This window comes from Balaenoptera musculus, chromosome 21 (genome assembly GCF_009873245.2).
Source record: "Balaenoptera musculus isolate JJ_BM4_2016_0621 chromosome 21, mBalMus1.pri.v3, whole genome shotgun sequence".
In the NCBI taxonomy this organism is placed as follows: domain Eukaryota; kingdom Metazoa; phylum Chordata; class Mammalia; order Artiodactyla; family Balaenopteridae; genus Balaenoptera; species Balaenoptera musculus.
In genome coordinates this window covers 13,660,320-13,804,498 of record NC_045805.1, presented here as the reverse complement: position 1 = coordinate 13,804,498, position 144,179 = coordinate 13,660,320, and the positions used below count along the sequence as shown (strand labels likewise).

Genomic DNA, 144,179 nt, shown 5'->3' with positions numbered 1-144,179 from the left:
TCTTCTATCTGCTGCAGATAAACCAAACAAAGATTGTAAAAAACAGGGCACTCATTTTACCATGATTGCACCAAATGGTGAATCTAAGTTTTAGATCTCATGGTACTGGTGTCTCCTGTTAAGGCTGCCATGAGTGAGGGGTGGGTCTTTCTGGGCCTTTGTTTCTTTATCTGTAAGATGAGCAATAGGTAATCCCTAGCGATTTCATGATTCTAAGGTGTCAGACATGAACTGGGTGCAAAAAGTATTATTCTCACACCAAGTTTGATAGCAGCATTATTCACACTAGCCAAACAAAATAAGATAAACAAAATGTGACATAGACATACAACAGAATAGTATTCGGCCCAAAAAAGGAATGGAGTACTGACACATGCTACAGCATGGATGAATCTTGACAACATCCTGAGTGAAATAAGCCAGACACAAAAGGAAAAATATTATATGACTCCAACTGAATGGGGTACCTAGAATAGGCAAACTCATAGACACAGAGAGTGGAATGGAGGTTATGAGGGGCTGAGAGAAGGGACAGGGGAGTTAGTGTTTATTGGGTACAGAGTTTCAGCATGAGAGGGTGAAACAGTTCTGCACATGGATAGCAGTGATGGTTGAGCAACACTGTGCATGGATTTATGCCACTGAATTATACACTTAAAAATGGTTAAGGGCTTCCCTGGTGGCGCAGTGGTTAAGAATCCGTCTGCCAACGCAGGGGCACGGGTTCGAGCCCTGGTCCAGGAAGATCCCACTTGCCACAGAGCAACTAAGCCCGTGTGCCACTACTACTGAGCCTGCGCTCTAGAGCCTGTGTGCCACAACTACTGAGCCCATGTGCCACAACTACTGAAGCCCATGCACCTAGAGCCCATGCTCTGCAACAAGAGAAGCCACTGCAATGAGAAGCCCACGCACCGCAGCAAACAGTAGCCTCCGCTTGCCGCAACTAGAGAAAGCCCGTGTGCAGCAACGAAGACCCAATGCAGCCAAAAATAAATAAATAAAATAAATACATTTTAAAAAATAATAAAATAAAAATGGTTAAAATGCTAACTTTTATGGCATCTATATTTTACCACAATAAAAACAATTTTTTTAAAAAGTTTTATTCCCATAAGCTTTGGCACTGGAGCTCTAGGCCTCTCATTGCTGTGAGGAATGAGGATGTGTACCCTTGCTCACCTACATCCAGTCACCTACGGGGGGCTGGGAATGTCCTCAGCCTTCTCAGTGGTCCCGAGAGACAACCCAGTCATTCATCAACAGAGATTTCCGGATGCTGAAAAGAGCCCCCAAAATTAGGTGGCTCAACACCCTCACTTTGCAAGTGAGGAAAGAGGAAATATAACTTAAGGAACCACCTTCTGTGGGGAAAAAAGTAATCCAGCTAGATACCTCCAAGTTATAAATAAACCACATCTGGCGTTCTTCTTTGTAGGGTAATAGTCTACTTTCCTCTAAAAGTCCTACTTTTAACTTGCTTGTCATTTTTGTGTTCATCTCTAGGCCAAGGAAGTTATAAAACCCAGAATAAGACTCTAGTGAGATTATTCTGTTGAAGCTCTAATTTGAAATCTCCTTCTCAACATATTCATCCAGGCAGCCACTACGAATTCATTAGAGTTGGCATGAAAGATGGAGTCTCTTTGCTGTTCCTGTTACAGTGTGCCTTATTGTGACATGGTGGCAGGGACACTGAACTTGAAGTCCAATGACCTGAATTTAAATCTAGACTCTGCCATGACCTGGGGAAATCATTAAACCTCTCTGTTCTTCAATTTGCTTCATCTGTAAATAAAGAAATTGGAGGAGATAAACGCTAAAATGCCCACTATCTTCTATGACTCTGTAATTCTCTGATTATATATTTATGTTTGTTTGTGCTTTGAAAGTAAGGAAGTGACCTAAATACTTGAAAGTTATGCATTGATCACTTCTACTGTGTTTTCCACACATAGATAGAATTTGCCTTGTTGTGTGGGTGGTCTCATCGTAGCGGATGCTTCATTGCGTTGCTCAGATCTTCACTCCAGAGTGAAGGACTTGCTCCTCCAGCTGCTGGGGTGTTGCCTGCAGACAGCCCTCCAGTGTCAGCCCCTCTCAGGGACTTGCTCTTGCCTGAAGAGCCCCGCTTTGCCTGAGGCATCCTGCCTTCCCTGGGGCAGCCTGTAACCTTTGACCGACCCGTGTGGGGTACAAAGGTCTAGGCCCTCTAGCCCAACTCCGGACAACTCTGAAAGGTTCTACGAGGTTCAGAGCTCCTTGTGGGGTTGGCTGAGGCCTTTGAAGAGACTACATCACAATCCAGCGTCTCCCTGTGTCCAGACTCGCTTCCTTGTCTTCCCTCACCTGAGCTGATAATGAGAGCAGCCCCCAATCAAAGGCCTGCACGCTAATCTCCATTCCGACTCTGTTTCCCATGTAGTCAACCCGCTCATTCACTTAACCCTCCCAAGGACATTATGAGGTAGATACAAATATTAGGGAACTTGTGGAGTAAGTTTCCACAATAACCTTTCTAGAAAAGGATAGAGCCAGGATTTAAACCCAGGCTTCCTGGCTCCATCATCCCTGTTCTAAGCTACTATAATATTTTGCCCCCTTGATTTCTCATTCATTTCTTAGATTTTATGCAAGTTTCCTCAAGTGTACATTTATGAATCACTGCTTAACTACACACATGTTTTCCAAATATTGCATATGTTTTCATGTTAGTTTACAAAAGTGAATGGAAGTTTTAAAATAGACCCCCAGGGCTTCCCTGGTGGCGCAGTGGTTAAGAATCCGCCTGCCAATGCAGGGGACACGGGTTCGAGCCCTGGTCCGGGAAGATCCCACATGCCACGGAGCAACTAAGCCCGTGCACCACAACTACTGAGCTCACGTGCCACAACTACTGAAGCCCGCGTGCCTAAAGCCCGTGCTGTACAACAAAGAGAAGCCACCTCAGTGACAAGCCTGTGCACTGCAACAAAGAGTAGCCCCCGCTCGCCACAACTAGAGAAAGCCCGCGTACAGCAACGAAGACCCAACGCAGCCAAAATTAAAATAAATTAAATAAATAAATTTTAAAAATAAATATAATAGACCCCCCAAAATGACTTTCAAAATAAGTTACCTTACATATACACACTACTATATATAAAACAGACAAACAACAAGGACCTACTGTATAGCAGAGGGAACTATAACTCAGTATTTTGTAATAACCTATATGAGAAAAGAATCTGAAAAAGAATATATATATGTATAACATATATATATATATCTGAATCACTTTGATCACTTTGCTGAAACTGACACAACATTGTAAATCAACTATATGTCAATTAAAAAATTAATTAATTAAAAAAAAAATAGAGTTCCTAGAGTTAGGAACCTAGGAAAAAATCCAGCAGGCCTACATCCAGCCCCTGCAACAGTTCTTCTGAAGACAGCAGTGAGGACAAGAAAGGAATCCTGTTGACATCCTGCAGATGGAGAGAACTGAAGAAAGAAAGTCCCCCAGGGCAGCCCCTGTGGGATGACGCAGACAAGAGAGGTACCTCTTCACACACCTGGATTATGATTCACAGTTCCTACCTGTGCTGGGGCACTGCCAAGCCTGGGACCATGAGCGTTCCCAGGTGAGTCCTGTGTTGCCTGGACCCTCTCTCCCACCATGTCTACCCACACCGATGGTCTACGCCACTTTCAGCGACCATCAGCTGCAGATAGGGATTTTCTGTTCGGAGAGGGGATAAACGTGATTATCCCCATACACCAGGGGAGCCCATCAGAGTGGCTGTGTAGCCCGACATCTGGGGTAGTGACAGTAGACAAGGTTCCGGCCTCAGCTCTGCTCCCACCACACTCATCGGTTTTAGGGCAGCTGCAGACCTTATCCTGCCTCCGTTTTCTCATCAGTCAAATGAGAATAATATTTGTTCTTACTTCATAGAAAGCAATTGTGAAAAACAAACGTGACAATCGCCTAGCATTGCTTGGAGGTTACAAGTAGAGTTTCCAAAACCCATTGTTATGTCCACTGGAAATAGAAGTGGAGAATCAAGATTACTGTTGGTTAATTCTGAATTTAAAAAATATTTCATATCCTTTTATTTCTTCCCACAGATGATTCAGAGCTTACCCATATTGCTAAATGGCTTCACATTTTTCTTTCTTGTGTGAGGTCTTGTTGTGGATCTATATTAGCTTAATAGTTATCTAACCCCTGGTCTAAAGGTCCCAGATTGGAGGTCAATGGAATACATTCAGCTTGCAAACAGAGTGGATTTTGACTCCCTTAATGTTGTGGTTGTTTTTTAAACTTGAATTAGCTGATAACAAAAATCCAGATTCCCAGCTTTGTTAAAAAATATCAGAAGATCTGACCTCTTTCCCACTTTGCAACGATAGGCTGGTGCAGAATAGCAGCTGCCCGCCCTTAGGCAGGGCATGTGAGCTCTGGTCTGCCACAGTCTCCACTGTTCCCTATTGCAGCCCTTTCACTGGGGCCTACTGTCAGCTGCAGTTCATCGTCGCACTTACAAATCCATTCCGCTCCTTAAATTTGCCTGGCCCCCAAAGTCTTTTGAACCTGTCATCTCTTATTCTCAAAAATGCCACATTTAAGTCCTGGCCAGTGGCCAGTGGCCCCAAAAGCACACTTTTTTTAGGTAGTGTGGATTTGTGGTAACCCTGGTGCTCTTAACTGTTCGGGTTGGTTTAGCAACTGGGATTTGTGAGCCTAGAGGATTGATAGACTATTTGCATCCTGTACAACTCAGCTTTGAGACATCCTCAGATATACTCAGATACACTGGTCATTTCTGTTGGTTGATCGTGCCCTAAAGCATTCTTTATAGCCTTCCCCTGAATGTCTTTGAGGCCAATTCCATCTTAGGATAGTCTCTAAAGTCTTGTTCTGTTTCCTCATTCCTATGGCTATGGGTTATAATGAACACCCTCATATTATATTATATCACTGTCTCACTTCTTCTGCAGTCTATCTGCTTTACTGGAGCACAGTTAATCTTCCAACAGAACATATATAGTCAGCTCTCTCCTCCACTTATAAACCCCTACTGGTTCCTGCTTCCTAAAGGATAAAGTCTGAGCTTCTTCTTATAAAAGGCCCTCCCCCATCTAACCTGAAACCGCTGCTCTGACCCCATCGTCCACCACACGCTGGACTCCTCCCGCTTCTCCACAAGCGCCCTGGTCTTTCCCAGAAGGCTGGCCTCTGCATTATCAATTCCCTCAGCCTGGACTACGGTTACCCACCCTTCTCAGGTCTTGGAATTTCAAAGGCCAGTACATTTTTTTTTTTAATGTGGGTAATGTGTGTTATTTTTATTGGGCCAAATAAGAGATGCTTGAAATCATAATGATATAATTTGTTACCGTCTTGATTTCATAAGAAAAAGAAAAACTGCAACACTCCAAAAGTAGGAAGAAACCTCATCTCAAACCAAAATTTCTTTAAATTGAATAAATCTAAATTTTGAAAAACTTACTACCTTGCCCTTCTTTTTCTCATTTTCCCCGGGCCAGTGAAAAAATTAATCACCAGGATCTGTCCTGGGCTTGCTTTTGAGACCCACTTCCCTACCCATCATTTTCTTTCTGGAAAATTCCCACCCACCCTACAAGTTGAAGTTTGAATGCTGCTTCTTGAGTCTTTCCTGACTCCCCAGGTCAGAGGTAGGCCCTGTCCCCTTGTTTATATCTTTGTTTCAGTGTAAAATACATGGATTTTTAATGGCAGTTTCTTGGGCCTGTGGAAGAGGGAGTAACACCACAGATCACTAAAGCCCCTTAAAAACCTTCTGAGAAACCTAGGCTTCTCAGAACAGAAAATCCCTATCTGCAGCTGATGGTCGCTGAAAGTGGTGTAGACCATCGGTGTGGGTAGACATGGTGGGAGAGAGGGTCCAGACAGCACAGGGCTCACCTGGGATCGCTCATGGTCCCAGGCTTGGCAGTGCCCCAGCACAGGTGGGAACTGTGAATCATAAAGGCCATATCCTCTTCTCCCAAATTTCCATTCCCTATGGCAGCTGTGCCCGCCTCAGTCTCTCTTCCTTTTTTAATAATTTGCTAAAAACAATTTTTAATTGAGGTATGATTGACATATAACATTACATTAATTTTAGTGCACAACATGATGATTCAATATTTATATATATTGTGAAATGACCACCACAATGTCTCGTTAATATCTATCACCATACATAGGTATAATTCTTTTTCCTGTGATGAGAACTTTTAAGATCTCTCCTAGCAACTTTCAAATGTGCACTACATATTATTAACTATAGTTGCCAAGCTGTACCATATATCCCTGTTTCTTATTTATTTTATAACTGGAAGTTTGTACTTCTGACAATTTTCATTCAATTCCCCCAACCCCGCCTCTGGCAACCATCAGTCTATTCTCTGCATCTATGAGCTGAGTTTTTCTTTTTTTCTTTTTTCTAAATATCCCATATAAGTGAGATCATACGGATTTGTCTTCACAACTTTCACTTCATATAGTGTCCTTGAGGTCCATCCACGTTGTTGCAAATGGCAGGATTTCATCCTTTTTTAGGGCTGACCTCACTCTCTCTTTTTAAAACGTCTCTTTCAGCCTTTCTAGGCCCACTCCTCCATCTCCATTACCTAAAACTGCACTGGAACAGAGTTCAGTAAAGCCTAAATCTGTCTTCAGCCCAAAGGTAAACCACTGTGCCTTAAGCATTCCTTTAATCCAGCTTGCCACTTATCCATCTACTTAAAGTCTTGTGGCCTCAAGTAAACTGGTAAACAGGGCAGAAAGAAGTCACCTTTGCACGCTGTGCCTCACGCACACACACACGCACACGCACGCAAACACGTGCATGCGCACACACACACATGCACACACATATACACAATTTAGAAAAATAAAATAATGAGTGAATGAGTGAATGAATGAATGAATACAAGTTCTATAGCCAGTACTGACACAGTAGATGCCACTGTTCAGTTCTTGGGGACACCCCTGCTACCTTCTCCCACTTGGTACATTTCTTGTTCCTATAACCATGGTCTCTTTCTTCTCTAGAATGAGGAATAAAACATTTTTAAGACATCAGGGTAACTCCACTAGGACACCAACATCTGGCAACCCAGGGGTTATGGGCGACATGATGCTGAAACCTGGGTGAAAGCAATGCTCTCTCCTGAGTGCCAGTCAAAGGCAGGGGTCTTTAATGGTGGAACGGAATGGATCCCGATGTGCTTGTAAATGGGCTCCACGTGCACCAGCTTATATCAACTGCATTAGGTGCTTGTTCCTATGACCCCTTTGGCCAACTTCTGGGCCCTGGCTGTCAGTCCAGTTTGAGAAGTCAGAGAGCAGAGGCCCCACGTGGGCATTGGTTTGGGGAGAAATTAACACGATAACTGTACCCTGGAGTTTCTAGAAACTGCCTGTGGCTCAGCCAGGCCTGCTGTAGGTAGGGTCTCATGCCAGCTACGCAGGTTGGCTAATGAGCAATGAAATTCTGGGATAAAATCACGCCCTCTGTGCTCTTTCCTCTCTTGCAAACTGTTGGCACTGTTGGTTTAACATGTCCCTTATCTGACTGGGGAGAGGGCTGCCCAAGCCATGGCTTGTAACACTGTGGTCAGACCAGTTGCGAGCAGAGTATGTGTGGCATGTTCGAAAGCTTCTGTTCACTTGATTCTTCCTTGTGTGTCCTGCTGCTTATTGGCAATTCTTACACAGAAGGCAGTCTGTTTTCAAGGTGCTTGAGAAAAGAAGTACACTTACCCCCCTTAAAGAATACATTATTTCTCCCCTTGGGCTGTTTGTTCAAATCCACATTGAAATAGGAACATCATGTAATCTTCCCAAAGAAATGACATGATAACCCGATGACGAAAACATGGAGGACAATTGGTGTCTTTTCTTGTGAAGGTAGCACTCAGGTGGCAGTGATCTGGGTGACAGAAATTGGTAGCCGTTGAAAGAGACCTTTCTCCTTGCAGAAAAATCTAGATCAGACCTTTCATACACCTTATTGCTATTATTGTGTTTTACTTTTGCTTTTGTTTATTTGGATGGATAAAGGGGCAGATGGGGCAGAGGGCAGAAGGATGTTTAGTTTTTATCAAGGTCACACCTGGTTCAAAATTTCACCTCTAAAGAAGCAATTTCCTTTGTCCAGCTTCTCTGAGGATAAGGGAAAGCGTGGTGATGAAAGACATGGGTCTTTCGCAAATAAGCAAGCTGATGCCCCTGCTGGGCTGACCATCTCACAGCCCTTGGTGCCCCCAGTGAGGCCAGCTTCCTCCTGACTCTTGAGCTGCTCACAGGGTCCAGCCACCCATGACTTCTGGTGGTCCTGGGGTGTCTGTTCTCCCCTCGCCTCCTCCACCTCCGCTAGCTTTCAGCTGTCTCCAGCCTGTGGGAAGACTGCTTCCACTGCTCCAGTATAGCCTTTTTTTTTTTTTTTTTTTTTTTTTAATTTATTTATTTATTTATTTTTGCTGTGTTGGGTCTTCGTTTCTGTGCGAGGGCTTTCTCTAGTTGTGGCAAGCGGGGGCCACTCTTCATCGCGGTGCGCGGGCCTTTCACTATCGCGGCCCTTCCCGTTGCGGAGCACAGGCTCCAGACGCGCAGGCTCAGCAATCGTGGCTCACGGGCCCAGTTGCTCCGCGGCATGTGGGATCTTCCCAGACCAGGGCTCGAACCCGTGTCCCCTGCATCGGCAGGCAGACTCTCAACCACTGCGCCACCAGGGAAGCCCCCAGTATAGCCTTTTTAGCAGGTTCCTTATCCCAGTGATTTAAGCCCCCGAGAAAAAATTTAGTTTAGTTAGTTCTTTAATTTAGTTAGTTAGTTCTTTAATTTAGTTTAGTTAGTTTTAGTCCTTTAATTTAGTTTAGTTAGTTCTTTACAAGTACTCTCCTTCCTGGGGTGCCTGCGCCCCACCTTAGGGATGAGGCAGGGCACATCACCCATAACCTTGAGAGAGTCAGAGCCCAGGGCCCATTCTGCCGCTGAGTCTGGCTCTTTCAACCCTCCTTCCTCACCTGTGGGGAGTTAGTCTCCTGGGGACCCGGTGCTCGGACCTCATGTCTGTCAGGGCCCACCGAGCCCGTCAGATTTTCTGCATGTGCACTAGGATCCCAGCTCTGGACAGGATACAAGTTCCTTCCCATGGAGCTTCAGGCAAATCAAGTGTGTGGCTAGATGGTTGCTCATGTGTCCTTTAACATCCCTTGATTTTTAAGGAGCTTGGCCTGTCCCCGGCACCTGGACTGTTTCTGCATCTCCCCATTTCAATGTTACAGGGGAAAAAGACCCTTTTGTGATTCCAGCAAGAGATTCCTTAGAAGAACATCAGAAACCAAACTCTCCTCCGTTTAAGGTTGGAGACCACTAGCCTTAAGAGCCGAACGAGTGCTTTGCTAATCGAGGAGCTCAGGATGGGTTCAACTCCACTGTCTCCAGGAAAAATAATCATTTGTCTCTAAGAGGTGTGTTTGCTTACTAGATCAGCTAGAAAAATCCCAACAGGCCTGCAGCCCTCTTGGTGCCCTGAGTGGGGAGAAGAACCCATGAATGAGGGTGCACCCTATGGGAAGGAGTGGAGTTTTTCAGAGGGTGGGGTGAACTTATGAACAGAGACACTGGCAGCAGTGGGGGGCTTGTGTTGGAATGAGAGGATCATGGATGCAAACTGAGGATGAGAAAATCAGGTTTGCAGGGGTAGGAAGGGCCCTGGGCATCCCTCCCGGGAGACTAGATCGCCAGGGCCACAAGGAGGACTGTCCATGTGTAGAACCTTAGCACTCACTCTCTTACATTGTAATTCTTCTTGTTTTCCAAAGCCTTTTTTTTTTTTTGGTAATAAAATATACATAACATAAAAATTACCATTTTAACCCTTTCTAAGTGTAGAATTCAGTGGCGTTAAGTATATTCACACTGTCGTGCAACTATCATCACTATCAATTTCTAGAACTATTTCATCATCCCAAACAGAAACTTTGTACCCATTAAACAACAACTCCCCAATCCTCCTTCCCCCAGCCCCTGGTAATCTCTGTTCTACTGTCTGTCACTATGAATTTGCCTATTCCAGGTATCTCATATAAATGGAATCATACAGTATTTGTCCATTTGTGTCTGGCTTTTTTCACTTAGCATACTTAGCATAATGTCTTCAAGGTTCATGTATGTTGTAGCCTGTATCAGAACTTAAGTCCTTTTAAGGATGAATACTATGCTGTTGTAAGTATATGCCACATTTTATCCATTCATCTGTTGATGGACATGTGGGTTGTTTGCGCCTTTTGGCTATTGTGAATAGTGCTGCTGCGAACATTGGTGGGCAAGTCACTGTAATTCCTTTTTACAATTGCCCTCACCTTGCAGTCTGGTGGGCTACTCTGGTGGAGATGAAAAGGGTCAGGTGGCATAGAGGAGGTCCTAGCCCTCCACCCTCACCTAGAACCTCTGCCCAGGTTCCAGCTGGAAGGACCACAGCTCAGAGTCCCACACAGCAACATGCGCAATGGTAGAAACCCATGCTGGCAGAGGGTCATCCAGCAGGGACATTTGCAGGAGAGAAAGTGTGGCCAATTTCCAATGACTTCTCTGTGTAGAGAATGCTGCCCACCCGCCCCTGAGGGGATGGGGGTGCCCATCCCACACCTGTTTGGTGGTTGCATTTATAGTGCATAATCTGCAAAGGTATGAACCAAAATGTTTGCAGTGCTTATTTTGGAGGATGGCGTTATTGGTGATATTTACTTTCGTATTAGACAAAAATAGAACTATTTCTGTTTTTAAAAAATGAATGCCAGGTTGATTACTCAGATTAAAAAAATAACAAAGTATTCTATTTTAGTGCTTGTTTCAAAATACATTGTTAACATTCCAGTTCAACTGTCCCTTCTTCTAGCTTTGTCTAGCAGGAAGTTTTTCTACATCAGAATTGTCACAAATTTTATTAAGGTTTTTTTTTTTAATGTCAATCTTAAAGACAGTGAATTTGTGGCATTAATTGAGCATCTATTGTGTGCATAATGCTGTGTTAGAAAACTACAAATAAGATGGGTAAATATTTATTCTCTTGAGTTGTTGTAATAAATCCATGTAATATACCTAAAAATATAAGATCTAAAATTGGATTTCCACCAACCTCAACAGAAATGCTTTTATCACATGCTGCATGTGTTTGGAAGGTAGAAAGCTTTATGCACACCCACAGGGCCAGTGTTCTTGGGGTGAAGTTTTAGGGAGATCCAGAAGGCCCTGCTGCTCCTTCACCGCCCCAGAGAGCACAGGAGCATGTTGTCACCTCAGATGCTTCCATGGCGGGAACTTAGGTGAGTGAAGCAGGCAGGGTATAGGTGGTGACCATATCATTGATCTTCCAGATGTAAACACGTTTAAGGGTGAAAAGGGGAGCTATTACTAATTGCGGAGGGATAGCCAGCATCAACTGGGACCATCCAGGTAAATCAGGATATATGCTCCCTGTTGGATATAAGGCATATGGAATGAGGGGACTCTAGCTCCAGCTAGAGAGCTGGTCCTTATCTAGAGGCAGTGAGATACAGCAGTCTTTAAAATAGGGCTCAAACCAAACACACAGCCACTGATTTACAATATTTGAAAGCAGATCCATCCTTAGCAGTCCCCCTGCAAGGGGGTTAAAGCAGGGCATCCGGGCACACGCCTCCTTTTAGATATGCCACAGAAGCTCAGCCAGTGACATACGTACACATGACTCTCCCTTCTGTTACACTTAAAACTGGACACAACAGAAATGTTCAATAATATGAAATGATGGGGGAAATCATCGTCCAGTCATATTAGCTTTTACTGATACTGTCCTTAAAGATTTTTCAGTGAGATGAACAAAAATCTCATGATATAATGTTGAATCCAAAAATGACTATGAGATGACATATATAATAGGAACCCAATTATGTGATATATATATATATATATATATAAATACATACATATACACATACATGTATATATATATGAAAGTAGGAAAGAGATATGTAAATGTGCAGTTTGCCCCTGGGAGATGGGTGAGGAATGATTTTTGTTTTCTAAATTTTCCATGAGGTTTTTTTTTAAACTGTAAGTATGTATTGCAAAATTGGGGGAAAAAGCACTTTATATGTGTGTGCCAAAGCTTAATATATATGTAGCTGTGTGTATACATATACTGTTTTCTCATGTGGTCTGTCCAGCACCAGTCCCTCTGGCCAGAGAACCCCGAGTCATCTTACACTCGGCCTTGGCTGGTAGCCTGTGTCAGGACCGTGCAGGGCCCACGGAGGGGCCAAAAGGAATCCTCAGAAAATACCTGCTCCCTGAATTCTCTGCCCAGCCTGGTGCCAGGAAGGCGAGTGGGTGTAATCTTGTTAAAGATTAGCAGGAGTGCTGTGTACCTATTTGCAGTGAAAATTTTTCCTATTATTACATGATCCTTAAAAATGGGCTTTCCTCTGCTGAGTCTATTTTCTCAGTTATCTCCTCTCTGCCCTCCCACACCCACAGAAAGGAAGGTTTTTGTTGTTGTCATTTGTTTGTGCTAAAAGCAGTTCTGTTGGTGAGGTTGGATCCCATTGCCTGGCCACAAAGGGGGCACCCGTTTAAGATCTCTGCCCCTCCCCGTGTTCCATGGGCAGGGAGCTGGGTCCGAGGGCTGTCACCACACAGTCTAGGAAGAGAACCTTACCTTCTCTGTTTTGCTACTGGTTCTTTGGATTAAAAAATATCACAGAAGCTGGCAAAGTTGCCATGTTTTCCTCTTTGGATTCAGTAGCAGGATATCATATCTTCATGTGCAGTTTGTACTTCATTAGAAAGGCTTTGAGATGGCATAGCAGTGTTTATATTCTTAGGTTTGATTTTACTTATTACATTTGTATTTTGGGGTTTACCAAAATTTATACCTCCATAAAATTTTTAAAAATAAGGAAAGAAATCAGAGCAAAGGGCAAATAAAAGTAGAGGAGGAGGAGACTAGATGGAAAATTCGTGCACAGGATGCCTGTGATGAGGTCATGCTGAGTTACAAAGGCTGAGTGGGACACTGAGCCGTGAGCTCCCTAAAGCTTAAAGAGAATCCCAAACAGAAGAGCCGCCTTATAACTGATTCAGTGAGGAGTCTTCTTTGTGGTTCTAATCATTTTAAAGCACTATCAACAGGCAGCTGATACCGCGTGGAAACTGGTGGTGAAGATGGCGGAGCTGAATGATGGGGAAAAGATGGAGAGCCTCAGTCCCTGCCTGCAGGAAAGCTGCCCACCTACCAAGAATTTATATTAAACATTTGGGAGTTTGTATGTTAAAGCAGTCAACCTGTCCTAACACACCCAAGAAGAGAAATCACTACTGCACACATTGGTGTCATTACCTTTTTATATGTTTGGGTTCCCTCTCTTAAGCTGCAAATTCCTTTGGAACCCATCTTTTATTGTTTTTTTTAACTAAAAAAACCTTTTTTTTATAACCCCAGAGAGTCTAGCATAGAGCCGTGCACACAGTGAGCCTTCAGTAAATGCTGAATGATAGATTCAACGAGCTCCTAATGGGCTGAAACTGAGCCTTTGCCTTTTGTTTCCAATAGTACTTGAGATAGGATTATGTGCTATTAGTCACTTTTAATTAAGGTTCTTACTCTTAAGGAACTTGAGACCCAATATTCTTACAAAGAGTGGAGATCTAGAGGAAAGAGATAAAATAGATATGCCCAAAAATCCATTTGGAATTTCTCTGAGAGATGTTTATCTCTTTAATCCCTGCAGTTATTGAATGTAATGGAAGCTTCAGTAGAACTTGAACAGGCCTGTGAGTCAGGAGGCTTGGGGTCTCTTGGCTGAGCTCCGCCACAAATTGTGACCTTCAGTTTCCTTGCCTGTAAGATGAACAGCGGTTCCTAAGTGAAATTCTATAGATTAATGGAACATTGGCTACCATTCAGTTACATATCTGTGTCTCTATGTCTATATAGTCTCCACGTGATTTTGATGCACAGCCAGATCTGGGAGCCACTGGACAAGGTGATCTTAACCTATGAGTCCATCTTTTATAACATGGAAACATAAATTTGCTTTCCTGACCTAAGGTTGTGGAACTTAGAACTGGAAAGAGACAGAGGACTGAATTAATCCATCTCTTTGGGGGGGATGGGGGGAAATGAACAGTATTAACCAAAAACCACCTTTAGCTAGTCCAAGGATGAAATGGAAAAATAAACATGTTTTAAGATGATTTGGTAGAAGAGATATTTTCTTTGACAGGATATTAGAGAATTCGTCAAGAGTTATTAAACAAGGAAGTCAGAGGTTCCATTGCAGGAACTTAAATATTTGTTGATTAATCCGTTGATGTGCTAGTTCAAGCAGAGAAGGAATTTTGTTGCTGTTGTAAAGTCAGGGTTTCTAATTGCCCATTCAGGGAAAAAAAAACAAAAAAACTTTGTGTTGCCCTAAGCAACCTAAATTATCTATTCCATTATTCCAATAAGCACCAAAGAGCATTTAATGTATCCTTTGGCAACCGAAGCTAGAACTCCCACTCAAGCTTCTTTCAGGCAGATATTCATGGTTACTTTTAGTTATTGAGAAATATCACATGATCCATACCCTGTACCTGAGAAAGTAGACTTAAATTCTGGGCCCCCCAGGAATCTGAGGCAGAACACCTTATCCTTTAGGGGTGGCTTCATTCCCTGCCCCTGGGTGTTTACCATGATTCTGAGTGAAGCCCAAATGATAATGGCAGAGCTTTTCAAAATAGAAAGGATCCAAGGTCTTTTCAAAAGTGCAGCAATCAGAAGAACTATTGATTCTGAAATTGAGCAATTTCCAGAGGGACCAAAGAATTGGCATATCATAGTAATTAGAGCATGTCTTCTATTCAACACATTCCAAATTATTTTCCATTCAAACATATTCAAAATATATTTTAATTCAACATATTCAGAATGTTCCTTCTTCAAAAAGTATCTCCCGATTAGCCAGCATCCCTCCTCCCCCCAGCCAGTTGTTCCCACCTTTATTCTATTTGGAGGGCTTAGCGGCCACTTGAATGCTCTTTGCTCTGAGTTGCTCTCATTGAAACAATGCACTCAAACTTCATGTGAATTTGAATTATGCAAATTTTAAATCATGCTGTGTAAAATAGTAATAAAATATCATGGAATGGGCAACATTTGAAATAGTGCAAATTCCTTCAAATTTGTATGATCGATCCAGAAGGGCATACAAATCCAGAACGGCATAACAAATCCAGAACACCAATTTAGGGAAAATCCCTTGTCTGGGGGCCATCCCACGTTAGCGGTAAACAGAAACCCCCATGGGCCTGGTCTCTGTGAATCAAGCACAGAGGGTTTTGTGAGTGATTTTGGTGACTATAGTGATGTTATTTTAACATTCATCGTTTTGATAGTTTGACATCTTTTCTATCCTATGATAGTACCATCTAAACTTTTATAAAGTACTGTTGGTGAAAATGTGCTGTAAATTACTATGAAATGAAGTTAGGTGCAAGAGATAAAGAAGGCCCTGGCCGTGATCCGCAGAGCTGTTAATTTGGGAGAAAGACTGCAAAATAAAAGGGATATTGCCAAGACATTTTTTTAAAGCATCATTAAAGCAAAAATATGTTACTATGATTATAGATTTGTGTACTCTGAGAACATATTCCCCCCCACCCATTTTGTGATTATAACTATAAGAAAATTATACTTGAATTAGGCAAGTTTTGAATGATGTAGTTCTTCAGGAATGCAGTTGTCTTTAAAGCATCTTGTGAATGTAGTTTATACTCCTCCTAGATTACAGTCTCTTTAAGATGAAGCAGAAACCATCTGCTATTTGCATAGTCCACACTCCAAATACCTACTAATAATCATGGTGACTTTGCTGTAGAAGTTCTCTGTTTACAAAGCTAATTGTCTCAGTTCGCCCTCATAATGACCCTATGAGGTGAATTTTCTTATTTTCCCCATTTTACCAGAACCCAGGGGTCTAGGTTCCTTGATTTGCTCAGTCACTTAGCAAGGCGTGGTAGGTAAGGAAATTGTCAGTTTGACCACTGAAATGGGAACCTACGGGCATCTGAATGGACTTTTAATATTTGCCTCATTTGAAGTCCTAAGTCTGATTCCTCCCTCCGTACATAGGCATGTTCTAGCAACATGGAGGATGAAAACCTCTCTCTGTTGGTTTACAAACTGGCCCCTGTACTCAACAGGGCAAGGAGAGACTGAAGAAAGAGGCAGACACTCCAGATCTGTGGGTGACAGGTTTAATAATTAAGGGGAGGGGCTTCCCTGGTGGCGCAGCGGTTAAGAGTCCACTTGCCGATGCAGGGGACACGGGTTCGAGCCCTGGTCCAGGAAGATCCCACATGCTATGGAGCAACTAAGCCTGTGCGCCACAACTACTGAGCCCGCGTGCCACAACTACTGAAGCCCGCATGCCTAGAGCCCGTGCTCCGCAACAAGAGAAGCTACCACAATGAGAAGCCTGCGAACTGCAACAAGAGTAGCCCTCGCTCGCCACAACTAGAGAAAGCCCGTGCAGCAACGAAGATCCAACGCAGCCAAAAATAAAAAAGAAATTAAAAAAAAAAAGAAAGAGAAAAGGAAATAAGCAAGGGGACTGACGTAGGACACTTGTCTTGGGCCCTGAAAGACAGTAGGTCTCCACGCCCATCACCAGATCTTAGAAGTTTATATAGAAGCCTTCACTGGGCTCAGTCACATATGTCATCCAGATGGTCTCAACCCACATCATTATCTCAAGGCTGTGTCCTTGGGGCAGCTCCTGGGAGCAGGGGTGGCAAGCTGAACGCACATTCGAAGGACGGGGACAGGGTGAGGAGCCTCCAGTCACCTGGGTCCAGGTCTTGGGTCCACGGGCAGTCACATCCCCTCCATGAACTCCTTGCACGGGCCCCTGCGTCCCTCCTGCATTAGCTGTGACTGTGGGCCTGTATCCATTTCCCCGGAGAATCTTTCAGTTCAGGCAACAGTTTCCTCTGGGGCTGGCTCCCTGTGTGCACTGATGTTCAGGGCCTGAAGTGTGTCTCTAGGGAAGGTGAGAAAGGAAGGGGCTCAAGCATGAGAGCAGAATTGTCGTAGCTTCAGGTCCCAGCGAGAGCAGCAGAGTCAGGGGACTGAGTTCTGTTTCCATTCGGAGCTAATCAGGAGATCTCCAGGAAAGCCCTCTCTGAGCCTTAATTTCCTCATTTGCAAAATAAGAGTAACACTTGTCCAAACTACCTTCCAAAACTGTTGTGAAAGAGGGGGATGTTTTCCTTCTTACACTTGCAGCCTAGGAGGGGACAGACGCAAGGGCCTGTGTCTCCACAGGCAGGAAGCCTTCCCAACCTGCCAACACATCCACCCATCCAGCCCTCCATGGGCTCCCTGGTGGGCACAGGCAGGGTTTTGTTGTTGTTGTTTATTTTGAAAAATAAGCTCGGCGTTTCAGATTCAGAGAACAAATAACAGATATGATAGCTGGACAAAGAAACTGAAATACATGTTTATAATCAAACTTACTTTGTTCATTTTTACAGATATGAAATTATGTCTTCTTCTGGTCTATAAACTGAAATCTATAAAATTATTCAGGTGTAAGAAGTAAAATCAGTTCAAAACATTTTATTTTGAAAATCCCCAGAATAGGTCACTTAGATACATTCTTGATGAATCCTTTCTCCTTGCCCTGAAATATGCCTAGGGCAGAGGTTTGCCACGCCAAAGACCTGGGAGGGGACTTGTCCTTGTCAAACAGAAAACAGTGTGTGACTGTGCAAGCAACACAGGGGAGCAGGAGGGGCCGTGTCAACCAGGCCTGAAAAGGCTCGAAGCTCCTACACACACAGCCCTGGGGAAGGGGTTGGACAAAAGGCAGCAGTCCCTTGTCCTCTCCCAGGCCCCCACCAGGTAGCATCTTGTCCTTGGGGGCCAGCCCCTCTTTCCCAGGCTGTCTCTAGTGTGCGTGGAATTTCACCTGAGTTCATAGATTTGTGGGAAATGGTTACACACAGTGGGGTTTGCTCCAGGGAAGGAGAGCAGTACGTTCTATCTTGCAACAAATTGATCCAGGCTGCCTGGAGGGCCACGTTAAAAATGAGTCTCAGGCCAGACCTGGGTGGGGCAGAGAGTAATGAGCACCCGTCGCATGTAGCTGCATCCTTTCTCCTGAGCCTCAAGCTCCCTTAGGATGGTCGTGGCTATAGCAACTGAACTTCTTTGTTTTATTTTAAACACACCAGAATTGGGCATAAAGCAAGGGTGTTATATTGAAGTTCTTTATAGAAAAAGAATATATGCAGATAGGTAAGTAGATAGGTAGGTAGGTAGGTAGGTAGATAGGTAGATAGATAGATATGAAATATGTTACAGGAATTGGCTTGTGTGGTTATGGAGGCTGAGAATTGGGGGTCAGTTGGTCCAAAGGCCCAAGAACTAGGAGCACCTGTGTGCAGGGGCAGGAGATGATGTCTCTGCTCAATCAGAGGCAGCAAATTTGCCCTTCCTGGTTTTCAGGGTGTTTTGCCAGCCATCTGGGTATCCCTAAGCCCAGTCAGGTCGACACATAAAGTTAACCATCACTGTGTGCGTTCGTGCGTTGAGAACAAGGGCCTTCCATCTTATTCATGGTATAAATGAATTGTGTAAATGTGGAATTCACAAAATCCCCAAATTGCAGATGATCCAGGGGACCCCTAGATACTCTCCCCACCTGCCCCCCATTTTAGCACCTGTAGTACTTGCCATTTTGAGGTTGAGGAGGGAGGCTCAGGGAGGTCACGTGACTTGCCTGGAGCTACTTAGCCAATTAGTAGAAAGCCAGGACTAGAGCCATTTCTCTGTACTCTCCTGTCTGGGGACACGGCTTGCGTGACCTGGTTACCCATCAGATGGGAAAGGGCATGAGGATCAGCACCTGGGACTAGGTGTCCCTACCCGAATGGGACAGGCACCTGGAAAACACACTGAGAGGCCTTGGCTAAGAGCAGGGACACTCTGGGAAACAGAGGGAGGTCTCTGAAGGCTGTGGCTACAGAAAGAGGTGGTATAATTGACAGCTGTTGGAACCCAAGGAGAAGCTGGGAGCAGGTGCCGTTGGGAGATCTTGCAGGCAGGTGGGGTTTGGTGCCCTGTGGGGCAGGCGGCAGGCCCCAGGCCCTGGGCGTATTTTCAAGAACAGGTTTCCTGCTCCTGGGAGGGTCTCTGGCACTAGAAACTCAGAACTCAGCCCTATAAGGACTGAAGTGGTTGGCAAGGCACACACATGGATATTCAAGTTTAAGAAATAGAGCAGGAACCCAGCGATCAAGTCCAAGATGGAGTCCATTTTGGGGAGTAAAGCAGGAGCGCACCAATCAAGGGCCAGAAAAAGGTGTTAGGGCCTTGGGCTAAATCCACTAAACTGTGGACAGGATTGACCCAGGGGCCAGACTGAGGTTGAGTCTGCAGATTTAGGACGTTTAAAGGGGGCTGGTGCAGGGACAAAGGTGAAGACTGACGATCAGGCAGAACTTTGCACTGACCTTTAGCCCAGTGCTCTTTTCTATTAATTATTTATCTGTTAGGAGTTCTGCCGAGCTGGAAACTTTCCATCCTTTACCTAAAAAACAAATGAAAGAAAGGGTAAAGAGATAAGAGGTTCTGATTCGCTCCTGCCAGTTTGGGGAAAGCAGTGGTATTTACCCAGATTTGGCAATTGCATGTTGGATAACTCAAGCAAAGGAAAGTCATAGCCCTCAGAGTCTCCCATGGCCAGGTTTCAAGTTCTTCATACGTGCTAGGAAAACGGGCACTTTAATAGTGTAACATAAGTCATCCTTTTAAAAAGTCACGCGGGGCGTAAAATGTAGGCTCAGTCAGTGAGCTGATTGTCGTGGATGCCTGCGCAGGAGGAGGGGGATTGAGACCCGTACCGGAGACAGGATAGAGGCGGGGGAAGAATACTGGTCTTGGAGTCGGAAAACGTGGGTTCTGGTCAGGGCTCTTCCATTGAAATTGCTCTGGGCAATGTCCTCATCTATGACCCGGGGACTGTACACCTCGGACAGGGATGAGGAGTTCATGGAATCACGTCTTTGCAAGTGCCCTGAAGGAAGTTGCAGAGAATCGTTCTCTTGTAATTTCATTTCATAATCCCTTCCTTCTTTCTCTGAGACTCACATATTCCTGGCTGGGTGAGGAGATAGGACTCCACTTGATTTGGCCTCTGTAGACTGAGCCTCAGGACCACTCCACTGTCCTGCAGGAGGTTAGTGGCTGGTCCTTCTAGCAACTACTCACCTTGTGTGTGATCACACTTCACTTTCTGAGAGCAAGAGAGAGAGGCTCGACTTCTCTCACTCTCCACGCACCTACGATGATTGGGATCAAGCCCTATCAAACTAGGAGTGAGGGAGGTTGTCGAGATCCAGGGAAAGAGGAGGCTGAGCTTCCCATGGAGCCCCCGAAGCTCCTTTGTGACTCCCCCGTACAAATGCTCTCTCCTTCCTGGTTCTCCCAGGGACACATCCATTGTCCACGCCTGTGGGGCAGGTAGCTCATGCTGGACTCACTTCTGAGAATCTTCCGGACCTGGCCTCCTGGAATTGGGCAAAGCCAGTAGGCAAGGGACTGACCATCCTAGAACTGGCGTGGCCCAGCACAGGAATCAGAGGAGGCCCTTGTGGGCCCTTTCAAGGCATATGGCGTTTATTTCCTGGGCACGTTCTATATGTTTGGCACTGTGCTATCTGCCATCTCTACATGTTGAAGAGTGTGTCATTGTAGAGGTGAGTAAGATGAGGAATGTAGAAGTTAAGTGGTTGCTTAATGTTGCCAGCTAGCAGGTAGCAGAGCCAGAATCCAAGCCCAGGTCAGCGACAGAGCAAAGCCATGCTGTTTATGTAACACCATGAAACCTCCTTCCCAGAGAGGTGCTCGTTACCTGGGCTCAGGGGGTAGGGCTGTGCACTGGAGCCGCAGAATCAAAGGCTCACAGCCCATTAGATCAAGGCCAAGAGTCCCACACTGACAACTGAGACCCTCACCCTCCCTTTCCTTCACTCCTTCCCCTCCTCCCTCCTGTTCCTTTACCGGTGGCGGAGACCCCTGGAGAGGCGGGGGGAGCTTGGGCTGGGTCTGGAGGTGCTACCAGAGACCGAGGCTCTGCAGACCAAACCAGTGAACCAGAGCTGTGAATTCAATCCCACAAGGACTCATCGAACGTGTACCACATGTGCTCAATGAGGACAGCTTGCATCTTCATTAGGGAGCAGGACATTCACCCCGAATGGTTCATGACAGTCAGGGCTGTGTCTGACTGGAGGCCAGAAGGAGGGCTCCAGGCCGCAAGGGCTCAGTTGGTGGTTGAGACCAGAGGAGAGCAGTGAGGATGAAGGGAAAGGCTCCCGAGAGGCACAGGGACCCAACGGCAGCCTATGCAGTGTCTGCCTCAGAGGAGTGTTTGTTGAATGAATAAATGAAAACTAAAGGGTGGTTAGAATTCAGACAGGAAGAAATGAGTTGAGATGACATTCCAAAAATGAGGAAAAACACCAAAGAAGTCTTAGGGGCAGGAATCAGCAGGAAGGGGGAGAAAGGAGTGGGAATAACATTGGGTAGTTGTGTGGGACTGAGAAAGGCAGGGCTTTGAAGCCCTCGGAAGACTCTGGCCGTGCCATAGGCACGTGCTACTTGCGAGCACGCTGGCATCTCCTCTGGGAGGCTAATGGCCTCTCAGACTTCACTTGTTTCAAGCTGAGCTCTTGTCTTTCGCTGCCAAGTCCCAGTTTTCACGTCTTAGTCCCATGCTTCCACTTGCTCAGGCCAAAAATCTTGGAGTCGTTCTTGACCCTTCCCTTCCTCTCACAAACTTTACATCTGGTCCACTAGGGAAGCAGGCAAGCTCTACCTTCACAGTCTCTAGATTCTAGAACACAGCCCCGTTTCACCGTCCACTCAGCATCTCCTGCCGAGGTCACCACAGTGGCCTCTGGGCCGACCTCCCTCTTTCCACCCTTGCTGTCCTAGTCTGTTGTCAGTGCAGCAGCCAAAGGCATTCTTTTAAACTGTGGCAAGTCAGATCCTGCCACTTCTTTACTCAAAACCTGTCATTGGCTGCCATCTCTCAGCGAAAGGCCAGCATCCTTACGATGTCCTGGAAGGCTGATGGTCCCGTATACTTCTCTCCACCCTCCACAGCCTCGCCTCCTCCTGCCCGTCCCCCCTCACTCCCTCTGCTCCAGCCGTGCTGGCTCCTTGCTGGTCCTCCATGCTGCAGACACGCTCCGACCTCAGGGTCTTTGTAATTGCTGTTCCTTCTGCCTCGAATGCTCTTCCCCCAGGTGTCAACATGGCCTCCTCACAACTCCTTTATGTCTTTGTCCAGTGTCACTTCCTCAGGAAGCTCTTCCCTCACTATCTAACCTAAAATCGTATTACTCCTCTCCCTTGGCACTCTTACCCTTCCTTGCTTTATTTTTCTTCATAAAATTTACTATAATCTGACATATTTATGTCTGTCTCCGGCAACTAGAACTAAGCTCCATGAGGGCCAGAGTTGTGTGTTTTGTTTATTGCTGTGTATCTAGCCCCTAGAACAGAGCCTAGCACATGGTAAGAATTCAATAAATCTATGATGAATTGATGACTGAATGACAGAAAACTTGGTAGGGAGAATGCTGAAAGCAGATAACAAGAACAACTAATAATAACAAAACTTTTCAATTTCGGCTTGCATCTGCTTCTTTGTTTAAGCTCCACCGGGGTGTTGTTTTGTTATCTGTCTTCTCCCTGTTCAGCCCTGTCAGATGGTAGTTTCACAGTTCCGTTGACAGAGAAAAGTGATTAGATTGTGTTGTGAGCTGAACTGTATTTCCCCCCAAAAGAGGTAGGATGTCCTAACCCCCAGTACCTCGGAATGTGGCCTTGTTTGGAAATAGGTTCTCTACAGAGGTAATCAAGTTAAAATAAGGGCATTAGGATGGGCCCTATTCCAATATGACTGATGTCTTTATAAAAGGGGAAATTTGGGCACGAGACAGACAGGCACAGAGGGAAGATGATGTGAAGACACACACAGCGGGGTCGGGGGGCGGGGGAAGGGGCCATGTGAAGATGGAAGCAGACAGCAGACACCGGAGTTACACTCCCAGAGCCAAGGAATTCCTGGGGCCGCCGGAAGCTGGGAGAGCAACGTGGAGCAGATTCTCATCGCAGCCCCCAGAAGGAACCAACCCTGCTGACACCTGATCTGTCTCGGACTTCTAGCCTCCAGAACCATGAGACAACAAATTTCTGTGGTTTGAAGCCACCTAGTTTGAAGTGCTATGTTGCAGCAGCCCTGGAAAATTAATACAGATGGGATGCTTCCTCTTCACCAGGCAGTCAGCCTGATTTGGGCAGAAAACAGAAAACCCCGGCCTCGTCTCTCCCTGCCGCTGACAGGCGGGCGTGGAGATGAACCGGGATAGACGTGGAGGGTGTGGGCCCAGGGTTTTGGCTCCCACCTCGGCCACGCCCATGCCTTGTGCTGCAGGCAAACCACTCCACCATCTGGGCCTCCCATCATCACCTGTCAAATGAACTTTTGGGAGTGAATCTTGTCCCCAGCTCCAGCCAGCTCTCCATGTTCCATTGCTCTACAGCATTCTCAGAGGTCTAAACGTCAGCAGAAGGCAAGAGGAGAGAACATTTGATTAAATGGTGACCTTGAGGACATTTTCCAAATAACTCTTCGTTTGCAGAGCCCAATTAAATAATTTTTAAAACTTTGTCTGTTCCCATTAGCTGGCTTTTCCTCAGCGTTTATTTCCAACCTGGGCTGATGTCATTGATAAAATGAATGGAGAGGAGAATCAATGCTTGAGTAGAGTGATAGGTCCTCATGGTAACTCCTACATTAAGCTAGGTGTAGCCTCTAAAGTTCAATTCAAAAGCAAAAGTGAGGGACTTCCCTGGTGGTGCAGTGGTTAAGAATCCACCTGCCAATGCAGGAGACACGGGTTCGAGCCCTGGTCTGGGAAGATCCCACATGCCGCGGAGCAGCTAAGCCCGTGCTCCACAGCTACTGAGCCCGCGCGCTGCAACTACTGAAGCCTGTGCACCTAGAGCCTGTGCTCTGCAACAAGAGAAGCCACCTCAATGAGAAGCGCACCGCAACGAAGAGAAGCCCCTGCTCGTTGCAACTAGAGAAAGCCCACGCACAGCAAGGAAGACCCAATGCAGCCAAAAAATAAATAAATAAAAATAAATAAATTTTAAAAAGTATAAACTCTACAAAAATCTCTATAATAAAAGACTATTAAAAAAAAAAGACTATTGGTAAAGGATTAAAAAAAAAAAAACAGCAAAAGTGAGAAAAAAATCATAGAAAGGGAGAGGCCCAAAGAAAGATCATTTTCTGTCTGTTAGAGAATAGATTTGCATCGAGGGGCCTGAAATACTACATAATTGGCAAGCTTCCTGTCAACTCTGCTACTTTCGTCCCAGCAGAATTATATGTCAGTTGTGTAAACTGCTATAAATAATTATTGGTTTTGCAAAAATTATATCCAGACAGAAAAGCGAGTGTCATGTGGAGCTATTTCTCTGAAATATCCAGATTTGGAAACAGGATTAACTGCCTCCAAAACCTGCCACCCCAGCCTGCAATCACTTAAGTGTTGCAGCAACACAAGTGCAAGCACTCCCCTCCCCCCAAAATGGGGGTGGGGGGCGGAGGAGCTGGTGCCAAGTTGGTCTGGACAAGGCACAGCTATTATCCACGCCAGAAACGGGGACCTTAGAGGTTATTGATGCCACCTCCGACTCAACTCAGGCAAGTAGGGTATGATGGAATGAAAGGACCTTTTCTCTGATTCATTCAACATATCCTTATGCGAACGCACTACTTCCCAGGTGCCAGACCCTAGAGACACAAGACAGACAATGTTCCTGCTTTACAAAGCCTACAATTTCAGATAAAATACCTGGAAATTATAAGGTCCGGGAAGGAAACAGAAACTAACAAGGACACAACTTTGATAAGTGATCTTTGAAAAGGTGAAATTGAGACCTAACAGATGGGGATGTGAAGATTGAGATCAAGGCCATTCCAAGCAGAGGGAACAGCATTTGCAAAGGTCCTGAGATGAGAAAGTTAAATGTCTGTTATTGAAGTAGAAGGAAATATCTAGATAAAAATCTGCACGTCGGACGGAGAATTATGGATCTGGAAGAACTACAGCTCAGAAAGGCCAATTACTTCTTTAATAGAGCAGTTTTTTGACATAATAACACATCAGTTTTAAATACTATCACATAAAGCATGGTGGAGAAAAGAAATTTTGCTTCGTAATTAGAAAACTCACAATAAAATTTGCCAAGAAAAACAAAACCAAAAAAGCCATTTTGAAAATAAATACAGTCCATGCCAAAGTAGTATAAAATGAAGCCAGAAGCAATTCGCCAAACACCATTATTTTATGTTTTCTAAAGTTTAGAGAGTCTTGTTACCTTCCCTAAAATCTCATAGAGGCCAGTGGAAGAGGGGGACTAAGATCCAGCACTCTGGACTATTCTGTTACCAACCCCTCTCATTAACCAAGCTGAGCAACTGAGTTTACTCCATTCCCATTCTTCCAGAATATTAGTAGCTCTGTGTGTCATACAACAAGTGAATTGCACATTTGGAAGAGATGTAAGAGGTCATTTTATGCGATTGCATTCATTCATCCATTCTTTTTTTTTTTTTTTTTAAGATGGAAAGTTTTTTTTTTAATATTTATATTTTTAAATGTATTTATTTATTTCTGGCATGTTGGGTCTTTGTCGCTGCACGCGGGCTTACTCTAGTTGCAGTGAGTGGGGGCTACTCTTTTTTTTTGTTTGTTTTGATTTTTTTTTAATTTTATTTATTTATTGATTGATTGATTGACTTATGGCTGTGTTGGGTCTTCGTTTCTGTGCGAGGGCTTTCTCTAGTTGCGGCAAGTGGGGGTCACTCTTCATCGCGGTGCGCGGGCCTCTCACTGTCACGGCCTCTCTTGTTGTGGAGCACAGGCTCCAGATGCGCAGGCTCAGCAATTGTGGCTCACGGGCTTAGTTGCTCCGCGGCATGTGGGATCTTCCCAGACCAGGGCTCGAACCCGTGTCCCCTGCATTGGCAGGCAGATTCTCAAGCACTGCGTCACCAGGGAACCCCGGGGGCTACTCTTCATTGCGGTGCGTGGGCTTCTCATCTCGGTGGCTTCTCTTGTTGCAGAGCACAGGCTATAGGCATGTGGGCTTCAGTAGTTGTGACACGCAGGCTTCAGTAGTTGTGGCACACGGGCTCAGTAGTTGTGGCTCGCAGGCTCTAGAGCGCAGGCTCAGTAGTTGTGGCGTATGGGCTTAGTTGCTCCGCAGCATGTGGGATCTTCCCGGACCGGGGATCAAACCCGTGTCCCCTGCATTGGCAGGCGGATTCTTAACCACTGCGCCACCAGGGAAGCCCCCATTCTTTCTTTCACTCACTTTCAACTGCTCAGTGCTCTCCTCAGGGAAGCTCTTGTACCCACCTCATTGCTACATTTCTGGCAACTGCACTTCACCATGCTGTTCTTATGTCCTGTGTACTTGTCCAGAGGTCCATGAGGAGGTCAGGATCTATCCCGAGCACCAGAGAATTCCCAGTGCCTACTTAGCCTGGCACATAAAAGGTGCTCAATTAATATACGCTGAAAGCTGAATGAGTGACTGAATGGATAGATGGAATCAATAAAGGTTGAATATCCTCAGCTCTCTACTGGAATGTTCACCTGTGAGAACGTAGCTCTGTATTCATTCATGCTCTGGTCTTGTCTTCAAACACTGCCAATAGGGAGTTGATAAATTATTAAATGCTTGTCTACCATTAAAGACCATTAAAATCCAGTAGCAAATTTTACAAAGACCATGATAATTTCTCGAATATTTTCTCAGTTTTATTTCTTGTTGTTTCCAATAGGTAATATACATGCATAATTCCAAAGTCAAAGCAATATAACAAGGTGACTTTGTGAAGTGTCACTCCCACCTGGCCCCAGTTACTCTGTCCCCCAGACCCCATTCCCACCCCTCTAGGTACAGACTGGTTTGTCTAGGACTGTACCAAGCTGTACCTATTGTCTTGGTACAAATATTAATAGTGACCCCTTTCACTCTCAAAAATATCCCATTTAGGCAAAAAAATAATTTGGTTACCCTAGCTATAGTTAACCATTTTCACTACTTCCTTCAAGCTTTTCTTTATTCAAAGTCAAACAAATAAGAATATCTTAATATATGGCTTATTTAACCATTCTGCTACTGATGGGCAGCTGGCTTATTTCCAATTGTTTGCTATTACAATCAGTGTGGCAATGCTGTATCATTTACACGTGTGGAGTTGTGTCTACAGGAAAATACTTAGAAGCAGGATTGCTGGGTCAAATGGCACATGAATCTGTAATTTTGATAGAAATTGCCAAATTTCCCTCAGTTGGGGTTGTGACATTCTGCAATCCTAAAACAAGTTATGAGAAATCCCGTTTTCCTATAACCTTGCTCTCAAATGTCACAGAGTACATGACTTGATCCAAAATTAGCAACTGTGACCTAGAGGGGAACACTGTTGGTTAATCCCTTCCCCAGAACCCGACCTGGCTCCCTAGACCTGCCAAAGAAATGCTAGTGTATTAATATTTTGTTTCAATCAAGTGATGTAAGTTTTTTTTAAAAAAAATCTTTAAATCAAGGGCTTTCATCAATACTAAGAACTTTCAGTATTTTCCTATTTTTCTTCTTAATAATTAATAGTTTTTCTATTAAATCTCCTAACAATATTATTCTAACCAGTGGTCCTTTAATCTGAGGCGTACACATTTCTAAGAACTATGGAAGATTGTTCCGTCAATAATATGTTGGGGTGCAGTAATTAGGTACGTAGCACTTGGGCAGCACTTACTCATCATCACAGTTTTCAAACCCTTTGGGCTAATGCAGTTAGTTGAGTTAATTGCCCATATCCTACTGTTAGAGTGGTCTTGCTAGAATAAAGAAAATGAGCCCATTTGGAAGCAAAAAATCAGGCTCATTAGTGAAGAGTTTCTCAAACTGTGGCCCTTGGGCCACCTACTTCTGAGTCATCTGAAGTGCTTGTTCAAAGGGTAGATTCCTGGACTGGCTTTATATCTACTGAGTTTCACAATTCCAGGCTTTTCACATCATTGTTGTGATCATTAACACTATTGTTCATAATTATTGTCAAAAGCCATGTACAGGACACCAGACCAGTGCTCTGTAGGAACCTCCTAGCTCCCCTCACCCTGATTTTTAGAGAGGATTTCCTTTTTGGTTTTTTTTTCACTGTCTCATGATTTTTAAAAAGTATTTTGTTATGAAAAATTTCAAACATAGGTGAAAATAGAGAGAATAGTACAATAACCTCCACGTATCCATGATCAACGTTAGCAGTTATCAACTCATAGCCATTTTGTTTCATCTCTGTCCCTACCAATGGCTCCCCATCACTAGAAACCTTAGACATCTTATTTCATCTGTAAATATATTTTAGTAAGTATCGAGAGTTTCTCCTGCCCCCATAGAGGAGCAGCCGATAGGAGAGGGGGCTGGAGAGGCCTGCGGTGGGTGGAGGGAAAGCATTGGAGGGACGATGGCGCAGCGGGGTGTCCAGTGGATCTCCTCTGGGCTGGCTGTCACCCTGCTCTGAGGAGTCTGTACGAGGCACATCCTGAGATCCCCGGGCTCTAAGATGCGATTCTGTCCTGTCTCCTGAGGGGGCTGTCCCTGCTGGGGAGAAGCCCTCCTGATGTGGACACCGCTGAACTTCAGCGGCTGAGTGCAGTTTTGCTACAAGTGAAGTGCCTTGTTGCGGCTTGAATATTATGCCAGACCTTTTCCACACTTCAGTAGGTTTGGTTTCTGTATTTCATTAGCATTTTGTCCTCACTCCCTTGCCTTGCACAAGCACGTAATTCCAAAAAGCATTCACTCCTCTGCGATCCTCAATATCCTACCTGAATTGGAAGTGGATTTTTCTCCCCTTTTAAAGAAAAAGATGGCCCTATGCAATATAATAATTTCTGTTCCTGTAGAGAAAACCCAAGCACTTCACTGACTGTGTGATAAAATGCCATTTCATGCTTTTGGAGCTGTGATTGGCTATCACTTGTACAGTAGTCCTCTAAGAGCCTAAAAGCCTTCATTCCATTGTGCTACTGACCCAGACAAGCATAGCAGACAATGGAGAAAGCAAAGCCCGCACCTCTCAGGTCAGTAACACAGGTGGCAAGAATGAACCACAAACCCAAACTGCAGGCACTCCAAAAGAAACCTCTTCCTCATCTCAGAGTTACAAAGTTTCCTACTAAATCCTGAGAGGGGATGTGTGAAGATTAGAATTAGGCTCTTGACTGACATTTGTCCCCCAAAGCAAAGAACTTCTTGCTATTGGAACTGCTTTTCACATTCTGATTTCTACAGGGTTTTTTTTTTTTTCTTCTCCAACATATTCCCAATAACAAAGGTCTTTCATCATTAGATAAACTGTTTAAAAAGAGATATATTTCTTCATCCTTAAGACACCGTTCTGCAATCTTGTGAAAGACCGTGGTTTCGATGCAAGACGCAAAGGGTTGGGACACGGGCTCAGATTTCTCAGCCTAGTCAGCACCTTGCTGTTTGACTACTCAGGCGCTCGGGACCTAAGGGCACTTGGCGGAAGCCTGTTGGGCAAAATCAGCCACTGTGCAAGGCACCCTGGAGCAAAGAAGAGGCACCAGGTTCCGTTTTTCTTCTTGCCTCTTTAACAGCTTGGTAAATTGCACCTTAATAAAAATGTGAAAAAAATGTAAGCAAAAAAAAGTAAATTATAACAACAATAAGCTACTTTTTCACCCATATAATTGACAAATATTTCAAAGAATCATAATGCCCTAAGTTAGCAATGGTGTGGGAAAGGAGGTCGCTGATAATGGGAATTTAAGTTGATACAACTCTTCGGAAGAGAAATTTGGCAGGACCTGTCAAAAACCCTTTCAAATGCATATCCTTTAATCTACTAATCTCTCTCCCAAGAAAATAATCAGACTGAGTTTGAAACTGTCTGCAACAGATGTTTGTGATAAGAGAAAATTAAATGTCCAAGTATGTAGATTGGGTTAAGTGAGTTGTTATAAATTTGTAAAATGGAAATCTCTGAAGTCCTAAAAAATTACGAGGTAGAGCTATATTTATTGGTATGGAAATATTCCACAGCACATTTTTTTTCTTTTGCATATATTTCTTGTCGCTTTATCCCCGCTCTTTGTAATGATGGATGCTACCATCAGCTATAATTAACATCAATAAACAGGTACTCCACTCTGTTGAAATCTAGACAGACATTAGAATTGTGAAACAATGTGAATATTGTTACAATTTCACTAAAATAATACAAGGAAACCTGCTGGTTCCTTTAATGAAATCAAATTCAGATGTCATCGGAGAGGTGAGACCTTCTTTTGGGAAAAAGTAGCTGAACTGTGTAGTCACAACTCTTATCCTCAGATAATCACCTTCCACCATCATCCTTGGAGGAGTCCATGGAGGGAATATTTCCTTATCTCAGATTTTTCTCAAAAAGGTCTTGATGGAAAAGTGAAATTAATGCAGCTGGAAAATTAGAAATAAATGACAAACTGCTAATTTAATACTGAGGTAGGTAAAAAGGAAGGAGGTCCTTTATTATTTAAAAGTCTTTGAATCTAAAAGGTATGTTTCTAGACATTACTTGCAAAGGGACCAAAACGGAGAGCAAACATTGAGATGGGTGGAGAAAATGCTTAACAACAATTAGAAATTTGGTCGAAATTCTCCCCAAACAATGCAAAGTTTGTTTTTAAATTTACAAATTTGTTCATTAAACATTTATCAAGCACCTATTGTGTGGCAGCTCAGATATATAAAGATGAGCAAATAGTCTCTTCTCAAAAAGCTCCCAGTCAAACTGTCCTGGATTTGGTCAGGGACTATACCATGTTTCAGTTCTGGTCTATGTGGGCAAGTCCCCTTCTGCATAACTACCAGTGACCCATTCCACTCATTTTTTCACATATTTAATCTAATTTAACTAACTGGTTGTTTCAGTGTCACACGGATATAACCTGTCTCCATATGTTGGGGTGTCCTGGCTCTCAGTCCTGGGCCCTCTTCTCTTCTTCGTACACATTATTTCACTAGGTGATCTCATCTAGTCTTATGGTTTTAATTACCATCCAAATATGATGACTCCAAATTTGTGTCTCCAGCCCCTACCTTTCCCGAGTTCCACAGTCAAATTTGCAGTGGCCTATTTGACATCCCACTTGGACATCTAACACACTTCTCAGATCTCTCTGGGGACAATGGCACAGATCCTGTGCTCTGGCTGGCCAGCCCCGCTGTAGCAGGTGCTAAACTCTGCCGATGCTGGCACTCCACACAAGAGCAGGAAGGAGGAGGGGCCCACCTCTCTCGGTTGTTCACTTGGCAACTTGCTTATTTCCTCGGTTACTTCTGGTCCTTGTTCCCTTGACTCTGAGCTTGGAATTCTGCCAGAAGCTCCCCTGACCCCATAGCTACCTTCTGAATGTGTTTTGGATTAGGGTTTCCTCGGTTAATATGATCCCTTCTGCTTTTTACCATTCATGAATTTTTTCAAAGTTTTCAGCTTTCTGGTTGTGCTTCTTATTTTCTCTCTCTCTTTTTAATTCATTCTTTTAATGTTTTAAGGTATTTTTTCTGGATGTTTTGCATGGGGGTAGAAACGTACACTCAGTTTTCCATCTCGATTCAATATCTATTCTCCCTTTCTTATAGATTCAGTGTTGTACTGAATATAAGCCAATTTAATAACTCAGTTATTTTGTTAATTATTGTCCTGTGCTCTAGGACTAAAATACCTTCAGGAGCTATTGAGATGTGTGGCACTACCAAACCCAAACACTAAGTGACACTCAATTGTTGGTTGAAGAAGTAGACAGCAATCAGAGGTCTCATGGTTATTGTTTCCTTTAGCTATGAATTCTCACTTCTCACTTCCTTCACTGTCTCATTGTTGTAATTGGTGGTCTTATGTTTCATACAGTTGCCTCTCCTTTAGACAAAAAAAAAACATGCATGTGCTTTATGAAGCTTTTGCTTCTCAACACCACCACCCCAGGGGGAAGATTTCTGTCTTTGCAATTACATTATATGGGAAACATTTCCCCAGATTATTTCTTTCTAAATATATGATGTTCTACTATAATTATAATTTTTTAAGCCTTGAAACAAAGTAAAATTGGGTTTGTTTAAGCTGAGAGCCTATGCTTGAAGAGAGCACTATATAATTTACTTCTCGAGTTGTTCTGCTATCTTCAGGGTATGGGAAGAAAGAAAAGCTATGTTAACATCCTCTGATCTTAAAATATAATATCCTCCTCTACCTCAGTAGCTAGGCAAGAAGGTTGTGATGGTTAATTTTATGTCTCAACTTGGCTGGGCCATGATATCCAAATATTTGGTCAAACATTAATCTGCATGTTTCTGTGAGGATGGTTTTAGATGAGATTTACATCTAAATTGGTGGACTTTGTGTAAAGCAGATTACTCTCCATAAGGTGGGTGGGCTTCATCCAATCAGTTGAAGGCCTTAATAGAACCAAGACTTACCTCCCCCAAGCAAGAAGGAATTCTGCCAGCAGATGGCCTTCCAACTTGAACTGCAGCATCAACTCTTCCTGGGTCTCCAGTCTGCTGGCCCATCCTGCAGATTTTGGACTTGCCAGCCTGCAAAATAGTGTTAACTGATTCCTTAAAATAAATCTCTTTATATATGTATGTTTTTTTGAAACCTCTAAATTGACTTGGAGTCCTTGCATATCCTCACACTGAGGGGTGGATGTTACAGAAATCAGAGTAAACACTACACCTATTCACGTATCTGCTTTGAGACTAGAGGTCAAAATCCCTTCTCTAGAGACCCTGTTGGGATCCACTTGCTCATTACTGCCTCTGTAGACTCCCCTGGACTCTGAACTCTATTTGTCTACTAAAAGCCATGATGGCAGCCTTGCTTCTAATCCATTGGGCGTTCCCTGGATGTTGAATTCAGCTCAATTACCAGAACCACTATGCACAGCTATGACCTCATACCTTCATTAAACTCCTAGAATTTGCATTTGCTTCTGTCTCGCAGTCTCCCTGGACTTCCCAGTCACTGGATTGTGCCTTCATGTGCAGAGAAGTAACGTTCACTCATTTCATCATTAACTGGACTCCCAGTCCCAGCCAGTCCAGGTGTCCTGCCCTTCCTCCCACCCCGTGACCATAGCGAGCACCACAGATCTTAGATTCGTTTTTCCTGGTTGTCATGACAACCTCACAAATTTATGTTTGTGTCCTTTGTTTTAATTTCTAATTTAGTTCCTATATTTTAATGTTATATTCCATAATATAAAGTTGACCTTAATAAGAAGGATGAAATTTTACAAATAGGAAAAGAAAACTCTTCTCCAAAAATTCAATGCTAAGTGTGTCATCACAAACTAATGTTAAACTTGGAAAATACAACTGAGACCTGAGAATTCAAATTAAAAAACGAACTGAGCAGTACTTACCCTTTTAACAATACAGAACTAGATGTGCAGATTCTACTTGAATCAGTCAGGGGCGAGTCAGGGTGTACAAACCTCAGCGGTTATTTTAACAGACAGAATTTAATATAAAGCATTATAAACTAGGTAACTACAGTAGCTTCCTATTGCTGCTGTAACAAATTATAGCACAAATTGAGCGGTATAAGACAGCACAGATTTATTATCTTATAGTCCTGGAGGTCAGAAGTCCAAAATCAGTTTCACTGGACTAAAATCAAGGTGTCAGCAGAATTGTGTTTCTTCTGGAGGCTCTGGGGGACAGTCTGTTTTTTGGTCTTCTCCAGCTTTGAGCGATCACCTGTATTTCTTGTCTCACTGGCCTCACGTCAGTCCAGCCTCTGCTTCCATTGTCACGTCTCCTTCTCTGACTCTGACCTTCCTGCGCCCACTCGTGTCCATCCTTGTGATTACATTACAGATAGTCCAGGATACTCTTCCCATCCCAAGATCCTTAAATTAACGGCAAAGTTCCTTCTGCCATGTAAGGTAACATATTCACAGGCGTGGGGGATTAAGACATGGATATCTTCGGGGGACCATTATTCTACCCATCAAAGTAACTGACAACACAAAAACAGAACAGAAGGTACCACACTTCATAGACTGAATCAGCAAGTGCAGGAAGCAGATACCCCCCTAGGGTTCCAATGAAGGGAAGATGTTGGAATGTTTAAAACTTAGATGCTTAGAAAAGGGGACCACAGAGCAGAAGCCTAGGCTCTGAGGCCCGGATGCCGGCAGCTAGTGCTGGTGTGTCTGAAGGGGACAATGAGGCCGGTTCTAGGAAGGTTAGGAGAGCTGCACACTGCTGCATCTGGAACAAGCACAGCTGCAGTGGGGAAGAAGCAAGGCTTCTGATGCCGACCAGAACAGGAAGCAAACAGGAAGCCCACTGGAAGCCACCAGAAGGCGTAGATCCCTTTCCTCCTTCCCTCCCACCAGTCTTCCTCTAGGGCTCCTTATTGGCAGGAGGGAGCCAGCTGGCAAAAGAAAAATGTATGTGGAGTCCCAGCCCCACCGTTACAAAGCCGAACACAGAAAGTAAGTTGGAACTCGAGAGACAATAGCTTTACAAGTGACACAGGACTCAACTTGATGAAAAGCAAAAAGCATAAATCCACCCATTGTTTATATTAAGCATCCTGGAACCATGACTTTTTCCCCTCAATTCCTTGGGTTTTTTTTGATATGTTGCAGCCTCAGACCACCTTGAGACATATGTATGGAAATTAGTGTTTTTAGATACACTTTATTTTTTGGGGGGGGGATTTTTTTAATAGATCTTTATTGGAGTATAATTGCTTCACGATACTGTGTTAGTTTCTGTTGCACAACAAGGCGAATCAGCCATATGCATACATATGTCCCCATATCCCCTCCCTCTTGAACCTCCCTCCCACCCTCCCTATCCCACCCCTCTAGGTCATCGCAAAGCACGGAGCTGATCTCCCTGTGCTATGCGGCTGCTTCCCACCAGCCAACTATTTTACATTCGGTAGTGTATATATGTCGATGCTACTCTCACTTCACCCCAGCTTCCCCCTCCCACACCATGTCCTCAAGTCCATTCTCTACGGCTACCTCTTTATTCCTGCCCTGCAACTAGGTTCATCAGTACCTTTTTTTTTTTTTTTTAGATTCCATATATATGTGTTAGCATACGGTATTTGTTTTTCTCTTTCTGACTTACTTCACTCTGTATGACAGACTGTAGATCCACCCACCTCACTACAAATAACTCAATTTCGTTTCTTTTTCGTGGGAATGTAAATTGATACAACCACTATGGAAAACAGTGTGGAGGTTCCTTAAAAAACTAAAAATAGAGCTACCATAAGACCCAGCAATTCCACTACTGGGCATATACCCTGAGAAAACCATAATTCAAAAAGAGTCATGTACCACAATGTTCACTGCAGCACTATTTACAATAGCGAGGACATGGAAGCAACCTAAGTGACCATTGACAGATGAATGGATAAAGGAGATGTGGCACATATATACTTTAGGTAGTGCAAGGATTCCAAACTTTTTAGAAAGGATGCACTCTTGGATTTTTTGGTTTTACAACATCCCACATGATCTCCATAAATCCCTTCTGGTACATATTTAGTTTTTTAATTAAAGCAAATTACAACTGGTAATTCATTTGTTTAGGGATTTCATACCATTCTTTAAGACGATTTAGGATTACTCAAAATAGGAGGAGGATTTCTGGATCAAATCAGCGGATGAGTCCATCAAACCATTTCATAATAATTCCGGAAAAGAAACCCATAAAGGAAACCCCCTGAGTCAGAAAGTGAGATTAAGAAAAATATATCCTATTTTCAGAGTGAAATCTATGTATTTTCACTTATATTTTGGCCTCATACTTTAGTGCTTGTATGAACACTGTGTTTCTTGATCTGGTTTTCAGTTTTCATATACCAGGTTTATGTTCTACAGTACTATGTATTTTCTGTAATATGCTCTGCATATTTTCAAGTTGTTCTCCAATTATAAAAGCAGGACTAAAAGAGCTCAATGTTCTTGTGTCTATCTAGCATCTTCTTCTCCATGTTGACTTCTAGAATGTACCAAGCTTGAGTGCCTGCAGTGCTGTACTTGGTGTACTCTTTCGTTCTCAAGTAAACGAATTATCATGCACTTAAGTCCTAGCCTTGGTCGGCTGGTTTTGCTTTCAACCTCATTCAGTAGACTTCCTTGTCATAATAACCAATGAATGGCTTCAAGGTAAAATACTCGTTCAACTGCTTCTAACTCTCCATCCTCACTAATTCTATTTCCTTTCTTCTCCTGCATTTACAAGTGCATGTTTTGACTTTGTACTGTTGTACTGAATTGCTACAACTCTGAAAGTTGTACTTTTACTTCAAATCATTGATTAACCACATCACTGGAACCTTTTTGTAAGCAGGTTTTTATGAAAAAGAAACCAATACAAGGAAACAAAAATTATATCAGGAAGTTTTTCCAAAAACATAGTCCAGGATAAATTGGGTCTGTGTAGATTCATCCTATTCGCATACACATTTCATATTTCCATCTGTTCAATAAAGACTGTGCTCAAAGTCGTGATCCTACAAAGCTGATTATAAAGTCCTAAAATAACAAAAAATCTTGAAATATATAATATGCATTGTAACTATTGAGGCGGGAAATAATAGATTAACTTATGTAAGACTGATTTTTCAATAAGAGTTTATATTTAAGGGAGCTTTCTGTTTAAGAACTTTTATTTCCTTAAATCTTATTCTAGCACCACTTGATTTTCTATTATTTTTGTTGGTGATAATGTTTCTTTAAGATTTCTTTTTTTTCTTTTTGTTAATGCTGCTGTGCTTTTATTTTGGTAGCACTAATCTGCTCTTAGTTTTTTTCACTCCCTCCCAGGAACCGTAGTTATCCTAATTATTATATTTTAAGTCTGGGCTGGGACTCCACATACATTTTTCTTTTGCCAGCTGGCTCCCTCCTGCCAATAAGGAGCCCTAGAGGAAGATGGGTGGGAGGGAAGGAGGAAAGGGATCTACTCCTTCTGGTGGCTTCCAGTGGGCTTCCTGTTTGCTTCCTGTTCTGGTCGGCATTTAATACTATTCTCACATATTTTTATCAACTACATTTGGCCCTCTGTAACCGTGAGTTCCACAACTGCGCATTCAATTAACTGCAGATTGAAAATATATATATTTTTTAAATGCCAGAAAGTTCCAAAAGACAGAACTTGAATTTGCCACACTGGCAACTATTTACATAGCATTTACATTGTATTAGGTATTATAAGTAATCTAGAGATGATTTAAAGTAAATGGGAGGATGTGCATGGGTTATATGCTAGTACTACCATTTTATGTAAAGGACGTGAGCATTAGGGAATTTTGGTATGGGAGAGCGGGGCAGGGGTGTGGATCCTGGAACCAATCCCCTGTGAACACTGAGGAATGACTGTAATTAATTTATGAATGGCAACTTTCTGTCCCTAATAATTAATTTACTATTTGCACCTTATTATATTGTTTTATTATTAAGTAACTGCAGTGTATACCATTTCTTTTTCCCTCTCTAAATTTATATATTCCCACAAATAACTTGACAGTTTGGGTTTATGTAACAAATTTCCTCACACTTCTCAGGCAAATGTACCAAAATAAGGAGATGAATAGTAATAGGGGAGAATATATATCCATATATATATGAATATTCATATGTATATGGAAAGTCAAAGATAAAAGAAATTTTGAGGAATATTAAGAGGCTATAGCTATGTTTCACTTATGTTCATTTTATGTTCTTCATATTTATGTTCATGTACATATGATTTCTAATATTTTATTTTGTAGTCTGCCTTCTCCTTCACTCTGATTCTTTTCATTTATACCTAAACATTTTTGTTCTTAGGAATTCCAGTTCTGGATGTGGTAGTGTAAATAATTTGGATTAATCCTCCTGCTGAGAACTAGAATATCTGAACAATTATTTTTTTTAATGTTTGAAGTCATCAAGGAATTATGAAGTTAGTGAAGAATCAAGGATCCACAATCTTAAAAAAGAAGGAAACACAAAGAGATGGTCATTGCATTCAGGTCTCTGGAGCTTCCAGAAGAGGCAGATGAGAAGCTGAGCAGCTCAGCAGAGGTACTGACAAATTCATGAAGTTAGGAGAAAAACCTGGAATTCACAAACTACTGAAGAAGAGGATCCCAGGAACCCCTCTAAGCTTTGGATAAGCTACAAGGCTACACTCTAGGACTAAGTGTGAACTCTAAATGAACTGACCTTCAAAGGGACTAAAGCAAGCTTCAGATAATCTCAGCTACTAACAAGAAGAAAAACATAAATGCTCTATTTAAAGATACCATCATCTTAGACTCCAATTTATCTCCCAATTTTTCATATACAATATCTGCTACTCATTAAAAAAAAATAAGGAAAATGAGGAGACAAGTTAATGTGATAGATAACCAAGGGGGGAAAACAATAATAAAAACAGACTTACAAGTATACAAATAATCCGACACAAACCTTAAAATAACTGTACTTAGTATGTTTACAGAGATAAAAGGTGAAATTGAGAATTTATGTAGAAAACTGGAAATGATTTTTAAAATGAAACTTCTATAACAGAAAAATTTTATAATGTGTTTAGCAGCTGGAGAGAGAATAGTGCACTGGAAAATCAGTAATAAACATCCAAAATAAAAGCACAGAGGAACAAAAGGTTAATAAATGCAGAAAAGAGGCTAAGAAACATAGGAGCTATAGTGAAAATTGTATGAATAATTGGTCCAGAAGAAGAAGAAAGAGAGAATTAGACAGAAGCAATATTTGCCAAGATAACAATTGAGAATTTTCCAAAATGGATGGATGATATCAAACTACAGATTCAAGAAGCACAATGAAACCAAGAAGGTCACTATAAAACATATCACACCTAAGCACACCACAGTACACCTGCTGGAAATGAAGGGCAAAAAAGTGTTAAATGTAGCTAACAGAAGAAGAAAAATGACCTTCAAAGGAGCAACCAGACTAACAGCAAAAATATCCTTCAAAAATGTAAGTGAAACAAATACATTTTCAGTCAAACAAAAATGAAAAAAATTCATCATCAGCAGACCAACACTAATGAAAATACTGAAAGATGTTCTTCAGCCAGAAAGAAAATGATTCCAGATAGTAGCTCATAGATGCAAAAAAGAGTGAAAAGAAAAATAGAAGCTAAGCATAAAGGGAAATATAAACGAATATTGAGGATTGAAACCATAATAGTGAAGTCTTATGGGGTTTTAAATATATAAAAATCAAAATACTTGGCAAAACCACTCCAGAAAACAATTTGGTTGTTTCTTAAAAAGTTAAACATACACCTACACGTGACCCAACAGTTCCAATGTCCATCAAACGGTGAGAGTATAAACAAATTGTGGGATTTTAACACAATAGAATATCACTCAACTGTACCTAGTAATGAACTAACTGATCGATTTTTCTGAACCAACCATCTGTGAGTGGGCTGTGTTAGTCTTTGAAAGCTGGCTTGCTGACTATCAGATGAGTTTTGATGAGTTTTGACACAGCCAAGTTCAAACTGTCACGGAATAATTTTGCCCTGGGATACAAGGCTGCAGACTTCCAGCTCCTCACTTATGTGAACCATGGCACTGAATTTGGAGGTTCTATCCACCAGAAGGTTAAGGAGAAGATTGAAATGTCACCGAACCTCGCTTGGATGGCTGGCAGTTAATGACACCTGTTTCTGACATCACCGCTAAATACAAAGTGACTTATAGAACTTCTCTATCTGCTAAAGTAAGTCATGCCAGCCTGATTGGACTGGGTCATACCCAAACACTTTGCCCAGGAGTCAAACTGACCCTATCTGCTTTGATTGATGGAAGGAACTTCAATGCGGGAAATCACAAGGTTGGGTCGGGATTTGAACTAAGAAGCTTAATGTGGTTTTGAGTAATGCACCAGCTTTGTCCCTGGGAATTAAGAGAAATGAACCCACTATGTCTTGACCTTAAAATTCTTCTGTGAAATTTGAAAAGTGTAAACTTTTATTCTTCCGAAGAATTGTAATCTTGCCCATACTGAAGTCTAGAGATCGTTAAGTCCATCCTAAGGGAGGTGCTTGAAGGCATTCCTGGAGGTTGTCACGTTTGTGCCACCTTTTAGTTCCGAAGTGTTATTTTGAGTGTGTTCCTCAGTGGCGATGTAGTGTCATGTTATAAAGAAATGACATGATCCTCCAGTTTGTACATCACGTCCTGCCTGTCCCACGCTTCCTCATGACCTTTTATTATATTGATCTCTGTGCTGTAGTAGAATCTTTGGTTTTGCATCAGAAGAAAATAAAATAAAACCATCACATTTGAAACAAAAAAAGAATGGTTTAACACCTGAAAAATTTTGTCATATTAACAGAATTAGGGGAAAATATCATATTACCTTATAGATAAGTACCAAAAAAAACTTGCCAAAATTCAATATATATTCATGATTAGAACTTTTAGCAAATGTAAATAAAACTGCTTGAATCTGATAAAATGCACCTATAAAAAAACGTACACAAACATTATGATTAAATGTTAAAAACTTTCCCTCTGGAACTGGGAATGAGACAAGAATATCCGATCCAACTAATAAGAAAGATAAAGAAAACAAGTGTAAGAATATGAACACAAGGACGAAAACTGCCCCTATTCACAGGCAATTTGGTAGTGTACATAGACTATCCAAAAAGATCTACACCTAAATTATTAAATTTAATTAGTTAGCAAGGTTGCTGGATATACCAATATACAAAAATCAATTGTATCCTTCTATCCCAACAACAAGCAAAAAATTAAAAATTTTATTTTTATTTATTTATATTTTAATTATTGAGGTATAATTGACAAATAACGTTATAGTATTAGTTTCAGGTACAACATAATGCTTTGATATTTGTATACATTGTGAAATGATCACTATGATAAGTCTAGTTACCGTTTGTCATCACAGTTACGAAATTATCTTTTCTTGTGATGAAAACGATTTCAGATCTACTCTCTTAGCAACTTTCAAATACACAATACAGTATTATTTGCTATAGTCAGCATGCTGTACATGACATCCCTGTGGCTTATTTATTTTATAACTGGAAGTTTGTACCTTTTGGCTTCCTTCACCCATTTTGCCCACCCCTCACATCCCCTCTCTGGCAACCACCAATCTGTATCTATGAGCTTGGCTTTTTTATTTGTTTGTTTTGTTTTAGATTCCACATATAAGTGAAATCATGCAGTATTTCAAGGTCCATCCATGTTGTTGCAAATGGCAAGATTCCATTCTTTTTTATGACTGAGTAATATTCCTTTGTGTGTGTGTGTGTGTGTGTGTGTATCACATCTTCTTTGTCCATTCATTCATTGATGAGCACTTAGGTTGTTTCCATGTCTGTCTATTACAAATAATGTTGCAGTGAAAATGGGGGTGCAGATATCTTTTCAAATTTTTGTTTTTGTTTTCTTCAAATAAATACCCAAAGGTGGAATTGCTGGATTGTATGGTAGTTCTATTTTTAATTTTTTGAGGAACCACCATACTGTTTTCTGGAAAGCCATTTGCCAAGCAAATTGGAAAGAAAACATCAAGAGAAGTTTAGATAACATAATTGACACAGTAATTCACCTTCTAAGAATCTATCCTTAGAAAACAATAATATCACAAACACACTTGGACAAAGGCTTATGTCCAAGGGTGTTGCAGCCTTGCTTACCATGGCAAAAGACTGAAATAACCTAAATGTTCAAACATAGGAGAACGATTATAGCGACACTGTCTCTCAATCAGATAAAATGTGCCTGCCAAAAGAAAATAATAAAATGGATAAATATATAACATAATTATAATAACTGTAATTATTATATATAATTATTATATATGTAAATATATTCATATTATATATAATATACAATAAGAAATATTTTAATAAAATGGAGAATGATCATGAGATACTATAAAGTGAAAAAAGGAGATGCAAAATTGTAAATATGTACTGGAAAAACCCAAATGTCCATCAAGAAGTGAATGGATAAATAAAATGTGAAATACACACACACACAATGGAATAGTAGTCAGCCTTTAAAAGAAATGAAATTCTGATACATGCTACAACATGGATGAACATTGAAAATATTATGCTAAGTGAAACAAGTCAGGCACAGAGGGACATAGAGTGTATGATTCCGTTTATAGGGGGTACGTAGAATATGTAAATTCATAGGGACAGAAAGTAGAGCAGAGGTTATCAGGGGCTGGAGGAGGAATGAATGGGGAGAACTGTTTAATGAATATAGAGTTTCAGTTTGGGATGATGAGAAGTTCTGAAATGGATAGTGGTGGTGGTTGTACAATCTTATGAATATATTTAATGCCACTGAATTGTATACTTTAAAACTGTTAAAATGATAAATTTTATGTTAGGTGTATTTTACCACAATAAAAACATGCCCAGGAAAAAAATACACAAGTTTACAAAAAATGCATGCTTTGAAATATGGGATGATGTGCAACTGATATTAAGATGTGATCTCTGGATACCAATTGATTCATTTTTAAAGTATGGATTGATTCATATAGAAAAGATGTGGAATTAAACGCCTACTATGTGCCAGTTACTCTTCTAGGATCTGGGGGTAGAGCTTGGTAAACAAGACAGGTGGCCCCTTAGGGCAGGAGATAACAGATATTGAGATTATAAGAAATTCTTTCTTTTTTATCTCTTTCTATATTTTCTAAATCCTTCTCATTGAGTATGCTATTTTTATATTTGGGGAGAAAACATAAGTGAAAGAAGAGAAGCAATTGAGATGGACTTTCTCCCTTGGTGTAAACTCATACCCCATCCATATAGAGAGGAACAGGCCTGATGATGGGTGAGGGGCTGAGGGGGGATCAGAATTTACGGAACCAGAGAGACCTGTGGTTCCTGCTCAGTCTGCCATCCTGCTCTTCTCCCTGTTATGTTTTGGGTTTTCCAGCTTCCTGAAGCACCTGGACTACAGTTACTCTGTTAATCCTGCCCACTCCATCCCATTCCAATGGTTTACATCCGTGTCCGAAAGATTAAGAGCTTCGCTTTTCTAGCGCCAGGATTATATTTCTTTGAAAATAGTCCGCCACAACTTTTGAATCATTGTGTTGGCCCTCTCTCTACTTACAAAAGGCCATGAAGTGTCTTCTAGAGACTCACAAAGCCGATCTGCAAATATCAGGCAGAGGTCAGTAGACTTAGGAGTTCAACACCTCTCCACCGAGGAATGGTTGCTAATTTTTGGCTCCTCTTACGACAGAGCAAAACTGAGATAATTTCAAGGCTTTGCAATGTAAGAAGTCCCCAGTGGCCTCATTTCTACATCCTCTCTCTGCCCCCAAATAATTGACCCTAAGTTTGTTCTTTCTTGTCTGATATGGCTGGGATTAGGGGAGGGAGCTTGACCTGACTGAGTGGAATCTATTTGACTTTCTTCATGATAATGCAAGAACCTCCCCCCTCCCTCCCCCGACAGCTCTTGCAATTCTTCTGTAACTTTTGGCCTAGGTATCTATTTTAGGCAGCCATTTCCACACTCTGTTAGAAATCTCTCTTGTTGTTGAACTAGATTTTGGAGGTGTATGAACATCTGGTTTTTAGACTGTGAGTCCCCTAAAAGCTGATATCATGTTTAATTCTAGCTCTTCAGTGAATGTCTAATTTATAAGTCTATGATGCATGAATGAAACCGGCTTTGATGGCTTCATTTTCATCTTATTCTCAAGACAAATGTTATTCTCTGTATTTTCCCCACAAAAAACTAATGTTTTTTTCTTCTCCATTTCAATTCTTTTCATTTCTCTTTCCCCAAATCTACAGTTATCAGTTCTTACTACTGAAAATTCCTTCTCTACTCTCTGTTCCTACTTGTTCGTGATCTAGCAGCTTTGCCTAGGAAAGACGCTATGGTTTGGTGGTTATAAAGCACAGGCTGCCTGAGTTCAAGTTCTGATTCCACCACTGGTTTGTAAGTTCTGCGTGCCTCAGTGACTTCATCTATAAATTGGGGCTAATTGACAAACTATGTGATAGGGTTGTTGGGGGAGGGGTCAGGAATGCAAGGCGTCTAGTGTGGAATCTGGCAACTGAAGAAGGATTCAATGACTGTTCACTGGTAGTGGTGTTGCCTGAATGGGTATAGGGAATAATGTTATTTAGGTAGGCAGTCCTTCCTTCATGGACTTTGTCCAACTCTAGACTTGATCCTATGAGGAGAAAATGGATCATTGACCAGTGAGGGAAAATCTGGAAGAATGGGTTTTGGCCCCAGGGGAGAGGTGACTGAGAAGGGTGACAGCTGCCACTTGTCCAGCGCCTTCCAGCTCTGGGAGCACTTCTGTGTGCCTCAGACCCCTTGATGCTCCAGCATCCCCGCCATCTGCACAGGCTCTCTAAGATTCGGTGCCCCTCCTCATCAGCTGTATTGTTCCTCCCTTAAAAGGAGGAAGCCACAACCTAGAGATACAAACCGTTTGCCTGGGGCACACAACCAATGAGTGGCAAAGCTGAGCTGAAGCTCCAGGTCTTCAGAGGACCAACCTAGGGCCTTTTGGAGACAGCAGAGCTGCTGGGTCTGTTCTTCATGTCCACTTGATCCACCACATTTCCATGTAATCAACCCTGCTTCTAGGGGCCTTGCCTTCCTAATCAACCCGCAGTTATATCCTCTCACCACCCCCAGCCCTGGAGTCAGTCCTGGACGCCACAGATGCAAAACATGGGTGTCTCCACCCCTCCTCACATACCTAGGGGGCTTGAGGATAAGCCACCAGCCCAGACTGGGTCCTGTGGCCTGGCCACAATTGCTGGGCTTTAGGTGACTCTTGGAGGGACCTTGTGTGAGACCTGGCAGCTTCCAGAAGCATCCAGGGGGCTCACCTAGTCCCCAGCCTTCTCTCTCCCGGCGCCCATCTCTAGCTAAGCACTGCTTCCTTAAGTCTGATCTGTTGCCCTAGCTAGTCTCTAGGCCATGGGGAGGCCAGCCTTATTCTGAATCCCGGTTCAGCTGTCAGTGGACTTGGCACCCAGCCCGGCCCCGTCTCTGGGATTTGAATTGACCCATAGTGTCATTTCCTGCCATAAACAGATGTCAGTGAACAGTGCTTCATCCTCTTGGCTCCTGAGCACTTGAAGGCTGCCTGTGTCCCCCAGTCCCAGGCCTTGCCCACCTGATTATAGACACTTTCTTTACCTACAGCTTCAGAAACTAGGGCCTCCCATCCCTCTGTTCTTCCTTCCTACCACCCATTTTGTCAAAGGACCCATGATATTTTGCATCCAAGTAGCCTCAATTTCAACACAACCATAGGATTGCTAATACCTCTTTATGGAGTAGAATTAGACTATTCACTCCAACTGTGACATTGGGCAAATTATTTTACTGCTTCAAGACTTTACTTCCTTTTAGTTTTATAGTGGGCATTAAATTAGGTGACATCTTTCTGCTATAAAACTCTGTATTTAGAGCTGAAACATCTTTTCTGTTACCCGAGAACTCTAAGAGAGAAAACACGGTTATTGGTCTAATGACTTTAAGTAAGTCTGTCTGTCTCCCGGGGGGAGATTCTGCACATTTTCTCTGCCATAGACAAAGAACTCTAGCCTTTATTCCCAACTCATATCCCTCATGCTATTGTTTGAGAATAATCTTTTCTGTCTGTATAACCTCTATCATACTGGTCATTTTTTTAAACTTTCAAATCTACCTTTGACACTTCTATAAAATACCCTCAACTTGCTACATTAAGGTACTTGCATGAAAAGCATGATAATTTCCTTCAATATGAAAGAGGTTTGGAGACCTAAAATAACCTTGGAAATGAAATATCACCCTGATGCAAAACTGAAACATTGAAGTTACTAGATTTCAGCTATTTCAAAGCTCCATACTTTTGTCTCTTGATAAATGCTGTAATTGTTGGCTGAATGATTAATTTTCATAATTCTCATTTCTGTTTCTTAGATATTTTTTTATTTCTTTGTTTCTTGGTGGGGAAGAATTAGCTCCCACTACATCCCTATAGAAGCTTCATTAATTTAGTAACTCATTGATTCAACAAATAATCTTCTACAATCTCCATTTACTCACATTCTTTTACCAAAAAGCACATGAGACCCATAGGCTTTTTGGGTCTTCACAACCCAAAACATCTGTTTGAAATGAAAAATTAAATAATTCCATGCTTATAGGCATGTTGATTGGCTGAAAACTTTGAAGCATTATTTGGATTTTTAAAAATCCAACCCAATACCTGATTCACTGTTATAAAGCAGAAAGTAACACACCATTGTAAAGCAATTATACTCCAATAAAGATGTTTAAAAAAAACAAATCCAACCCAGTATTTTCCTCCACAGGGATTAACTCACCCCTCCTATTTCATACTCCTAGGAAGACAGTCAAATTAATTTCCCAGTCACCACTGCATCTAGGTGAGGCCTTACACCTGGTTCTCATCAATGGAATGTAGAGGAAGTGATCCTGCCACTTAGGGACTAAGGAAGTTCTCTTCCCGCTTCCCCCATTTGCTGATAGATGATTCCAGGATGATCTTGACATCTTGGGTTGAAGACAGCAGAACTTCACTGAAGGAGCTGCTTCCCTGAATTACTATGTGGAAGGCCACCTGCCTAACACCTGATTGGACATTAGAGTTCTGGGATTGTCTGATGTAGCAGTTTGCACACCTGGTGAATACATCCCTCTTATCCTTTAAGTCGAACAAGCTAGTGACTGCAGAGTCTTCGGAGTAAGTAGCCTTGCCTACTTGCCTTGGCCTGAGGCCAAAGAGGCTGCTCTGCAAGTGATTTACACCAAGCTGACTACTTACTCTGCCTTCACGTCATATAATATAACTTACATCCCCTCTGCAGAATAATACAGGGGTTCAAAGCATGAATACATGCTCTCCTTTCAATTCTCCTTGACTGCTCATCCATGGTGGCCAGTCCCACCGGTCAGAGTTCATCAGCTTGTCAAGATCTCTCCCTATTCTGGCATTTTATGAATACAGCAAATGGGCTCCCTGGCGTGACTCAGTCTCAGAAACCAAAACAAAGCACCTGTATCTAGCCTTTTTCACTTCTTCCGGGTCACTCAATAAACATAATCTGGTTTCTTTCAAAATAATATGGTTATCTGATTTCCTTCCTTAGTGGCTAGTAAAGCAATGAATCTGGCTTTCCACGAATTTACTGGGTCCTTGAGTTCATTTAAGGCTTTTCCTCTTACTCTTGCATCAGTCACAATATCACTTCTTTAATGTTGCCTGGGTTTTTCTGTTTAAATGTGCTTCCTGGTTTTTTCTGTGTGGTTTACAAACGTGAATGTCTTGGACCCTCTCTTCAGTATTTCCAGCTCAGGGCACCTTCACACCATTCTGTCTCTTTCACTGCCTGAAGATGTGTCTCACAGCATTTCCTCTTGGGTTTATCTCTTCTTTAAGAGAAAGAATTTAAAAGTAAGAGATGAATAATACAGAGATCTGCCATTTCTCTGTCCCTATACAACAGTTGGTACCAACTCTTTTTCTGTATCTCCCCTTCTGGTTCAGGCTTCTTACACAATAATCTAAACACCAGTCATTGATTGCTAAATCAAATCAAACAAGAGACTATCCAATTTGCTCCTTTTTCCTCTCACATTTCTCCTAATGTTTAAATTTCCCCATCAATCAATTAACAAATCACTTTGGTACACTTTGCCAAGAGCTTTGAGATGAGAACAGAAGAAATACAAACAAGTTCACAAGTAACTTATGAGGCTGATTTATGCAAAACCATTCAAGAATAAGATAGTATATGATACTAGTTGTCTAGTTATATAAAAAGTGCATTCAGAATTGTAGATGGGAGAGACTAATGTATGCTGGAGTAAAGGAAAACTTTAATAAAGATGGGATTTGGGATTAAGACATACAAACTACCAGTTATAAAATAAATAATCCACAGGGATGTAATGTACAGCACAGAGAATATAGTCAATATTTTATAATAACATTGTAATCTATAAAAATATCAAATCTAACCTAATATCTACTGTCTAATATAATATCTACTATAATATCATAAGTCAACTATACTCAATTTTAAAAATAAATAAATAATAAAAAATAAAAATGGGATTTGGCCTTTAGGAACTGTTAGGCTAGAGCAATATGAAGGACAAGTATTTCCTATGTGGGGAATATCATGAACATAGGCACAGAGGCAGGAATAATAGTAACAGCCACAGTGGGTCCTGTTTATTATGCACCTATTATGTTCCTTGCACCATGCCAGGCCCTTTACATTCATTGTATCGAGTCCTCACAGCTATCCTGGGATTATGAGGTAGGTATTTTACAAATAAGAGAACTCAGATGTAGGGAAGCAGTAGATGTCAGATTCATGATTCAATGTCTGTGCTCCACCCATTACCTAGGAAGGTGGGGCCGTTAAGAAAGGTACCACTCTGGAGAGTAGAAGGCAGTAAACTAGACAGATTGGTGAGGCTAGATTATGGAGACACTGGATGCTGGATTTGACCTGAAAAGTAACAGGAGACTGTTGTAGATTTTTTAGCACATATGTAGCATGACAAGACAGAAGTTCAAGGCCATATTCCATGTTAGCTGTATGACTCTGGGAAACATGGTTAAACTTGCTGAGATTCAGTAAATGTAAAATGTGTTTAACAGTAGTATCAATTCATAGAGTTGAAAGGCTTAAATGAAGTAATGTATTTAAAGCTTCTACTAAAGTACTTGACATACAGTAAGTGTTTAGTTATGATACTACTATGATACTACTACCACTGCTACCGAAGCAGTGTTTAAGGAAGATAATTTAGAGAAAAACAACAAACATTCTATTCCCTGGAGAGATGTAACGAGATGGCTTGGGCTTCTTGGGATAAGAAGAGACAGGTATGAATTTACCAACATGGCAAAGATGAGTCCACAGGACTTGGTGACTGATGTAAGGGACAAAGGAACACAAAAGCCCAAAGACACAAATTTAGAAGAATTTGAGTGTGAAGTGTGATAACATGGCCAGAAATTAGGAAGTGAGGGGGGGAGTTAGTTTTGGGAGATAGATGAGGAGGTAAGTTTTGGATGTTTTGAGCTTGAAATGATGATAATACATCAAAGAGTATGTACTACAAGCTTTGGCAAAAAGGTTGACTGTGGAAATGCAGATTTGGAGATTATTATAAACGTATTTATTTGCAAAGTGAAAATGAACAAGAGTCCAGTATAAAGAGAGCAGACCAGAGGACTAGGATTGACACCTGGGGGTGCCCACAGTTGAGGAGCATGATATGGGAAAGGAGTCACTGAAAGATGAAAGGAAGGAGCAGAGAGAGAGAGATAAGACACTAATGTAGGTCACGGAAGTCACAAATCAGGGAAGAGAGTTTCCAAAAGGAGAGAGCCCTACTGTGCCCAGGGCTCCTGTGGGGAGAAAAGACTGAGGGGATTAGGAAAAGACTTCTACCATGACAGCATGGAACCCAGATGGGGAGGAACCCAGTTAGCAGGCACTGCCCATTGATTTAAGACATAAATATACAAAGAGAACTAGGCTGTAGCTAGAGGTAGTAGCAAGACAAACAGAGGAGGTTATTTCTTGTTCTTGGAAAGGCCAACACCACCAATAATCCTCAGAGTGAGCTTCCGTTCATCTCCACCCCTTGCCACGGTCATCTCTTCACGGACATGCCGCCTTTTCCCATGGCTACTACAACCGTCCTAGTCTGACCTCTATTAACTCTCATCTTCTCCTTTAGATCTCACTATTGCTACTGCACTCATCAACCTCATCCATTGGACCCCAAACCCACCATTTCTGATGATGTTGTGGACTCTATGATCTTTAACAAGCACAACTAAGATTGTTTCTCTTTCAAAGTCATCATCAGGAATGAAGATTATTTTACCTAATTTATTTTCTTCTGCTTAGACACAGGTATCTAAAAAACGATAGCAATTGTTATTCAGATCACTCCTCTCAAGCACGCTCAAAGTTCCTTTACCTCTTACACTGTAATTGCATCATGAGATGTACCCAACAGTTATTTGGAGCATGCACTGGGAATAACCTCCCTGCCCAGCCAACTTTGTGATTCTTAGAATCCTATTTCCTCCACAAACCCTCTGCAGTTGGATTTCTCTGATTCCTGCCCTGTTTAAGCATAGGACTTCAATGATTATTTCCCATTTTTCTTCTTCCAAAACATGCTACCTGCATTCCATTTCAAGTAACAAATATTGTGTGCCAATGAACAACGTAGATACAGTTATTGCACCGTGTAAGTAATGTCTTATTTTCCTTCTGTTGTTGGTTTTACCCAATGAGCTAGCCTGAGTTAGCTTCATTTTACATTACCTTCCATCATACAGGTCAGAAACCATGTCTAATGCAGCATGTGTAACTAAAGGCCATCCTCTACACTCCAGTATCCCTGCACAGTGTAATGTGTGAAATGGTACTTTATTGGTGCTTTTTGTTGATGAGTTGATAATGATTGCGACCCCATTCCTATTCTCTACAAGTTCATCTTTCATGGTAACAACCAGAGAGCCTCATTTTTCTTCCTCTTCCTGCAAACCCACTGCAGGCATCATTAACTTTCTTGGTTGCCAGCAGCTTTGAGTTCCAGTTCTTCCTTTCAGAGAGTTTCTCTCTTAATACTCGTATCATAATGTTTACCTGCTTTCCTTGCATTGTATTCTGACTTTGGGCAGGTACAACAATTATTTTCTGATTGGAAGAATTCTCCACAGACTAGCTTCTGGTTATATACATTTCACACTTTGTTTCTCCTCCACCGCGCATATGTTTTCATTCTAATTCCAGATACCACAGGACACAGTCAGATCACAATACGAGCTCTGGGCTTGGACTTTAGTATCACATTCCTGGATGAGTTCCAGTAAGCCATAGGAGTATTTCTGGAAGTCATTTCTGCTTTGGGAAGCCCAGTAATAACAACTATATGTTGAAGTTACTGAAATCCACATCTATAAATCCCACTCCACCAAAACTAAATGTATCCGTAATTCACTTTCCCCTTAACAGGATCTCCAAAATGCTCATAATCATTCCAGTGACACCTGACACAAGGAGAAATGTGATGGAGAGGAGGTCAAAGTGGAAAAGTACAATGGATTTAACCAATTGCAGTTAAGATATCTTACCTCTGAAAATTTACAAAACATATGACCCTGTGAACACAATTCTGGGACCCTCTTAGGGCCTTGGAAGAAGGTGTCAGTGCTAGTGAGGGGCTCTGAAACTAAAGCTTCATTAAATTCATGAGAAATCCACCTTTCTACTCTTGTCTCTCTCAGTTTTGTTTCCTCATCTGCAAAATAAGAATAATATCTTTGCCTATTTGAAAGGTTGCCATGATATATATAATAAAATTATCTGTGTTTTTAAAAAGTGCTTTATATTACCATTTAATGCATCATTAGAGATGGTTCTCACATAAATTTTCTAAAATTGGCTATCACTTCTTCCTTCCCACCTTCTCTTCTTACAAAGAACTTTGCTGCTCCTCGCATTGGGAGGCGGAGTCTCTGTTCCCTCTCTTTGCATCTGGGTTCGTGCTCACAGCCAAAGTGAAACTCTGACTCCCTGTACTAGGTCGTAAAGGTGACACGTCTTCCACCTGGCTCTCTGGGAATGCTTACTCTTGCAACACAACAGCTGTGGGGAAGCCCAAACTATAGAGGAGCCCACATAAAGAAGAAGAGACAGCTGTCTCCAACCCTCCAGCCATGGGAGGGTGTCCTCATGAAAGTGGATCCCCCAGCCCCAATTAAGCTGATGTTGAGTAGAACAAAGACAAGCTATAGATTCATGAGCAAAATAAATGGTTGTTGTTTTAAGCCTTTAGGTTTTGGAGTGGTTTGACTTGACAGGAACCATCCATCTTTCCAATGAAATCCCTCTCCACTCACTCCAGACTGAACTTCTCTGCATTCCCTGACCACACCTCACAATTCCCTACCCCTATGCCTTTCTCATACCATTTCCTCTATCGGAATGTCCTCCTCCCATTGAAATCTTACGTATCCTTGATGGGCTCACTCGGTTGCCACATGTTCTATGAAGCTCCCCTCGCTGCCTCAGTTGGTTGTGATATCTTCCTCCTCTCAAACCTTGAAGAACTTTGTTTCCACCAGTCATATAGTACTTATTGCCACGATTGATATTCAGCATATTTCACTACTGGCAAGGCCAAGTACCGACCAGTCAGAAGGGGGCCTCTTGCATTATCTATCCTGTAATTTGGTGACCCTCTGCCTTGCAGCACAGTTGGTTCCACGTAGTCTTAGCTCCTCCTGTGGCCTGTATGCACCTTCAGGGCAGGGCGCCTCATATATTTTTGTCAGTATTCCCATCCCCCATGCAAAACATAGGGTCTTGCATGTAATATACTATATACATTATGAATACTTTGTTGAGACTTAAAAAATAGATCCCTGACTAATAAAAGAGAAAGTCCAGAGAGTATATACAGGGAAAAAAGAGCTTAAAACTTTAAAACTGTAAATAACTGAAAAATAAGATAAATTTTCTCAAATCAGGATCATGAAGGTTTTTGATCTGAGAGCTTAGTGATCATCTAATTGCGTCTCACACTCTTGTGTGCAGAAGAATGGCTTGGGGAAAACTAGTGTGTGTTGGTGGGGAGAGAATGCAGATTCTGGATTCCACTCCCAGACATTCTGAATAAGTAGGTCTGGGTGGGGCTGATGAAATCTCCTCCTTGGTGAGATCTGCAGGGGACTCTGATGCAGGTGGTCCATGGACCACACTCGCAGAAACCCTGGTGTAGTCAGACCCCCTCCATCAGTGTCTGGTTTATGCGCTCACGCTGTGTGCTGTGCCCTTTAAACTGGCTGTGGCTGCTGGCTGCTATGGACCGGAAGAGGTAGCGTGGCCAGAAGGAAAGAGAAGTTGGGAAAGCTATAACTTCAGGGCTGTCTTTGAAGGAGAAATCACTGCCTTTAATCTTTGGGCGGTGGCTAAATGAAACAAAACACTTCAGGAGATCAGCAGGGAAGCAAGTAGCCTGGCTGGGGAGTCTTCCGTCTGGGGGTGTCCTCGGGTGGGTTGACCTGTTTCCTCATAGTTGAGTAAATTGTTGATGGTGTGAATCACCTCGTGCAGTTCAGTCTCCACCCCTGGCTACCCGGTTGCTACCAGTCCAATGCATAATTTCATTTACTCACAACCTCAGAGCTAACATCAGAAGCCTGGATTCTAACATCAGATTATCTACTTCAATGCCTTTTTTCCGGAATAAAATCTATGCGGTTCTGAGTCCTTCAGCTATTTAGAAATAAACTCACAGGGTCTTTCCAGCTTTGTTCTTCCAGTTTCACTCGCACCAATCTCCTAGAATCCTTTGCCCAGTGAGTGAGTCTGCCCTGGAATCTGAGTCTCTGGAAGAGGCCTCTGAGTCACTGCTTATTCCTGTGCTGTCACCCTGGGGTCTCTAAGAGGCAGGGCCCCAGCCTTTCAAATCTCAATATTGCCCTGGAATAGAAACTGCCAGACGACCTGTAACTCAAACAGCTTTTTGTTCCCAGCATCTTCCTCATCTTAGAAGGCAGAAGAGGAAAGCAGGGAAGCAGTAGGCAGCTACCACTGGCTCACCACGAATTATCCTCCACCGTAAATTATTCAGGAGCTGCAGAATAGCCATCTTCTATAAAATTTTAGGCCTTTCTGAAAACACTCTTCATCTTCCCCAATCTTTGTGCATTTAAAAATTTTCATAAATATCTGCCTGGAGCATAGTCTAGAAACTGGCATCCACTAAGTGATAGAGACCCTGTGGAACTTGCGCACTGGGCTAGCGTGCAGTGTTCCACAAATGTTACCATGAAGATGGGGAAAGTCCCTCTCATTGCCACAGACTTTCCTTAGAGCAACATTCCAGACTTCCTATTGTTGGTCTTTAATAACTGTGCTTTGTTGATTTTGTTCAACTCGGGCATTCAGCGTTTGTATCAACACTGTACAATGCACTCTCTCCCACGTGAGCTCATTTCATTTTCCACAACACTGTGAGACGGTTATTGGTTTCAAATCAAGAAACCGAGGCTCTGAGAGGCTCGGTGACTCGTCTAAGGTCACAGAGCTAATAAGTGATGATCAGGAACTTGACCTAGGACCTCAGTGTCAATTCCAGGGCACAGCCCCCCATGTCATGTGGCCCTTGCTCTGTGTATGAACCATGCACGGCCCACACAGCTTGTTCATGAGAGAAACTGGACATGGGCCTGAAAGCGGCCATGGCGGCGCACCTCCCAGACCTCCAGCTACCAGGGGCATCGCTGGTCCAGGGCACCAGCTGCTGCTCTGAAATCCATCTCTGCCTTGGCCAAGGTCTCGCTCCCCACAGGCAGCTCCCCACCGATGACTGAAGGTGGCAGGGGCGCTAGGAACGGCCCCTTCCTGGGGGACATGGAGCTCTTCTGGCTGGCTGGTGACTTTGTCTCAGGCTCCCTTTGGCTCTGCCCAACTTTCCTACGGCTGCAAGGAAGAGTCCATCCCAGCTTCCTTCCTGTCCTTCCCTCAGGTCTGCTGGCAGCCTCGCCTTCCTGCAGCTCCCTGATCGGTCCTTGGCTGCTGCTTCTCGAAGGCCCCGGTTATCACAGCCCGTCTCATTCCTTCATTGCCGACGCCCCTGCAAGGCACATCTCTAGGCTCAGGAAGCCAGGGGAGGACCTAGTGTTCAGACTCTCGTGAAATAGCAGATGAACCAAAAAGGCAAACGGTAGAAAGACTGGGCAATTTTCAACATGCATGCCCATGCTGGGCTGAATCTGTCCTTAGACATGGCATCTTCAGGGAAGAAGTTAAGCAGGAAAACTGCCACGGGCATGTCTGCACGGGCAGCCTTCTTGAAATGGTCGGGAAGAAGTACTTCTCCTAAGCAGCTTGCTCCCAATGAAGCCCCATCTCACTGTTGGAGCTTCTGCACCTCTCTTAGGTTTCAGAAGCCGCTGTCCTCAAGACCTCTTTTTACTGACCTTTGAACTGCACGTGATGGGGAAGAGGCAACCAGCTATGACGCATACTTGTTAAAGAAAGAAATACCCGTGTTGATTCCTCCTGAGAGGAAGATGTCAGAGAAGGCATTAGTCTTTGTCTATATCTGTCATTTGAAGAAGGAACCAATTTCAGAAACATAATCGCACACACTTTCCTCCCCTGAGTCATGGAACAAGCATACCATTCCCGTGTTCACTTGCTGAACACATAGTGAGCCCTACCGTGGCCAGGTGCTGGGGTTCAGAGGAGAAATACCACCAAATGGAGTCACCACCACGTGTCAGGGACACATGACAAGGGAGGTTGTCCACAGAGACTGCGGGATTGAGACAGCTTGATTTACAGAAAGCCAACTTTTTTTTTTAACCTTGCCAGTAAACATGTTTACCATGGTGGCAACGCTGCCATTTTAAAAGCACACAGCAGTTATCCTTCAGTGGGTCACTAATTAATCTAGGCGTGGCAGGGGACAGCCGGATACTGATCTGTGGAATGGTAACACCGGTGTCATCAGGTTACCATTGCTGGCCCTTCAGGCAGCATGAACTGATGGTTTTGCCCTGGGGCCGCGATCCTCAGAGGTTCCACCTCGCTATTGTACAGCATCCTGGAGCTCCAGATGGTCCCCGATGTCCTGAGATAATCAGTGGGCAGAGGGAGGGGTTTGCACATCAAGGAGCAAAGTTGTACAACACACTCTAGATCTGAGCTGTCCAATAGCCACGCATGACTGCTGAATGCTTGAAACGTGGTTAATCTGAACTGAGGTGTGCTGTACGTGTAAAATACACAATGGATTTTGAACACCTAATTTAAAAAAAGGTAAAAGATCTCATTAATAACTTTGATATTGATTATATGTTGAAATGATATTATTTGGGGACATATTGGGTTAAATAACATATATTATTAAAATTAATTTCATCTAATTCTTTTTAGCTTTTTAATGTGGCTACTAGAAAATTTAAATTTACATATGAAGCTCAGATTGTGTTGCACAGTGCTGCTCTAGGTGTCAAGGTCGATGAGGGCAGTGATTGTATCTATTTTTACTCATCTTATTACCATTGTAACCACAGAATTCAACACACCATCTAGCACTAAAAGCACTCAGTAAATATTTGAGGAACAAATGAAAATATAAATTGACAAATAGACATCAGTTCCTCATTTCTCTGAAGCCGAGAAGGATTTCTTCCCCCTCCTTACCTTAACCTAACACCTGAGAAGGAGGTTGGAGATTTGCAAACTCTGTCTCCCAGATCTGAATCTCCACGCCGGAACTCCCCTGAGTGTACATCTGACAGCCTGCTCAGAAACTCTGCTTAGATGGGTAGTAGACCTCTCAAACTTAACATCTCCAAAGCAGAATTCTTTATTTTTTTCTCTCAAACTTGTTTCTGCCAAAGTCCTTCTAATCTCAATAAACGGAACCATGATCCACCAGTTTTTCAGGGCAAAAACCTAATCATTTTAAGTACTCTATTTCCCCCATTAATAACACCACCCAACCCCATCCAATCAAGAAACAAGTCTTGTTGGTGCTACTGTAAAATATATTCCAGATATATCCACTTTCTCCACCACTGCTACCACTTTGGTACAAGCCGCCTTGGTCTTTCACCGGCACTACTGTTCCTAATTGGCCCACATGTTGCTGCCACTGCCCCCAGAAACTCTGTGAACCATTATTATCCTTCTGACAAAGACAAAGAAATGGATGCCCAATAAACTTGACCATAAGAACATTTTTATCTGTATTTAACAAACGTGCTTCAATCAGGCACACAAACTGCGGGATGGAAACAGCTGGGGCAGTCATCTAAATATACGCTTGCCTTCACGCAAGTATTCAGTTAGGCTGGTCCAGACAGAAATTAGCTCTATTTATAAAGCTCTCTGCAGATGTAGGCTCCAGAGGCAGGCGGGTCGAGGCTTTGACTATCTGTTTATTAACCGTTTGACCCCGGCCTTCCCCCGGTGGTGGGTACAGTAGCCACAGCAACATCACTCTCCATCCCAGCGCTTTTGGGCGTGTCACCAACGAGGCTCCCTAGCTCAGAAGCAAGCAAAGCAGAGCCCTCGCCCCTCCACTTAGAACATACAAAACATACAAATAGCTTTCAACTGCTGGATCACAGATAAAATGAATGATCACAGATAAAAGAAATCAAACACTCATGGAACTAAATCACAGGCACATTTTGCTGACCGGGTTATTTAATGAGCTTGTACTGCTGCAGAATTGTAGGGAAAATTAGCTTAAGGGAAGAGGGACATGCTGAGCAGGAACCTTTCACAGGGACCTCAGCCTGTTCCCTTCCACGACAGGAGAGCAGGCATCTTCCCTGCTCATCTCTGCGACTAGACTAAGGCTCTACATCTCCATGGCCTCCCTCCCCCAGCCCCTAAATTTCACCCTCTCCTGGGACGACCCTCCTTAAACATCCTCTTCCCTTACAAACCACTGCCATCCTTCTAGTCCCTCGTGTCACCCTTGGACTCTTCCTTCCATCCGGTCCCTCATAGCCATCGCCAGCTCTTGTGTAGTGCTTCAGATGTTTCTTAGACCTGTTGCCACTATCCAGAGCATCACGTTCTTCCCCGTGACTACACGTTTCCCTGGGGGTGGGCCTCTCTCCACTTTCCTCCCTACTCAGTCCTACTCATCACGTTCATTTATACCAGGTGAATCTTCCAGAAGCACCATTTTTTCTAAGTCATTTTCCTGAATATGAATCTACATAGCCCCCTATGGCTTATTCATTCATTTAAAAAAATCCATTCATCCCACAGATATTTATGTCAGGCCGTATGCTAGGTGCTGGGGATGATGATGAGTGAAAGAGTCTAGTGCTAAGTCCCCGAGTCTGAATGAACCCCACACTCTTCTGTATGATCTGTAATACGTCACCATTTCTCAGACAGGCCTTTGCTGTCATTATTTCCCCAAATTGGAGTTCCACCTTTGCTCATTTTCATCCTGTGAATTTTGCTCATCATGAAAGGACCGATTCAAAGCCTCCCCACCCCCAATACTTCTCTGAATTTATATCATTTACTGATTTGCTTCCTATCCTTCACTGTCTCATTTCTTAAATGCAGTTATCTTTTCGTATGTGTAGGTCTTATCCCCACAGTTAAATATAAATATAAACACCCTGAAGGGGATTCTCCCACAGTGTCTAGTTGGTAGAGTGTTTTGCAATATTTTTGGATTAATTGATTGACTTCTATAGAAATTTATTATTTGAGAGATCTACTCCATTATCAGTGAAAGTCATATATAAATATTTTCATCATCATACTCAATTATCCAATTGAATTTCTATTGTTTGAACTTTATATTAAATCTTCAATAAGCAGATATTTAATATCTATTCTCTACACTGAAAAATTGTTTAAAAATTCTATTCGTAAAGCAGGACACATGCTTAAAGTCAGGATTTCCTATTTTACTTTTTGTTACTTCTCGTGTTTAATATGGAATTGAGCATACAGCAAGTGCCTGATTAAAAAAACGATTGATGGTAATATTTCCCCGTATTTCAATGATTGATTTCTTGTTGAACTTTGCCATTACATTCTGATGTTGTCAAAAGTAAGATTGTGTTTTGCCCACTGCTGCATCAGCAGTGCCCAGGACAGGCCTGCTACCTGTTAGAAAGAAAAAGAATCAATGAATGTGATGGATGGATGGATGGAGCAGCAGAGATTTCTTCACGCCTAGGGTATTAGAAATTTCCTGAAGGAACTGGTATTTGAGCTGTGCCATAAAGGCTAAGGAAGCTTTACATGTGTGAGATGGTAATAAGGGCAAACCTGGGCAAAGCAAACATCTTAAGCAAAAGCTTGATGGACCAGAAGAGTTCGACTGAAGTTGGCAAGATAGGAAGTGATGGAAAATAAGGTTGATGACCGAAAATGTGTTTGACATACTTGGGAGTCCATTGAAGGGACTTAAGCTCCTTGAGGGCAGGGCCAGTTCAGGGCTGTGTTCCCAGAGCTTAGCACAGTGCCTGCCACCCTGATATAATGGAATAATAAAAAACTTGTGGACGAAGGTTGACCCTTGGCCACTTCTCTGAAGTCATCCCTGTCTGTTTTCCTGGCTCACTCTTATACTCTGTTGGTAGCCTTGCCCTCTCTTCTTTTAAACTTTTTTTTAAAAATAAATTTATTTATTTATTTATTTATTTTGGTTGCGTTGGGTCTTCGTTGCTGCATGTGGGCTTTCTTTAGTTGCGTCGAGCAGGAGCTACTCTTCGTTGAGGTGCGGTGGCTTCTCTTGTCGCGGAGCACAGGCTCTAGGTAGTTGTGGCACGTGGGCTCAGTAGTTGTGGCTCGTGGGCTCTAGAACACAGGCTCAGTAGTTGTGGCTCACAGGCTCAGTAGTTGTGGCTCGTGGGCTCTAGAGCACAGGCTCTGTAGTTGTGGCGCATGGACTTAGTTGCTCCGTGGCATGTGGGATCTTCCCTGACCAGGGCTCGAACCCGTGTCCCCTGCATTGGCAGGCGGATTCTTATCACTGCACCACCAGGGAAGCCCAGCCTTGTCCTTCTTAAACTTGACTCAGAGCTTTTGCATTTGCTTGTCCCATTTCCTGAAACATCTCTTATTCGGCTCTGTCCTCTCTGACCTTCCTGCTCTTCCTTAAACATACCACCCTGAGACCTTTGCACTCACTCTTTATTTGATCACTCTTCTTGGAAAATTCTCCCCACCTGTTTTCATGGGACTCAATCTCTTCTTTCATTTAAACCTCTGCTCAAAAAGCTCTTTCACTTCCTCTAGAAGCCTTCCCTACCAGCCTATGTAGGGAGTGCCTCTCTCCTTCTGTCACTCTCAATCCCAACTTTTATTTTTCTATTGTTTTAATTTTCTTAATAGCATGTATCGCCACCTTACATTGTTAGAGTTGTTTCTTTACTCTTGGCCCCCTCCCTGTTAGAATATAAGCTCTCATACGGTGGTGAGGACTTTTCTTGTTCACTGCTATTTCCCTGAAGCCTACCTTGAGCAGTGCCTGACACATAGAAAACACTCAATAAATATCTGTTGAATAAATAAATAAGTAGTTTAAATACCTTTTTCCTAAAACAGAAGGCTTTTTTTTTTTTTAAACTTTATTTTATAGTACTATACTCATTTGGCAGATAAGAAAGCTAGGGTCCAGAGGGTTTTTTGCCCTAGGTCTGCAACCGGTAAATTGTGGAATTTGAATTCAAGTGGTCTGACTCCAAAACTTTAGCTCTTAACCTGCAAGTAGTTCCATGCAGCTGGAGAGGGGAGTGGTCAGAGAGCTGGCTGGTGAGAAAAGCAACCAGCATCTTATGAAGGGCGTCTTAGAAGTTCTGATAAAGAGTTTGAATTTTATTGGTTGACAATGAGAACCCAGTTGAATTGGAAGATTGGGGTACTTACAATTTCTATTTGATGGACTAAAAAAAATCGTCATCCCACCTCAAAAAACGAAAGTCTAGTGTTGTGGGAGTGCAGGATAGAGTCTGGAAGCCCTGTCCTCATCCAACAACTCTGTGTTGGGGCAGCCCTGAAAAGCCAGGAGAGGGCCTGGAGAGCGCCTCTAGGAGAGCTGGTGGACCCTCACCCAGGAGGAAGAGGGGCAAGCCCAGAGAAGTCACTGCCTGCGCAGCTGTGGACTAGCTCTCCCTCATAAAGTTAACAGAGTCGGTGGTTCAAGTGCATTTAAAAAATAAAAGGGATGTGGGAGATGGGAGGACTATGGCTTCATTAGGGCAACTAAAGACCATGTGAAGGAATCAATGTTTCTGCAAAATTTGCAAAAGTAAGATAATTTAACTGCAATCAGTTAACACTGTTGCCACTCTCTACTCCAAGTCCCCTCTGTCACCACCCCTCCCTTGGCAGTGCTGAAGTGGTCAGGTCGTTTTTGGCACCTGGCTAAGAGGAACTGGAGTTGGGCATATATTACTGTGGGTTTGGGGAGATATATATGGGATGTTCAGTCATTTGCATGCATATTTATAACCTCAAACTGTAAGAAAGCCTTCAGGACTATTCTCTCTGCCAACTCACGCAGTATCCTGGCAGAAAAGCTCAGGGCCAGTGCTCATATTTCCTTATCAACCTGTCCTAAGGCATCTGGAAGTATTTGGGCAATGAAAGAGAAACATGGGGTGAAAGGTACATAGCCAGAAGCCATACTACTGAAAATTCTTCTGATCAGTGCTCGTTTAAAATGGAAAGCACTGGATCTGATTCTCATCAACAGCTAATCAAAGCTATCATTAAAAAATATTCCATCAACCATGTTGAAGGAAAAGAATGAACTTTCCTTCTACTCTCTCTATAGAAAATTATATAATAAAAATGTCATATGTGGTCTTCCTCCCCAAAATCCATACTTATTGTGAGAAAAACCCCAGACAAATCCCAATAGAAGGACATTTTACAAAATAAAATAACCAGTATTTCTCAAAACTGTCAAGGTCAAAAACAAGGATCATCTGAGAAACTGTCACAGCCAAGAGGAGTCTAAGGAGATACAACCACAAAATGTAATATAGTGTCTGGTCAGGAACAGGAAAAGGACATTAGGTAAAAAATAAGGGAATCTGAATGACGTATAAACTTTAGTTATAAAAAAGTATCAATGGTGGCTCATTAATGTTAACAAATGTACCATACTGGCGACTTCCCTGGTGGTCCAATGGTTAAGACTCCACGCTCCCAATGCAGGGGGCCCAGGTCCAATCCTTGGTTGGGGAGCTAGATCCCACATGCTGCAACTAAAAGATCCCGTGCGCCACAACTAAAGATCCTGCACCCCGCAACAAGGATCCTACGTGCTACAACTAAGACCTGGCATGGCCAAAAAAAAATTCATTAAAACAAACGTACCAGAGATTGGTTCAAGATGGCAGAGTAGAAGGACATGCACTCACTCCCACTTGCGAGAGCACCGGAATCACAACTAACTGCTGAACGATCATCAACAGGAATACACTGGAACTCACCAAAAAAAGATACCCCATATCCAAAGACAAAGGAGAAGCCCCAGTGAAAGGGTACGAGGGGCACAATCACAATAAAATCAAATCCCATAACCGCTGGGTGGGTCACTCACAAACTGGAGAACAGTTATACCACAGAAGTCCACCCACTGGAGTGAAGGCTCTGAGCTCCACGTCAGGCTTCCCAACCTGGGGGTCCAGCAACGGGAGGAGGAATTCCCGGAGAATCAGACTTTGAAGGCAAGTGGGATTTGATTGCAGGACTTCGATAGGACTGGGGGAAACAGAGACTCTACTCTTGGAGGGCACACACAAAGTAGTGTGCGCATCAGGACCCAGGGGGAAGGAGCAGTGACCCCATAGGAGACTGAAACAAACCTACCTGCTAGTGTTGGAGGGTCTCCTGGAGAGGCAGGGGCCAGCTGTGGCTTACCATGGGGACAAGGACACTGGCAGCAGAAGTTCTGGGAAGTACTCCTTGCCATGAGCCCTCCCAGAGTCCGCCTTGAGCCCCACCAAAGTGCCTGCAGGCTCCAGTGCTGGGTCACCTCAGGCCAAACAACGAACAGGGAGGGAACTCAGCCCTACCCATCAGCAGACAAGCGAATTAAAGTTTTACTAACCTCTGCCCACCAGAGCTCTACCCACCAACAGTCCCTCCCATCAGGAAACTTACACAAGCCTCTTAGATAGCCTAATCCACCAGAGGGCAGACAGCAGAAGCAAGAAGAACTACAATCGGGCAGCCTGTGGAACAAAAACCACATTCACAGAAAGACAAAATGAAAAGGCAGAGGACTATGTACCAAATGAAGGAACAAGATAAAACCCCAGAAAAACAACTAAATGAAGTGGAGATAGGCAACCTTCCGGAAAAAGAATTCAGAATAATGATAGTGAAGATGATCCAGGACCTCGGGAAAAGAATGGAGGCAAAGATCGAGAAGATGCAAGAAGTGTTTAACAAAGACATAGAAGAATTAAAGAACAAACACCTAGAAGAATTAAAGAACAAACAAACAGAGATGAACCATGCAATAACTGAAATGAAAAATACACTAGAAGGAATCAAAAGCAGAATAACTGAGGCAGAAGAACAGATAAGTGACCCGAAAGACAGAATGGTGGAAATCAGTGCCAAGAAATAGAATAAAAAAAGAGAATGAAAACAAATGAAGACAGCCTGAGAGACCTCTGGGACAACATTAAATGCACTAACATTCACATTATAGGGGTCCCAGAAGGAGAAGAAAAAGAGAAAGAACCTGAGAAAATATTTGAAGAGATTATGGTCAAAAAATTCCCTAACATGGGAAAGGAAATAGCCACCCAAGTCCAGGAAGCACAGAGGGTCCCAACAGGATAAACCCAAGGAGAAACATGCCAAGACACATAGTAATCAAACTGACAAAAATTAAAGACAAAGAAAAATTATTAAAAGCAACAAGGGAAAAATGACAAATAACATACAAGGGAACTCCCATAAGGTTAACAGCTGCTTTCGCAGCAGAAACTCTACAAGCCAGAAGGGAGTGGCACAATATATTTAAAGTGATGAAAGGGAAGAACCTATAACCAAGATTACCTGGCAAGGGTCTCATTCAGATTCGATGGAGAAATCAAAAGCTTTACAGACAAGCAAAAGCTAAGAGAATTCAGCACCACCAAACCAGCTCTACAACAAATGCTAAAGGAACTTCTCTAAGTGGGAAACACAAGAGAAGAAAAGGACCTACAAAAACAAACCCAAAACAATTCAGAAAATGGTAATTCAGAACACACATATCAATAATTACCTTAAATATCAATGGATTAACTGCTCCAACCAAAAGACACAGGCTCGGGCTTCCCTGGTGGTGCAGTGGTTGAGAATCTGCCTGCCAATGCAGGGGACGTGGGTTCGAGCCCTGGTCTGGGAAGATCCCACATGCCGCGGAGCAACTCGGCCTGTGAGCCACAATTACTGAGCCTGCGTGTCTGGAGCCTGTGCTTGGCAACGAGAGGCCACGATAGTGAGAGGCCCGCGCACCACGATGGAGAGTGGCCCCCGCTTGCCACAACTAGAGAAAGCCCTCGCACAGAAACGAAGACCCAACACAGCCATACATACATACATACATACATAAATTAAAAAAAGAATGTAAGCAGACAAGAATAGCATTAAAAAAATAAAAAAAAATAAAAAAAAAAAAAAAAAACAAAAGACACAGGCTCTCTGAATGGATACAAAAACAAGACCCATATATATGCTCTCTACAAGAGACCCACTTCAGACCTAGGGACACATACAGACTGAAAGTGAGGGGATGCAAAAAGATATTCCATGCAAATGGAAATCAAAAGAAAGCTGGAGTAGCAATACTCGTATCAGATAGAATAGACTTTAAAATAAAGGGTGTTACAAGAGACAAGGAAGGACACTACATAATGATCAAGGGATCAATCCAAGAAGAAGATATAACAATTATAAATATATATGCACCCAACAGAGGAGCACCTCAACACATAAGGCAAATGCTAACAGCTATAAAAGAGGAAATCGACAGTATCACAATAATAGTGGGGGATTTTAACACCTCGTTTACACCAATGGACAGATCATCCAGACAGAAAATTAATAAGGAAACAAAAGCTTTAAATGACACAATAGACCAGATAGATTTAATTGATATTTATAGGACATTCCATCCCCAAACAGCAGATTACACTTTCTTCCCAAGTGCACATGGAACGTTCTCCAGGATAGATCACATCTTGGGGCACAAATCAAGCCTCAGTAAATTTAAGAAAATTGAAATCATTTCAAGCATCTTTTCCAACCACAACACTATGAGATTAGAAATAAATTACAGGGGAAAAAATGTAAAAAACACAAACACATGGAGGCTAAACAGTACATTACTAAATAACCAAGAGATCACTGAAGAAATCAAAGAGGAAATCAAAAACTACCTAGAGGCAAATGACAATGAAAACAGGACCATCCAAAACCTATGGGATGCAGCAAAAGCAGTTCTAAGAGAGAAGTTTATAGCAATACAATCCTACCTCAAGAAACAAGAAAAACCTCAAATAAACTATCTAACCTTACACCTAAAGGAACTAGAGAAAGGAAAACAAACAAAACCCAAAGTTAGTAGAAGGAAAGAAATCATAAATATCAGAGCAGAAATAAATGAAATAGAAACAAAGAAAACAACAGCAAAGATCAATAAAACTAAACGCTGGTTCTTTGAGAAGATAAACAAAATTGATAAACCATTAGCCAGACTCATCAAGAAAAAGAGGGAGAGGACTCAAATCAATAAAATTAGAAATGAAAAAGGAGAAGTTGCAACAGACACCGCAGAAATACAAAGCATCCTAAGAAACTACTATAAGCAACACTATGCCAATAAAATTGACAATCTGCAAGAAATGAACAAATTCTTAGAAAAGTAAAACCTTCCAAGACTGAACCAGGAAGAAATAGAAAATATGAACAGACCAATCACAAGTGATGAAATTGAAACTGTAATTAAAAATCTTCCAACAAATGAAAATCCAGGACCAGATGGCTTCACAGGTGAATTCTGTCAAACATTTAGAGAAGAGCTAACACCCATCCTTCTCAAACTCTTCCAAAAAATTGCAGAGGAAGGAACACTCCCAAACTCATTCTATGAGGCCACCATCACCCTGATACCAAAACCAGACAAAGATACTACAAAAAAAGAAAATTACAGACCAATATCACTGATGAATATAGATGCAAAAATCCTCAACAAAATACTAGCAAACAGAATCCAACAACACATTAAAAGGATCACACACCGTGATCAAGTGGGACTTATCCAAGGGATGCAAGTGTTCTTCAATATACGCACCTATGGTCAACTAATCTATGACAAAGGAGCCAAGGATATACAATGGAGAAAAGACAGTCTCTTCAATAAGTGGTGCTGGGAAAACTGAACAGGTATATATAAAATAATGAAATTAGAACACTCCCTAACACCATACACAAAAATAAACTCAAAATGGATTCAAGACCTAAATGTAAGACTGGACACTATAAAACTCTTAGAGGAAAACAGGAAGAACACCCTTTGACATAAATCACAGCAAGATCTTTTTTGACCCACCTCCTAGAGTAATGGAAGTAAAAACAAAAATAAACAAATGGGACCTAATGATACTTAAAAGCTTTTGCAAAGCAAAGGAAACTATAAATAAGTCAAAAAGACAACCCTTAGAATGGGTGAAAATATTTGCAAATAAATCAACAGACAAAGGATTAATCTCCAAAATATGTAAACAGCTCACACAGCTCAATATTTAAAAAAACAAAAAATGGGCAGAAGACCTAAATAGACGTTTCTCCGAAGACATACAGATGGCCAAGAGGCACATGAAAAGCTGCTGAACATCACTAATTATTAGAGAAATGCAAATCAAAACTACAATTAGGTATCACCTCCTGCCAGTTAGAATGGGCATCATCAGAAAATCTACAAACAACAAATGCTGGAGAGGGTGTGGAGAAAAGGGAACCTTCTTGCACTGTTGGAGGGAATGTAAATGGATACAGCCACTATGGAGAACAGCATGGAGGTTCCTTATAAAACTAAAAATAGAATTACCATATGACCCAGCAATCCCACTACTGGGCATATACCCAGAGAAAACCATACTTCAAAAAGACACCTGCACCCCAATGTTCATTGCAGCACTATTTACAATAGCCAGGTCATGGCAGCAACCTAAATGCCCATCAACAGATGAATGGATAAAGAAGATGTGGTACATATATACAATGGAATATTACTCAGCCATAAAAAGGAACGAAATTGGGTCATTTGTAGAGACGTGGATGGACCTAGAGACTGTCATACAGAGTGAAGTAAGTCAGAAAGAGAATAACAAATATCACATATTAACGCATATATGTGGAATCTAGAAAAATGGTACAGATGAACCGGTTTGCAGGGCAGAAACAGAGACACATGTAGAGAACAAACATATGGACACCAAGGGGGGAAAGTGGCGGGGGGTGTGTGTGTGATGAATTGGGAGATTGGGATTGACATATATACACTAATATGTATAAAATGGATAACTAATAAGAACCTGCTGCATAAAAAGATAAATAAAATTCTAAAATTCAAAAAATAAATTAATAAATAATTTTTTTAAAAAATGAAGAAAAAAGATAAAAACAGTAAAAAAAAGAGATAACTAAGAAGAACTTGATGTATAAAAAAATAAATTAAATTAAATTAAAAAAAAAAAGACACATGCACCCCAATGTTCATTGCAGCAGTATTTACAATAGCCAGGTCATGGAAGCAACCTAAATGCCCATCAACAGATGAATGGATAAAGAAGATGTAGTACATATATACAATGGAATATTACGCAGCCATAAAAAGAATGAAATTGGGTCATTTGTAGAGAAGTGGATGGACCTAAAGACTGTCATACAGAGTAAAGTAAGTCAGAAGGAGAAAAACAAATATCGTGTATTAACACATATATGTGGAATCTAGAAAAATGGTACAGATGAACTGATTTGCAAGGCAGAAACAGAGACACAGATGTAGAGAACAAACGTATGGACACCAAGGAGGAGAGCGGGGGGGAGGGTGGGATGAACTGGGAGATTGGGATGGACATATATACACTAATATGTATGAAATAAATAACTAATAAGAACCTGCTGCATAAAAAAATAAAAAATAAAATTCAAGAATAAAAAAAATTTTAAAAACAAAAACTAAAAATATACTATACTAATGTTAGATATTAATAATAGCAGAAATTGGATATGGAGTTTATGGAAATTCTGCAATTTTTCTGTAAATCTAAAACTGTTCTAAAAAATAATTTTAGGACATCCCCGGTGGTGCAGTGGTTAAGAATCCGCCTGCCAATGCAGGGGACACGGGTTCGAGCCCTGGTCCGCGAAGATCCCACATGCCACGGAGCAACTAAGCCCATGCGCCGCAACTATTGAGCCTGTGCTCTAGAGCCCGCAAGCCACAACTACTGAGCCCATGTGCCACAACTACTGAAGTCCGTGTGCCTAGAGCCCGTGCTCTGCAACAAGGGAAGCCACCGCAACGAGAAGCCTGCGCACCGCAACGAAGAGTAGCCCCCGCTCACCGCAACTAGAGAAAGCCCACGCACAGCAATGAAGACCAAATGGAGCTAAAAATAAATAAATAAATAATTTATTAATAAATAAGTTTTTTTTTTTTAATATTTATTTATTTGGTTGCACCGGGTCTTAGTTGCGGCTCGAGGGCTCCTTAGTTGTGGCATGAGAACTCATAGTCGTGGCATGCATGTGGGATCTAGTTCCTTGATGTGGGATCTAGTTCCCTGACCAGGGATCGAACCTCTGCCCCCTGCATTGGGAGCACGGAGTCTTATCCACTGCGCCACCAGGGAAGTCCCAATAAATAAGTATTTTTAAAAATAGAGATTATTTTAAATAAATAAACTTTTTAAAAATCTCATATAAAGAAGCAATTAATGAGTATGCAGCCAAAATGGTAGGGGTAAAAACTTATTATAGAGGTTGGAGAAAATTAATAAAATGTTTAGATTTCTCCTAGTTTTTGTGAAATGTATGGTGTTATAAAGTTTTAAGATTTGAAATTTATTGTTATTTCTTGTTTCAATCTATAGAAACGTTCTCTTTTGTATTCAACTTTGTAATTTTCTTAAGGAGGCCCTCTAAATTATATAAACTTCCAGTTCCACAAAACCTGGATCCACGCTTGTTTGATCATGTGTGAATAGTTAGAAAAGTATGTCCAGTTCAACAACTGAGTACGTACTGTGTGTAAATAGTATGCTAGGACTTGCATAGGCGTGCAGGGTGGTGGTGGTTTATGAAGATTAATAGGATACAGTGCCTGCTCTCCAGACACTTACAGTTTCATGGGGGAGATGGTTATATGTCTAACGTAGATGTAGCCTCCAAACAGACTGAGTGACCAATGCCCAGCCACTGATGCCAACCCTTTCTTTAACCATCCACCTCCCAAGGTCTGGAAGTAAAAGCACATTGGCCATTATTACTTAATTAATTTATTTATTTTAGCTGTGCCAGGTCTTAGTTGCATCAGGCAGGATCTTCGTTGTGGCATGCGGGATCTTTTAGTTGCGGCATGCAAACTCTTAGTTGTGGTATGCATGCGAGATGTAGTTCCCTGACCAGGGATCAAACCTGGGCCCCCTGCATTGGGAGCGCATAGTCTTACCCACTGGACCACCAGGGAAGTCCCAGCCATTTTTTTTTTAATTGTTCATACATTAAAAAAAAATTTTTTATTGGAATATAGTTGCTTTACAATCCAGCCATTATTAACTGATGTGGCTTAGTTCAGAGGACCATGCTCAAAAGCAACAGATATAGACGATTAATAATCATCACAACTTCGCAGGGGGCAACTGCAAGTGAGGGCTTTGGAGACAAGGCCATTGTCAACCTGCCCCTCAGCTTGTCTCCAAAGGAGGACTTTGACTCACTTTAGCTTCTCTAGAAGATTGATGTAGATTTAGATCTAGCTGGAATTAGCCACAAAATTCTAATCAAGCCAAAATGTAATGGGGGTGAGAACAACTGAGAAGACTCAAGCTTCTGTTAGGAAATTCGTTGCACTGAAACCTCCAGTTGGCTCTTGGTCGCTCAGGTAGAGAGGCGTTTGGAAGAAATAAAGTAGAAAAGAGGTTTGAGACTGGATTCCTACTTGTACGCAAGTCACAAAATGGAACCCCCAACTGTGGAGTCTGGAACTTTCATTTTATGAGAAGACTGAGGCCAGAGGATGGCAATCCTTGTGACACCCCTCTAAGGTACGTACTCTTTTTTTTTTTTTTTTTTTAAATTCACGTTCTTTTATTTATTTATTTTATGACTGTGTTGAGTCTTCGTTTCTGTGCGAGGGCTTTCTCTAGTTGCGGCAAGTGGGGACCACTCTTCATCACGGTGCGCGGGCCTCTCACCATCGCGGCCTCTCTTGTTGCGGAGCACAGGCTCCAGACGCGCAGGCTCAGTAATTGTGGCTCACGGGCCCAGTTGCTCCGTGGCATGTGGGATCTTCCCAGACCAGGGCTCGAACCCGGGTCCCCTGCATTGGCAGGCAGATTCCCAACCACTGCGCCACCAGGGAAGCCCTAAGGTACGTACTCTTAATCTCGTTTTACAGAGGATGGAATGGGGCTTTATGCAGGTTGGCCCAACCCCAAAGCCTGTGTTCTCAACTTCTGTGCAATACTGCCACCCATCAAGTCTGTATCTGATGGTCACAGGACAACCCCATAAACTGTGAACGTTTTTGAAATGATTACGGAGCAAAGGTTTTTTAAAAAGTCTTTGTGACCACCAGAAGGGTAGGATAGGGAGGGTGGGAGGGAGGCGCAAAAGCGAGGGGATATGGGGATATATGTATATGTATAGCTGATTCACTTTGTTATACAGCAGAAACTAATACAACATTGTAAAGCAATTATACTCCAATAAAGATGTTAAAAGAAAAAAAAGTGTTAGTGCCGAAAAGGACCTGAGAAATGATTTCATCTAGCCCCCTTAATTCCTGACGGGAAACCTGAACTTCTGGGGAGTGAAGTTGCTTCCCAGCGTCACACAGTAGTTTCTGCCAGCAGGCTAGGAATTGAGATGCAATCCTCGGTTGTGTGCCGGTCCCAGTCTAGAGCCTGAATTAAGGGCTAGAACCCAGGGACAGGCATGCTCATTAGGAGAAAAGTGTCCTTGGAGAGGGAAGGGATAAGACGAGGCAGCCAATAACAACTGTGACATGTTATGGGTGGAATTGAGGGCCCCCCCCCATTTATATGTTGAAGTATTAATCCCTAGGACCTCAGAATGTGACCTTATCTGGAGATAGAGTCTTTACAGAGGTAAGCATGTTAAAGTGAGGTCATTATTGTGGACCCTAATCCAGTTGGACTGGTGTCCTTATAAGGAGAAATCTGGACACAGGCACATATGGAGGGAAAGTCACACAAGGAGACATAGGGAGAGGACGGCTCTAGAGAGAGGCCCGGAACAGAGTCTCCCCACACAGCCTTCAGAGGGAAGCAACTCTGCTCTCATCTTGATTTTGAACATCTAGCCTCCAGAACTGTAAGACGATACTTTCCTGTTGCTTAAGCCACCCAGTTTGTGGCACTTAGTTATGGTTGCCCCAGCACACTAATGCACCACAGACCTTGGGAAGCATCTGAGGTGGCACCGGGGCTGAAGGACCGGCAGGAGAAGCCAGGGGGCAAAGGAGGGGCTGAAATGATGAAATCACGGGTGGGGAGAAGGAGACACAGGCAGAGATCTAAATCCAGGGTTAGCAAGTGGAAACCCATACAAACGAAAGTGGAGTCCATTTTTTTCTTTTAAATGGAGAGTCAAGATCTAGCAGATCTAGATGGAGAAGGGGGCCTAGGAGAAGTGAGCTGTTACAGAGGCCGCCGGGGTGTGGGCTGCCTCACCGTCAGTGGACCACCGTGCAGGAAGCAAGTACTGCTGCCACGTTCAGATGTTCTGGAGCAGTGAGAGAAGCCCAGGGGAAGTCCTTAGCAGGTTATCATGGAGTCAGCTGCAGTCTGCTTTGAGGTCTCCGTGAGCACAAGTTCACCAGAATGTAAGCACAAGTACACTTGTACTGTACTGTACAGTGTACAAGTACACTTGCGCAGCCTATTATGGACGTGCTTTGGAGGCCGACTGCCTGATTTCCCAGTGACTTGCCCTCACTAGCATTCAACCTCTCTGGGCCTCAGTTTCTGCATCTGTGAAAAGGGAATAATGACTGCACCCACCTCATAGGGTTATGATGAAGATTCAATAAGATAATGTGTGTGAAATGTTTCAGTAAAATTCATCTGTCATTATTAGAGGTGTTTATTATAACAATAATTCTTCTCCTGCCTCCAATTCCAAGCAGTACTAGACAAGAGCCCTCCACGCACCGCGGGGCACAAGCGCCACTGTAACTGGGACCACCGGTATTAGAGGTTAAGGATACCGGCAGGCCACAGGTGCTAAGAGGAAAAAGTAACATTTGGGCTACGAGCCTGAAAAATATTGCGTTGGCTTCTGAAAGCCCCAAATCGGCATCGCATACTCGCAGACAGAAGCCCTCAAAATCGCACAGCCAGGACTGAGCAGTGGACAGGCCACAAGAATTGTCAGGTGAATACTGCCCTTGAGCGATGTCGAGCCTGCGCTCTGCTCCACCTATACCCGGGCTCACCCGTCCAGGTTGCTTCATGTCCAGGGCTCTGCAGAAATCCAGACCAGAGCCTTCCCAGCCAGGGAGTGTGGCGAAACTCTATGTGGGGGCCGTAGTGAAACCAGGTTAAAAGGGGTTGCGCACGTCGCTGCCGAAGAAAATAGGAAAGGAAAATCCTCGGGCCCCCAGGGCCCCTCCCTGCAAAAGCCCCCGCCCGCCAAGGAGTCAGCGGGGCACGCGGTTGCGGGTGGAAGTCGCAAAAGGGCGTTTCCCGGCCGCCGCGGCATCACAGCCTTCCGGGCTGAGCGACCACAATTTACCCCTTGCCCTTCCTCGGACTCGTTATGAAATCCACGGCAGTTCGGACGACTAGAGATACGTGCGCCCCGGGCCTCTCCGCGCCCTCCCGGCATGCGCGCGACCAGACGGGAAGGCGAGCGCTCGGCGGGCGGGGCGGGGCCTGCTGTGGGGGCGGGGCCTGAGGGCGGGGTGGGCGCGGTACGAGCACCCGCCGCAGCCTGGCTCCAAGGCGGCGGGGCCTGGGGCGTAGCCAGCGCACGCAGCGGCGGCGGCGCCCTTAAATAGGGTCCGGAGGCGGCTAGGGGTCAGCAGTGGGCTGCGGTGACAGCCGGCGGTGGACGGGAGAGCCTGTGGAGGAGGTGAGTGCTCCTGCCGCGGGGAGCCGCATCCGTGCCCGCTGCGGCGCCGGCGTCTCGGCGGGGCGCGGGGCTGAGGCTGCCCTGCCGGCCGGAGCCCAGGAGGTAGCGGCCGCAGCGGAGGCACGCGAACAGGGCCTCGGCTCGCAGGGACGTTCCGCTTTTCCGGCCTCTGTCCCGCGGTTCCTCGGGTTCCCTCCGCAGCGGAGGCCTCCGGGCCGCCCTAGCCGCCGCCGCTTCCTGTGCCGGAGCCGGGGATGCCGGCACGCAGCTCCCCGCGGGCGGCGTGGGCTTGGGGCTGGTGCACGGCGTGGTGCGTGTGACGCGCGCCGCCGGACCGGGTCCTTGTTTGTGTGGCGGCGGGGATCGGCCCGGCGGGAAGCCGGACCCGGAGCTGCAGATACCAGGCGATGATCCCGCGGGGCCGTGACGGTGCTCTCTGGGCCGCGGCCTCCCTCCTGCCCCCGTGGCGGGGTTTCAGGCGCGCTCGGACCGCGCGTGGAAGCATCGGAGCAGGCGGTCTCCCAGCCTCGGCGTGACGGTGGCCCCTGCGCGCAGCGCCCGCGGGAGGGTCAAAGGCAGCATCAAAAGCCGGTTGCCACCATGTGGAAATTCTCGCGGTGCCTGCAGAGGAGTGCCCATATCCGCTGCACATGGCCGTGATGGAGTCATTTAAAGAGCCTGGCATGTTTTGAAATTAGGAAGCAAAAATCATATTATCTATTACCTTGTAGCCTAGACGGTGACTTGAATGAACACGTGCACGAGAACCTAGAGACAGATGCTCCTGCTAATCAGTGTGTACGTTAGAATTGCAAACTCCTTCCCCACCCCACTCGCTTTCAAGGTTATGGAGCTTAACTAAGACCATTATAAAAGTGCCTTTGCCTTTGAAAGTTCAGACTTTTAAGCTTCTTGTTGGTGCAGGAATATACAGAGTGCCCTAACTGTTAATATCCTTACTTTTATTTTTGACCTTTGTTTAGCGTAAGAGGAACTGGTTAAATTTCACAGTTTCTGACACAAATTTCACCTGTGATTATCTCCATTAAACAATTATTTGCTTAACACTTACAAACAAAAAGCCAGTCAAAACCTCTGGTTTGATTCAGCATTTTCAGATGGAGGTGGCAGGTTAGATTGGCTTAAAACTTAAGGTCTGAGTTGACAGTCTGGTTGGGTGGGCTTGAGAAGGTGGGACTTTGAAAGGAACCTTCGCTTGCCATCAGGGTAGAGCCAGTCCTGGGAGACTTTCTTATTCTGACTCAACTGGGAGAACCCCTTCCCAGTATGAAACTTGACTCCTCATTTGGAAAAGACTGCATTAGACCAAAGTCTTTCACAGCTAAAATTCTGTGACTAGAAAAAGCAAACCCTGAAGAGCAGCACACTTCTTACCTCCCTCCCTCACTTAAAATAAGATAGACGCATCATAGACCATGTGTTACAGATTTCTGTTTTTTGCATTTGCTGTAAAATGAAAAGACTTTTATTAAATCACCCTTCTCTCACAATTATAAGCATGTTGACCTATTTCCTTCCCGTCTCTGTTGTGCATAGTTTGGCAGTATTTTTATTATTGTTGTGGGCAGCCTGACTAAAAAGAATCTCCGGGCTTTTAAATTTGGGGTATTTAAGAGATAGATACTTGTGACAAAGGCAGGTAGAGACAGGTGTCTATTTATATCACAAAGGTCAAGTGTTCATAACTGTCTCTGCTTCTGGTTGAGAATAGCTGACAGTGTACCGCATGCCACAGTGTCCTGCTTGATATCCAGGGCTGGCTACATCTTTGGTTTTTGATGTAGCTGTCCTGTGGAAGTTTGGAAGAGGGGCTGGGGAAAGATCATGTTGTTTTGTCATTACAGCTGGGGATTTCTCCTCTCTCCCTTGAAGTTTCACTTTTCTGGAAAGAGCGAGACTGTAGGAATAGTAGTAATTTCTAGATGTGATACTCAGTAACCTTGGGGGAATAGATAATTTTTTAAGGTCGGTTGCTGAATTTATTGTGCAAATTTGCCACCTATGTCCATTATTCTTTTGCATTTACTATCTGTTATAACCAAATTCTGTCAGTGTTGACAGAATTAATCACGTTTTGTGAACAGTATTGTTTGGATGATGCAATGCGTTAGACTCCTGTCTTAGAAAATACAAAAGAACATCCTTTAAGGCAGCTCAGAGCTGTAGTTATCCTAAGTCTTCTTCAAGCTCTGCTCTCTGACAGGCCGTGGCCAGTCAGGAGGGAGATCAAAGATGCCAGAGTTTCTATTGAAGGTTATCGGTCCAACTTGATGTCCAGACAAACACATTAGAGTCACTTTGCTTTGACGCTCAGGGAACAGAGAAGGTGCCAGGGGTTGAGTTTGAGTTTCAACGTTCTAGTACTTAAAGGAGCTTTGGAGAGCTTTTAAACAATCACAGGCCCTGAAGTCATAGCTGGACGTGATGAACTAGAAGGTAGAGGCAAACTTACCAGTGCCTGTGTCCACAACTCCATGCCATTTCCTCGCCTGTTCCTCATCTAAAATGCTGAATGCCAGCTCTTAAGAAATCCTAGTTTGTGTAAGCTCGAGGTGATACATAATTTGTACCACAGTGACAGGAGAAAAGGGTCACATAATTTGAGTTCGGTTCATTTTTCTGCTTTCTCACATCCTAACATTTAGAATTTCTTAACTGTGTTGGAGGCGACACAGGTATTAGTCATAACTTTTGTGGAATCAAGAGGGAAGGGTGAAATATGACAGAGCCTTCCCTGAAATTTGGCCGGCTTGGAGGGATGGCACTTTCTTTGGCCAGAAACTTAGCTGGAGGTGAGGACTGTTTCGCTGCTGCAGAAGAATACATTTGGCTGGAGGCCAGCGTCGTGTCTCTAGAATCTAAGATTTCAGGACTGGTGGCTCCATGTAGTTTTCAAGTTTTAAATAAAAATTTGAAAGCTGTCTAATATCTAAGTCAAAACCATTTGCCTCAGAAATCTGTATGTATAAATAAAATGATATATTTATATAAATACAGTATACAATAAGACATCATTTTTATAATATATACATTTAATGTTGTAATAAAAATCTATGCTTGTTATAGAAAATTTGTGAACTATAAAAAATAAATCTGGGAGTTCCCTGGTGGCCTACTGGTTAGGATTCTGGGCTTTCACTGCTGTGGCCCGGGTTCAGTCCGTGGTCGGGGAACTGAGATCGTGGAAGCTACATGGTATGGCCAAAAAAAACCCCAAAAAACAAAGACCTCTCTTCAAGAGATTGAATATTATTAACATTTTCATGTATTTCCTTTTTGTGTTTTTCCAGATTTTTTTTTTTTTAAGCTTAGGTGTATATTTTTAATCGAAGATAAAATTTTTGATAATTTAATTTTAATCACCTAAGTTATATCATGAACAGTTTTTTTCATGTTGTTACATACTTTTGAAAAAAATGAGTTTTGAAGGTGACTGCCTTATATGGTTTATGGGATATGCCATAATTTATTTACCTTTCCCCTATTGTTGGATATTTAGGAACAACTGTCTATTTCAGAACAGTTCACCAAGCTTCTTATATATTTCAATATATATATTTTTAAGTTTGGGCATGTTCTGCTTTAAAATTGTTGAAATTGACAATGATTTGGAAATTATTTTTATTAGTGTATGGTTTTAATGGACTTCTGGGTTCATGTGTTCTAGTCAAAAGCTGTTGAAATAAGGATTTCATGCTTTGGAAAGATAAGTGAAAAGAAGTTAGGGCATCACAGGAGGAAATGTGGCTGCCTTTTGCACCATTTCCTCATTCTGGAGGGACTTCTGTTAAATGTATTATCTGTCCATTTGCACACTTATTTGGCCGCTATAGAAGTTGGCACTTTTCCCACAGGTTTGTAGTGGGGAAAATGTCCATATACGGAAGGTCAAAATGCCCTGAGTACCATTTATTCTTTTGTTAACCAGAGTAAAGAGAAAGTTCCTGCAGGAGCTCGTCTCTCCCTCCAGGCTCAGCTGTCAGCTGCAGAGCAGGGCAGTGTCAGCTGAGGGACAGGATAGGGGGTAACGACAGCTAACAGCGCCAGGCACTGTTCTTGGTGCTTCAGATCTGTTAACGCAGTTAATCCTCCCAACTACCCTGTAAGGTAGGTCCTCCTTTTATCCATATTTTACGAAAGGTAAAGGAACAGGTGCTGGGATTAAGTCTCCCAAACCAGGGTTTGAACCTAGGCAGTTTGGCTTCAGGGCCAGAGCGCCTAATAGCTTGGCTCTGCTTCTCTTTTTTTTTATAAATTTATTTTATTTATGTATTTATTTATTTTTGGCTGTGTTGGGTCTTCGTTTCTGTGCGAGGGCTTTCTCTAGTTGCGGCGAGTGGGGGCCACTCTTCATCGCGGTGCGCAGGCCTCTCACTGTCGCGGCCTCTCGTTGCGGAGCACAGGCTCCAGACGCGCAGGCTCAGTAGCTGTGGCTCACGGGCCTAGTTGCTCCGCGGCATGTGGGATCTTCCCAGACCAGGGCTTGAACCCGTGTTCCCTGCATTGGCAGGCAGATTCTCAACCACTGCGCCACCAGGGAAGCCCATTGGCTCTGCTTCTTGAACTTGAAGGGTTTTCTTAGTCCAGGGGGGTGGAGCCCATTGGCTCTGCTTCTTGAACTTGAAGGGTTCTTAGTCCAGGGGGGCCTGGAAAGTTCTAGATTATCCAGCAAGACTGAGGACAGAGCTGGTTCTTCTTCCATATCATTGCTCCTTGGTCATCCCCTATCTCATTCACACGCTGTCTTTACTACCAGCGGGCTGAAACGGTAACAGATTTTGATTCAGCCCCATTCGGCGAGTGGTAAGATCACTTGCTACACAGCTGTGACTTTATAGAAAATTAAAGAGTAAAAGGCTTTGCCTGCCCTGGAAGTTAGTCTTGTTCTAGACTGTGCTGGAAACGTTTAATAGACAAGAGAATAGAATTGTGGATTTGCAGGGTTTGAAGGCACAGAGGTATAGTCCAGTGGTTATGGCCTCCTTTCCTCAGGACAGTTTTAGGCAGAACCCCAATATATGAAATAAATAAAAGCAGGGCTGCCATGGTTTAAGGAGGGAGGGGTGGGAATCCCAGATCACAGAGACTCGAGAGGCGGTTGCTTCCTCACCTCTGAGACACTCCAGCGCACCCCAGGTTTCCCGGGTCCCTGAGCCTAACTCACTCATCGCCCGATGCAGTACCTGGTGCAGGAGAGGAGGTGACTTACCAAGGTTACACAAACTGTGTTCCCCTCGGGCCATGGCACACAATGGAGTCTGTTCTCGGGCCCTATGCCTGTTCGAGGAACAGCTGGACCTCGGTGTCATCCTTGACTTGTGCCCCACCATCCTGCCGGTCAGCAGGTTCTGCTTATTCTGTCCATGCATTTCTTCCTTTCATTGTCCATGTCACTGCCCGAATCCAGAGTCTGTCGCCTCTAGTGTAGACAGCAAAAGTCCCTAGTTACAAAAAAGAGGGGGGATGATGACTCTTCCTAACACAGAGTTCGGATTGAATCCCTCCTCCGCCCAGAAGCCTTTCAGGGTCCCTCTGGAAGGCCCCAAGTCTTCACGTAGCTTGGCTCTCGGGGGGTTCTGGGGTCTGGTTCCAACCTGCTGTTTCCCATGAGTCTCCCAAACCACTGTGAGCTGGGACTTTCGGAAAGAGACTCTGGTGGCACAGGGTTGAACCCAGGCCTCTGCACCCATGACTCTGTCTTCCACCCGACTTGCCATCCCGTGCCCCGGCCGGGCCTCCCGGGCCTGTGTGCCCGCCGTCCCCTGTCCGCAGTGACGTTCCTTGTCCCACCCTCGTTGCTCACCGCTCCGTTCTTCAGAGGCACTTTCCCCAGAGGGACCCTTGCCGTCCTCAGACTCCACGTCGCTCCCTGAAACCCTCGGCTGACAGCAACTGGTGGTTAAAATGATGAAACACTCCCATTCCGGTTAGAAGACAGCTGCTACCCCAAGAGCCCTCACCCCTAATGAGCGCCTGTCTGGGGAGGCTCTCCTGAACCCTGTTCTGGGGGTTGGCCTCTTCTTTTCCAGTTGGTTGGTGCCTGGCTGTGCTGGTTACTCTGCGTTTTGAGTGGCACCCCCCTGCCCTTCCTTTGCCTCTTCGTACGCGCATAGCTCACTTCCCCACTAGGTCCCCCAGCCACGCACTGAGCTCTGTGCACTTAGGAGACCTAGTCACTGCCGTTTCTGAGTTTTCAGCAGCGTTTAACACAGGGCCTCGCTGCTAGTAAGTCCTTAGTATTATCTGATGATTGATTGAGACCAGGAGACATTCAGATGGACAGATGTCTCATAGACGGTGTCACTGACAAGAATGTACATTTCATCGTTCCAGGGTTGTATGTTATGATCCTCTGCAAGGCTTAGATCTTGTAGCTGAGATCAAGGTGTTGAAAATCTCCGGAGGCGCCCCAGACTGAGCAGCTGGCAGGGACCTTGCTGTCACACTGTCCAACCAGCCAGCTCACCGGGGAGGGACCCGCAATGCAGAGGGTATGCCCAGCAGCCCGAGCAGGCTAGATGCCGGAGGCGGTGCGGGGCTGTGTTTCCCCTCCTGGCATGAGTCAGAGAGCAGCACGTCAGACTCCAGGGCCTCTCTGGAGGGCACGCAGGGACTCTAGCTGAGGTCCTGGGACAGACCGCCTCCGATGAGCCAGGCCCTTAGCCTGCTGGGGGCCCTTGCCTAGAGCCTCCTTCCTCCAGAGCAGCCCCCCTAATCCGCTTGGCCTCGGCACTAGCCCGGGTGCCTGTGACCTGTGCTGTACTGCCCTCCCCGGCACGCTTCTTTCCATCACAGGGCGACGCGGAGTATTTTTGTCTCCCCCTGGATGGAAAGTCCGTGTGCAGCTTGGGCCGGCACTGTTACCCTGCGTCCTGGGCGCTGCGGGCTTTTGCAGGCGCTCCGGTTAGCAGTTGTATTTACTGCTGCCCGTAGTCGGGAACTGACAGAGACTCTAGCCAGGTAGGTGACAGAGAGGAGGTGGAGCGCTGGTCTCCAAGATGGGGTGCATGTGCCCCGGGTGGGGAGAGACCATCTGTTAGGGTGCAGGTGGATGTATTAGAACTTCTGTAGATATTTATTTTTTAGCTTTCTTTTTAAATTCATAACTGTATGTTTCATAATGTTCAGAAAATATTTGCACATGTATACAGTTTATAAATAAGTACAACTACATATTAGGGATACATTTACTTACGATTTTTGATGCATTATCAAAAGTTTAGAGAGCCAGAAAATTAACTCCTTCTCTGCCACCAGTGTGGCAAGACCCCTCCAAATGCCATTTTTAAAAGAAAGGAATTTGTTAGTTAAGGGGGGATAGACACTGCTTTGTGACACTGGGTTGTGATTCGTGTCAGATTGGCCTCTCACTTTAGGAGAGCCAGGTTAAATCTGGAAGATGTTTTGCCTTTGGCCAAAACTTGACAATGTAGAAAGAAGCATCCTTAGGACAAGGATTTCATTTTTTTCTGTTTTATTCACTCCTGTGCCTCAGGCAGTGCTGGATATAGAGTGGGTGCTCCCTAAATAGTCTCAGTGTGTATATATGTACCTTCTTCTTGCATGACAATTAAATATCATGCTGGGTTGGACACTTCAAGTCAATATTTGAGTTGGCTTTCTTTGTTTAAACCTTTGGTCAGTGGCAGTTTACAGCATCTGTGCCCGTTTTACTCCTCTTAACTGAGTTCTCAAAGCTGTAGGATCGTAGAGCTAAAACGGGCCTCAGAAGTGTCACCTGAATGATGAGATGTTTGGGATTTTCTTTTAAGTTGTTTTTTAAGAATGAAACAGTGCTGACAAGATGTTGATCATTATTGAAACTGAAGCTGGGGTTATTATGGGTACATGGTGGCTTCTTATACTACCCTGTATACTTTTGAATAGATTTGGAAATTTTCATAATAAAAATTTAAACAAAACATAAAGGAAAAATAAAGACCCAAAACTAGCGTCACCTGTTCCGAGGAGGTACGGCCAGATGGGACAATCTCTTTTTTTTCCCCTTCCTTCTTTTAAACGCTGGGTCATTATTCTATAATCCTCTGCAACTGGTTAGATTCGTTTTGTCTTTAGCTTCCCCAGGGCTAATCACCTCTTACAGTTACCTGAACTCTGGGTGTAACCCTCGCTCACCGAGGCCTCCCTCATCCCTTCTCACACAATGAGCCAAATCCTGCTTAAACCTTTTCTCTGTTTCTCCTGTCGCTTCCTGCTGCACCACTGAGGGTGTCCCCTGAGCTGAAATCCGTCAACGCTCAAAAGTGGATTTCTCCCAAGTTTGGCCTTGTTCTCTCTCTGGGTAGAAATCTGCCTTTTATTCTGTGTTCCCTCACCCCCGCCTTGTTAGCCATTTCTCTGGTTTATCTGTCCCTTTGGAACCTTGGTCTGTTTTCAGAAGTGTAAGTATCTCTACCCAACCTTGTGTCCCCTCAGCCTCCTTATCCAGGTCATTGACATTTGATCACTGCAACCTCTGGGAGCTGCAAGGGCTGGTCCTGCTTCCTCTCTGGCTCCTGCACCAGCTTTGCCCAGACTGCCGCCAGGCTGCTCTCCTGGGAGAGAGGAGTGTCGGGGCCTCTGGTTTATGTCACTGTTGTCCTTAACCTACCCGCCACCCCGAGTGCTGCCAGCACAGGCTGGGCCTTGGCGTTTCCCCACCCCCAGCTGCCTCTGCCTGTTCCTGTCTAGCTCTCGGCTCACTGGACCGCCCTTCCTCTGTGCTCCAGCCCATACACAGTGCTTTCTCCCCTCTGGCTCCTGGAGCCCAGGGCCCTGCATAGTTTGGTTAACTCCTGCAGGTGTGTTAACTCCTGCAGGAGCATTAACTACTGCAGGTGAGTTAACTCCTGCAGGTGAGTTAGCTCCTGCAGGTGAGTTAGCTCCTGTAGGTGAGTTAACTCCTGCAGGTGTGTTAACTCTTACAGGTTAGGGCAGACGGTGAGAGCTTAGATATGTATTTTCTGGGAGGGACTTTCACCCCATCTGTCACTTTGCTGGAAGGACAGGTTACCACCCGGGGCCCTTTCTGGAGCAGGTGGGAAATACATAAATACAGGAGGAAATGAACTGACCTGACCTAGTTATAGCTTGTTTATCTTGAGAAACTAAAAAAAAAAAAAAAAATACAGCAAAGTACAAACAGTAATAAAATCATAAAACAAATACCCGTAGAATTGATGGTTTTTTTAACAATGGGCTGTTTTCTTTTTATGTCCTGCCATCACCCGGAGTTTCTGGGTGGGTGGGATCCTGTTATTTAGTCCCAAATGCCAGGACTGCGTGGCCAGCTTTTGCTTCTTTGAGCATCACCTTGGAGATGCTCTGTGGTGCTGGTGACAGAAGGGGCGAAGCTTCCCTCTGTCCCCCTCCCTTCCTTGTCCCCCGGGGGCCTACGCAGGCAGCAGGGGGGCTGACTCATGTTTTGCAGCTCACGGGGCACAGCCAGTACCTGGACGGAGAGCTCCGTGCGTGTGGGCCTAGCGTTCTTTCATGATACTGTTCTGCCTCCTCCCGTGGCCACTACCGGAAGTTGCTAGCTTTGGACAGAGCATCTGAAGGGGCCCCAGGACTTCGGTGCCTTCTCTGTGTGCAGCTCCTCAAACAAATGGACCTCCTCCCGGTCCTGAGGCCCTTAGAGGAGGGCCCCTGCCAGCTGGGTCCAGCCCTGGTCGTTGTGAAAGACATGGGTCCTGTTTCCTGTTCGATTGTTGTCCCCTTCTCTCGGGGTGCCTTCTGCTTCAGGGTTTACTTTGTGGTTCATTGCATGCCCGGAAGGTAGAGAATCTTTTCTTCTGGATTGTTTAGTGGCCACAAGAATTTTATTTCTTCTCCAGCTATCATCATAACAGGCTCTCCTTGTGTTGCCTGAGTGCCCCATACCACGGTGCCATCCTCTGTGACACGCAGGCCCCCAGACGTAATCAGGACCCTCCCTGTGCCCAGATCAGCTGAAACAACACGCCTGTCAGACCCGCTGATGAGCGGGAAGCCTCGCCTGCAGGAGCCTCTTCTGTCCTTGGTTCTCGCAGAAGCCTGGGGGTCAGCCTAACAAACAGCCGCCTGGTCTCCAGCCGCTGAAGCAGAGCCGGCTGACTGTGGGTCTGCTCTGTCCAGGGCTGTTCCCTTCTCTGGCTCTTCCTGGGAAACGTCTCATATCTAGATACCACTTAACAGTAGTGTATCGCTGTTTGAAGACCAGTGGAAAACATCTTCCTTCTCTTAGGAATTTTTTTTTGAATGGAAACATTTCCTCTTAAATCCATGGCACTAAAATTTCACCCTGACGGAGAGGCTTTTAGGTGACCTGCATATCTTCACCAGGCAGGGCGTGACTATAATTATCGTTTTCCCAAGTGGATGTACCTGGCAGGCCTCTGTATCTGCGTTGAAGAGAGAAGGGAGGAGAGCTGTGTGCTTGGTGGTTTTTTTCTCTCTGGGGAATGCTGGGCAGGTTCCTGCTTCGAGCATTCCTTGCATCCCAGATGGCCACCCACCCATCCACGCTCTGGGCCTTTCTAAGGGCTCCTCACAGCCAGCCCCGCCATTGTGTTCCAGCCCCTGGGCAGTTTCTCTGGTTGGGAGGATTTGCTTTCCTTTCAGAGATAAAACTCACTTACAGAAGTTGGTGGCCAGCCCTGGGGTCAGGCTCTGGACTCAGCCCTTCCTCTGGCATTGGCTGTTCTATTTAAGAAAGGGGTTTGCTCTCTTGTCTTCCTCATGGGCAGCCTTGATTTGTTGTAAACTAACCCGCAATCACATGTCTGAATGGATTTCTACAAAGGAGAAGTGAGGACCCTTGCCCTTTAGATTGACCTTGGGGGTGACATCATACCTAAGTGAGACAGTTTGAGAAATAGGCAATGGGAAGATGGGAAAGTGGATGTTCTGAGGTAGCCTCTCAGTCAGTGGCTTGCCCATCCTGTCTGCTGGTTGTTTCTTTCCCCTTCAGTTCCCCTGGAAGGTGCTGCTTCCTCCCAGCTCACTGTCTCATATCAGCAGCGAGGGTGCCGAGGGAAGATGCTGAAGTTTGGAAATGGCCTGAATACCCCCTTTCTCTTTGGAGAATCACAGCTCTGTGTACACATCTTGTGGAGGCTTGCAGTAGAGAACTGGGCAGAATCACAGAGGGTCGTTCATGACTCAGGAAATGTTTAGGAAGCACCTGTTCTGGGCAGGGCACCATGCTAAGCACTGAGGGCATCTTGAGACAGTTGGGCCAGGGCTCCGGCCCATGAGGAGGGGAGCATCTCCCCAGGGGAAGCGTACACTCACCATAAGCACAAAACAGGAGGCGCTAAGGACCACACGAGGGCTACAACTAAAGCATTCCTGGAGTTCAGAGGAAGGACTCCCCGCTTCTGACTGAGTGGGTCCTGTAAGAATTTATTCGGGAAAGCAGCCTCTGGCCTATTTGGGTAGGATTTGGACATCTTTTTTTTTTGGCTGCGTTGGGTCTTCGCTGCTGTGCGCCGGCTCTGTCTAGCTGCAGCGAGCGGGGGACACTCTCCGCTGCAGTGCGCAGGCCTCTCATTGTGGTGGCCTCTCCTGCTGCAGAGCACAGGCTCTAGGCGTGCGGGTCCCAGTGGTTGTGGCTCGCAGGCTCAGTAGTTGTGGCTCGCGGGCTCTAGAGCACAGGCTCAGTAGTTGTGGCGCACGGGCCCAGCTGCTCCACGGCATGTGGGATCTTCCCGGACCAGGGCTCGAACCCGCGTCCCCTGCGCTGGCAGGTGGACCCTCAGCCACTGCGCCACCAGGGAAGCCCTGGACATCTTAAAGCAGGACCAGGGAGGAGAGCTGTAGGTGAGGGGGACTGCGGAGCGGGTTTGGAGGCACGGGGACCTTCTGCTGGGCTTTGGGGGGTTCGTGAGGTGCAGCAAGGGCAGGGGTGCTGAGGAGGAACGGAGGTGGCGTGCGCTGTGACACCTGCCTCCGTGGCGGCCCCAAGGCTGGGGTCGGCAGGGGAGCCCGGAGGAGCACGGGGAGAGGAGGGATCGCCCTTCCACTCGCCCCAGGACGAGGGCCTACAGATGCCTCAGAGCCGCCTCCGCACTTCACGGCCCCACCACCATTCTCCAGACTCAAAAACTCACCCTCCAATTCCTTCTCTTTTTTCCATTTATACCCACTTAGTTACCGAATCCTGGTACGTATTTTTTTTAAGTGATTAAATTTTTTAAAATTCTGGTAAAATACGAGTAACATAAAATTTACCATTTTAACCATTGTTAAGTGTGCAATTCCGTGGCATTAAGTGTGAAATTCCGTGGCATTAAGTACATTCCCAGTGTTGTATAACCATAACCACACTCTAGTCCAGAATTTCTCATCATCCGAAGCAGGAACTGTACTGTGAAGCAGTAACCCCCACCGTGTGTCTTTTTCTGTCTCTATGAATTCACCTATTTTAGGTCCCTGGTATAAGCAGAATCGTATGGTATGTGTCCTTTTGTGTCTGGCTTCTCTCACTTGGCATAACGTTTTCAAGGTTCACCCGTGTCATGGCGTGTATCAGAATTTCCGTCTTTTGTAAAGGCTGAAGAACATTCCATCGTGTGCATGCACCGCATTCTGTTTATCTCTTCACCTGTGGGTGGACATTGGGGGTCACATCCCAGCTTTTTAAAGCCCCATGTGTCCTCGCTTTTTGTCATCCTCTGCGTTGTGTCCCACCTTTGTGTAGATTTGAATCACTGTGTGCCTGGGTCCCAGCACTTGCCTCTTAAGGTCCAGTGGCCTTGCCCTCAGCCCAGGCTCTAGTCCTGTTCTTGTGCGGAGCTGGGCAGGGACTTGAACTTCCCCGCACGGTTTCCTGGTCTTTGCATTGACAGTAACAGCTCCGTGCAGTGAGGACTGTTACTACACGTGCTCTCACGGGTGACTGCTCAGCACCGGCCTGACGCGTGCTACGTGCTTAGCTCACAGTGGCCTCACAGACATCGTAACCGCACGCTGATTTCCCCGCACGTCTTCCTTCCCACCTCCTGTGCAGCTTACCCTGTCCTGCGTTCCGGATTAACTTGCTCCAAATCCTTGAGCTGAGGTGGGGAGCTGCTTCTCATGCCCGGAGCCTGAAGTTACGCTCATTTGCTTAGGCCACGCTCACCTCCTGCGTCCACACACAGCTCCCCCGAGACAGTGTGATGGCGTCCACAGTTTCTTTTGCACTTACTGGCACCTCGTTATTCTCTATTTTGTGTCTGTATTGTTGTTATGCAGTTTACTTCCAAGCCTCATGAATGGCGTCTGCAAGTTTTCGAAGTTTGTACCCCCAAGTGGATATTAAATCATGTACATGCCCAATAGAAGGTGAGGTTTTCCCAAACCCTCTTTCAGTCCTCACGTTAGAGTCTTACCAAGCCTTTCACGCTACGGAGTGCGCTCTCTCGGGCACTTTATTTTGAACAACATCAGTAGAAGGGGCACCCTGTCTTTTTTTTCGTTTATTCATTTATTTATTATTTTTGGCTGCGTTGGGTTTTCGTTGCTGTGCGCGGGCTTTCTCTAGTTGCGGTGAGCGGGGGCCACTCTTCATTGCAGTGCGCGGGCTTCTCACTGCGTTGGCTTCTCTTGTTGCGGAGCACGGGCTCTAGGCGCGTGGCTTTCAGTAGTTGTGGCTCACGGACTCTAGAGCGCAGGCTCAGTAGTTGTGGCTCATGGGCTTAGTTGCTCCACAGCATGTGGGATCTTCCCGGACCAGGGCTCGAATCCATGTCCCCTGCATTGGCAGGCGGATTCTTAACCACTGTGCCACCAGGGAAGCCCAGGCACCCTGTCTTGAAGCCACCCCTGCCAATCCGAATCTTGGGTTCTTGTAAAAGTCTAAGGCAAAGAAATTGAATGCTGGCTGGGTAATTACTTCTGGGTAATTACTTTTGGACTTTACAAAGGCAAGCGTTGGATATTATTATAAAAACCTTTTAAACATCAGTTTAGAAAGCAGCGAAGTATGTGGTTTAGTTATATGAATATGGACCCATAGGACAGATTTTTTTTAAACTGTCCTAACATTATACAGATGTGTTCCTGTGACTTGGGAGAATTTTTTCAGTGGTAGCTGCAGATGGGAGTTCAAAAATGCTTCCACTTAACCAGCTTAAATGGAAGAGAAAAATGTGAAGATATGCCACAGAAAACTGTTAATCCTCAAAATGTGGCTTTGGAGATTCTCAAGACCCTGTTGGAAGAAGCATGTTCAGAGACTTTGAATAAAATATTAATGAAATGTGAATAGAAAACCAGTAAATATTTCTAAAGTAATGTATATTGTTGTGTGACTTAAATATATGTATAGCTTGGTGAATACAGAGACTGTAATAAGCAGGCATTTGACCAGTTTCATCTGATCCCTAAAAGTTTATCTGTTCCAGTTGGGCACATTATATTTGGAATGTCTTTATTTTGGGATGTATGTGGTAGTGGTGGCTGGTGGCCAGTGTGAACGGGTGAGGCCTGGCCCTAATCTTACTGGTAAAAATCAGTCTAGCCCTATACTTACCTGTGAAAGCTTTGTGTCCCACTCTTGGACAGCTTTAAGGAGATGGGCAGGGAGTGGTTGAGTATAGAATTACTCAGCTTGCCTTGACTGTTTCAATAAAACAGTTTTCTAAAAACAAAGCATCTCCGCTCCCTTTCTCCTTTTAAAATCTTCTTGGAAATTGAATTGGGGATCCACACACAGAATCACTTTAATGAAAATTAAGCGGGCTTAAGGTTTACTATGCTTCCTTGGGGAGGAAAGCCCCAAGGCAGCGGGTGGGGATAATTCCCTGTGGAACTACTTGCTCCTTGTGCCTGGGATCCCTGAGTGACCCAAGTGGCCCTTCTCCTTCTCATGCTCAGGATGAGGAGATGGTCCAGGGGCAGCGACCACGGTCAGGAATTCCCCCGTGGGATGGGGTTGGAACAGCAGACCTGGGCACCTCTGTGGAGCTTCTATGGCTCCCACTGTCTACAGAGAGCCTGACTGCCCTTTCGGTTCCAGAGGGGATGGTTTAAGCAAATCTAGCTTTAGGTACTTTGCCAGCCAGGGTTACGGAGCAAGACTCCACCGGGTTTGGAGAGGCCTGTTGAAAGAACAGCACACGGTCTGGCTGCTGCCCTCTTGTTGCTCTCGAGGCCGAGCTCTGCCCAGCTAGTGCCGGACAAAGAGGGCGCTTTCAGGCCTCTGTAAACAGCCCATTGTGCAGGGGAGGAGGTGTACAAGGAATGGCAGCATCTTGCCAGCTTGGCTTGCTGCTTTAAGGCGAGATGTCAGGACTTACTTCTTCATTTGCTGCTGCTGCTGGGGCAAGGGTGCTATTTATGTGGGTTTGTTTGAGGGCTGCATTCCTGGAGAAATAGTCCATCAAACCGCTGTTATTCAGCTGGATGAAAGCTTGAGGAACTTTAGAAGGAGAGAAACATCCAGCTCACCCTTTTGGGGGATTTATAAATGACATGAAGACAATAAAATGCTAATGTAAGTATCCGTTTGCAGAATCGCAGGAGCTGTGCGTGCGTGTGTGTGTGTGTGTGCGTGTGTCCATAGAGAATGATGCCCTTGTGAGTCACCTCTGGCCCTGAGCCACTTTTTTCCTGGTGCAAACAGAATGGTAAGAGGTGACCCTTTGTGTACAGTGGGCCTTGAACCCACATGCTCCCAGGCCAAGGTAAAGGGGTGAATGCTAGCGGTTCTGTAGGACATGGAGAGTGAGATGGATTTCAGGTGCCGAGCTCTCCTAATACTGTGGCGTGTGAGTGCTGGAGGGACCTGTAGAGGCCGCCTGCTCTCATGGTTCCTAACCTGGGGTGTGGGCTGCAGGGGGCTTGTGAGCCCCAGGTGCAAACAAGTACGTGCATGTTCTTAGTGGAGGGGTTCAGCGGCCCAGCAGAGGGTAACAATTGTTCCTGTAGAGGAAAAAGCATGTGTTTAGTTAGGTTGGTGTCCCGGTCTTGGGAGATACCTTCTGGAAGCCTTGTAAGTGTCCAGCCTCCGTTTCCTCATCAGATTTTATATTTTGATGTTTAAATAAGACACACGATGTGAAAGCCTTCCCAAAACACAAAATTGATGCTAATTGTATCATTTAGCTCTTCTTTCCAAAGTTTGGGCAGTTGGGTGCCAGGATTTCTGTTTTCTGACGGTCATGCAGTCCAGTTTCTATTCCCCTGCCCGTACATCTATTTCTACCCAGGTCTATTTAAAGGCGTCCTCTGCTCTGGTTCTTTGCAGTGAGCTTGTGCCAGGTTTCCCCCACCATTGGTACGCTCCCTGTCACCCTGTGGTTTTAGACTCCTGCTTTATAGGAATTACAAAAGACTCAACTGAGCGAGCTCACTTTCTGTAGGTGTGAGAGTAGCTATAGGGAAGGAGGAGCTGGCTGCCAGTAGCCTTGTGTGTGCAACAAATACTGGCCGCTTAAGCCGGCTTAAAAGCTGACTGAATCATGTTCTTAGCAAACAGCACCATGATTATATGCCTGGGCTATAAAAAACTTCCTGAGATGATGTGGAGATTAAGAATTAGGAAAAAGATTCCAACTAGAGCACTATTGGAACAAGAATAAAATCTGGGTTTTAACCGCTTGTTGGCAAGTACATGAGTCTTGATACTTCTTAGAGACCTGCTGGGACTGTCTTAAGACGTGGCATTTGTGTTCACCTGGAGCATTTAAAGGCTATTTATTGTGGCTAATTTTCTTTGAATGTAGGTCTGCCTCCATTTCTAAATAGCCCAAGTGCCGTTTCCTTAATAGCAGCTAAATAGAAGGGAAAAGATTTATAATACTCCCCATTCACGTTTAAGAGTTCTCCCTTACGTGGATCTACATGAGGTATTGCCTTCGTTCTTCATTGTGTGGACTATAGTTTTCCCATGTATAGCATTAACCGATTTGTTCAGCAAAGTTGATTTGCAGCTTGTTACCCGGCTGCCAGCTAAAAGGCATGAATTAAACTGCTATAGCTTGTCATCATAACCCACTAAAGATAAGAATTTAGCTGGATTTAAATCCTTAGTGTTACAGATTAGTACCTAATAAAATGTTCTTGCATGGGTGCTACTGAATCAGCACTTTTCTGTGTTTTTTTTTTTTAAGTTTTCTTTCCTAAACTTATTTCTAGAAATAGACTTACTTTTTTCTTAGTATAATGCCACTGAATCAGCAATTTTCTGGGTTTTTTTTTTTTTTTAAAGTTTTCTTTCCTAGACTTCTTTCTAGAAATAGACATTTCTTTCTTAGTATAATGCCATCTACTTGTAGCTTGGCTATTGCTGATGCTTAATATAATCTAAAAAAATTAATCACTTGTTTATGACTGTGTTTGTTTATGGGGGGATGATTTAATATTCTCACACAGGGATGTGAGTCTGTTGAACAACTCCTGTAAATTTGCACCATCTAGGTTTTACGGAGATGACTTCAGGGACTTTGGGGAGAGAGGAGGGAAGGGCAGGCATGTGTGTAATAAATAGGGTGGGTACCTCCCATTCAGACTCGAAGTGCTGTGAGGTGATGAAGACAGCCAGAGTGGTTGGAGGGAAAGGCAGGTGCGCACATTATATGCATAAGGTTTCTGTGCATCCGTGGAGTTGCAATACCGTGTATGAAATCTGACCAGTCGGGGCCAGTAAGACCTGGACTTGATTTGTCTGCTTATGCTCGAGGTCTCGGTGTAAACGTCCCCTCCTCAGAGGGGCCTTCCCTGATCACTGGGTCTTAACGGTGCTAAGACTTACTCCACCTTGCAGACAGATACTGCTTGTTTACCTCCCCCACTAGCTGGTTAGCCCGTTGAGAGCCCAGACCAGGTCATCTGGCACTGTCTTCCCAGCTCCTAGCCCACACAAGATGCTCAGAATTGTTGAACGGCCGGGATAGTTCAGTTCGAGTTATGAATTCATCTAGAAGAAACCTGCTGTCAGTGTACTGATAATCAGTTCCTTTCTTGAGCTGTCTTATGTCCCTTTGACATGACCACCCAACATCCGATCGTTCATTTCAGTGGTTTTAAAAAAAATATGCCCATTGTCTCTCCTTATTGGGCTGCTGAGCAGAAAGAAAACAGTGTCTGTCTTCAGAACTGGCACCGGCATTGATACTCACTGATCCTGTCCCTGCCCAGTGGGGTGACTGCTCCCAGCTTCTCATTGGCCTATCCTCCACTGTCTGTTCTCTTGGGAAGTCAAGTATGGATTTTGTCTGCTAGTTACCTTTAGCCCAGTGGGCAGCAGCACAGGACCAGGCATGTGACGGATGCCCTGAGAGAACTTGGCAGGCTGGGTAAGCGCCAGGTGAGCACGTCCATCCCCTACTCCGCCCCTACCCCGCTGCCTAGTCTGTTTCTGCAGTGGTGTGTCACCCAGCAGCCAGCTGTTGGTGGCACAGATGGTGAGTGGTTTTGTAACTGCTGGTGCTTTCTCTGCACAGTTATGACCTGAAGAAATGCACTTACCTGCTCCTTCTCTGTTGTCATGTTAAAGCTCGAAATTGTCTGTGTGTCTGTGTGTCTGTGTGTGTATGTATGCCTACACAGGGCTATTGTAGCACAAGATTGCATTACATTGCCTCCTAGAGTATTGATGGCCAGTGAAAGCTCCTGATATTCTGCAGCTCTGTAAAAATATATATACGATGATGTAGATTTAAATTTGAAGAGGATTTCTATATTTGGGGAAAAAAAAACGATTTTCAGTCTTGGGACCTAGCTATTTAAAAAACATATAATAAGGAGCTCAAAAATACCATCTGAATTAATGATAAAGGTTAACACTTGTCGCATTGCCAGGCAGTTTTTGAGAAAAGTCTTTCAGATCGTTTACTAGGATTTCCTTCCCTGTACTGCCAAACATACTTTAGAGCAGTTATTCATCAATAATTTTCTAATTAGAATTATTCTTATTTGTTCTCTGTACTGCACATTTATTTTTACATTGATATATATATATATATTAATTGTTTATAATATTCAATTTGAGGCTTTAATATATACATGGGGTTGTTCATCTGATTTTCTTCGGTGTGTTTTGGCTTCTTAATTTTGTATGTAAACTCCCTGTAGTTGTGTCGTCTTTTATTACCTCTGTCTCTTACTGTTCTCCATGCAGGACTAATCACAGAATGTCAGTAGAGGAAATAATAAGAATGCCCAACATGGATTGAACACATTGTGGTGCCTCACACCATTCTAAGCTCTTCATGTGACCCATTTAGTCCTTATAAAAGCCCTATGAGATAGGTGCTGTTTTTGTGGATGAGGAAACTGAGGCACAGAAAGGGCAAGTGATTGGTCCCCAGTCATACAGCTGATGAGCTGGGGAGGCGGGATTTGGCTCTAGAATCTGGGATCTTAAATACTATTTTATACTTTCTCTCAAATAGTATGCTATAATCTCTCTAGATATTTGCTAGATAAATATCTCTAGATATTTATGCACACCCTTTTATTATTTATTTTAGCTATAATAGCTTGAGGAATATAAATGACACTGTTTTGTCAGAATAGCCAGCTCCAGTTTTCCGTGCGCTTATATGGCTGCTTTTGTGGTACAAAGAGCGTGGGGAAGGTGAGGGGCCCACTCAAAACCCAGCTTGGTCTCTTTCACCAGCTGGTGAGCTTGTGCTGAGCTTTGTCAGAAGAAATGGAAACTGATGGCCTTCGGGTGGTTGGGGCTAGTTTCTGCCTCTCTGTTCTTCTCCCCATCAGCTGTGATAATGAGAGTTGAGTGTATCTGATTAGGTGGAAGAGAACAAGAGAGAGAATATAAGGCAAGAAAATGGTAACTTATGCCCCTTGTGGGAACATTTTATGGCAGGAATTCTGAGTGACTAAATCTTTTTAATGTGGTCAACAAAAACTTTACACACGATGATAGAAGTAAAACGAATTCCTAAACTGTTTTTAGGAAAGTGAGATTTGACAGCCAAGAAAAGACCTGGACCGTCAGCCTGTGGCTTTCGTGCCCCCGATCGGTCAGCCAGCGTCGAGCTGATGGTCGGCCCCGGGGAGCCTGGAACAGCATCGCGCCGCCCTGGAATGAACGTGACGTTTTTCTCTCCGGCAGATATCGGCGTAGTGTGCCACCAACCCAGGACGATGCAAGCCCACGAGCTGTCCCAGTACTTTCGGATGCCAGAGATGGTTGACTTCCGGCAGTACGTGCGCACACTTCCAACCAACACACTCATGGGCTTCGGTGCGTTCGCGGCGCTCACCACCTTCTGGTACGCCACGCGGCCGCGGGCCCTGAAGCCACCGTGCGACCTGGCCATGCAGTCGGTGCAGGTGGCGGTAAGTGGAGCCTGGCCGCCCCCGGGCCTCTGCGTCTCTCTCCACAGGTTCCAGGCCCCATCGAAGGCGGCGTCGAGCAAGATCATAACCACAAGCAAATATTGGTGGGGCACTTTGTGAACTGAAATGTGCTCCCCAAACAGAATTTCAGCAGTGATGAGAAGAGGAGGGCAAAAAATAGGACAGAGGGACACAGGCAGTGACGCTGCTTGGGTGTCTGGCCACGTCACACGGAGCAGAGGCTCGTCCCATAATCTCCTGGGGCTTCTGCCCTGCGCTGGGCTCTGAGCTGTGCCCGGAGGATCCTGAGAGGGGAAAGGACAGGCACAGGGTCCCTGCCCTCAGCGGAAAGAGGGTTGTCAGTTGTTAGAGGAAGAAGGATTTCACCTGTGGTTGTCTGATACCTGGAACACATTGCACAGGGGTTAAAAAGGACTCAGGGATTTCTTTTTTTTTTTTGGCTGCATACTCATTAATTGCTTCTTTATATCAGATTTTTTTTAAGTTGAGTTTTTAGAACAGTTTTAGATTTACAGAAAAATTACAGAATTTCCATAAACTCCACGTCTATTTCTGCTATTATTAACATCTAACATTAGTATGGTACATCTGTTTTTTGTTTTTGTTTTTTTTTAAGCTTTTTTTTTAATTCTTGAATTTTATTTTTTTTTTTATACAGCAGCTTCTTATTAGTTATCTATTTTATACATATTAGTGTATACATGTCAATCCCAACCTCCCAATTCATCCCACCACCACACCCCCGCCGCTTTCCCCCCTTGGTGTCCATACGTTTGTTCTCTACATCTGTGTCTCTGTTTCTGCCTTGCAAACAGGTCCATCTGTACTATTTTTCTAGATTCCACATATATGCATTAATATATGATACTTGTCTTTCTCTTTCTGACTTACTTCACTCTATATGACAGTCTCTAGATCCATCCATGTCTCTACAAATGACCCAATTTCATTCCTTTTTATAGCTGAGTAATATTCCATTGTATATATGTACCACAACTTCTTTATCCATTCGTCTGTTGATGGGCATTTAGGTTGCTTCCATGACCTGGCTATTGTAAATAGTGCTGCAGTGAACATTGGGGTGCATGTGTCTTTTTGAATTATGGTTTTCTCTGGGTATATGCCCAGTAGTGGGATTGCTGGGTCATATGATAATTCTATTTTGAGTTTTATAAGGAACCTCCATAGTGGCTGTATCAATTTACATTCCCACAAACAGTGCAAGAGGGTTCCCTTTTCTCCACACCCTCTCCAGCATTTGTTGTCTGTAGATTTTCTGATGATGCCCATTCAAACTGGTGTGAGGTGATACCTCATTGTAGTTTTTTTTTTTTTTTTTTTTTCTCATTGTAGTTTTGATTTGCATTTCTCTAATAATTAGTGATGTTGAGCAGCTTTTCATGTGTCTCTTGGCCATCTGTATGTCTTCTTTGGAGAAATGTCTATTTAGGTCTTCTGCCCATTTTTGGATTGGGTTGTTTGTTTTTTAATATTGAGCTGGGTGAGCTGTTTATATATTTTGGATATTAATCCTTTGTCCGTTGATTCATTTGCAAATATTTCTCCCATTCTGAGGGTTGTCTTTTCGACTTGTTTATGGTTTCCTTTGCTGTGCAAAAGCTTTTAAATTTCATTAGGTCCCATTTGTTTATATTTGTTTTTACTTCCATTACTCTAGGAGGTGGGTCAAAAAAGATCTTGCTGTGATTTATGTCAAAGAGTGTTCTTCCTGTTTTCACCTAAGAGTTTTATACTGTCCAGTCTTACATTTAGGTCTGGAATCCATTTTGAGTTTATTTTTGTGTATGGTGTTAGGGAGTGTTCTAATTTCATTCTTTTACATGTACCTGTCCAGTTTTTCCGGCCCCACTTATTGAAGAAGCTGCCTTTTCTTCATTGTATATCCTTGGCTCCTTTGTCATAGATTAGTTGACCATAGGTGCTTGGGTTTATCTCTGGGTTTTCTATCCTGCTCCATTGATCTATATTTCTGTTTTTGTGCCATTATCATATTGTCTTGATTACTGTAGCTATGTAGTATAGTCTGAAGTCAGGGAGTCTGATTCCTCTAGCTCTGTTTTTTTCCCTCAAGATTGCTTTGGCTATGCAGGGTCTTTTTGTCTCCATACAAATTTTAAGATTTTTTGTTCTAGTTCTGTAAAAAGTGCCATTGTTAATTTGATAGGGATTGCATTGAATCTGTAGATTGCTTTGGGTAGTATAGTCATTTTCACAATATTGATTCTTCCAGTCCAGGAACATGGTATAATATATCTCTCCATCTGTTTTTGTCATCTTTGATTTCTTTCATCAGTGTCTTATAGTTTTATGAGTACAGGACTTTTACCTCTTTAGGTAAACCTTAGGTAGGTTTATTCCTGGGTATTTTATTCTTTTTGTTGCAATGGTGAATGGGATTGTTTCCTTAACTTCTCTTTCTGATCTTTTGTTGTTAGTGTATAGGAATGCAAGAGGTTTCTGTGCATTAATTTTGTATCCTGCAACTTTACCAAATTCATTGATTAGCTCTAGTAGTTTTCTGGGGGCGTCTTAAGGATTCTCTATGTATAGTATCATGTCATCTGCAAACAGTGTCAGTTTTACTTCTTCTTTTCCAATTTGTACACCTTTTATTTCTTTTTCTTCTCTGATTGCTGTGGCTAGGACTTACAAAACTATATTGAATAATAGTTGTGAGAGTGGACATCCTTGTCTTGTTCCTGATCTTAGAGGAAATGCTTTCAGTTTTTCACCATTGAGAATGATATTTGCCGTGGGTTTGTCATATATGGCCTTTATTATGTTGAGGTAGGTTCCCTCTATGCCCACTTTCTGGAGAGTTTTTATCATAAATGGGTGTTGAGTTTTGTCAAAAGCCTTTTCTGCGTCTATTGAGATGATCATATGGTTTTTCTTCTTCAATTTGTTAACATCACATTGATTGACTTGCATATATTGAAGAATCCTTGCATCCCTGGGATAAATCCCACTTGATCATGGTGTATGATCTTTTTAATGTGTTGTTGGATTCTGTTTACTAGTATTTTGTTTAGCATTTTTGCATCTATATTCATCAGTGATATTGGTCTGTAATTTTCTTTTTTTGTAGTATCTTCCTCTGGTTTTGGTATCAGGGTGATGGTGGCATCGTAGAATGAGTTTGGGAGTGTTCCTTCCTCTGCAATTTTTCGGAAGAGTTTGAGAAGGATAGATGTTAACTCTTCTTTAAATGTCTGATAGAATTCGCCTGTGAGGCCATCTGGTCCTGGGCTTTTGTTTGTTGGACAACTTTTCATCACAGTTTCAATTTCAGTGCTTGTGATTGGTCTGTTTTTATTTTCTATTTCTTCCTGATTCAGTCTCGGAAGGTTGTGCTTTTCTAAGAATTTGTCCATTTCTTCCAGGTTGTCCATTTTATTGGCATAGAGTTGCTTGTAGTAGTCTCTAAGGATGCTTTCTATTTCTGCGGTGTCTGTTGCAACTTCTCCTTTTTCATTTCTAAGTTTATTGATTCGAGTCCTCTCCCTCTTTTTCTTGATGAGTCTGGCTAATGGTTTATCAATTTTGTTTATCTTCTCAAAGAACCAGCGTTTAGTTTTATTGATCTTTGCTATTGTTTTCTTTGTTTCTATTTCATTTATTTCTGCTCTGATATTTATGATTTCTTTCCATCTACTAACTTTGGGTTTGTTTGTTCTTCTTTCTCTAGTTCCTTTAGGTGTAAGGTTAGATTGTTTATTTGAGGTTTTTCTTGTTTCTTGAGGTAGGATTGTATTGCTATAAACTTGCCTCTTAGAACTGCTTTTGTTGCATCCCACATGTTTTGGATGGTCGTATTTTCATTGTCATTTGTCTCTAGGTATTTTTTGATTTCCTCTTTGATTTCTTCAGTGATCTCTTGGTTATTTAGTAATGTATTGTTTAACCTCCATGTGTTCGTGTTTTTTACATTTTTCTCCCTTTAATTTACTTCTAATCTCAGTGTTGTGGTCGGAAAAGATGCTGATATGATTTCAATTTTCTTAAATTTACTGAAGCTTGATTTGTGCCCCAAGATGTGATCTATCCTGGAGAATGTTCTGTGTGCACTTGGGAAGGAAGTGTAATATGCTGTTTAAAGATGGAATGTCGCATAAATATCAATTAAACCTATCTGGTCTATAGTGTCATTTAAAGCTTTCGGTTCCTTATTAATTTTCTGTCTGGATGATCTGTCCATTTGTGTAAGTGAGGTGTTAAAATCCCCCACTGTTGTTGTGTTACTGTCGATTTCCTCTTTTATAGCTGTTAGCATTTGCCTTATGTGTTGACGTGCTCCTGTGTTGAGGTGCTCCTATGTTGGGTGCATATATATTTATAATTGTTATTATATCTTCTTCTTGGATTGATCCCTTGATCATTATGCAGTGTCCTTCCTTGTCTCTTGCAACATCCTTTATTTTAGAGTCTATTGTATCTGATATGAGTATTGCTACTCCAGCTTTCTTTTGATTTCCATTTGCATGGAATATCTTTTTACATCCCCTCACTTTCAGTCTGTATGTGTCCCTAGGTCTGAAGTGGGTCTCTTGTAGACAGCATATATATGGGTCTTGTTTTTGTAGCCATTCAGCGAGCCTGTGTCTTTTGGTTGGAGCATTTAATCCATTCACGTTTAAGGTAATTATCGATATGTGTGTTCCTATGACCATTTTCTGAATTGTTTTGGGTTTGTTTTTGTAGGTCCTTTTCTTCTCTTGTGTTTCCCACTTAGAGAAGTTCCTTTAGCATTTGTTGTAGAGCTGGTTTGGTGGTGCTGAATTCTCTTAGTTTTTGCTTGTCTGTAAAGCTTTTGATTTCTCCATCGAATCTGAATGAGACCCTTGCCAGGTAATCTTGGTTATAGGTTCTTCCCTTTCATCACTTTAAATATATTGTGCCACTCCCTTCTGGCTTGTAGAATTTCTGCTGAGAAAGCAGCTGTTAACCTTATGGGGGTTCCTTTGTATGTTATTTGTCATTTTTCCCTTGTTGCTTTTAGTAATTTTTCTTTGTCTTTAATTTTTGTCAGTTTGATTACTATGTGTCTTGGCGTGTTTCTCCTTGGGTTTATCCTGTATGGGACTTGCTGTGCTTCCTGGACTTGGGTGGCTATTTTATTTCCCATGTTAGGGAAGTTTTCGACTATAATCTCTGCAAATATTTTCTCTGGTTCTTTCTCTCTCTCTCTTCTCCTTCTGGGACCCGTATAATTCAAATGTTGTTGCATTTAATGTTGTCCCAGAGGTCTCTTAGGCTGTCTTCATTTCTTTTCATTCTTTTTTCTTTATTCTGTTCCGCAGCAGTGAATTCCACCATTCTGTCTTCCAGGTGACTTATCTGTTCTTCTGCCTCAGTTATTCTGCTATTGATTCCTTCTAGTGTAGTTTTCATTTCAGTTATTGTATTGTTCATCTCTGTTTGTTTGTTCTTTAATTCTTCTGGGTCTTTGTTAAACATTTCTTGCATCTTCTCGATCTTTGCCTCCATTCTTTTTCCGAGGTCCTGGATCATCTTCACTATCATTATTCTGAATTTTTTTTCTGGAAGGTTGTCTATCTCCACTTCATTTAGTTGTTTTTCTGGGGTTTTATCTTGTTCCTTCATCTGGTACATAGCCCTCTGCCTTTTCATCTTGTCTATCTTTCTGTGAATGTGGTTTTTGTCCACAGGCTGCAGGATTGTAGTTCTTCTTGCTTCTGCTGTCTGCCCTCTGGTGGATGAGGCTATCTAAGGGGCTTGTGCAAGCTTCCTGATGGGAGGGACTGGTGGTGGATAGAGGTGGGTGCTGCTCTGGTCGGCAGAGCTCAGTAAAACTTTAATCTGCTTGCCTAGTGATGGGTGGGGCTGAGTTCCCTCCCTGTTAGTTGTTTGGCCTGAGGCAACCCAGCACTGGAGCCTGCAGTGTCCTTGTCCCCATGGTGAGCCACAGCCACCCCCTGCCTCTGCAGGAGACTCTCCAACACTAGCAGGTAGGTCTGGTTCAGTCTCCTATGGGGTCACTGCCCCTTCCCCCTGGGTCCTGATGTGCACACTACTTTGTGTGTGCCCTCCGAGAGTAGAGTCTCTGTTTCCCCCAGTCCTGTCGAAGTCCTGCAATCAAATCCCACTAGCCTTCCATGTCTGATTCTCTGGGAATTCCTCCTCCCGTTGCCGGACCCGCAGGTTGGGAAGCCTGACGTGGGGCTCAGAACCTTCACTCCAGTGGGTGGACTTCTGTGGTATAATTGTTCTCCAGTTTGTGAGTCACCCACCCAGTGGTTATGGGATTTGATTTTATTGTGATTGCACCCCTCCTACCGTCTCACTGGGGCTTCTCGTTTGTCTTTGGATATGGGGTATCTTTTTTGGTGAGTTCCAGTGTCTTCCTGTTGATGATTGTTCAGCAGTTAGTTGTGATTCTGGTGCCTCTTACAAGAGGGAGTTGGGGTTTGGGGACTTATAATAGGATGAGGCCAGACTGGGAGCCTGCAGGGTTAATGTGGCCACAGAATTTAGGATGGGCGTGAAGAATCAAGGACATTCAAGAGGTGTGTAATGTAGAGTTGGGTGCCGTGGTTGTGTTTAACTTGGGCAAACAAAAGGTCAGGCTCTCATCGCTCTAAAAACCAAGCAGAGAGTGATGTTCCGTAATTAGGGCTTGCTGGGTGGGATGATAGGGACGTCCAAAGAGAGATCCTCAGTGCTCCTGCTCTGCCTTCCTTCCCTCGTACATCTCTTTTTAAGGTTAATAGAAAAGGTGAAGCAGCCAGGTGTTCACTGGTGCTTTGACTCTTCACCTCCTCTCTGTAGTTTCCTGCTTTCCCCTACCCAGGTCAGAATTCATTTTCAGGATTTATGACTCGCAAAAGAAAAGCAATGGGAAACAGAGAATCGCCTCATTTACTTTTAGATGTAGCAGTGAATGGTCGCCCCCCACCCCCTCCCTGCCCTCCTCTGACCCGGACTGCTGGTCTCGAGCAGGAGAGTGTGTCCTTCCAAATGAAGCCCTGGCCTAATTAATACCTTTTTGGTATTTATAGGATTTCAGTTCTTTGTTTCATTTCAGACAATTTCTTGGCTTCATTAATGTGGAACTCTTAAAATATATAAAAAGATATGTCAGTGTAATTCATGCCAAAATGTAAAAATAGAATGAACTACTGCTGAGGAAAGCTGGCTTTGTATTTTATTTCTAGTTAGAAGGTAAACTTAGTATTTCACAACAGCTAGTCATATACCAAGTATAAATAGAATTTAATTTTTTCTAATATGTGTGAAGTTTTTGGCATCCCTTCTCTTCTGGCAGAGGACTTGGTGTCTCACCGTAGCATTGCCATCACTCTGAAAAGAGTACTTGGCCAGTATAGATTTAAGATATTTTTAATTAAGCAGTAACTGTAAAAAATAAAAAATAAAAAAGTCAAATTCTTATTCTGTGAGAAATTGGAGAGGCACTTACAATGTGGTTTTTAAGTTCCAGTTTAGCATAAAGTCATTGAGCCTTATTAAAATAATCATACATGTTCTCTGTAGAACAATTTAAAACTACAGATAAGCAGAAAGAAAATTAAAATCTCTAATTCCATTACCTGGTGTATGGGCTTCCTGATTTTTCTCCTTGTTTATAGGAATAGATTTAGCTCTGATTTTCAGAATTTGTAGGTCTTAGGAAGAGATACAAAATTTGCTTTGCATATCTAAAAAAGAACTTAAAATATTGAATTTGGGATTACGATACTTAGTAATATAGATGCTTTTATATAGCTAGCATCGTCATATGGACTTCCATGGCAGAAAGAGTAACTTAATTCATTAAGTATTAATCAGGAGCCTGTCTGGCTGGCACTGTTGAAGGGGCTGATCAGCCGAATAAAGTATTGTTGCTTTGTTCCTACTTTGAAGCCAAGTAAGCACCATTTGCCCATCGCCACCTTCACACCCCCCTCCCATTTTGCATAGGCGGTTTTTTCACCCTCCTCTTCCCGTAAACTTTACGTGGCTATGAGAATGAGAGGAATCTGCCCTTTGCGTGTGGCTGCATCTCATCACTACCCACATGGGCTGCTTCCCAGTCACACTTTTCTTTTAAAGCAGCAGCACAGAGGGGACTTCCCTGGCAGTCCAGTGGTTAGGACTCCACAATTCCACTGCAGGGAGCGTGGGTTCCATCCCTGGTCACGGCACTAAGATCCTGCATGCTGCACAGTGTGGCCAAAAAAAAAAAAAAAAAAAAAGGAAGAAAATAAATAAATAAAGCAGCAGCACAGAGGTTCTGGATAAGTTAAAGCTTCTGAAATTTCCTTTTACAAATCAGGGTAATAAAGAGGCCGTTAGCACCCGTGCAGGAAAGGTGATGCAGACACACGCTATAGAATAGGGCAGAGAAACTGGAGTTGGCAACAGAATCCCAAAAGTGTCTCATAAATTTTTGAGCCTGGTTTGATCAGGACCCTATTTAGAGAGCCGTTTCCCTCTGTCTGCAGGTACAGCCCCCAACCTGCAGCAGTGCGTGTCCGGGAAGAATTCTGTCTTCCACAGCGTTTCTCTACTGTTGCTCCATAACTTTGAGCAGGGGATGAAAGCACGTTTTTGTGTGTATATCTGGGTGTTTTTGTTTTTTGTTTTTTAAATCACATTCACAAGTGATGTGCAAGTTTTCCAGTTTTAGCTGGTCTCAACCTGTTCTCTGGAATTGAGATCTCATGTCCCACTCGTGAAGCTGATCTTTGCTGGAGTGACCAGAAACCGTTTGGGACTGATCAGGGCCCAGGCCGTGGTAGTTGCAGTTACGGGGTGTAGGAGAGCATTTTGGAGCCGGAAGGGACCAGAGGGACAGGGGCAGCTGTGGCCGAGGCTGGACCTGACCGCTCTGCTTGGACCAGGCGGCCTTGGGCAGGCTCACCCAGCCTGACCTTCAGATTCCTCATCTGGAGAACAGAAGTGACGGGACCTTCCCTCCCGCAGTGTTAAGAGGCTGCATAGATGCAAGCAGCATCCACTCGGCCCAAGAGAAGCGTTCAGTAAATGTTAGTTTCTTCTTCCGTGAAGGTCTTCTCTTTGAACCCTCACATTTCATACACAAGAAAATAACTGAGCCCACAGAGGTGAAATTATACCATACAGTTAGTGGAAGTTCTGGAACTCTCTTATGCTGCCTCATTACGGTGGTTGAAAGTTATGTACTATAACTAGGACTCTGGTCGGGGGAAACGGATAAAGCAGGATAATAAGGAAGCTTTGGATCCGTGTGGGTAAATTTGACGAGTCAGTGGCTAGAGTTTCTAAACCCACGAGCAGACTCTTCTGAAAACGGATTTGCAGGCAAATGAGTCCAAAGGTAGTAATGGAAATGGAAGGAGGAGAAGGTACAGGTAGGGTAAGAAACAGAGTCTGGGGTCCCCCACACAGGTTGGATGTATTGATAGGATCAGAAACTGTCAAGGATGAGGTGGAGGTGGGGACCGGGGGAGGGGCAGAGCGCTGTCAGAACCTGGGCAGCAGCCCACGCGAGTTGTGGTGAGCTTCTGCCTTCCCTGAACCGGGTCGGACATAGGTGGGGCTAGAGCAGAACTCGGTGCTGATGGGGTCGTGGGCCTGGGTTTAAGGGGTTTAGGCAACAAACCCTTACAAAGTATAGATGAGAACCATTGCCATTGCGGAAAGAGGTGGCAGGACGAGTATGTGAGTTCCTCCAATTGATGAAAGATGTCTTACAGGCATTGAGATGGCTATCTTCTCAAATTACGTTGGAAAGATTTTTGAGACCTACCACGAGATTATAATGCACTGAAACGAAAACTCAAGTTAACTGTTTTGTTCTGTTCTTAAAAATTAGAGAAGGGAAAAAAAAAAATTAGAGAAGGGAATACATCGTAGCGAGTAAAACATTTTTATACCTTCCAGTCCTTAGCGTTTTAAAGGCTTCATTTGAAGACTATCAGAACTTAGTTTAAAATGTACCTCTGGTAACTCAACCAGTTAGTCTATAACAGAGTCACTGTTTCGACTTGTTACCAGGCCTTGGCTTAGCGTGGGTTCATACCTTTTAATATGTAGAACCAGTTCTGTGGGTATAACTCATCCTGTCTCCGTGTTGGATGACTTACTTCCACCCCAGATAACCTCATGACATCCAGGTCACGTGCTGGCTGGGTGACCCTTTTGCATGAAAGGTTGAGATTTAAACATTCATATGTTGGGATATATATATGGTGAGGAACTTGCCTTAGCATTTTAATCCCGTGCTGCTGAAAGTCAAATATAGAGGCTGGGACACTCTGGATTCGATCCTCCCTGAGTCACAGCGTAGGTGTGAGATGGGCATTCATTCAGCAAATACATGGTGTGTCCAGACCAGGCAGGAAGAGGTTGCTGCCCTTGTGGAGTGTATAGCCCGGCAGGAAGGACCACCAAGGACTCCCTCCAGCCCTGGCAGAGGACAAGGCCATCCTCAAACTAAGAGTCACATGAGTGACTTGTTTTCATGCCACAAAACTAGAACCACGGTTCTTTATCAGGAAGAACTTGAAAGAAGCAAACTAAAGGTAGCACATCCAGCCTGTGGAAGACATGCTCAGTAAATAACAAGGCTTTCGAATTCAAAAGTCCCCTCCTCCAGGGAGGCCTTCTTGATGCCATTGCTTATCCGGACAAACCTGTGGCCTCCCAGCTCATGTGCCCGCTGTGACAGGGACTGGCATTCTTAGTCCATGTGTACAGGTGCCTATGGAGACTGCCACTGAGTAGGATTTCCCCTGTGGCTGGCAGAATCACGTCTGACACAGGGTATGGGTGTAAAGACCTACTTGCAAACTGGCAAAGCAATTTCCACACGAGAAGAGAGCAGGTCGTTGTTTGAAAGCTTTTATGAAGTTCTCACCCTGGACTTGTGGAGACAAAGGGGTGATGATGGTGCCCGCCCCCAAAAAAGAGTTGAACTCCTAGAAACAGTGAGTAGAATGGTGGTTGCCAGGGGCTGGGTGGGTGGAGGAAACAGGGAGAGGTTGGTAAAGGGTCCAAACTTTCAGCTGTCAGAGGAATAAGGTCTGAGGATCCGATGTCTGACATGGTGACTGTAGTTGATAATGTTGTATCGTATAATTGAAATTTGCTGAGAGAGTAGAACTTAAGTGTCCAAAAAAGATTTAAAAGGGTAAATATGTGAGGTGATGGATGTGTTAATTAATTCGATGGGGGGATCCTTTCACAACGCATGTGTGTATCACGTCACATTGTCCACTGTAGATATGTTACAGTGTTGTCAATTACACATCAGCAAAGCTGGAAAAACACAGCAAGAGTGGCGATGCCCTTCCGGACCTGAGTGGAGGGGCTTAAGCGGCTGTTGAACTGGGCAGGATGAGAGGCAGCAGCGTGGGGACGAGCCCAAGGGGAAGCTGCAGGGGCAGAGCAAGAGGAAGGCTGTCCAGGAAGGGCAGGTGCGGGCAGACGGTGGGCTCACTCACCCCTCTGACGCAGCCCTGTGGGCGTGCGGAGGACTGACAGGGCAATCTGCGAGGGGCGTTAGCCTCGGCAGGCGTTAGTCTGAGCCAGGTCCACACGAGGAGGAAGGGAGGGGCGGCCTCGTTCCTGCAGTCACGTGTAAATGTGAACTTAAACGTGAGCATCATTCTCATCTCTGGGAAGCCCGGGAACAGTTGACTAGGAGAGCGTGTGAGACTTTGGAAGAATCCCTTGGTTTGAGGCTCTGGCTTCATATCTGTCTGGAATCCTTGTGTAAATCTGTGATTAGGCATTAACGCTCACTTACTTACCTTTTGTAATTGCAAGCTCCTGTCACTGTTCCCCACGGCCTGTTCTTCCCTGTGATATGATTATACCTGTGGTCAGGTAAAGAGGTGGGCAGAGATGTGCCCTTGCAGCCCCACCACTGGCGACTTTGCTGCTGTGACATTCAGAGAATTTTCACACAAGTTTTCCAGAAACATCACAACTTCAGAGGGCATTTTCAGCCAGTTGTCCTAGCAGTTGGGGCACAGAGGGTGGGATGGAGGGGACATGGGTTCGAGCCCTGGTCCGGGAAGATGCCACATGCTGTGGAGCAGCTAAGCCCGTGCGCCACAACTACTGAGCCTGAGCTGTAGAGCCCACGAGCCACAACTACTGAGCCCACGTGCTGCAACTACTGAAGCCCACGTGCCTAGAGCCCGTGCTCCGCAACAAGAGAAGCCACTGCAGTGAGAAGGCCATGCACCACAACGAAGAGTGGCCCCCGCTCACTGCAACTAGAGAAAGCCCACACGCAGCAACGAAGACCCAACGAAGCCCAATAAATAAATAAATAAGTAAATTAATTAATTAGCCTCGCCCCAAGCAAGGTCCACTCCTGTCGAATGAAACACGGCAGATGTAGGCCTTCTGAGCCTCTGGGCAAAAACCCCGCCTTCACAGCAGCCTCTAAAAGGCCGAACAAGGGCAAGGAACAGACGCGTTTCCTTCAGACTATGAGCTAGTGCCTCGCTCGTTCTAAGTGGCCAGCACTCGGAGATGCTACAGGCAGGCTTGTTTTGCTGGACCAGTGTGTGTTTGTGGGAATTTGGATTTTGTGACTTTGAACTCTCTCCCCTTCCACGGAGGTGGGAGGGAGCTATTTTCCCTTGTGCAGTTGGCTAGTTTTCTCTGGTGACGAGATTGACCTGTGTTTGGCAGCACAGAACTGGTTTGCTAAGTACTGAGTCGGCCTCCCCCACCCCTTAGGCAGGTCCTCCCTTCGGTACAGGGGGCGCTCAGGAAGCTGAAAACTGGAGAGGAAGCTGGGGTGGCGGGACAGGAAAGCCTCCTGAGGATTAGAGGAGAGTGATAGAGAACCAGACCCCCCCAGCTGGCCACCAGCATCTGGGCTCGTCTCCTGCAAGGTGGAGATGAACCGTGTGTGGGCGAGTTTGAACCCGGATGTCCTACAGGCTGGTCTGAAGCTCGCTCTGCCACATTTTAGACGTGGGACTGAGACAGGAAGGTCTCCCCACCGTCTGTTTGTCCGTTTTCTCATCTTCGAAGTGAATACTCACTTCCTTCCAAACCTCCTGCGCTCAGATGACAACACCCGGCACCGGTTGTGACAGATGCGCCTGCCCCTTCTTCACTCACTGGGGGAAAGGGTCTCAGGAGGCTGGCTGGTTAAGTGGTGAGCGCGAGTAGCGAACCTGAGGGTTCATGGCTGCGTGGTCACATTTATGTCAACACAATGGAGGAGTCTAGGTATTTTTAAAATACCCTGTTCATTATCCTAAAAAATCTGGTTGGGAACACCACCTATTGGCTGGTCTTGAATAAAGGCCCTAGTTTGCTCTGTCAAAGATCTCGTGTTGCTGGATAGAACTGATGGCCAGAGAGCCTCTAGGTCCCCGGATGGAAAAGTCTCTTTGTGCCTGTTTATAAAAGGCTGTAGGTGATGGTGGCCTGAGCAGGTAAGATGCATGTGAAATCATTGTGCTGGGAGGAGTGTATTTTACATGGACGATATTGGAAAGAGCAAAAAAAAAGTCATTTTTACCCCCGAGAACTGTGGTTTCCACCTGCTGCTTTTCTCCCTAGAGATGGAGTAGATGAAATCCAGCCCAGTCTTCAGCAGCCTCTTTAGATGTTTCTGGGTTCTCCCCACTCCCTCTCTGCTGTCCCTTCCTTCCCCTCCTCCCTCCCTCCCTCCCTCCTACTTCCTGCCCTCCCCCAGTCCATCTCCTTAGAGGAAATAAACGGTAGTAACATAATAGGTGGTTGACTGTTGGGGCCATTTTCTAGATGGAGATAAGTGGGACCACAATTTATAAAGCTCAGGCCTTTCTATCCCTGAGAAATCCTCAAGGATGTAATAATTTGCTTTTGCATTTATTCATTCATTCATTCATTCATTTATTTATATTTATTTTTGGCTGCGTTGGGTCTTCATTGCTGCGTGCTGGCTTTCTCTAGTTGCGGCGAGCAGGGGCTACCCTTTGTTGCGGTGCGCGGGCTTCTCATTGCGGTGGCTTCTCTTGTTGCGGAGCACGGGCTCTGGGCGTGCGGGCTTCAGTAGTTGTGGCTCATGGGTTCTAAAGCACAGGCTCAGTAGTTCCTCAGCATGTGGGGTCTTCCCAGATCAGGGCTCGAACCCTTGTCCCCTGCATTGGCAGGCAGATTCTTAACCACTGCGCCACCAGGGAAGTCCCTGCTTTTGCATTTAAATATGGGAGTGATGCAAAATGAGTCTCACCATCACATGTTCCTTTTTCTCAAATATTGGCAAGAGCTCTAGTCCTGGGAACCATCGATTCACAGATGTTCACTGTCTTCCTGTCCTTACTGCCCCTGAGGGGAACTTGAACTTTTATTTCCTAACTCAGCCCACGTGGGGAGACTGACCTCTAGAGGAACCTTTGCTTGTATAGCCATTGCCGAATATCCTCGTGACCGCGATTTGACGGTAGTATGGTCACTACCCACTGACTCACAATCTTTTTTTTTTTTAAACTGGGAAAACTGTATAAACCACATTAAAGAGGAAAGAAAAAGCCCTTAATCCTCCCTGACTCAATCTTTATGGACCAATTTCCTGCACATTCCACTGGGGTTGTCTGCATAGCTCTCCCTGTTTTTTGAGCACAACTGAAACCCGTACCTCCACCCCCGATCTGTTGGTTATGTCAGAAGTCCAGAAAGGCCAGATTTAAAATATTTCTTCATTTAAGTAGGTGTTCCTAGAAATAGCTGCATGTACTTGAATAACCCGATAGTTAAATGCCCTGCCTTTGAAATGGCTCAATTTTGTAGCACATATGGACATTTGAGCTTCCATTGCACTCAGCATGCAAGCCCTCACCTTGCAGGTGTAACTAAGGTTGCTAACACCCAGGGTTTATGGATAGCACTTTCGTTCAAGATGAATGGTAACTCACATGCACATCAAAAATGATGAGTCCTTACGGGCATATTGTGATCATCATGGAGCAACAAAACACAGACCTTGTTGCTTGGTCTTCCCCACCCTCATTTCACTCAGCTCCTCTCCTGAAATTACAGAGTACGCCTTACAGTTAAGTGACAATGTGACCTGTCACCCAGTGTTTCACCTATACCTTAAATTGTACAGTTTTGACATAGAATTCATTTACTGCTTTATCTTCAAACTTTTGCTACTTATTCTAATTGCTAATTAGAGTAATAATAAATGTCTTGTCCTCGGGTTCCTCTGTCAAGATGATGGCTTTATTTGGGATGTGATTAACTTCTTTAACTTTGATTTGGCTGTTTTACCACCATGCTTCTCAAAGTCCTGAAGATCATATACCACCAAAACGGTAGCATAACCAAAGAATTATTTAGGCAAAAGTTTGTTATAAAACGATACTCCAGAGCAGTGATTCTCAAAGTAGGGACTGGGGAGTTGACCTGTTGTTTTGAAGACGTAGGGTCTCCATATATCCAGAGCTAAACTTAATCTCTTTTTTCAAACCTACCCCCAATCCCTAGTTTCCTATTTTGGATAAATCGGAACTGCTGTTCTCTCAGGCCTCCGACTCTCCCCTCCCTCTTTCCTGCATCCCGTTACCTACCGATCCCATTCGTTCGTGCTTAGCGCCTCCAGCGTCACGGCCCTGCCCTAGTCCAGGCCCACGTCAGTTGGTCTCTGTCCATCTTGTTCTGTACACTGCTCAACCTCCTAGTAGATTTCCTTTTACAGCATTACCCGGATCTTCACCACTTCCCTGCTGGGAACCTTAATGCCTCCAGGCTGGCGCACCAGAGTCCCCCAAAGGGCCGGCTGAAACGCGGCTGCTGGATCACACCCCCAGAGTTTCTGACTTGGCAGATCTGGCAGAGGGCTCGCTAAATGCTTTCCCTACAAGGACCAGGTGTTCCCTTGACCATCCTCTGAGGACCTCAGCTCTGGGGTGAGCCTGTGCTCTGTAGATTCTAGGCTTCTCCTCTCTATTCATTCCAGCTCCCTCCACGCTCCTCTGCTCAGCCAGTACTCCTTGGAGTCCCTCTGGTCATGTAGGGATAAGATTTAGCCGCCTTCAGAACAAGCCCTGTATCTTATTTGCCTGGTTCCCGTCAGCTCTGTTGGCAGCCGTGGGCGCCGCTCAGCAGAACGCCCTGGGAAGGCAGTATTGCTTTTGCAGAGAAACAACTGAGTAGTGCCATGGATGAGCGACTGTCCTGATGAGAGGTGTAGGTGGCACTGTGCTCGGCTGAGGTCATGAGGACCTCTCCGCGGGCCACCAGGCTGCCTGCGCCTCCAGGCCATGTGGTGACACGCAGAGCAGGTTGGGCGGGTGGCCAGGAGACAGCTATTTAATGGCGGTTGGCTCCTCCTTACCAGGCACACCTCTTACTTTTCTCAGCTTTTTTTCTCCTTCCCATTTTCGGTCTTTCAGTCTCCTATCTCTCTCTTTCTATCTTAGCCTTGATGCCCTGGGTCTTTGGGGTAGCTTCCTGGGTTGAAGAGGCTTCTGATGTTTACTATAAAGCCACGAATTGCTCCTGAATTTTAATCTGAATATTTGTTGGTGAAATGGTATAGGCTAAGAAGGACTGGCTTTGTAGTTAGGACACGTTATCAGGTGTCTGAGTAATATTCTACACATTAGTGTTTTACAGGAAAGTTCTTGTTTAACTAAAACTAACCCTGGACATGGGCACGTGATATCCCCATTTTACAGAAAAGAAAACAGACTCCGAGATTAAGTAATAATAATGCAGGATTCTCAAGTGAAGAGATTTTTCCGTCTTTAGGTGCACGAAGAATAACTTCTTTGCTTTTATAAAGTAGCATGTTGTAGTTAATAATTGTATTTGGAATCATGGCTACAGGTCTTAGAAAGTTTCTGCCAAGATAAGACTGTGTGACGATTAGAAAATATGATTGGGTGATATTTACCCCAGAAGACTATTAACAGTTGTAGATCAAGAGTTAAACACACATATGTAGCACATAGTAGATATTAAAAGAACGTATGTAAATGTATAAGCAAAAAAAAAAAGTCTGGAAGGAGCTCACCAAACTGATAACAGGGGCTAGTCATTTTTTTCCTCGGTATACTTCTATACTATTAAAAATTTTAATAAGTATATAAATGATAACTTTTTAAAAAATATTTATTTATTTATTTATTTGGCTGTGTCGGGTCTTAGTTGCGGCACGCGGGCTTCTCTCTAGTTGCGGAGCGCAGGCTCCAGAGCTCACGGGCTTAGTTGCCCCACAGCGTGGGGGATCTTAGTTCCCCGAGCAGGGATCGAACCCATGTCCCCTGCACTGGAAGGCAGACTCTTAACCACTGGGCCACCAGGGAAGTCCCCTATAAATGATAACTTAATAGGGGAAGGAAAGAGCTAATGGGAGGAGGAGTGAAGAATCCTAACTTTTAAAAAACAACAACGATAAGGAAAAGAATCCACCAGCACCTGTCTGGCCATCTCTTTGCCTTATAAAGGGTCTCCACATTGGTCTGTCCCCTGGAGGGCATCCTGTTTTCCCATCAGCTCTGCCTCTTCAGACTGTTTTCCTCTTCGAGACCTCACCTTTTGCCCCTTCCTGAAGCCTTTCCTAGTTTCTTCCTTCAAACCTCATGCTAGAAACAATGTCTCCCACTTTTGAACCGTGCTTTCTTGTGGTACCAGAAGTCCTTGTATCGTAATCTAATTTCCCCAAAGAAATTTTAAACAGAAATACATCTGTACCCCTTGCAGTATCTCCGGGGCCCCAGCACGCTGAGCTGCTCGCTGGTTGAGAACTCCTGCCTCTTGAGATGACTTGCCCGTTAGGAGTTCTTGTCCATAATGGGTGCACTTTCTGAGCTGACAGATGGCAACTTAGAGGAGGGGGCACAGCGGTAGCAACTCTGCCTCCTTACAAGTGCTGCAGGTCAGTGTGTCCATGCACATCCTACATTTTATAGCTGATGATGGTAACGAGTAGATGCTGCCTGAGAAACTGAAGTTGGCAAAGAGAAGAAGCAGTAGACATAATCTCCAAAAGAACATAGATAACATGATGGAAGTAAAACTGAACGGTGTGTTCTTTCCACAAGACCTGACAAAAATCGGTCCTCTGTGCTGCCGGCCATGGTTTGAGAATCATCGCAGTGCATTTAGGGGGCTGGTGTCCAGTCCTCAGACTCTTCAGCCTTGTCTGGCAGGACCAGTGCTTATAGGTCTGTGAGCCTCTTTTCTTTTTCCCTCAGTTGCTTCCTTTTCCCAGGGGTCCTGGATGGACATGGTCCCAGCCTTGCTTCTCTGAAGCCTGCACTTGTCTCCAGGTGGATGATTTATATCAGACACCACCACATCCCGCCCTGGAGTTCATCCAGCAAATGCTCACCGAGCAGCTGCTCCCGGGCCCTGGAGAGGATTGAAGGTGCACACGGTAGACTTTTTATTTTTGATGCTTTCTGCTGACGTGCCATCTGTCTGTCTGTCTTTTCCCAGGGCAGCGATGGTGCCCGGAGATCCGTGCTTCTGGACAGTGACGAGCCCTTGGTGTATTTCTATGACGACGTCAGAACGTTATATGAAGGTTTCCAGAGGGGCATACAGCTGTCAAGTAAGCATTTGACTGAATCCGTGTGACTAATGCTTCATGTTTTTCCATCAGAAAGACGGGTCTTTCATCAGAAAGCCATATTTGTTCCCAACTTTCTCCCGCTCAGTCTGGCTCCCGGCTCCCTGTCTCCTCCCATAACTTCCGCAGAGTGAGTCCCACTGCACACGGGTCCCGCTGGGTGTGCCCCGCAGCCAAGGGGCTTCCGTGGTCACATATGTGTTTCATGGAGAGTCACACGTCTCTTAGCTCAGAATAGGCTCTGACGTTTCTTGCAGTAAAGAGACCTGTTTAATTGCGCCTGATCCAACATTTCTCAAACTTGCTTGACCAGGAGACCCATACTTTGAGAAATAAACACTGACATCCAAGGAAGCGGGGTTCCATCAGAGACACTTGGGGGGTGTCGGCTCATGGGACTGCCCTTCATCCCTGAGGATGGCACGAAAGACCCCGGGTACCCAGAAGCTGCCCGGCCTTCCAGCCCCTCTCCCTCCTGCCCCATGTAAGGAACAAAATAGAAATAAAGAAACAAACAAAGTCTCAGACCAAAACCCAGGGAGAAAACATTTCCAATCTGAATTCATTGTTTCACATCTGAGGACCACAGTAGAGTCTACCTGATACTTTGTGGAATGAAAGATACAAACGAGAATCTAGGAATATTTATGTGTGTTAAAACGAGAACCTAGGAATATTTATGCATGTTAAGTCCATCCTTTTTTAAAAAATTTTTTTTCTCCTTTCAGATAACGGCCCATGTTTAGGCTCTCGGAAACCAGACCAACCCTATGAATGGCTTTCATACAAACAGGTGAGTTTTCTGGCTGTGTGGCCGCCTCACGCGAGCCACAGTGCTGCAACATGGCAGTTCTTGGAGCTGTTGAACATTGGGCAGGAAGGAGTAATGAGCTGTAGGTCCGGTGGGCAGAGGGATTTCTCAGTGCTTATTTTGCCTTACCAGAGCCAAATAGTAGTTTTCAGATCCCTCATTTTCACAAGTGGTGTAAAAACAGTTCATGTGTGTTAGAATTTTCACATTGCACGATGGTCTTCAGGCCTCACAGAATCTTCAAGTGCTTCTGGGTTACATCATCTTCTTGTCATGTTACCGTTTTGTGCAGGTCTCAGCCTATCAATAATCAGTATTGTGGCCGGGCCAGCCCTCGTGGTCCATATTATGATTGCAAGGCGCCTTTCAGCAATAACCATAAGGAAACGTGGAAAAAATAAAGCTTTCTTACTACAGGACGTGGAAATGGCACAACACACCTGGGCCACACAAGCGAGGTCTCGGGGAGGGGGAGAGAGAGCGTAGAGCACCTGGGGTTCTGCTTTATTGGGGTCAAAGATGGGGGCCTAGGGTTTCGAGGGCTCACCCTTATTGATGAAGTTGAAACAGAAGAGCAGGAACAAAGCACAGGAAGAGAGAAAACAAGTGGCTCAAATGGTCGGTTAACAACATCAACCAAGATCTGTAAAACAAAGGAGCCTCATGCGGGGAGGGGGCCTGGCTCCTTATCTAGCCTCTGGCTGGTGATGCGTCAGCCTTGGAAGTGGATGGTCGGAAATCAGAGCTTAAGGCAGGCACTTGCATTACAAAAAAAGAGAAAGCCCAGCGCTTGGGGTTTACACTGCAGTTACCTATAGTGACCTGTTCCTCTGTTGCTTCTGTTATATATTGGCTGGAGGAGAGAAAACAGGTCCATTGCAGGTGGGATGTTTGAAGGCAGATTGAAAATCACTGGGGTTTCAGAAGGTGTTTTGCACATTTCAGACAGAGGCTGGTGAAGATAAAAAAGTAGAATTAAGCTAACTTTGAATTTGTATATTTAAATCACTTTTTCCCCCTAGCCCAGTGATTCTTAGCTTTGGGGGCTAGGAACCCCTGTAAGGTCTTTCGAAGAAAGGTCTGGACCCTCTTTCTAGAGATACAAGTGCGTGCGTAGAATCCCAGTAAGCTCTGAAAACCATCTAGGTACTCGCAGGTTCCCAGCGCTTACACACAAGCGGGAGTTGTGAAACATTCCATGGGGTACGGAAGTAATAAGCATGTTAATGTCATTCTTGCTGTCGCCTGGCCATTGGTGCGGGGGGAGGGGCACTACGTGCCAGAACCTACAGGCTTCTGGGGCAGGAGTAGGTGTGGTTCTATTTTCTGCGGATTTAAAGTGCTCTTGAGAATTTACCAACTGAGAATAAAGAAAAGAGTTCCAAATTAAGATTTTAAAAAAATTTTTTTAGTTCATTTGGGGTAGGAATGAGGAGAGGATGAGGGATGGGGGCAGGGGTATAGCCCTGCCTAATTTTTGTGAATCTACCTATTTTTACATAGTTGTAATTAATAGTATGCGTTTTTGTATTCATTTATCTTACTTAAAATTGTTACAAATACTCTGTTTGAAATGGTTTTCATAACTGTAGTATTTACTAGCTGTAGAACATTTTCTTAGAGATTTACCATCATTTACTTAACCATCCAGCCATTGGTCTTTTTTCCCCTAGACTTTTGTGACTTTAGATAATTTTGAAATACGTATCTTTGTACCTAAAGTTTTTTCAGACCTCTGGTTAGGATTGGGTTATTTCCAAAGAATAAATTCTCAAGAATAGAATTGTGGAGCCTAATGATAAGAGCTTGTTCTTATTTTTTTTTTTTTTTAAAGATCTCCCCCAAACTTGTTGTTTGTGTGTTTACATCAAAGGACAAGTTTTGGCTGCTTGGACACAAAATTCTGTGTCCCTGGATTGCTTTTATAATTTTATAAAACTGAAGTATAAAAGTATCGAAACTAAACAAGTATAGGAACTCTGACATGTATCACCTGTGACCTGCAGCTGCTGGGGTGAAGTTCATTTGCTCTGCAGAAGGAAATATCATCAATCATCAGTTTTCTTACAGTGAGTTCTGGTGATTCAAACCTTGAACTTTGCAAAAACGTGTAACTAAAGGAATACCTGTTTGCCCCTGTTCTTCCCCCGCCCCAGGCAGTGCTGCTTCTTGGCTAAGATATTAGGCTTGGCCATCACAGGAGGCTGTGTTCCCTGAGCTGGGCCTGATGCTCTTCCTGATTTTTTCTCCCCCGTTTTAGGTTGCAGAAATGTCAGAGTGTGTGGGCTCGGCGCTGCTCCACAAGGGCTTCAAGGCGGCCCCAGACCAGTTCATCGGCATCTTTTCTCAGAACAGACCTGAGGTATTAACCATTAGGCGCTGACCGTACATGGTTTGGAGAGGTCTCAGATGGAAGAACCAGTTAGGGTTCGCACCTACCTCTGCTTCAGACCAGACTCTTCGGTCTGATTACCTCTGAGAACATGACGTTGTGTTATGCCTTAGAGAGTTACATGTATGAAAACCCAAACCAGGCCCTTCTTAGCCTTTAGGTAGAAAAAAAAAATCACTTTTAAAGAAAATTACGGTTTTTTTTTTTTTTTTTAAAATCAGGTCCCCAAACAAAAACTAGTGAAGAAAGTCTTAGAGCAAATAACTAACAAAGAAGTCTTCCCGCTTTAAGGGCTTCCTCTGTGATTAGAAAAATGGCATTAATAAATGACAGAGAAACTTGGATACATTTTTGTCAGTAGCAAACTCTCATCTTTTCTCTCGAAAAGGTCTGGGCTCTCTCTGCCCAGGTTATCAAGTTTAAAATCCCAGGGGCCATGGGGAAGGGGCCTCATTGGGAGCTGGCCTTAATTTGGACAAGCAGACTGTTGTTTAGCCATCCGGGCCCATGCATGGTGCTTCTGTAAACCACTGTATTAAATTACATTTAAATGAGAAGCCCCCTGGAGCTATTGCCTGTAGTGTGAGTAAATAAATAGTGGCATAGCTGGTGCAGAAAAATTCAAGCACTGGGCTTGAAGAAATTGAATTGATTCTTAGACCTACTTGGGCCCAAAAGGCATGTTGGTTCAATCCCTGTGCTACTATTTTATAAATTAGAGTGGTTTCTCAGCAGTTTTTTTTAAATAAATTTATTTATTTATTATTTTTGGCTGCGTTGGGTCTTCGTTGCTGTGCGCGGGCTTTCTCTAGTTGCAGCGAGCTGGGGCTACTCTTCGTTGCAGTGCACGAGCTTCTCATTGCCGTGGCTTCTCTTGTTAGGGAGCACAGGCTCTAGGCACGTGGGCTTCAGTAGTTGCAGCACACGGGCTCAGTAGTTGTGGCACGCGGGCTCTAGAGCGCAGGCTCAGTAGTTGTGGCGCACGGGCTTAGTTGCTCCGCGGCATGTGGGATCTTAGTTCCCCGACCAGAGATCGAACCTGCGACCCCTGCATTGGAAGGCAGATTCTCACCCACTGGACCACCCTCCCTGCTTTGATCTCACAGTCCCCGCTCCCAGAGTCCCCTTACCTTTCTCTCCCCCTGTCCAAATCATGCTGCTCTCGCAAAGGGCAAGCTCGGTTACCTCCCCCACCAAGGAGGCCCACTGCCGCTGTCTTGCCTCTGAGCCCATCACTCTCATGCTGTTCATTCTCTTTTCACATATTTGCCTCAAATTTTCAGGCAAATTGTAATTTCCTCTTTAGAAGTGGGCAAGTGTTTTGCTCTCATTAGGAATCCCTTTGGTGCCCGGCACATAGTAGTAGATACACAGATGTTAGTTTTGCTACATCTGGTGTTTCCACGTTGAATCTCTATAGAGTATTGTTTTCCCTGGAGTGGTTCCACAATATCTCATTTTCTCACCCTGATCTTTACTTTTTTCTTTAGTGGGTGATCATTGAACAGGGATGCTTTGCTTATTCGATGGTGATCGTTCCCCTCTACGATACCCTCGGAACAGAAGCAATCACCTACATCATCAACAAAGGTACGTTTGCGGCCTTTGGGGGCACGTTGGCATAGTTATTGGCTAAATACAGAGACTACATTTGCTGATACATGATATGATAGGGATTTTTCCATTTAAATGTACATCTACCCTCCTATTCAAAAAATGTAGTACTTAACCTGGTGTCAGATGTTACAGTCAAGCTTTTAATATCCCAGAGCTGGTTCCTCACTGTGTCTCTTCACTTCCAGCTGAACTCTCTCTGGTTTTTGTGGACAAGCCAGGGAAGGCCAACCTCTTATTAGAAGGTATAGAAAATAAATTAACACCATCCCTTAAAACTATCGTTCTCATGGACTCCTATGGCAGTAACCTGTCGGAACGAGGCAAGAAGTGCGGGGTGGAGATCATCAGCATGAAGGCGATGGAGGTGAGTCACCCTGCCCTGCCCACCTCGCTGCAGGGTTTCCCTGAGGTCATTTTGGCTCAAATGTGGCATCCAGTGCGACCACAAAGTCCCAACTCTGGCTGGTCCTGTAAAAGATGGAGAGCAGAAATCTGTGTCTCATTACTGGAAAGACGAATTCTACCCGCATGCCCAGTGTTAATCCATCACATTTTACAGAAAGTGTTCTCATCAGGCGCGTTGCAGTGCTCACGTGCTCATTCTAGAGCACTGATGAGCCACGCCAATAAATGCTGGGAATGGGAATTTCAGATTCAGGCAGAGATTTAAGTTTGTATGTCCTCTTTAGGCTTTAACACCTTTTACTTACTGATGTATCTCTAAAACGGAGCCAGACATAGAAATCTGCCTCATTATTCTTTTCCCCAGGTTGCTTTCATAGGGTCCTGGTGAATTTCTAGCATAGAGGCTTGATTTGGTTTATTTTCGTATTATATTTAAGATTCACATTAATCACAACTTTAAAGGTAACCATTCTAGGGAAATGAGTGTGGTCCATATTTAAATTGATTGTTTGACATCGGATCATATAAGAAGCTAGTCTCCCCAGTTGTTTTTGGATTAAACTTCAATCCAAAACAGTGGGCAAGAGGAGGCCCTTGTTATTATGTGCACGTCACGGGAAGCAATAGGTTCAATAGAATAAGTCATTCTCTTTCTGAAAATGTTATAAATATTTTCCTGGAACTGTTATAAATAGGGTTTTGAATTTTATTGACAGTTCTCCTTCTATCAAGAAGTTGAGCTACGAGGAAGGATCTATAAAACCTTTCCTGGGGAACTTAGTCGTCACAGAGAATCTGTCATTTGTTCTGTCAGAGCTTCTGCCTCTCTCTCACTCACACACACACACACACACACACACACACACACACACACACACACACACACGACAGCATACAACAGGAGTCCGTAAGAGCTAATGGGTGTGCTGAATTGCTAAATTGGGTTTTTAACTAGCTTTTCACTGAGCATTTCCCTATTTTTGTATTTTTTACTTGTAACCCCATTTCATAATAATATCTTTTCCCCCATTTTTCCTCTTCCTGCTGCCCCCACCACACACAGACACATACACAAACTTTTTTTGTCTTTTTTGACTGCTCTGTATGATAAAGAAGTAATTTTAAGATTATAATTTAGATAAGTAAGTGACCAAAGATTATAATATAAAGTTTATATGAAAATATTTATAAAAGACATTGTTTTACACTTACCTGTATAATATAATTCATATTTGGTTTTTAAAATTTTTATAAGCAAAAGATTAAATTTTTAAGCAATGAATTTAAAACTTTTTGGTTGATCATGGGATCTAATTTTTATTAATGTATATTTTTATAGCATCAAAAATAGAAACATTGGTATTTTTGCATTTTTTCCAATATTTTGTTATGAAAATTTTCAAATATGCAAACAAGTTGAAAGAATTGTACAGTAGACCACTACATCCCACCAAGAGTCTACAATTACCATTTTAATATATCTGCTTTATCACAGATTAATCATTCTATCTCTTTATTCACTGATTTGTCTTTTTTTATGCATTTTCAGTAGGGTACAAATTTTATCACCCCCAAATACTTCATTAAGTAGAACTCAGTTTTCCTTCTGTTTATGGTTCTTTTTTATTTTGGCATTTGGAACCTAAAGATGACAACTTTAATCTTTATAATAGCTGTATTTTATCCTAAATAATGACATAAGTCAGGCTTCAGGCTATGAAACTTTCTTGGCAAATAATGGACTAATTTGGATAATTTTTTTCTAATAAATTAAAAGTCTAATTGCATATAACTTGCTTTATTTTACTTAACATCAATTTTTGAAGAATTAGAGATCTTAAGAAGTTAATGTAAAAATTTTAAAAAGATGAGTGGAAATTTGGATCTGACAAAGATTATTTTAGGAAAAAGATTGGTGGAATTATCGTTACTTTAACTCTTAGTTGACTTCTATTTGGATGTCAGTGTTCCTATTTTTAATCAGTGGTCTGTTATATATATATAATTTAAAGTGTGATTAGGATTAAAAACTGTTTAAAACTGTATGCTGGGTAGAAACTCACTGAGCCCTGAGCCCACCCATCTAATTTCCATTTAATTCTAGGCATGCTCATTCCATATGCTCACTCAAGCTGTTCAATTTTAATAGGAAAAGAATATAAATTGTTCATTAAAAAAATTAATAGATATTAAAGTGGTCATGGAGACACCTTCATGAAATAACAACATCAGAATTAGCCCTTGGTAGTAACTGGGAGTCCGCCTTTGGGAAATGCCGTACCTCAGAAATGAATCTGTCGTTCTTAACCTTCATAGCCATTCGAGAGTGGTCTTAGAGCTTCTGTCGTGGCCTGTTTTGTAATCAGAGGTGCCCAGATCCTTCCTCTGCTCCACGTGGGGAGTACAGATAGTTGAGCCTCTCCAGAATGGCCACCAGTTAAATCTGGCAGAGACTGATTTTCTCTCTCCAGATTGAAGATGTCAGTTTTGCAGAATTGGGTGCTCACGTATCTGTGCTGAGCTCTGGTTTTGGAAGGGTACAGAGCAGCTGTGGTTCTCTGATTACGGTGAAGAGCCGGGCTTTGTTAAAGGCTGTGATAGGAAGGGGAGTGGAAACCAGAAGAACGTGTAAAAGACTTTGATTCCTGTCTTTTGAATAAATCCTATCTCAAAGGCCAGTCCTAATGCCATCGATATAGTTTTATATAAGAGAGAAAACAGAAAATGGCTTCTTAGAACAATGGGTAAGTATTCGGGTTCAGGTTAATTAAAATTGCTGTAGTTTATTTAATTTGAAATCTGTGCTGTCTTTGAGTCAGCTGTGAGTGAATCCCACAGAAAAGTCAGCTTGAACTGACTTGATGTGACTTTTGTTCTTTACATTTAGAAAATGTTTCCGTTTAAGATTTTTTTTCTCTCTTCTCTTTAAGGACCTGGGAAGAGCCAACAAACGGAAGCCCAAGGTGAGTGCACCATGTGCGACCCTGCCCCAGCCTCTGTGTAGCTTCCGTGTCTAGTCAGCTCAGAGCCTAGTAGAAATCTTGAGTGATATCTTATGACTTAAAGTTTTCTATTCTATTCTGATTTATACTGGCTTTTTTTTTTTTTTTTTTTAACGTGCTATAGCCTCCAGCGCCTGAAGATATTGCAATAATTTGCTTCACAAGTGGCACTACAGGTCAGTTTTGAAAAGGAATTGTTTCTGAGTGGTACCTGGAAGTGTATATTCCCTGCCTTTTCTTGTGGATGACTTATTCGAGCTATAGATGGCCTAGAAGCAGAAGAGACCGAAGTGTTCAAGCCTGTCTTACGGTAGCTCTATAAGACGTTCCCAGAATCTGAGCATGTCCTCAAACATTTATGAAAGGTCACAGTAGGATCACCCATCTTCCTGGGACAAACTGTATCCATGGTTTCCAGAAATAAAATTCCTGGATTTTCTTTTCTTAACTGCTACACACACCCTCTAAAACTTGCCCATATTAGTAAAGATGGTTTAAGATAATAAGTTTCATTTTAAAGGATTGCAGATTGCTCAGGAATTTAATGTGACTAACTTTAGTCTTTCATGGGTGTACCTCACACTACAGGCATCAGAGGCTTTAATGATATGGGGTTTCTGGGCTTCTGTCATGTCCATCATTCTTGGATGGAGTTTCTGTCCTCTAACTTTGTTCTGTTCCTATGTGTTCACAGGCAACCCCAAAGGAGCACTGATCACCCATCGAAATGTAGTGAGCGATTGTTCAGCGTTTATAAAAATGACAGAGGTAAACTTCGGGGATATTGTCATCTTTCTTCATATCCATTGGTTGGCATCAGGCCTCAAGAATGAAGGTGGTAAAAGCCCCACTATTATGTTAGGCATGGACTGTATTTGAAACACTGTCTGAAATATAGATAAGGTCTGAGCTTTCGTACATTCACCTTCTCCCAAATAGTTTTCACTGTGGACCTAATCCCCAACTCCTGCTGTGACCGTTAAGCTGAATTGACAGATAGAATTTATTACGTCTTTTATGTAGTAAAACTTTATTTGGATACTGCTCTATAAATGTTTCCAGGAAAGGACAGAGAACTGACTCTCTTGTTTTTATCTCCTATTTTAGTATGGAAAAGAATTAATTTCTTTAAGTTGACAAAGAAATGTTAAATGCTGCTGAAGGTTTTTTGGATTATTATTGTTTTTATTATTTATTATGCTTGATTTGATTTGGCTTCCACTTTATAAGAAGGATTAAAGCCTCAAACTTTAGTTATTTCCTATAATCTTAAAGTTTGCTTTGTAAGTATCCTAGTCTGTGTGGGCTGCCGCAACAAAATAACACAGACTGGATAGCTTAAACAACAGACTTGTATTTTTCTCGCAGTTTTGGAGGGTAGAAGTCCGTGATCGAGGTGCCAGCAGGTTTGGTTCTGGTGAAGGCTCCCTTCTTGGCTTGTAGACCGCAGGCTCCTCACCACGCCTCCCCCGACCTCTCCTCTGTTTGCATATGGAGAACAAGAGAGAGGTTTCTGGTGTTTCTTTCTGTTCTTACAAGGACACCAGCCTTATTGGATCAGGGCCCCACCCTCATGACCTCATTTAACCTTAATGACCTTCCCTGTCTCCAAATACAGTCACTTTGGCGGCTAGGGCTTTAACATATGACTTTGAGGGGGGTGGTCACATTTCAATCTGTAACACCAAAGGTCTATTTCAAACTTGCCTTTTAAAAAAGTACTTATTGAATAATATAATGTATGCCTTTCCCTCATATCCTTTGCACGCTTTTACATAATTTGCTTTTGCAAATTACATGTCTCTGGGAGGGCTCCATACGGTCTCCTCTTTGTGGTAGGAGCCTGTGCTTAATGGTTTTGGGGAATGGGCACCTTTGGCGACTGCAGAAGCTCGATCTCACTTTCACTTATACTTACACTTTCTTAATCCTTTTGGTATATACTTTCTAAACAGAGTTCAACATTTAGTACCTTACCAAGTGAAATTTTAATTTCCTTATTGACCTTCAAAGAAAACTTAAAATTCATGAATCATTGAAGTAAATGTTTACAGTTAATGTTAACATTAAGATTAATAATTTGTAAGTTATAATAATAAAATGGAAAATTCCTGGAAATTCTAATGCTTTTCTGCCTGCCTGGTGTCTTTGCTTTCCAGGGTGCATTCATTGCTTCCTCAGATGATACTTTGATCTCTTTCTTGCCTCTCGCCCACATGTTTGAGAAAGTTGTAGAGGTAGGCACTGAGTTTTATTTTGTTTGTGCACATGTGTTTGGCTGTGTTCTGCTAAGTTGTTGTGTCTTACAGAAAGCACTTGTCTTGGATGCCAGTGACACAGACATTTCATTTTTACCATTGCACACATGCATGAGTGGTTCATGCAGATAAGTTTGAATGTGCAGACTGTCCTCTATGTAGAGAGTTCTTTGCTCAGCCCTATTTGAGAAATTGAGCTGATTATTTAAGAGTATAATTATTTTTCTGGGTCCAGATACTTGAACTTTAATACTCATTTTAAAATTGGAAGCTCAGACTTTTGAAGGACACGAATATGGACATGAATTCAGAAAGGTGAGCTGTGAATGTAGAATTTTTATGAATACCATCCCACAAAGGCTGGTGAGGCTTCAGTTCTGTAAGAAGTCTATTTTTTTTTTTTTTGGCCACACCATGCGGCTTGTGGGATCTTAGTACCCCGACCAGGGATCGAACCCGTGCTCTCTGCAGTGGAAGGTGTGGAGTCCTAACCACTGGACCTCCAGGGAAGTCCCAGAAGTCTCTATTTTTGACTGTGCTTGTTCATAAGGCACAAGTTGACTTCAGATTCATTTTTTCAGCAATATTCCAAGTGCCTTTGGCAAAGCGGGATGATATTCAGCTGACCTCTGCCTGAGCTCCTCATACACGACTGTGTGACTAATTTACAAACTGACCAAGAACCATCTTTTTTCCTTCTTGGACAGTTTTGGATTGTATGCTCATAGGAGAAACAGTGAGCACTGCTCACTCATTTTAATGAATGTTCACAGAGCACCAGCTGTGTTGCAGGTACTGGGCAGGTATTGGAGAGAGAGGGGTGGCTGATAAAGTCCCAGCCCTTTGACTAGCTGCCGCCCTGTAGGATTCACTTCCCCCAAAGGATCAAGGATCTTCCATCTGATACTTGTGTCTCCTGCACGCCTCAGGAGACCTTGTGAGCTTACAGAGTGATTGCAGACATGTTGACAGTGGACCGTAGGTGCCTAACTAGTTTTCAAAGTGTGCCCAGGAGGCAGGCCACACTGGACAGAAGCCCCCGAGCTGTGTTTTTAAACAATGAACCTTTCTAGTTGTTTCTGCTTTCAAGCCTGAGACCGTTTGTACTTCCGTTGCATCATCTCCTGAATCTCTCTTTCTTTTTAAAATTTAAAACAGGCAGACTCTTTGTCAAGTGCCTGTGGCTTGCCAGTGCAGCTTTCATCAGACAGGAAAAAATTCAGGCACTAGGTTATAGCCGAATGCAAACCGCTGTGGTACAGATGGCCTAGTGCCTCAGCCGCAGCGTATTCTGACTACTCAGAATTTTTTAGTTAGATTCAAATAGAAGAAATGAGACTTTAAAAAGCTAAGGCAAGTAGCTAAGTTTTTTTGATGAGAATAAATTAGACCTAAAGTTTCTGGAAGGCTAAAAATATTTGGATTATCGAATACCATGTCATTCATTCAGCAGATATTTATTATTGAAGCTAAAATAGCAGAACCTCTCTGATCATCCCTGAAAACCACATTCCCTGGTTTCTTACTAGTCCCTTTATCTTCAGGATAGTCAAGAGCAATGCCACATTCCCATGTTGTACAAGGACCCCAGAACACAAGAACGTTGCTTTAAAAGCTCCCTACATTTAGGAACTTTATGATTTCTGGAAGCTGGTCTGAAATGCTAAAACTGGAGCCTTGTGTGTCTGTGTGTGTTGTGTAATCCCTGTTGCAATGATGACATGTTGGATATTTCTGTTCACCTCTCTAGTGTATGATGCTGTGTCACGGAGCTAAGATAGGATTTTTCCAAGGAGATATCAGGCTCCTTATGGATGATCTCAAGACCCTTCAACCCACCATCTTCCCTGTGGTCCCCAGACTGCTGAACCGGATGTTTGACCGAGTAAGTGCCAAGCGAAGAGCTGGGGCAGAGCTCCGGACCTTGAATACAAGACCGTGTGTGACCACGGCCGCTGCCCGTACTCTCTCGAGGGGCTGCAGTTTACCCCTCTGCTAATAAACCTGAGTGCGTTGACCTCCGAGAGCTGTGAGTGAGGGTTATAAGAGAAAGGCCTGTGGACGCACCTTATAAACTGGAAGGCACAATACAGGTGTGAGGTGGAGGTTGTTTTATTTTCACGATAAACTCTTTGAGCCTCTGTTTTCTCATCTTTACAGTGGGCTGTTACCTCCTCCATCTCATAAAGATGCTAATTACATCATAGGAAAATAATAACTATGAAATGGCTTTATAAATTGTAAAGCTCCACTGCATGGAAAATATTACCTACTTAGCCACCCTGAGAGACGTGACTCTCAAACCAAGCCAGGGACCGAGAGGAGGTGTGAGCCTTTGGAGCACGGACCCCACAGCTGGGGCAGGACCCCGTGTGGTGTGAGCAGTCTCCAGAATGAGTGTGGACTGGGCAGTTCTAATACTCTTTATTTTGAGACATGGCTCTCGTCATCTATGAGAACCTTCTCATTTTTTTTTTTTAATTTATTTATTTTTGGCTGCGTTGGGTCTTCGTTGCTGCGCACAGGCTTTCTCTAGTTGCAACGAGCGGGGGCTACTCTTTGTTGCGGTGCGCGGGCTTCTCATTGCAGTGGCTTCTCTTGTTGTGGAGCATGGGCTCTAGGCACGCGGGCTTCAGTAGCTGTGGCGTGCAGGCTCAGTAGTTGTGGCACGTGGGTTCAGTAGTTGTGGCACGCGAGCTCTAGAGCGCAGGCTCAGTAGTTGTGGCGCATGGGCTTAGTTGCTCTGCGGCATGTGGAATCTTCCAGACCAGGGATCGAACCTGTGTCCCCTGCATTGTCAGGCAGATTCTTAACCACTGCGCCACCAGGGAAGTGCCAACCTTCTCATTTTTTTAATGGTTGTTTTTTAAAAAACTGTAAAACAGCTTTATTGAGTTATAATTCACATTACATGCAATTCACCCATTAAGTGTACAATTAATTGTACAATTGTACAATTAATTGTACATTAATTGTACAATTCAAAGGTTTTTAGTACATTCACAGAGTTCTGCAACCATCATTACAGTCCATTTTAGAACATTTTTATCACCTCAGAAGGAATGTGGTATCATCCTCCACCCTGCTACCTCCCTCCACCCCCCAAAAAACTCATCTACTTTCTGAATCTATAGATTTCCCTATTCTGGATTTTCATGTGAATGGAATCATGCAATGTTCTTTTGTTGCTGGCTTCTTTTGCTTAGCATGCTTTCAAGGTCCGTCCATGTCATAGCATGCATCCATACTTCATTCCTTTTAATGGCCAAATAATATTCCACTGCATGGATACAGCACGTTTTATTTATCCATCCATCCATTGATGGGCATTTGCGTTGTTTCCGCTTTTTGGCTATTATGAATAATGCTGCTGTGAACATTCACGGGCAAGAGGCTGTGTGGACATGGGTTTTCATTCTCTCAGGTATGTGCCTAGGAGCGGAATTGCTAGTCATATGGTAGGTAACTCTGTGTTTAACTGAGGAACCGCTGGTCTGTTTTCTAAAGCAGCTGCACCATTTTACATTCCCACCAGCAGTGTATGAGGGTTCCAATTTCTCTACATTTTCACCAACACTTGTTATTATCTGACTTCTTATTATCTCGCCATCCTACTTATTGTGAAACCTTCTTGCTTCTTGACTTATTAGATTTTTGCTCAGGCAAACACCACGCTGAAGCGATGGCTGTTGGACTTTGCCTCCAAGAGGAAAGAAGCCGAGCTTCGCAGTGGCATCATTAGAAACAACAGCCTGTGGGATAAGTTGATCTTCCACAAAATACAGGTAGCACATTGACTCACAACGGTTATTTGTCATGTAAACTCATTTGCATTTCAAACTTTCTGTGAGGGCTCTTTTTTTTTTTCAATTGAAGTATAGTTGATGTACAATATTATATAAGTTATAGGTGTACAATATAGCAATTCACAATTTTTAAAGATTATACTCCATTTATAGTTATTATAAAATATTGGCTATATTCCCCATGTTGTGCAATATATCCTTGTAGCTTATTTTATACCTAATAGTTTGTACCTCTTAACCCCCTACCCCTATATTGTGTGAGGGCTGTTTTTAAAAGAGAAGGTGAGAGAGAGAGAATTTCTGGCACATTTCTAAAAACTAAGGACAAAGCCATTAGCAAAACCTCAGTGTCCAAGATAAATCTGAACAGTGTTTAGCTATCCAGGGCAGAAGAGGAATCAGGTAGCACAGCCTTTCTGATTCTCCATTTTGTTTTACTGTTCTGGAACTCTTGAGGTATTTTTTTAGGCATGAGTGATAAAGAACATGGAATAATATTATGTCCCCCAGAAGGTGGTGGTTGCCATAAACCCACGACACTCTTGTTCTAATTCCTTAAAACACCTGCAGGTATAGAGGTGTTGCTTTATTTTCCACACCTGTTGAGAGCGAATGGAGTGGTTTCGGGTGGAACCAAACTCCAGTCAGGGGTCCCCCTTGGGGTGCCTGTGCGTCCTCGGGCACAGTGAGTTCTCTGCAGCCTGCAGACAAGAAGCTGGTGGGTTAGAGTACTGGGGTTCCAAGAAGGAATCTTTGAGAAGCCCGCCACCCTCCAGCCACTTGCCCCTCACCCTCTCCCCTCTCCCCTCTCCCCTCTCCCTTCTCCCTTCTCCCTGCCTTGCAAGTCGAGCCTGGGAGGAAAAGTACGGCTGATGATCACAGGAGCAGCGCCCGTGTCCGCCACCGTGCTGACCTTCCTGAGAGCCGCGCTGGGCTGCCAGGTGAGGCGCCTCCCTCCGCACCTCCCTCTGGTCTCGGACCGAGTCACGCCCAGGAGTCTGCTTTCCAAAAGGCACTCTTCTTCTCCCCTGTGTGTCGTATTTTTGTTTGGAAGATCATGTTATTCCTAGGTTGCTTGGAGAAAGGGGTATAGGCACACCTCGGAGATACCGCAGGTTCAGTTCCAGACCACTGCAATAAAGCCAATATTGCAACAAAGCCAATATCGCAGTAAAGCCAGTCACGTGAACTTTTTGGTTTCCCGGTGCATATAAAAGTAATGTTTACCACTAGTCTGTAGTCTATTAAGTGTGCAATAGTATTATGTTTAAAAGGCAATGTATATATCTTAATTTAAAAATGCTTTACTGCTAACCGTTATCTGACAACGCAGCGTTGCCACGAACCTTCAATTTGTAAGAAAAGTAGTATCTGCAAAGCGAATAAAACGAGGTGTGGCTGTATATATCTTTTACCCCAGGCAGAATATGCGTTTGTGTCTACCACTGGGTAATTTTCTCTAGGGTAAGGCACAAAAGATGCCTTTAGATCAGGTGTGAGGGCATGGGGATTGGTAGTAAGTGATAAGCCAACCTGCAAACCATGCAGAGACCCTTTCTTAAAGGGGAGGGGGAGCCAGCTGAGACTGGGTGATAAGTAGCCGTGAGCCGACGGAGCGAGTGTGTCCCTGGGCAGGTTGTGCGCAGCGCGACCTGTTAATGACATTGTCTCCTATGCGGGTGAATACGTTGGGTGCTGTAATGAAGCGTGTTGTAGCGTATGGGCTGAGGTTACCAAACGAGCTAGAGGAACTTAATTACTGAGCACTCCCAGCAGAGGTGTGACTGTCCCCCTCTCCTCCTGTCCCATCTCTTGGTGGCCCAGTTCTACGAAGGCTATGGACAGACCGAGTGCACTGCCGGGTGCTGCCTGACCGTGCCTGGGGACTGGACCGCAGGTATGAGGGCAGGACTTTCCTTATCGGGACCTTCCTTTTGGCATCGGAATTACTGGAATTGGGTTAATAAACCAGCTTAGCCAAGTGCGGTGTCTCTGATGATTAGGCCTCGGGGCCAACAATCTTGGAAACCAGGGGGCCCTGTGGCAGGGTGGGATGTGACTTTGAGGCTCTGACTGTCAACGTGGGTGGGTGGCAACAGAGACTTACGTAGATCCTGAAGGTCATATCTAAAGATGGTGTTCTTTATACCAGGTTCAGAATGTTTGGCCCAACAGAGCTTTCCAGGAATTTATTGGGGCCTAATTACTTGCTGGTAAATTTTAATTAAATTTCCAGAGACTCCAGACAGAAATAAACACAAGTCCTTTGTTCCAAAAGGAAAAAACAGGGGAGGACAAACTGTCCTGCATGAGGTTCTGCGTCAGGAGTTTATGATGCATATTATATGCATTTCATCCCAACATCCCTGTGAGAGAAGCCCTGTTACCTCTGAGAGGACATGATTGATTGTTGGCTAAAAAGCATGTCAGTAATGTATAAGAATTTACACAGCTTTATGTTTTAGAGCCAGGATTCCAACCCAGGTCTGACCACAAAACTTCTATGCTTTCCCCTGTCCCACACCGGCAGTGTATTCTACACTGTGATAAATAAATTCTGTGATTTGTTCACTGTTTTACACATATGAGCATCTAATGACATAGATTCTAGTATGAAGCACTTTCTAGTAGCATAATTCCGCTGCGATTGGCACTAACAGTCTGTGAACCTTTTTCATGGTGTTTGTTTAATTTTTTTTTTTTAATAAATTTATTTATTTATTTATTTTTGGCTGTGTTGGGTCTTCGTTGCTGCCTGTGGGCTTTCTCTAGTTGCGGTGAGCAGGGGCTACTCTTCATTGCTGTGCGTGGGCTTCTCATTGCGGTGGCTTCTCTTGTTGTGGAGCACGGGCTCTAGGCACATGGGCTTCAGTAGTTGTGGCACATGGGCTCAGTAGTTGTGGCTCACGGGCTCTAGATCACAAGCTCAGTAGTTGTGGCTCACGGGCTTAGTTGCTCCGCGGCATGTGGAATCTTCCCAGACCAGGGATCGAACCCGTGTCCTCTGCATTGGCAGGTGGATTCTTAACCACTGCACCACCAGGGAAGTCCCTGTTTGTTTAATTTTTAACTCCTGGTGCCTTACCGGCTAGAGAATTTGAATAGTGACTTCTTTAAGCTAAAATTATCAAAACGTAGGAAGAATGATTTGTGATACTCTTAAAACTTAATCTAATTTCTGTTATTTTTGTTTTGGGAAAAGAACCCAGTCCTAGCACCCTTTGGCAAGAGAGTTAAGTGAGCTGTGAAAAGAATCCCTGTCCTGTCTTAATAAACTTACATGTAAAACATGTTCGTTTATAATCAAGGGAATAAGGCCGTATTGGTCGGAACCATCTGACCCGTCAAGGTTTGTTCTTATAGAGAACGGGGACATTACGTCTGTATGAGGGAGAGCAGGGCCGTCAGATCATAGGAACCAGGTAAAAGTTTCAGGAAACCTGCTTCCAGGTGTTCAAAGAAACCCTGAAAATGAGCAGCCAAATCATTTATACTTTGAAAAATAATTTGGAGCATCAGACTTGGGAAAGCTCCCTAAGAGACTTTTGAATGTTTTTGTCTCTTTTCTAGGAATAAACTCTGTAATTTACCGGGGGAAGACAGGCTGTGATTGCCGAAACCAGAGGTTTATACCCTCTGTTCTCATCATGAGTGGGCTTGTTTGTGATAAAAGTGATCTGTCCTAAGGATATCGGTTGTCACATTAGGAGTGATCATCTTTTATTTGATATACAGGCCATGTTGGTGCCCCAATGCCTTGCAACATTATAAAGCTTGTCGATGTGGAAGAAATGAATTACGTGGCTGCCAAGGGCGAGGGCGAGGTGAGTGAAATCCCGCAGTCGCCCCCTCACTGCGGGCTCCTCCAGTAACCAACCACCTCTCAGCACCACAGCACGTAAAGCCACTGAGCTTGGTGTTGCTGGTGACCCTGAGTCACACAGGCTTCTTTTTGACGGTACATTTATGCCTAACTCGCAGGGCGGGTAGGGAGGTGGGGGGCACTAATGCCTGCCTTCTGCCGCCAGCCACGATGGGGCCATGGGCCCAGGAGGGTACAGAGGCTCCAGGGCCTGAAGTCCTGGGCCATGGCTTCCTGTCCGCTAACTGCCCTCCATGCCTGTTAGTGAGCTACTGGCTAGAGGAAGGAAGGCCAGATTGCTTTGGGATTTCACCCCCTTTGGGGTTTTCTAGCAGCTCTGATCCAGAGCCTAGGGTGAGCGTGAGCCCTGGAACTTGACCGCAGCCAAGGCCATTATGGAAGGGAAGTGGGGTATTGGAGGTGCCGCCACGATGCCAGCGGGGCTCTGGTAGCTCCCTGTGCATCATGGCATTCAGGGTCTGGCTAAAGGCTGGGAGACACACACACACACACACACACACACACACACACACACGAGTTTTCTCTGGAGAAGGCCCAGTCAGTGCTCTTAACAGATTATCTTTCTCCCCCTCCAGTTTTGTTGAGATACAATTGACATCCAGCATGGTGTGAGCGTAAGGTGTACAGCATCATGATTTGACTCGCATATATTGTGAAGTGATCACCGCAGCGAGTTTAGGAAACATCCATCATCTCATACAGATACAAAAAAAAAGAAGAAATGTGGTTTTTTTCCTTGTGATGAGAACTCTTTAAGATCTGCTCTCTTAACACCTCTAAAACCTTCCATATGGCTGTGCTGACTGTAGTCGCCATGCTGTACATGACACCCCTGGTCCTTATTTATCTTACAACTGGATGTTTGTACCTTTCATCCACCGTCTTCCAACTCCCACGCCCACGCCTCCCTCCCGCTCTTTTTCCCTCAGGTGTGTGTGAAAGGGGCTAATGTATTTCAAGGCTACTTAAAGGACCCAGCAAACACAGCAGAAGCTCTGGATAAAGACGGCTGGTTGCACACAGGGGACATTGGAAAGTGGTTACCAGTAAGTGGTCCCCCTCCCCTGTTCACAGACACTTTTGTTCCACCGTAGGGAAGAAAAAAACCCCACATCGCAATGGCACCCTAACCTTCCCTCCTCTTTCTCCTTACCGAGCGGTGGAGCATAGACCCTTCCGTCTTCTGCAGGAAACAGGCTTATCCGTAGCATCCTCGTGTAGCATTTTCACTTTAACGGCAGCAAATGTGTTTTGTTTTGATGCTTGACATCCTTTCCGGTTGCTGCTTCCGGCTTGAAATCCAGAGACACTGTGTCTGGCTTTTCACATTTCACTGCTGTGCCTTGATGTTGAGGCCTTAGTCAAGGTCTGGGGGGCACTGCATAGGCTGCCAGGAATGTATGACAGGCGAGACTTTGTGAACACACATGTTTCTTAGCATTGTCATCTCAGTAAAAACAGGATAAGTGCTTAGAGGATCAGGCCATCCCCTTTGAACTTAGCCCCAGAACTGTTTACTATAGAGAAATACAGAGTCCGTCTTGGGAGTGAGATGCTTGTGCAAAAAGCTGACCTGTAGGTTTCATCACTTGTGCTTGTTGTGGTGACACCACTGCTTTTTAAAGTTGTTACTATGTTTAATTGCAGGCACTCAAATGGCTAGTGTAATTTTTATTATTGTGTATTGTTCTAGTCTTACAGATTTATGGTGCTTTATTTATTTATTTGTTTGTTTATTTATTTATCACCTATGAGGAATGATTACATAGAATTTCCCCTTTATTTCTGCTGTTCTTGGACAATTTGAAAAAGGAGAAAAACATGATGACCATTGGTTAAGGGAACATTAGTTTTAGAACTTTTTTTTTTTAATTTTTAAATTTTATTTATTTTTTTATACAGCAGGTTCTTATTAGTCATCAATTTTATACACATCAGTGTATACATGTCAATCCCAATCTCCCAATTCATCACACCACCATCCCCCCACCGTCACTTTCCCCCCTTGGTGTCCATACGTTTGTTCTCTACATCTGTCTCTCAATTTTTGCCCTGCAAACCGGTTCATCTGTACCATTTTTCTAGGTTCCACATATATGCGTTAATATGCGATATTTGTTTTTCTCTTTCTGACTTACTTCACTCTGTATGAGAGTCTCTAGATCCATCCACATCTCCACAAATGACCCAATTTCGTTCCTTTTTATGGCTGAGTAATATTCCATTGTATATATGTACCACATCTTCTTTATCCATTCATCTGTCGATGGGCATTTAGGTTGCTTCCATGACCTGGCTATTGTAAGTAGTGCTGCAATGAACATTGGGGTGCATGTGTCTTTTTGAATTATGGTTTTCTCTGGGTATATGCCCAGTAGTGGGATTGCTGGATCATATGGTAATTCTATTTTTAGTTTTTTAAGGAACCTCCATACTGTTCTCCATAGTGGCTGTGTCAGTTTACATTCCCACTAACAGTGCAAGAGGCTTCCCTTTTCTCCACACCCTCTCCAGCATTTGTTGTTTGTAGATTTTCTGATGATGCCCATTCTAACCAGCATGAAGTGATACCTCATTGTAGTTGTGATTTGCATTTCTCTAATAATTAGTGATGTTGAGCAGCTTTTCATGTGCTTCGTGGCCATCTGTATGTCTTCTTTGGAGAAATGTCTATTTAGGTCTTCTGCCCATTTTTGAATTGGGTTGTTTGTTTTTTTAATATTGAGCTGCATGAGCTGTTTATATATTTGGAGATTAATCCTTTGTCCGTTGATTCGTTTGCAAATATTTTCTCCCATTCTGAGGGTTGTCTTTTCGTCTTGTTTATGGTTTCCTTTGCTGTGCAAAAGCTTTGAAGTTTCATTAGGTCCCATTTGTTTATTTTTGTTTTTATTTCCATTACTCTAGGAGGTGTTTCAAAAAAGATCTTGCTGTGATTTATGTCAAAGAGTGTTCTTCCTATGTTTTCCTCTAAGAGTTTTACAGTGTCCGATCTTACATTTAGGTCTCTAATCCATTTTGAGTTTATTTTTGTGTATGGTGTTAGGGAGTGTTCTAATTTCATTCTTTTACATGTAGCTGTCCAGTTTTCCTGGCACCACTTATTGACAAGACTGTCTTTTCTCCATTGTATATCCTTGCCTCCTTTGTCATAGATTAGTTGACCATAGGTGTATGGGTTTGTCTCTGGGCTTTCTATCTTGTTCCATTGATCTATGTTTCTGTTTTTGTGCCAGTACCATATTGTCTTGATTACTGTAGCATTGTAGTGTAGTCTGAAGTCAGGGAGTCTGATTCCCAGCTCTGTTTTTTTCCCTCAAGACTGCTTTGGCTATTCGGGGTCTTTTGTGTCTCCATACAAATTTTAAGATTTTTTGTTTTAGTTCTGTAAAAAATGCCATTGATAATTTGATAGGGATTGCATTGAATCTGTAGATTGCTTTGGGTAGTATAGTCATTTTCAAAATATTGATTCTTCCAATCCAAGAACATGGTATATCTCTCCATCTGTTGGTACCATCTTTAATTCCTTTCATCAGTGTCTTATAGTTTTCTGCATACAGGTCTTTTGTCTCCCTAAGTAGGTTTATTCTTAGGTATTTTATTCTTTTTGTTGCAGTGGTAAATGGGAGTGTTTCCTTAATTTCTCTTTCAGATTTTTCATCATTAGTGTATAGGAATGCAAGAGATTTCTGTGCATAAATTTTGTATCCTGCAACTTTACCAAATTCATTGATTAGCTCTAGTAGTTTTCTGGTGGCATCTTTAGGATTATCTATGTATAGTATCATGTCATCTGCAAACAGTGACAGTTTTACTGCTCCTTTTCCAATTTGTATTCCTTTTATTTCTTTTTCTTCTCTGATTGCCATGGCTAGGACTTCCAAAAGTATGTTGAATAGTAGCGGTGAGAGTGGACATCCTTGTCTTATTCCTGATCTTAGAGGAAATGCTTTCAGTTTTTCACCATTGAGAATGATGTTTGCTGTGGGTTGGTCGTATATGGCCTTTATTATGTTGAGGTAGGTTCCCTCTGTGCCCACTTTCTGGAGAGTTTTTATCATAAATGGGTGTTGAATTTTGTCAAAAGCTTTTTCTGCATCTATTGAGATGATCATATCGTTTTTCTTCTTCAATTTGTTAACATCACATTGATTGACTTGCATATATTGAAGAATCCTTGCATCCCTGGGATAAATCCCACTTGATCATGGTGTATGATCTTTTTAATGTGTTGTTGGATTCTGTTTACTAGTATTTTGTTTAGCATTTTTGCATCTATATTCATCAGTGATATTGGTCTGTAATTTTCTTTTTTTGTAGTATCTTCCTCTGGTTTTGGTATCAGGGTGATGGTGGTGTCGTAGAATGAGTTTGGGAGTATTCCTTCCTCTGCAATTTTTCGGAAGAGTTTGAGAAGGATAGATGTTAACTCTTCTTTAAATGTTTGATAGAATTCGCCTGTGAGGCCATCTGGTCCTGGGCTTTTGTTTGTTGGACAACTTTTCATCACAGTTTCAATTTCAGTGCTTGTGATTGGTCTGTTTTTATTTTCTATTTCTTCCTGGTTCAGTCTCGGAAGGTTGTGCTTTTCTAAGAATTTGTCCATTTCTTCCAGGTTGTCCATTTTATTGGCATACAGTTGCTTGTAGTAGTCTCTTAGGATGCTTTGTATTTCTACGGTGTCTGTTGTAACTTCTCCTTTTTCATTTCTAATTTTATTGATTTGAGTCCTCTCCCTCTTTTTCTTGATGAGTCTGGCTAATGGTTTATCAATTTTGTTTATCTTCTCAAAGAACCAGCTTTTAGTTTTATTGATCTTTGCTATTGTTTTCTTTGTTCCTATTTCATTTATTTCTGCTCTGATCTTTATGATTTCTTTCCTTCTGCTAACTTTGGGTTTTGTTTGTTCTTCTTTCTCTAGTTCCTTTAGGTGTAAGGTTAGATTGTTTATTTGAGATTTTTCTTATTTCTTGAGGTAGGCTTGTATACCTGTAAACTTCCCTCTTAGAACTGCTTTTGCTGCAGTTTTGGATGGTCGTATTTTCATTGTCATTTGTCTCTAGGTATTTTTTGATTTCCTCTTTGATTTCTTCAGTGATCTCTTGGTTATTTAGTAAGGTAGTGTTTAGCCTCCATGTGTTTGTGTATTTTACGTTTTTTCCCCTGTAATTCATTTCTAATCTCATAGCGTTGTGGTCTGAAAAGATGCTTGATATGATTTCAATTTTCTTAAATTTACTGAGGCTTGATTTGTGACCCAAGATGTGATCTATCCTGGAGAATGTTCTGTGCGCACTTAAGAAGAAAGTGTAATCTGCTGTTTTTGGATGGAATGTCGCATAAATATCAATTAAATCTATCTGGTCTGTTGTGTCATTTAAAGCTTCTGTTTCCTTATTTATTTTCATTTTGGATGATCTGTCCATTGGTGTAAGTGAGGTGTTAAAATCCCCCACTGTTGTTGTGTTACTGTCGATTTCCTCTTTTACAGCTGTTAGCAGTTGCCTTATGTATTGAGGTGCTCCTATGTTGGGTGCATATATATTTATAATTGTTATATCTTCTTCTTGGATTGATCCCTTGATCATTATGTAGTGTCCCTCCTTATCTCTTGTAACATTCTTTATTTTAAAGTCTATTTTATCTGATATGAGTATTGCTACTCCAGCTTTCTTTTGATTTCCATTTGCATGGAATATCTTTTTCCATCCCCTCACTTTCAGTCTGTATGTGTCCCTAGGTCTGAAGTGGGTCTCTTGTAGACAGCATATAGATGGGTCTTGTTTTTGTATCCATTCAGTGAGCCTGTGTCTTTTGGTTGGAGCATTTAATCCATTCACGTTTAAGGTAATTATCAATATGTATGTTCCTATGACCATTTTCTTAATTGTTATGGGTTTGTTTTTGTAGGTCCTTTTCTTCTCTTGTGTTTCCCACTTAGAGAAGTTCCTTTAGCATTTGTTGTAGAGCTGGTTTGGTGGTGCTGAATTCTCTTAGCTTTTGCTTGTCTGTAAAGCTTTTGATTTCTCCATCGAATCTGAATGAGAACCTTGCCGGGTAGAGTAATCTTGGTTGTAGGTTCTTCCCTTTCATCACTTTAAATATATTGTGCCACTCCCTTCTGGCTTGTAGAATTTCTGCTGCGAAAGCAGCTGTTAACCTTATGGGAGTTCCCTTGTATGTTATTTGTCATTTTTCCCATGCTGCTTTCAAAAATTTTTGTCCTTAATTTTTGCCAATTTGATTACTATGTGTCTCGGCATGTTTCTCCTTGAGTTTATCCTGTATGGGACTCGCTGCGCTTCCTGGACTTGGGTGGCTATTTTCTTTCCCATGTTAGGGAAGTTTTCGACTATAATCTCTGCAAATATTTTCTCTGGTCCTTTCTCTCTCTCTCTTCTCCTTCTGGGACCCGTATAATTCAAATGTTGTTGCATTTAATGTTGTCCCAGAGGTCTCTTAGGCTGTCTTCATTTCTTTTCATTCTTTTTTCTTTATTCTGTTCTGCAGCAGTGAATTCCACCATTCTGTCTTCCAGGTGACTTACCTGTTCTTCTGCCTCAGTTTTTCTGCTATTGATTCCTTCTAGTGTAGTTTTCATTTCAGTTATTGTATTGTTCATCTCTGTTTGTTTTTTAATTCTTCTAGGTCTTTGTTAAACATTTCTTGCATCTTCTCGATCTTTGCCTCCATTCTTTTTCCGAGGTCCTGGATCATCTTCACTATCATTATTCTGAATTCTTTTTCTGGAAGGTTGCCTATCTTCACTTCATTTAGTTGTTTTTCTGGGGTTTTATCTTGTTCCTTCATCTGATACATAGCCCTCTGCCTTTTCATCTTGTCTATCTTTCTGTGAATGTGGTTTTTGTTCCACAGGTTGCAGGATTGTAGTTCTTCTTGCTTCTGCTGTCTGCCCTCTTTTATGGTGCTTTATACTCCGAAATTTTTATTGTTTTGAAAAATATCCCCCCCAATTAATTCAGATTTCAGAGTACCCAAGCTATTTATTTTTTTCATAGACATTATGGTACTTCACCATGGTTCTTTTTTTTTCTTTTTCTTAATATTTATTGATTGACTGATTGATTGATTTTGGCTACGCTGGGTCTTAGTTGCAGCATGTGGGATCTTTAGTTGCAGCATGTGGACTCTCAGTTGCGGCATGCATGCAGGATTTAGTTCCCCAACCAGTGATTGAACCTGGACTGCCTACATAGGGAGCATGGAATCTTACCCAGTGGACCACCAGGGAAGTCCACCCAGGCTATTTAGAAATAAATTAAGTCCCTCTTTCCAGACTCAGGAGGGATGACGTATCCGTTCTGATTATGACTATGGCTCTAAGGAGCACATCTCATAATCTCCCTGGACCTCAGTTGGCTCCTTTTGGAAACGGAGGAAAACTGATGTGGGCCGAGAGAACTTTCCAGTGGGTGACGCTCCGAAGCGAGAGAGTGGCCTGGGGTGGGGATGGGGGTTTTGTTTATGGGAGTTGGGGAGGCGGGAGCTACTGGCATTTGGCGAGTCTGGTCTGGAGATTCTCGCATCCCCACAGTCATCATGGGGGGCAGCTGACAGCCCCCTCCTGCCCCCACCCTGGAACAGGGACAGAGGGAAGTGAGCTGCTGCCTCTGCAGCCCCTGCTCTGCGCAGAGCCCTGTGGGAGGATGAGCGCGTCTCTGCTCTCAAGGACCTTTACCCTATCGAGCAGCCGATTCAGATATGAGACAAAGTGAAGCTCGCTGAGCTGAAGAGAGCAAGCGGAGTGCTCTGGTTGGCTGGGAGTGAGGGGGGCTCCCAAGTCCCTTCTCTGTCTCTCTACTCTGCTCAGTGGCCTGGGGGAGGTTACGTAATCTCTCTAAGCCTCAGTTTGCCTGTCTGCAAAATGGCTTAACAGCTGACCCCCGCCAGAGGTTATTAGGATTAAATGATAGTGTACAGGAAATGCCCGCTGCTGGGCGGAAAGCAGCTGCTGGACCTGCTCACAGGCCGCTCCCCGCCCTCCAAACAGAATGGCACCTTGAAGATCATCGACAGGAAAAAGCACATCTTTAAACTGGCACAGGGAGAGTACATAGCTCCGGAGAAGATTGAAAACATCTACCAGCGAAGTGAACCTATCGCTCAGGTGTTTGTCCATGGAGAGAGCTTGCAGGTACGCACTGCCCCAGCCATGAATTCTGTGGCCGGCGTGGCCCGGGCCTAGAAGTCCAGGGCCTTTCAGTGTGATGGGAAGTTTGCTGTGGGTGTGAGTTGAGTTTCATGTCTGATGTGCTGGAATATTATCAACACGTTACTGGTTTTTACTGCTTGGTATTTCTTTTTTTTTTTCATCTATTTTGTAAATGGAAATTTGTACCTCTTATTCTTGGCAATTCTTATCCAGAAAAGTTTTTTTCTCTTTAATTTCGTATTACCAAGGGAAGTTGGATAAGGATACCAAGGGAGTGGGTAAAATAAGCTTCTAATTTAATTATGAGGGGAAACATTGATATACAGGTTATAAGAAAGTTTAGAATTTTCAAACATACTAAACGCAACTTATTTATGATATGTCTCCTACGTCATTTTTGAGCAAATGGTGGTTGTGAGCCAACATATCTTAAAGTCGAAAACCAACATCAGTATTGCAATGAAACATCATTTGCTAAAATTTTGGACAGATGGTGGGAAGGAAGAGAAGGGTGTTTGGTTTCCTGAGGGTTAATATTTCTACAAATCTTGAAATTTTCAAATAATTTTGGAAGAATATTTTCTTATAAGAAAGTGCACCTATTTTTCTTTGACCTGGAATCATACCCATGCCTCTAATTTTTATTTAGTTTCGTTGTCACTAAATTGTAAAGAATGAGGTATTAGAGTTTTTTCTAAATGAATCTGCATACAGTTTCTCTTTTTCTAAAGCAGTTATCTGATATCTATCCCCTTGTTTGCTTATTTGACCCTGTTTTATTTTTAAAAATATATATAAGAGTAAGTAAAAATTAGGGTTTTATTAGGTTTTGATTTCCAATGTTTCCTTTAAAACACTTATTGCAAAATCCCCAATGCTGTCTATATTTCAGAGGCAGGAGTTAACCTGGGCCCCGCGGACTCTGGGGCTGGTAACATGCTCTGAAAAGAGGATCTGTAACTCCCATCAGATTCTCCCAGGGGCCCAGGCTGTAGAATATAAAGAACCACAATTTTAGAACATCTGGATCAAGCCCTTTAATAACTTACTTGTCTTTGTTAAAGGCATTTCTCATAGCAATTGTGATACCAGACGTTGAGACGCTAGGTCCCTGGGCCCGGAAGAGAGGCTTTGAAGGCTCCTTTGAAGAACTGTGCAGAAACAAGGTCGGTTCCGAAGCGTGCAGCCTACTCCTGACCCTCCCTTTGCATTAGGTGCAAAGTTCAGGGACTCCCGCCACGGGAGTAAGGATCTTACTTTTCTTGCCTTATTAGGGTGTCCAAAAAGCTATTCTGGAAGACATGGTGAGACTGGGGAAGGATTCTGGCCTAAAAGCATTTGAACAGGTAAGACTTGCATCCAAGTGTATGAATTCCTGCAAAACGGGTTTTTGACTGGAGGATGTTTTTTGTGAATATATTATAGAAGAGGATGAGGTGACGTAAAGACATCTGTGCGAAAGGGATAGTGGAGTGGTTTGGCAGGGGAGGGGATTTTTGTAACCAAGGGTATGAATTCTCTTCCTGGAGGTCAGGCTACAATCCTGATTCTGTACTGACAGCAGGCCACTGCCCTTTGTTGAGAGAGTGCAGTGGGGCCTGGCCTGAGAGGCTGGCTTGAATCGCGCAGAAGGGTCTTTATCCCTTGGGAAGCTTAAGTGCTTTTTAGACTCAGGTGGCCTCCGTCCTCCTTTCCTCCTTTGACTGCCTGGTTTCTTTGCAGGTCAAAGGTATTAGTCTCCACTCTGAATTATTCTCTGTCGACAACGGCCTTCTGACCCCAACGATGAAGGCTAAAAGGCCAGAGCTTCGGAATTATTTCAGGTCACAGATCGATGAACTTTATTCCACCATCAAAATCTAATGCGAGGAAGGAAGCTGGGAAGAGGCCGCGTGCCTCTGCGGTCTTCTCCCGCCCATGGCCTCAGTGGGTAGTTTTGACAACAGCAAGTAGGGAAGGAGCGTCTTTGTCTGCCTCGTGTGTTCAGATTCTCGTCATAGGAAGCTTAGAGGGAATGGAACACTGCCTTATGGTCACCTCGCATTGCAGACCATGTTCACGGTGATATACAATTTCCAAAATGAGCCTTAAAAAAATTGTAAAGGGGAAACTATAAATGTGCTAAGTTATTTACGACTTCCTCAGTTCAAAAAGAGGGTGAAAACTTGTCTCCCTGTTTTGCTAACCAAGTGGTTAGGACTTTGCTATTTCTGAGATGTCTGCTACTTGCTGCAAATTCTGCAGGTGTCTGCTGCTCTGAAGAGTACCGTGCACTGGAGGCAACCGTCCCTTATAAACAAGAACTGTCCCAGCTGCAGGAGGTCGCAAGTGGACCAGAGGTTTTCTTTTAATCCCTGCCACCGTCCCCTCCCCATCTCACGTGACCCTTCTGATTAACCCCTGTCACTCCTGTTGGAGCAGAGGACGGACCTAGCTCAGGACAGCGCAGGTATGGATGCATGGCCGCTCACCAGAGCGGGCGGATTCCGGCGCCCACAGAGCAGAATATTCGCTGACCCTCTTCTGCAGACCCGATTCCCTTCCTCCATCCCTTCCCAGCGGTTATTAAAAAATCTGCCTTAGACTCTGCAGTGAAGACAAGCATTTCAACAAGGAAACAATTACCTGGATCAGCCATGTTCAACTGTGACGCCTGAAGAACTGTCCACTTTATCTTCACTGAACCCGTCGCTCTGTCTGTGATGGTTTTTAATGTGGTTTTCATATCAAAAGAGTACGTTGTGATTAAGTGGCTTTTTTCCCCAGAATAAGCTCTCAGGCAAGGCATGTCTTTAAAAATATTAAGGGAGTAGATACACTTGGGTACTTATTGAAATGGACGGTAATTAATAAATGCTCTTCTATCATAATGCTACCTGATTTCTATGAAATGTATTTGACAAGCCAAAATTCTAAGACATAGGAATCTGAAAAACTCATTTCCTGGGATTAACTTCTCAAGGGATATTTTTTTTTTTTAAGTTAATTTGGGAAATTAGCAGCATTTCACTTTACTGCAAGTCTTTGCCACATGTGACTGAATTTAGTTGTCATTTATATGTTGAAAGCAGTTGTTTGTGGATATGTGAGTACCTGTATTATACAAGCACAACAGGGTTTGCCCTAAAGAGTTGTCGTTGTAATAACGCTATTTGGTAGCCTAGCTTCATACGTGCATTCTTAATTGCACAAGAAGTCAATAATTTGTCACATTGGGGTTTTGAATGTTTGCTTTAAGTGTTGGCTATTTCTATGTTTTATAAACCAAAACAGAATTTCCAAAAACAATGAAGGAAACCAAAATAAATATTTCTGCATTTCAAGTGAGTGAAGCCTCCCTTTTTGCGTCAGGTGTCGCGTTCGGGGAGGCCTCTGGTGTGCACAAGCGGAGAGCAAGAATGACCTCAGCCTCCCAGTTCTTTCCTCCCTCCCAGGTCTGCTTCCTAGGACGCAGTCATCCCGACACTTCCAGTTGCTGACCCCGGGCCCCGGCCAGCTCCCAGCAACGGCCCTGCTGTGTTGCAGAGAAGAAAGTCTTGGTGTGAATAACATGGATATTCTTGAAAGTGCAAATTCCCGGGGGGAAGGCGACAGTGCAGGAGGCATCGCTGCAGTTGGTGGTTCTGGCGTGGATTTCATTCGGCCTCATTGTAGTCATTCTCTCCTGTAGAACTGTCGGAGAAGACGTCCCATTGACAGCAGCCGACTGTTTCTTCTATCGCTGCCCTACGCTGTCATGTTAAAGATTTTCTTTTCCAGAGGTCTAGTTAATCACGCCCTAAGTTTTTCTGTAGCCTGTTTCCAGTCCTCTTTCCCTTCAGTCTTGGGTTTGGGGTGCTGATGTCTGCTTTCTTCCTCTAAAGCTCAAGCCCTGTGCACGCCTCTCTGGTGAGACTCCTCATCCGAGGGACTTCCCTGGCGGTCCCCCTTCCAGTGCAGGGGGTTTGGGTTCAAGGCCTGGTCGGGAAGCTGAGATCCTACATGCCTCAGGGCCAAAAAACCAAAACATAAAACAGAAGCAGGGCTTCCCTGGTGGCGCAGTGGTTAAGAATCCACCTGCCAACGCAGGGGACACGGGTTCGAGCCCTGGTCTGGGAAGATCCCACATGCCGCAGAGCAGCTAAGCCCGTGTGCCACAACTACTGAGCCTGTGCTCTAGAGCCCGCAAGCCACAATTACTGAGCCCGTGTGCCACAACTACTGAAGCCCGCACACCTAGAGCCCATGCTCCGCAATGAGAAGCCACCGCAATGAGAAGCCCACGCACCACAATGAAGAGCAGCCCCCACTCGCTGCAACTAGAGAAAGCCCGCGCGCAGCAACGAAGACCCAACACAGCCAAAAATAAATAAATTTTTTTTAAAAACCGGAAGCAATATTGTAACAAATTCAATAAAGACTTTTAAAAAAAATGGTCCACATCAAAAAAATCTTTATTTGGCTGCCTACATGTATGCTTAAGTCTCTTCTGGATAGACTTACGGTGTCCTCTCATTCACACACTGAAGCTGCCTTCTTTCTGGACATAGGCCAGAGGCATCGATGTGCAGCAGGTTTCCTTAGTCATCAACTATGACCTCCCCACCAACAGGGAAAACTACATCCACAGAATCGGTCGAGGTGGACGTTTTGGCCGTAAGGGTGTGGCTATTAACATGGTGACAGAGGAAGACAAGAGGACTCTTCGAGACATTGAGACCTTCTACAACACCTCCATCGAGGAGATGCCCCTCAATGTTGCTGACCTCATCTGAGAGGGGCTGTCCTGCTACCTAGCCCCAGCCAGGGCTCAATCCTTGGGGGGCGCTGAGGAGCAGCAGGAGGGGGGAGGGAAGGGAGTCAAGGGATGGACATCTTGTCATTTTTTTCTTTTTTTTTTTTTTTCTTTGAATAAATGTCACTTTTTGAGGCAAAAAAAAAAAAAAAAAAAAAAAAATCTTTAAAAAAAAAAAAAAAGCCTCCTCATCCAGTCTGCCTTGTTAGTTAGGTTATTAAGTTCCTCGTGTCGTCTTTTTCTGCCCTGCGCCCTCTTGCTCTCGTTCCCTCACGGGAACTGTGACCTTTCTGTCTCCTCCCTGGGCTCCCAGCACAGGACTTAGGAACTGGTGGGTGTTTGTTAAATTACTCTCATTTGAACAAATATTTGAAATTTTGAACCAAGCTTCTGTAATGAGGTTGATAGAAACACTGTTTTGTTTTCTTTTCTTTTTAAAAACAATTCTGGTAAAATACACATAAGATTTATCATCATCATTTTTAAGCATACAGTTCAGCGGCATTAAGTGCATTCACACTGTGTGCAACCGTCACCGCCATCCATCTCCAGAACTTTTCACGTTGCAAAACTGAAACTCTGCCCATTAAGTAATAACTCCCGTGCCCTCCTCGCCCCAGCCCCTGGCCACCACCATTCTGCTGTCTCTGAATTTGACTACTTTAGGTGCCTCGTATGAGTGAATCATACAGTGTTTGTCCTTCTGTGTCTGGCTTATTTCACTTAGCATAATGCCCTCAAGGTCCATTTGCGTTGTCTCTCACTTTTTATAGCTGAATAATATTTGTACAGTTACACCACATTTTGTTTATTCATTTGTTTTGTTTTTTGGGTTTTTTAATAAATTTATTTATCTTTTTATTTTTGGCTGCGTTGGGTCTTTGTTGCTGCACGTGGGCTTTCTCTAGTTGCGGCGAGCAGGTGCTACTCTTCGTTGCGGTGCGCGGGCTTCTCACGGCAGTGGATTCTCTTGCTGCG

The 144,179-nt window shown here is 43.6% G+C and overlaps 1 protein-coding gene and 1 pseudogene across 2 annotated transcripts; both read left to right on the top strand.

Moving 5' to 3' along the window:
* Positions 1 to 39,655: 39,655 nt before the first annotated feature.
* LOC118888066 lies at positions 39,656 to 40,144 on the top strand (annotated as a pseudogene).
* Positions 40,145 to 73,024: 32,880 nt separating this feature from the next.
* ACSL1 (acyl-CoA synthetase long chain family member 1) lies at positions 73,025 to 141,747 on the top strand. 2 transcript variants are annotated; one of them, XM_036838990.1, is made up of 21 exons: positions 73,026 to 73,208; positions 93,274 to 93,500; positions 111,945 to 112,059; positions 112,806 to 112,870; positions 115,149 to 115,250; positions 116,771 to 116,870; positions 117,083 to 117,261; positions 120,233 to 120,265; positions 120,429 to 120,480; positions 120,999 to 121,072; positions 122,464 to 122,541; positions 124,313 to 124,447; positions 126,213 to 126,347; positions 127,214 to 127,309; positions 128,193 to 128,265; positions 130,104 to 130,192; positions 131,181 to 131,297; positions 138,266 to 138,409; positions 139,492 to 139,593; positions 139,702 to 139,773; positions 140,150 to 141,747. In XM_036838990.1, exons 2-21 carry the CDS (start codon positions 93,306 to 93,308, stop codon positions 140,288 to 140,290), a joined length of 2,097 nt encoding a protein of 698 aa, XP_036694885.1. In that variant the 5' UTR covers positions 73,026 to 73,208; positions 93,274 to 93,305; the 3' UTR covers positions 140,291 to 141,747. The 2 variants fall into 2 exon arrangements, with proteins under 2 accessions (XP_036694886.1, XP_036694885.1); XM_036838991.1 differs by lacking the exon at positions 122,464 to 122,541 and having other exon boundaries at positions 73,025 to 73,208.
* The last annotated feature ends 2,432 nt before the right edge of the window (positions 141,748 to 144,179 follow it).

What these genes read in the sequence shown, in the direction of transcription:
- ACSL1 (XM_036838990.1), top strand. Translation starts at nt 93,306, where the DNA reads ATGCAAGCCCACGAGCTGTCCCAGTACTTTCGGATGCCAGAGATGGTT. An exon ending in AATGGCTTTCATACAAACAG is followed by an intron (nt 112,871 to 115,148) that starts GTGAGTTTTCTG and finishes CCCCCGTTTTAG; the next exon opens with GTTGCAGAAATGTCAGAGTG. An exon ending in CACCTACATCATCAACAAAG is followed by an intron (nt 116,871 to 117,082) that starts GTACGTTTGCGG and finishes CTTCACTTCCAG; the next exon opens with CTGAACTCTCTCTGGTTTTT.